General features: G+C 56.1%; 4 protein-coding genes across 10 annotated transcripts; 1 reads left to right on the top strand and 3 right to left on the bottom strand.

Annotated features, from left to right (window-relative positions):
* Positions 1–7,194: 7,194 nt before the first annotated feature.
* Positions 7,195–27,003, bottom strand: LOC119156289. Of its 3 annotated transcripts, none has more exons than XM_037405903.1 (32): positions 26,463–27,003; positions 23,234–23,341; positions 21,704–21,859; positions 20,851–20,982; positions 20,544–20,735; positions 20,365–20,448; positions 20,131–20,249; positions 19,848–19,962; positions 19,488–19,574; positions 19,055–19,170; positions 18,747–18,891; positions 18,420–18,526; positions 18,238–18,304; positions 17,919–18,053; positions 17,712–17,843; positions 17,201–17,457; positions 16,960–17,083; positions 16,601–16,795; positions 16,150–16,305; positions 15,465–15,685; positions 14,946–15,123; positions 14,469–14,615; positions 13,852–14,244; positions 10,667–12,208; positions 10,181–10,261; positions 9,854–9,940; positions 9,638–9,729; positions 9,316–9,401; positions 8,681–8,747; positions 8,392–8,555; positions 7,960–8,094; positions 7,195–7,757 (listed from the first exon to the last, which is right to left on the bottom strand). In XM_037405903.1, exons 1-32 carry the CDS (start codon positions 26,871–26,873, stop codon positions 7,522–7,524), a joined length of 6,267 nt encoding a protein of 2,088 aa, XP_037261800.1. In that variant the 5' UTR covers positions 26,874–27,003; the 3' UTR covers positions 7,195–7,521. The 3 variants fall into 3 exon arrangements, with proteins under 3 accessions (XP_037261800.1, XP_037261801.1, XP_037261802.1); XM_037405904.1 differs by having other exon boundaries at positions 19,488–19,571; XM_037405905.1 differs by lacking the exons at positions 7,195–7,757; positions 8,681–8,747 and having other exon boundaries at positions 7,979–8,094.
* Positions 27,004–32,063: 5,060 nt separating this feature from the next.
* Positions 32,064–47,272, bottom strand: CAPN11 (calpain 11). 4 transcript variants are annotated; one of them, XM_037405834.1, is made up of 22 exons: positions 47,255–47,272; positions 41,968–42,250; positions 41,308–41,377; positions 39,743–39,861; positions 39,467–39,600; positions 39,126–39,294; positions 38,453–38,536; positions 38,288–38,373; positions 38,025–38,099; positions 37,454–37,614; positions 37,205–37,374; positions 36,978–36,989; positions 36,477–36,688; positions 36,315–36,354; positions 36,000–36,065; positions 35,594–35,651; positions 35,432–35,496; positions 34,524–34,592; positions 34,315–34,393; positions 33,750–33,866; positions 33,616–33,674; positions 33,217–33,364 (listed from the first exon to the last, which is right to left on the bottom strand). In XM_037405834.1, the coding sequence occupies exons 2-22, from the start codon at positions 42,211–42,213 to the stop codon at positions 33,338–33,340; spliced, it is 2,118 nt and encodes a 705-aa protein (XP_037261731.1). In that variant the 5' UTR covers positions 42,214–42,250; positions 47,255–47,272; the 3' UTR covers positions 33,217–33,337. The 4 variants fall into 4 exon arrangements, with proteins under 4 accessions (XP_037261732.1, XP_037261731.1, XP_037261729.1 ...); XM_037405832.1 differs by lacking the exon at positions 47,255–47,272 and adding an exon at positions 44,916–45,028; XM_037405833.1 differs by lacking the exon at positions 47,255–47,272 and adding an exon at positions 42,560–42,849.
* Positions 47,273–48,325: 1,053 nt separating this feature from the next.
* On the bottom strand, positions 48,326–96,421 carry TMEM63B (transmembrane protein 63B). Of its 2 annotated transcripts, XM_037405354.1 has the most exons (24): positions 96,274–96,421; positions 67,499–67,697; positions 66,834–66,913; positions 65,084–65,122; positions 61,376–61,466; positions 60,522–60,559; positions 59,619–59,761; positions 59,277–59,328; positions 58,878–58,986; positions 58,266–58,336; positions 57,388–57,468; positions 57,135–57,258; positions 56,912–57,045; positions 56,631–56,768; positions 56,204–56,357; positions 55,853–55,959; positions 53,924–54,010; positions 52,472–52,537; positions 52,171–52,333; positions 51,912–52,017; positions 51,626–51,793; positions 51,371–51,486; positions 51,067–51,147; positions 48,326–49,993 (listed from the first exon to the last, which is right to left on the bottom strand). In XM_037405354.1, the coding sequence occupies exons 2-24, from the start codon at positions 67,673–67,675 to the stop codon at positions 49,829–49,831; spliced, it is 2,490 nt and encodes an 829-aa protein (XP_037261251.1). In that variant the 5' UTR covers positions 67,676–67,697; positions 96,274–96,421; the 3' UTR covers positions 48,326–49,828. The 2 variants fall into 2 exon arrangements, with proteins under 2 accessions (XP_037261251.1, XP_037261252.1); XM_037405355.1 differs by lacking the exon at positions 65,084–65,122.
* A 7,130-nt stretch (positions 96,422–103,551) lies between these two features.
* MRPL14 (mitochondrial ribosomal protein L14) lies at positions 103,552–107,115 on the top strand. Its single transcript, XM_037405357.1, has 3 exons — positions 103,552–103,657; positions 103,835–103,928; positions 106,456–107,115. The coding sequence occupies exons 1-3, from the start codon at positions 103,567–103,569 to the stop codon at positions 106,820–106,822; spliced, it is 552 nt and encodes a 183-aa protein (XP_037261254.1). The 5' UTR covers positions 103,552–103,566; the 3' UTR covers positions 106,823–107,115.
* Positions 107,116–118,021: the final 10,906 nt, after the last annotated feature.

The raw sequence follows: 118,021 nt of genomic DNA, 5'->3' as shown, positions 1-118,021 counted from the left end.
TCTGTGTCTAGTTATTGAGTGACAGCCATGCAACCACCATCCAAGGGTGAAATGTTACCCCTGCAAGTGGAAACTGCCTGCTGCCAGCGGCCAAGCTGAGACCTGGGTAAACTCAGGACACACAGTTCAGGCTCCCAGTCATACCAGAGGAGCCACGGTTAACCCCTGGCACAGCAGCAGGCAGGAATGCCCTGCGGCATTCAGAAACAGCCAGCCTCAGGGCATGGGCCACTCCTAGCACCCACTGTCACCCTGTCATATTCTCACGCTGGGTGTCCTTGGCAGAGGATGGTGGGTGGAGGGAGCCACACTATAGTCAAGGTCATCCGGCCCATTGAAGCAGTGCCGGGGGCACATCCCGCTCCTTGGCTGGCAGCACCAGCCTCCTGCGATGGAGCAGAGCCATTGAGGAAGGAGACAGCTGGCATCCAGCCACCTCATAAAACACCACGGGGGAGCTGTGGGCAGCTGGGAATGAGGGAACCTGGCAAAAGGAAGGGGGGTGGCAGTCACTGTGTGGTCTCGCTCCCCCCACTCCACAAAGCCCACCCAAGCCCTAGTGGAGCCGGGTGCCCAGCAGCTCCCTGGATCTCCAAGCACCATCTAACAGGCAGAAGCAGCCTTTCTGGAGGATGGCTGAATCCTAGCCCTGAAGCCTTGGCTCCCCATCAACTTTTCTGAAGCATCTTGGTGGCAGTGGTCAGATCTGTGCTCTGGCCCTTGGGGAGTGCTGCTGCAGCCGGAGGCTGCCCACCCTGCATGGCAGGGCAGGGACAAGGCACCCACCTGCTTTCCCAGCCAGCCTGCTCCCTGGGTGGCCTCTGTGGCCACCAGCATGACAGGGACCATGGCACATGGCCATCTACAGAGACGAGGACTCCAAACACACACCCAGGAGCTCTCACAGCCATGCTGGCCACAGTCTGTGCCCGGCTCAACAGTCGCTGGCTGGCGCGGAGGAATTCAGCTCTGTGCAAAGGTCTGGCACGGCTGACTAAATCCTGTTTGGAGACTAAGCCCTTCCCATCATGCTTTCCCCCCTTGGGCAAATCGGCAGTGGAGTTGTGGCTGAATGCTCCCAAACATCCCCGGGGAGGTCTCCAGGAGGGCCCTTTCCCACAGCTTCCAACAGTACCCGCCGTTCATCATTTCCCCTCTTTGCCAGTCATGCTTCCGTGGGTTCCCAAGCCGAAATGCAGCCCCCCCCCGGCCCCCCAGCGGAGCACGACCATGAGACATCAAAAGAAGGGCAAGCCGAACCCATGACCAGCTGCCCAGCCGGCGGGTATCACCAGGGTATTGCTTGGTCTGCCCTCCCTTCCCCAGCCCTTCTGCAAAGCCGAGAACCCACCCGTGGGCAGAGGATGTGCTAACACGGCCCAGGGGAGAAGGAAACCCTCGGGGGGTCCTGCACCCCTCCCGCGTGCGGCTGGGGGACACCGCCGGCAGCCTCCAGTGCTCTGCGCTCAGGTCACTGGGAGGCCCTGGCGCAGTCTGGCTGTGCCCGGAGGGATGCACGCGCTTCTGGCCCCGACCGCCCACCCTGCCAAGCTGGCTGACCCCGAGAGGGGCTCTGTGGGACCCTGCGGGACCCCCGCGCCGCGACACTGCACCCACAAACCCATGGCCCGGGCCGGTGCTGCCCCCTGCTGGCACAGCCCCCCCCTTGCGGCGGCCACCGGGTGGGCGGCCGGCAGCTGCGGGGCCCCCTCCCGTGACCGGGGAGCACGGGGAGCCCACGGGGAAGGGCTTAGCCGGCCTATAGGCTTAAGTGGCCCCGCGGCATGCGGGAGGGAGGGAGGGGGGACAGCGGGGGGGGGGTGGAGCGCAGCAGTGGTGTGCTCCCGAAAGTGGGGAGCTGATGGCTGGTGGGAGGGGATCTAGCCTACCCGAGCCGGAAAGCCCCCCAAGCTGTCCCCTGGGAAGGGGCAAGGGAAGGGCAGGCAAGGGCCCCAGCGCTGGGACCCCAGGCGGGCCCATGAGCATGAGGTGGCAGTGGGCTGGAGCAGGTAGATGGGGGCACCACTGGCATTGGGAGTGGTGTGCACAAAGTGGAACCAGGCACCCCAAAGTGTGAGCAGCGATTCGGGGGGCTTTGTTATGTGTGCTATGCTAACCCGCGGCTGTGCCGCAGAGGAGGGGCTGGGGGTGAGCGAGAGTCACAAATCTGGGGGTACGCAGGGAAGTCCAAGGGCAGAAGCTCCAGCTCTTTGTTTGAAGGTGTTGGAAAGGAGCAGGGCAGCATTGCTTGTAACACACCACGCAGAAGGGCAGGGGTACCGTGAGGAAGCAGATTTCAGGGTCCTGCTGTTCACCCAGGATGGATCACACGAGGACACCACACAGTGAGTCTCCCCGAGCACAGTACCTGTCCTGCAGGGCTGTGTTCACAGCTCAAATGCAAGCCTCAGAGAAAGGGCTCCTGGCTGGTCCTCCGAGAGCCCTGAGTTGACTAGGATGGGACGGGATGGGGAAAAGCACAAAACACACCTCCTCAGCATCGCTCGCTTCTCAGAAGGCAGCTTGCCTGCTTCTCCCTGCAGCCCTGGGCTATAAGTCAGCCAGGAGCATCCCTGTGCTGCTGCCAAGTGCCTCAGGGACAAGAGAGGTGCTACCTTCCCAGGGGCTCACAGTATAAGACTGACTCGACACGTCCATCCACAGCTGATGGGGACTCACAAGCAGTCTCTGGGGAAACAGCCTATTCTGCTAACACTGCAACCCAGACCTAGTAAATCTTCTTTCTGGCAAGCCAGAATGGGGAAAGTCAGCCCTGACAACAGTGGTGGCTGGCTTCCCACAAAGACTCCCCATTCTGAGAAAAAGCTGCAGGAATCACCTACTCCCTGCCATCTATACTCTCCCTGCAGGACCTTCCATCTCTGCTGGGTACAAGCAGGTGGAAAAGCCTCACCTGGTTTTTGCTAGTGCTGTGTCCTGGGATGGTACTGCTGGGAAGAAGCTCCATAGCAAGGCCGAGCTGCTGCATGGTGCCCAGCAGTGCTGCTGCTGACCTTGCTTTGCAGCTGCAGTCATGGAGGTGCTGGAATCCCTGCAAAAAGCCATGCCTCTTGAGAAGAAAAAGAATTCCATGAAAGCCTGGCTTCCCAGTAAGTCCTGGAGTGGCTCATTGCTGCCAGCAGCTCAGGTCAGACCTGCCCGCTCTGATGCGGGACAGACTGCTTAGCTACTGCTGCCTGTATCTCCTGTCCCGCTGCTCCCAATGCCACCTAGCTTGCCTTCAGGGGCACTCTGGCTGCTCCTGGCAGGGGTCAGGGGCTCCTTATACATCTGTGCATGAGACAGTCAGTGCAGCACAAGCAGGCCAGCAGCAGCTCGTGGCTGTGCTCCTCCACCGTGTCCTCCATCATCCTTCCTGCGCAGGCCTGGGGACCGTGACGGATGAGCTTCACTACCTCCTACCACCTGGCCATGCCAGTTTCCCTCATTCCCTACCCTTTGCCACCCATTGCAGCCCCCACAGCACCCACTCCCTCCCTGAGGCAGCACCAGGGCACGGGACAGGTAGGGACAGTGAGCAGTGGCAGGGACCCTCTTTTCTCACCTCTCGCACAAGACTTTTACCGGAGCAGCAGAGCAGTGCCCTGACCTTGAGAGGCACCATGGATGCAGGGGTAAGTGAGGTCAGGCTCTGGCAAACAAGCCCCAGGCTAAGCCTCGGACCCCGGGGGCAGCCGGGATCTCTGTACCAGGTCAAATCATGCTGAGGACATGGGGCACGGTGCCTGGGGAGGAAGGAGCTGCGTGGGGAACGGTGCAAGGGCAGAGGGCTGGCTCCCAGCTCCCAGCAGTCAGTCTACAAATAGAAAGGGTCATGGGAGAGTGCCTGGCTATGGGGACAAAGGGCCTGCGAGAGGCAGATGCAGTTGCAGAAGAAGCCCCGGCAGGGAGGCAAGAGGTGGCACAGTCCCAGGGCCTCCAGGAACAGGAAGGGCTCCCTGGCAGTGTCCCCACCCCCGGGGCCATAGAAGAACATATGGGACTGGCAGGGCAGGGAGGGAGCCAGTGCTCAGGGAAGGCTGGGCCTGACAAAAGAAGGTGACAGGGGCCAGTAAGAGGTGATTGTGCCAGTCCTGGGGTGACATCCTCTGGGGGCAGGGTAACCAAACACCGTGCCCAGCTGGTTGGTGCTGGGGGGGGTGGGGGGCGGTGGCATTTGCTGCCCTATGGCACTGTACTGGTGCCAGATGTATCTCTCAGGACAGGTCCACTGCCAGCCCCCCGGGGGGGTCCCGGAGGGGGAGGGGAAGGCAGCAACACCCAGCAGAGCCAGGAGCGAGGGGCCGAGCGCGCTGGGATGAAAGCACCCGTCGGACGGCCTGCCACCCCCGCAGCCCCCCAGCCCTGCCCGCCCGGCCCCGCCCCAGGACGGGTGCCAGGGCTACCCCGGAGCGCCGCCACCGCCGCCGCTGGCGTCCCCGCCCCGCTCCAGCGCGCCCCGCTCCAGCGCACCCCGCTCCGCGGCAGCAGGCACCGGCCCTTACCCCCTGCCCTGCCTACAGCCCGCGGCGGCAGCCCCGGCCCGGGGCCGGCCCGACCCTGCCCGCGGCACGGGGAGCTCCCGCCCGGCCCCGGACGCAGCCGCCCTCGCTTACATGCTTTTCCCCGGAGCTGGCAGGCTCCTTCCCGCGGCGCTGCCGGCTGGCAGGGCAGGATCCGCACCGCTCAGGCGGAGCGCTGCCAGCCGTGCTGCCTGCGGCTCCCGGCCGGGTCCTAGCGCGCTGCCTGCCACGTCAAGGACACCGCGCAGACGGGCGCAGGACAGCCCCAGCCCGGGCCGGCCCCGCCGCCGCCGGCGCTGCAGCCCCGCGCTCCCCCCGCCGCCCACCCCCGCCTCGCACCCCGCTCTGCCCCGGGCCCCCCCGCTGCAGCACCCGCATCTGCAAGATGGATGCTACCGGGGTCCCTCCGCTGCCGCAGCCCCGGCACAGGGATGTCCCGGGCTCTGGCTTTTCCCAGCGCCGCCCCTCCTCCTGGAGCACACAGCTGGTCCTCCTGCCCCTGCGCCCTCCTGGGGACCCTGCCCTGTGGGTCCCTGCCCCGGGAGCCGGGCATCGCCGTACTGCGAGCTCGCCCAGGCAGGGAGGGTGAGTGCCGACAGCCAGCCCCACTCACCGCTGCTGCTCCCCCCTTTCACTCCCCTGCTGCAGCGGGGCCAGGCTCCAAACCCTCCTTGCAGCCAGGGGACTGGAAAGCCCCGAGTCCTGGCTGGGGTCCCAGAGCATTGTCCCCCCAGGGTGGGTGAGCGAGCAGTGGGTGGTGGCTCTGGGAGCTCAGCGCAGGCCCCCGGCTGCAGGGTGACCTTGCAGCAGGACTGCCGTGCAGCCGAAACGGGGGGCAAGTCCTTGGCTCGGCAGAGAGGGGCTTGGAGCTGAACCCCCTGCTCGGTACCCGGGGAAGCAAAGCACTGCAGGGACGGCGCTTGCTCTGCGCACCTCCCCGCCGGCACCCTGCCCTTACCTCGCGGGCTCAGCTCTCCTGGGGCCAGGTGATACTGCCTGCAGCCTCCTCGCTCCAGGTGCCAAGCAGGGTCGGGGGTTCCTGTGGCCGCCGGACCGGGGTGTAGAGGCTCTCCCGCCCCGCCGGCTTTGCAGCAGAGCGGGCTTCAGAGCCCTGGTGCCGGCTGGGGCCGGCTGAGCACGGCTCCCGCTGGCTCAGCAGGTGGAGGCTGCATGCACGGGCAGATTAGCAGGGGGAAGTGGCTTCTGCCATAGGAACTGCAAGCAGGATTTGTCAGCGGGTTGTAGCGGGGCTGAGTGCCAGCGTGGGGAAGGAGAGAGGGGAGGTTGCATGTGGGCGGCCACCCCGGGGGGACACGCAGCCTGCGCAAGGGGGACAGCCCCGGGTACCAGTACCGAGAGCTGTGCTGCAGGTGCCAGCATCATCCCTGGGATGGTGGCACATGTCACCCCATGCTGCTGTGCTGGACTCAAGCCATCCATGGTAGGACAGTTGCTGAACCCTCACCCCACCGTGGATTGGCATCAGACCCCTGGGGCCAGCTGGGGGGCCCTCAGCAGAGCGCCCTGCACCCGCTGCCCCCTCCGCCGGGCCCCTCAGCTGCTCAGGAATGAACTGGCGCCTGCCCACCGGCTGCTTTCCTGGTATGTCAGGCCAGAGCCACGAATGCGATGCCTCGACCTCCTCCCCGGCCTGGCCAGGGCTGGGCCCCTCCCAAGGCACGGCCCCCCCAGCCTGCCATCCCTCTCGCCTCTTCCCGTTAAGGCAGCACAGGCAGCTGAGCTTTGGTGCTGGGGGAAAACAGGTGCTGGAGCCAAGAGTGATAGAGCCAAGTGGAGGGTGGGACGGCGCAGGGGGAAGCACACCCCTGCCTCCACAGCAGCACCCCTTGCCGGCGTTTCCTCCCCCCCCCCCTCACTGGAAGCATGGAGAAAGCCCCTCTGCCAGGGACACTGGTGTGCCCACTGCCTGTCCTCAGCCCCAGAGACACTGTGGGAGGGAGATGGGGTGGCGGGAGCGTTTCTCCTCTCCCAGCCCTTGCTGCAGAGCTGGGCTGCAGCCAGCACTTCTATTTTAAGCCCCACAACGTGTATGAGGGGGTGAGGGGTGCGCGCAGCTGAACCTAGCAGCCTGCTGGGGAGAGGCCCTGCTATACACAGCCCCAGAAAATTCCCCTTCTCCGCCCGGGGGCTGGTGCATGCTCAGGGCAGGCTGGGCCAGCTCCTCTGCCCCCTTCCCAGCACGGGTGGGAACTGGCACAGCTGAAGCTGGTGTAGCCTGGTGAAATGATTGCAAAATACCTGGGATGCAGGAAGCCCTGGGGGTTTGGCCACGGTTCCCTGGCCCCCTCCACGGCACACAGCATTTACCTGCCATGACCTGGGCTGGCAGCCATCCTGCAAGAAAGGCAGGCAGGCCTGGCAGGGCTGCGCAGGCAGGAGCATCTGCTCTGTAGGCAGCAGCTTCCCCACTGAGCTCCTGTGGCAGGGAAAAGGGGCCCAGGTGCCCTGTGGGATTAGCTGGGCTGGATGCAGCCACAGAAGAGCCACAGGACAAAGCATCCTTGTGAGAGGTGCGAGACAGTTCAGGCTTCTCCCTGAGCAGTATCAAACCCTGCTGCAGGGTCCCCCTCACCTGAAGCTCCCCCCACCCCTTAGCAGGGACCACCTTGCAGAGCCCCTCTCCTACTGCATGAAGGAAGAAACTCCCAGACTGTGTCTGTCTGTTTTTTAATAAAAACAACCACCTCCACCCCTGCATGTCGGCAGGGCAGGATGCCTGGGGAGCCGGCAGCACCCAGGGAGAGCAGCCAGCAGGCAGGCAGGAGGGGTGCTCAGCGCCGGGCTGAGGCTGGGGGCTGCGGTGGCTGGGGCACAGTGCAGCCCCGGGGCCGGCTGGAGCAGAGCTGCTTGCTGCAGCCTTTCTCCCCCAGGGAGGCAGCAGGTGGTGAGCTGGTGCTGGGAGTGGAGACCATGCCAGGATGGCACCCAGGAGGAGGATAAAGGGCAGGACAGGGCTTTTCTCCCCCTTGGCTGGGGCTCACTCCTTCTTCCCAAAGAACTTCTTGAAGACGGATTTGTTCTTAGGGCGAGGCGGGGTGGGGGTCTTCTCCCCCACCGTGTCCCTTGGGCTCACCGGCTGGGCCACAAAGGAGTGGCAGCGTGCCCGGGGCAAGGCCGCCGCTTGCTCCCCAATGTACAGCGTGACCGAGTAGCTGCTCCCGGCCTCCACAGGCTCCTTGGGCACAGCCACTGGGGTGATCTTCTGGTAGGTGGCTGCAAGAGGGACCAGTCGGTGGGGAGGGCAGGGTGCCAGCAGGCACTGCCAGCCACCCCCCAGAGCCCTCCCCGAGCGGGGGGCTGCAGCCCAGGGTGCAGGGATGGCTGCTGGAGCAGCACAGCACCTGCGCTCGGGTGTCTGTGGGGACAGGGGCAGTGGTGCCACCTCCTGGCAGTGACAGTGAAACAAGGGCCATACCTGAGGTGAAGGAGTAGGACCTCCTCTTGTTGGCCACCAGCCCGCAGTCGTCGTCTTGACAGCTGTTGTCCCACAACCCGGGGGACCCCCTGGGTGACCACTGCTGCTTCCTGTGCCTGGCCTCATGAGTGTCCTCTGAAGCACAATGGAGACATGTCACAAGGCAAGGCCACCACAGGACACCTCTGTCAGCCCCAAAGAGGACAGGGAAATGTGTGGTTATCCCAGTATCCCAGAAAGTGAAGGGATATAACTGGTCCCTCTCCCAACCCCATTCCTGGGCATGGGGGCCCTGGGACTCCTGCCCCAGACATTACCAAGGTCAAGACTGACTGACAGCCTTCAGCCTCCCCTGGTCAGCTGCCTTGCCCCTTTCTGGGCTGGGGACAGGAGTTGGGGGACAGCAGGAGCCCAGCCAGGCAGGAAAGTCACCTGCTATGGCCACAGCCCCATCGGCTCGGCCATCCCGACCGCCCAGAGGCTGCTGCAGCCGGGTGTTTGAGCAGGGTAGCACCACGATCTCCTGGCTCTTGATGGTTGCGACCTGATGATGTCCCCAGAGATGAGAGCTCCCAGGGCTGGGGACCTTGCTGAAACTGGAAAGTAGCAAAGATTTAGAGAACCAGACTGGCCCACCAATGCCCTGCTGGGGCAGCACACGCTGGCAAGCATGGGGGAGTTGTAACAACGAGACCCAGCTAGCTGGCTCCTGGCTACTCACCCCCCAGCACTGCCGGTGCCCTCGACATGCTGTGCTGCCGCCTGGAAGTAATCAACTTTGGGGAAACCTGGGGGCACAGCAAACATTCTGCTGGGTGCTGACAGTGCACAGGATCATCCCATAGGGCCAGCCCCAGCTCTGGGTGTCCACGCTGCATGGCTGGCCCCTCTGACCTGCTGTAGTGCCTGCTCCTGGTCCTGCCAAGCAGCCCAGGATTTCGTGGCAGGGCCTCAGCCCCCCTGGGTATGGGTACAGTACCAGGAAGACCTCAGTATTACAGGTCCCTTTGCCTGGAGGGCAGGCAAGGGGTTTCCAGGCCCCACAGAGGAGACGGAGAAACACTGAAGCACAATTATAATTTTCCTGACACTGGCTTTTTGCTGCTGAGGCTCTGCTGACGTCAGTTGTGCTATTCCTGATTTATAACTGTGTATGTGGTGTGAAAACAGAGCCTCCAAATCCTGCCTGGCAAAAAACTGCTGTTCCCAAGGCAGGTTAGGAGGATGCATAAATCAGAGACAAAACCGTGCTGCTTCTCCTCTCACCCCCCGTACATCAGGGGGTTTGGTGGAGGCTGCCCACCCATGGTAACCACATAGAGCTGGGTCCCTGCTTTGCCAGCAAGGGCTGCTCACCTGAGTTTTGCTGCAGCTTGGAGACCCATTCGTTCATGAGGGGCTGGGAGGGGGCCCTCAGGAGGTACTCGGAGCCATCCTGCAGCCTGTGGCAGGGGAGAACAAGTGGACAATGAGACAGACATGGGGTACAGATACCACAGCCCCTACCAGCCTGGGAAGGAAGGGAAGCAGATGAGAAAGAAAGAAGGAAATTCTCATCTGAGCACCGGACTGAGCTGGCCCTGGCTGGAGGTACTGGCACGTGTCTGTCCCAGCAGGGACACATTACCAAGGGCTGTGGCTATGAGACCCCAGCTTGCCCTGGGTTGGGGTGACTCACTGAAGCCTGAAGCAGTTGGTCTTCTTGGTGTACTCGATGTCTGGGGTGCAGACCGCCCCGGAGAGGTTCAGGGGAAGGGCCACCACAGAGCTCTGCAGCACAGGGAACAGCAAGAGCAGCAGGGTTGGCAGGTTCTGTCTTCCCTGGCCCCAGGGGCAAGGGCACCCCGCTGCCAGCCCTCCATCCTACATGTCACCCCGCTCTCCCCCACTGCACCTTGAGGCTGTCCCTGCGGTCCTGGTAGAAGCACAGTGTCTGCCTCATCAGCACGGCGTGGAAGAGGCCCCAGGCCCGGCAGTTGGCCTGTAGGACACAAGCAGGGGACAGCTGTGATGTCAGCAGGTCTGGGAGCAGACAGGCAGTCCCATGCCACTTGAAATGCAACCCTGCCCCGGTGGGCTCTGCCCTGCCAGCATGGCCAGCAGCACTGCCATGGTAGTGCCAGGAGCATCCCTGACTTCACTTCTACCCCCAAAACTTGGATGCTCCCCACCACATCCCAGTACCATCAGTCCTGAAGGAGCCCCACAGCCATGTCTGTACCTTCCTGCCTCCTGTTTGCAACACGTGCTTCCTTTCCAGCGTCCCCTCCATCATCTGAAACTCCGTTTTCCCAGGAGGGGCCTGCAAGGGGACAGGGGGTGAGCGAAGCAGCACTGTGGCTGGCGATGCCAGCCCAGCCCCTGGGCACACGGTGTTTGTCTGTCCCATCCCCTGCAGACAATGCCAAGGTGGGAATGGGACAACAGGAACAATTTCCTGGCCTCGGCAAGGGTTGGGCTGTTTGCAGGCCTTTGGGGTGAAATGCTGCCTTGCTAAGGCTGAGGGCTGGCAGGGGCGTGCATGCTGTAAGGAGCCCCCCAGTTCAGCACCTAGCTCTTCCCCATCCCACCAGCTGGAGCAAAGGGGCCACCAGCATTGGGAAGTCCCCAAACACAGGTCACGTTTACCAGAGTGGGTAACCCAGCTACTGCCTGGGGCGTCCCCCACCCCCCCGCCTGACCCCGGGGGAGAGCCCCCAGCTCTCACCTTGCTGCCCTCTCTCTCCTCTTCCCCATGCCTCCGCCGATCCCCGGCGGCAGGGCCATCCAAGGGGGCTGCAGACACCAGATCCTCCACACGGGGGGACACCCTGTGCCTGCTGGGGCTGCCACCGCCGCTGTGCCCTCCACCAGGGCTTTGCTCTCCTGATGGGCTGTGGAGGAGCTGGGCAGCAGTGGGAAGGGTGAACTTGGCCACTAGCACGTTGTTGGCTGATGAGAGGATGAGGGGCCCACCGGCAGCGGCATCAGGGCTGGGCAAGCCGCCTGCCCCACTCTCTGGCCGGCGGTGGGCACAGCTGCCTGCCGGTGGGCTGGGTGCCTGCTGCTCGCCCGCCTCATCCCAGATGGCCTGCAACTCCTCCTCCTCTTCCTCAAACTGCCTGTGGGCAGGGTGGCAAACCTCCCCAGTGCCCAACACAGGGCCGGGGGGCTGGGGTGCCCCCAGCGCCCACTCAAAGACAGAGAGCTGGGTGGGGGCGGCGGGGGAAGCTGGGGACCCTCTGGGCTGGCTGCTGCCAGCTGGCCGCTCTGCGCAGGCGGTGCCAGGGATGGCTCCTGCCCTGCCTGGGATGCTGGCAGAGGACGGTCCAAGCTCCAGCCGAGGGGCTCCGCGATGCCTGGCCCTGCTGGTGGTGCCAGGGCTGCCGTCCTGGCCCAGCCGGGCAGCCAGCACATTGCCCTCCCTGCCGACCCACTCGTGCAGCACACCAACACGGGACGGCTGGCTCAGCCTGAAGTCCTGGAGGTCTTTGCTGGCGCTGCCAGGGCGCTGTGGGCTCCCGTGCGCCTTCCCAGCACTGTGTGCCCTTTGCTGGCTGTAGCTGGGGTTGAAGCTCACCTCCTCAAACCACGTCCCTCGCTCGTTCTTGGGGGATGTCCCCAGCCCCTCGCCGGGCCCCGGCGTACTATGCCTATCCACAGCCACCTCCTCCCGCCACCCAGCCCTATGTGTGCCTGTGGGCTCCCATGGCCTCAGCCCCCCACCCTGCCTCTGCTCCTGCCCCTCTGCCTCCTCCCACTGCACCGCGGGCCCTTGGTGGCACCCCTGAACCACCACATCCCTGGGAAGCTCCAGGCTGAGCACCGAGCCCAGGGAAAGCTGGGGGCATATGGCTTTTGGTTTGAGGAGGTGGGGGTCCTGGGGGGCTTCCCCACACTCAGCGTCGATGTCCCGCACCAGCGGGTTCCTGACATAGAGCAGCAGCTCTCCGAGCGGGGGTCCAGCAGCGGCCGCCCCTGGCCCCCCCTTCCTCCGGCCACACTTCTGAGGCCATGTGTTGCTGGGGCCCTGGCGCTCCTCGGGCGCAGGCTGCAGGGAGCTGGCGCCCATGATGCCCTGCAGCGTCAGCAGCCGGGCCTGCTCGGCCCTCGCCTGCTCCCGCCGCTGCAGGCTGTTGAAGATGGAGCTGGCCCCAGCCCTGGGCAGGGTGTGGGAGGTGGCCAGTGTCCCGCTGCTGGATGCTGGAGGGTGGTGGGTGACAGTGGGCTGCTGCTTCGTGCCAGGGGCTTTCCCAGGCTCCGCCTGCACCTGAAGACACAGAGAAGGAGAGTGACGCCCATGGCTGGAGCCTCTGCCACCCTGCGCCAACCGTCCCCTCTCCATGCTGCGCCTGGGCAGCCAAAAACGCTCAGCAGCAGCACATGCAGAGCTGGGAGTGGCACAGCTTCACCTCAGCCCCTGCTGCCCCGAGGGCTGCTCCCACCTTGGCGCAGGCAAGGAAACCTCTGCCCATGATGGAGTCCCCCAGCTGCAGTACAGCAGGGGCTGCCTGTGCCATACGGCCCGCCCTCCAGCTCCAGCTCGCCCTCCAGCACCGCTGCCCTTCGAGCAGTTACTTGTGGGCAGCTACTGAGACAGCAGTGACTGCTGCCCACCCCTGCCACCCCGCATGTCCCAAGGCAGCAAAGCAGGGCAATGCAAGGGCAGGAGCTGAGCACAGCTCCTTCCCCTCCCCTTCCCGGCGGATACACTCTCCAGCCCAGTGGCAGCCCCTCTCCTGGGTTTTTGCAGCTTCAAGGATGAAAGTAAAGGGCTTTGTCTACAGGAACTGGAGCAGTGTCCCCCTGTACCCCTTAGGCAGGAGGGGGCCTGTTAACCAAAACCCACCTGACAGCGCAGCAACCCTTCGCCCCGCCTTGATGCCCTCTGGCCCCCTGCCCTCTCCCTTGGGCTACCCAGCCTGGCTGGCTGGGTGCCAGCCACAGCTGCCCTCGGGGCAACTCGCACACAGCCTTTTGCACAGGTTCTGGAGCAACAAATCGATGCAAGTTCCAACAAAATACCAGGCTCCAAGCCCCTGGGTTAGAAGCCATGCAACCCAGAGCAAGCTCCCCCCCAGAACGTGCACCCTCACACAGCCCTATCCACCCTTGCCCCCTTCAGCTGGCTGCACAAGGGACTACTGCTTCCCCCAGCAATGGAGGGGGGAGGCTTTCCCACCAGCTCACCGTGCCTCTCACAGTGACCAAAACCACTTACCTGGGGGGCCAAACTGCGGCCAGCCCCATCCATGCCCCCTCCTTACATGCCCCAGTACCCACATGCTGAAGCCCACAGCACTGGGAGGGTTCCCCCTCTCCTGAGGAACCACCGCCAGCAGGGCACAGCGGCGTGGCCAGGAGGGTTGGTAGCAGGCAGGTTCATGCCATGCAGCCACTCTGCCCAACATGCAGCCTCCCCTGGGAACGTTACCTCTTTCACCAGCTGGCGAGGTGGCTTTCTCTTTCGCTTTAAACTACCCCAAGTGTTTCCTAAAAGCCCCTGGCAACGCTTCCAAAAGGTTTTACAGCCTGAGGGTTTAGTGGCAGGGAGCTGAGCGAGGGGAGAAAGAGACACAGAAAGAGTTGAGGGCAGAGTAGGCAAGGAGCTGCAGCAGCAGAGCGCAGGCAAAGGGGGTGGTGCAAGGTGGTCCTTAGCCCTCGGGCATCGCTCATCATGGAAACAGCCAAGGGTCCCTCTCCTGAGACTGACACAGCCCTACAGCTTGCTTGGAAGCGGCCCAGGGGGGTCCCAGTACAGCAGTTACTCGGCAGCCCTCAAAGCCTCCCTGTCGTGCATGGGAGCAGCGCTGTGGGGAGCTGCCCTGGCTGCGCGGTGGCGGCTGGCCCTGGGACAGGCGCTGGATGCTCACCCATGGTTCGGCCAAAGCCGCCTACCATCCCCAAACCTACCATCCTCAGTGCCTCCTCCCCCAGCAACTCGCTGCCAGCCACCAGCTGTGCCTTCTTCTTCTCGCCTTTCTTGCCGATGCTGAGGATGAGGTTGACCGTCCCCCCCAGCCCACTGGGGCCCCGCGGCGGCAGCAGCAGCGTGGAGGTCTCGGCAGGATCCCAGATGACAGCCTCCTTGGGGGGTCCCACACCGTGGGGTGTTGAGCTGCTGGCCTCCCCCCAGCTCCGCTCCACTCCTGATGGGGCATCTGAGAGGAGCAATGCTGGTGGGGAGGTGGCTGTTCCGTCTGGTGGCTCTGGTCTTTGCACCGGCTCAAGGAGGGAGCAGGGTGTGAGCTCCACTGGGCTGTGGATGCTCTCCAGCTGGGGCCAAGCACAGGGGGCACACTGCTCCTGGGGAGTGAGGCAAAGGGGAACATGGAAGAAGGGCTGCCAGGGCCGGGCACCTTCTCAGGACAATCTTCCCTTTGTCCTGCCTCAAACCTAGAGAGACCCAGAAGTATTTGCACGCATCCCTCCCCTACTCCTGCACCACCCACTCCATCCAGTGCCTCTGCTACACTCAGCCTTGAGGATGATCTGCCTCTCTGACAGTCTCAGCATGGCTGGATACTCACTTGGCTGGTGAGGGATGTGCCCGAGGGGCTCTCTGGCTGCCTTCTGTCCTCCCGCTTGCTCCCTGGGTCCCGCTGGTGCTTCTGTGCTCGCCAGCGCACCAGCACCCAGCCCAGCATGCTCCGCAGCTCCTCCAAGCGCTCCTTTATCTGAAGGGAGGAGAGACACTGGGCAACCTGCCAGGACCACTGGCCCAGGGACAGTGGCCCTACCAGGACACCTCACTACAGAGCAGTTTTGGAGGTTTTTGGGAACAGGATACAGTCAGTCACATTATCTCAGGTCTCTGCATCCACTGCTGGGTGAAACTCCTTCCTGCCCTGAGCAGCCCCAGAGATGCATGGCCAGCCCCATACCACTCGCTGGGGCTCTGCACCTGCACCTTGCTCTCTCCTCCAGGGACTGTCCCCAGAGGATTTTGGGGGGTGCTGAGGATTTCCCCCACCCCGTTTCCCCGACCCCATTCCCCCTGTCCTTACTGTTGCACTCAGGTAGTGATCCTCAGACACCAGCTGCTGCCCCAACGCCGCCAGTGCCTCAAACTCCTTGAGCTTCCCTTCGATCCTCCCCTCCAGCTCCTCACATGGAGTCTCCTGGAGACCATGACTGCTTGGGCTTTCAGAGAAGATCTGAGCACGCGTGTCCTCTGTCCAGGAGCTGTGGGCATGTGGGCTGTGGGCTGAGGGAGCTGAGGAATGACGCAGCCCCTCCTCAGCCCTGCCGGCCCCAGGGAAGCCGCTCCGACACTCAGGGATGGCTGGAAGCAGCTTGCTGGGTAGCGGCACATCTGGCAGGGCAGGGCAAGATGCCATGGGGCTGCCCCACGACAGGCAGCCCTGGGCACAGCCCTCTGTTCCAGGTTCCCCATGGTCTTGCCTGGCTGCAGCTCTGGCATTGCCCACATACTCACCAGCAGCTTGTGCTCTGGCAACACCACATTCCCCCCAGCCCCCCACCAACCACCACAGAGGCAACCCCGACAGCTCATCACCACTTACATCATGGCTAAGTAATCCTTGAAGAAGTGCCGCAGCCGGCCAGCCTGCTGCACACGGGCCCGAGTCTCCCGCAGCAGCTCCTGCAGCCCTGCCCAGGCCCACAGCGTCTCCTGCACCTCCTGGCTGACAGGGCACAGCCGAGCAGGGCAGAGCTCTTGCAAGTGGGCAGCTGCCCTCTCCAGCTCCTCCAGCTGCCCCTGCAGAGTCTCTGACACTGCACACTACACATCACAAGGCAGAAAAGGTTCAGGATGCATCTAAACCCTCTGCACCGTGCATTCTGTGATGCAGGGATGGAGGGGAGGATGCAGGGATGGAGGGGAGGATGCTGGCACAGGGGCTGCAGGGGAAGTGCAGAGCCACCCTTGGTGGGTAGGACGGGCAAAGCGGAGGGCTGCCTGGTTTGACTGCTCTGCTCACACGAGCCACCTCCCCATCGTCACGAAGATGAGTGAGGTGCTGGCACATGGGAGCTGACGCAAGCTCTCTCCCCTCGCTTGGCCCGCATTGGCAGAGGGGAGCGGAGTGGGGCAGGGCTCAGCTCTGCTGGAAAATTCCAGCCTGGCCTGCTGCTATGTGCCAAGGCTTATGCCACCTAAGCCCCCAGGGGCCAGCACCTCCCTGGAACGGCCCCAGCCAGTCAGGATACCTCCCCACCAAGGGCATGGCCAGCTACGGATCTCACCTCGATCTCCTGCTGCTGGCTCAGCAAGCCCTGCAGCCCCTGGAGGTCCTTCTCGCTTTTCACTGCGGTGAAGCTGTTCTCTGCTTGGGCAGTGTCCTGAGCCAGGGCCTCAGCTCTGCATCGAAGGGCCTCCAGGCGCGGGGAAACCTCCGCCACCTGGGTGGGTGGGGTGGGGAGAGAGATGAGCCCTGGCGTGGGACACCCTGGGCCACCGCTCGCCATGCAGCCCCAGCCTAGGAGCACCCTACCATACACATGCAAAGGGCAGGGATCACCAGCCACAGGAGGGATGAGGATACCAGCCTTGCACAGAGTGGTCCTCATTTATCCCAATGCCCTTGTGTCCCACTGGGACCAGCCAAGGTCCATGCCCAATCCCAACTAGCCAGCATGTCCAGCTGCAGGCAGACTACCTGGCTGCATCCCCAGACCTTCTGCCTCCATCCCCTACCAAATGCTCCAGGCTTTCCATCTCCGCTGCCACCTCCATGACGCGCTCCCGCTCCTTCGCTGCATCGTTCAGCATCTCCACAGCCTCCTGCAGCTCTCCCAAGGGGTGGCTCATGTCCTCACTGCTCGGTGGCTGCCTGGCCTGGGCTGAAAGCAGGGGAAAAGACCCCTGCGAGCCGCAAGGCCTGCTTCCTGGCTGAAGCCAACAGAAGCACTGGGTGTGAGGGACATGAGGAGCGGCCCCCCAGGCAGCTGGGCTGGAGGAGGACGCCCACAGGGCCCCCCGCTAGCCATGGACCAACCCTTGGGCCAGTCCCAGGTGCTAGGCAATGCCAAGGGATGCCTGTCCCCACTGCTCACCGCTGCAGGTCCCTGCTGGCTCCGTGCCTCCTCCTCTTGCAGGTCCTGCAGGAACTCAGACAGCACCAGGGAGTCACGCAGGTCTGCTGCTCGGCGCCGCAGGGCTGCCTGCACACAGGCCAACCTGCAGGGACAAGTGCCCGTCACAGGTGCCAGCACCCTCCACATCTCCTTGGGGCAAGCATCCTCCTCCCCGCTCAACCTGGGGACCAGAGAGGAGGCACCTTCCCCCAGGACTCACTTCTCCTCCACCATCTCCACCTTCCTCTGCATCTTCCTCGCCCCCTCTTGCTCAGTGGGTGACTTGCCCATCACCTCCTCCCGCAGTGCCTGCAGCTTGAGGCCACACAGCAGAAGCTGGCTCTCCAGCTGGTCCATCTCCTCCAGGTCCTTGCGCAGCTCCACTGGGCTTCTCATAGTGGCTGGCTCCGACAGCGACCCAGCCACAGCTTGCAGCCATCGCTCAGCCTGGTCCAGCTCCCCCACCAGCCTCAGTGCCTGCAGGGAGAGCAGGGAGCCCATCAGCCTGGCTCTGAGCTGCCCAGAGGAGGCAGGAGCCATGCTACCACCCCACTGTGGGTACCCGGGGCACTGGCAGCTCAGGTGGCATACATCAAGCAGTGCACAGGCTGCAGGGCCAGCTAGAGATGTTGGTGCCAATGCCCCAGCTCCCGTCCTTGTGGGCACCAGCCTCACTAGCTGCTGCAGTCGGGATACACACCCGTGCCACCCCCAGCCCTGCCTCCATGTACCTTATCGATCTCGTGCAGCACGATGCCATTCTCCTGGTGCTTCCTCTGCAGGTCCTCCCAGAGCTCCCCCAGCTCCCGCAGCATGGCATCCACCTGCGGGCTGCCTGGGGGCCTCCCCGGCACAGGCCCCTCCTGGGAGGCAGGGAGGGCAGTTAGGGTGGGCCTTGCACAGTGTCACCCCACCATCCCACACCCAAGGGGGCTCACCAGGAGCACAGCCCTGGTGCTGGAGCTGGGGTTCATGGGCTCCTGCTGCGTCCATGCTGCCTCTGAGCTCTCCATATCCCCCAGCAGACATGGAGGGACTCCAGGAACCATGCTCTCCTTGTGTGGGGACACGGTCTGCCAAGGAGCAGGGAGACATGGTGCGTTAGTGTCCAGACAGGGGACGGGCATGCATGCACAAGCATGCACGCCCACAAGCAGCAGGAGGGGATCAGGGAAGGGAATCCCTCCCCAACACTGGTTTCCTTGGCTGGGCAGGGAGAAAAGGGGATTCTTGGGGAGACATCACTCTGTTCACCACCTGGCAGACGTCCTGCACCTGAGCCTCTGGCTGCCGTGTCCCCCACTCAGCCTCTGCCTCTCTCCTCCTGCAGAGAGAGGGATAACTGGGACTGCAAGATCCCCCCTTGCACAGGGGACCTCCACCCTTATCCCCTCCGACTCCACATCCCATTCCCCACAGCCACCTCTGTGAGCCAGTACCTTTTGCTGTCCCCTCCATGAGGGGGCTGCCCAACCACTGGGGAGCCAGGGCTGCTCTCCTCCCCTCTCTTGTGCTCTGCCATCTTCCCCGGCACATCCTTCAGCACCTAGGACACAAAGGCTCCCTTTCCTCCTCTGCCAGCACAAAGCATGCGTTGCTTTGCCCCAGGCCTAGCACTTATCACCTCCCACAAGCGGTGGGGGCAGGTCCAGGTGTGCTCAGCTTGTGCTTTGCCTAACACCCCAACCCCTTTCCCACAAGCTCCCTCGTCTTCCCGAGGCAAAAGTGCTGGAGATGCCTGGAGGAAGGCAGATGCCTGTGCTCACTGTGCTCCAGGGGCCTCTGGTCCGTTTGTCTCCTGCTTCCTTCCCCACAGCCCCACGGCCGCTACCATCTCCTTGGGGCTCAGCGCTCGTAGCCACGGCTTCGCCCCCCAGGGAATTGCTTGTCAGTGCTGGAGCCTTCTCTGTCCTGGGAAAGGGGCACAAGGGAGGCCCAGGGGAGCAGAGGATGGAGGGAAACCTTAAGTGGAGCTGGTGCCCCAGAGACAGCCTGCCAGGGGTAACCCAGGTCTTTCCCCAGGGCTGGGGAGTCAGGGTCGTGGCCCTGGGGCTCCTGCCAGGCTGTGCCCTACCTCAGTGCCTGCTGGAGCTGCGCCCAGCTCTCCTTGACATCTCGATGCTTGGGGGTGACTTGGGCTGCCAGGCTGGGCTGCAGGCTGAGGAGCTGGGACACGGTCACATCCAGCATCTGGAGGAGAGAGCAGCCAGGGAGCAATCACATGGCTGCTGAGGGACGAGCCACCGTGGCTGTGGTGCAAGTACATGACCGCAACCCACCACCAGCCCTGCAGTGGCAGGAGAGGCAGTCAGTGCCAAGCCCGGTCCCCTGCTGCCCTGGGGAGGATCCACCATCCATCACACAGTCTTGGCCACCCCACACGGCTGTGGGGTGCCCACCAAGCCCCTAGCCCTGCTGGTGCCAGTGCTGACCCAGGAAGACACACAGCCCCCCTCTGTCAGAATGCTCCCCAGGGCTCAGAGGATGAGGCAGAGCCTTGTACTTACCATCACCTGGCTGGCTATGTCCCTGACATCCCGATCCCGGCATGGCTCAGCCTCCCCTGGCTTCCCTACACTGCAGATGCTCTTCTGCTTTAAGAAGAAGTTGCAGTGAGCAGTGTGAGGAGGACGGGGCCCTGCCCTTGGCTCCAGCAGAAAGAAATGCTGCAAAGCTGTGCTTGCAGCTCTGGCTCCCCTTCTCACACGAGAGTCTGTACCCCAGCTCTCTCCCTGAGCCCCAGGCTGAGGGTGCCGGGACCACAGCAGCCCCCACGCAGGGGATGAGAGTAATGTGCTGCCTGCCCAGTTTCGCTCTGGCCGTGCAACAGCCCCACACCAGGCTGACCCTGGCTCCAGTCCTGGTACCTTGGCATGGATGGCCCCAAGCAGGGTATCTGCTTGCTGGAGGAAGGCGGCCACCTCCAGGGCCAGCTGCAGAGCCTCATGGTGCTCCTTCAGGGTCCCCTGCAGCCGCAGCCACCTGCGCGGGTGGAAGGGGAGAGGTGAAGGGCAGCCTGTGCTCCCCTGAGGAGCCATGCAGAGCTGGGGTGAGGGTGGGCAGGCAGGAGGCTCGGGGGGTCCTCCTTCCCAGCTCATTGGCTCCCAGTGCCCGGCTTGGCTCTTCTCAGACTGTCCCTCCTTCACTGACATTTTGTTGAGGTGCTTGCGCCGGGCTGAGATGCTCCTGCTCTCACTTTTGCCTTGTTTCTCCAGCTTCTGGGCCAGGCTGTTCAGCTCCTTGTGCAGATTATGGAACTGCTGCTCCTCCTGGTCCGAGCAGAGAGACAGACATCAGCATCCCCCATCAGGGACCTGTGCCATGCCCTAGGCTCATCAGGTTCAGGGTCCCCAGCATGCTGGTGGCCCCCCAGCAGCCTCTCACCTGCTTCAAGTCAAGGATGCGGCGGGTGAGCTGGATCTTGTCCAGGCTTTCTTGCAGGAGGGCTGCCAGGGAGGGCTTCTCCTCCTGAGCCAGGAGATGGTGTGAGAAGGCAGGGAGACAGCCAGGCTGTCCCCCTCCTCAGACTGTGCTCCCCAGACCACACTCCCCGGACCCCACACCTTGTGCCTGATCCATGTCTCCAGCTGCTCGGCTTTCCTGTTGAAATCCTGCAAGCTCCGCAGCCCCCCCAGCGCTTTGCTCTGGCTGGTGGCTGTCTGCTTCAGGAGCTGCCACTGGTCCCGCAGCGCCAGCAGCTGCCTCTGCACCGCCTCAGCATTAGGGCTTGCCCGCCACATCAGCTGCTCACCCATCTGTGGGGACAAGGGACCCACTTAGCATCTGGGGCTCCCAGGGACCCTCCACTGCAGAGAGCCCATGGGCATGGGCGCTGCAGGGAATGGGAGCCATGCCGCTGCCCAGCCTCACCTGGTTGAGCTTTATCATCGTGTTCTCGAAATCCTTCATGTCCCGCTGCAGGGTCTGAGACACCTCCTCCCAGTCCTGAAGATTGCAGCCGTCCTTCAGGTCCCACAGCTTGCCTCGCACCCAGCCCTCCGCCTGCAACGTGGGAAGAGACACATGGCCTGGCACCTCCACCAGAGCCCCAAGGATGCAGCTTTGGGGACCCAAGCCCAAACTCCCCCAAAGCCGTGACAAGGACTGACGGGCACCCTTTCGGCTGATATCCCATTTTCTCTGAGCACCAACAGGCCAGCAAAGGGGCTCGGGACGGCATCGGTGGTGATAGGGGTGGGAAGGTGAGTGGCATCTTGCTTCTTTCCAGCATCTGCCCCAGCCCAGCAGGAGAAGCCCTGCCTGCCCCCCGCCTTCCCCCCCCTGCCCCCCGCAGGCCAGACAAGGGAGTCTCTGCGTGGGACATCCCTGCACAAAGCATCTGTTATCCCTGCACCCTGCTCCCCAGTGCAAGCGCCCGTGCACCCTCCCCAGCATGGTGCGGAAGCAACCCCCCTGCACCATCCCCATTCCCACGCTGCTGGGGAGGGAAGGGAGCGGGGAGGAGGATGGGGGGCGGGAGGAGCGTGTGCATGTAGGGAGGAAGCAGGGCCCTGGTGCAGGCTGACCCCCTCTCCCCAGGGCCGACAGCCAGGCAGAGGCGGCCAAACATGATCTCATGCCACAACCATGGCTTCGCTCGGGGCCAGGAGTTCAGCCCTCCCCGCCGCGCACCCCACCCCGCAGCTCACATGAAAGGCTGCCGGTGGCCCCCCCGCCCCACTCCCCACGCAGCCCCTTGGGCAGGCACCCTAGCTGGCCTCACCTGCAGCATCTCCCGGTTGAACTGGGCTACCAGAGGGCTTGGGTCGAGGAGCGGGGCTGCTCCTGTGCCGTTTCGCCCATCGCACCTTGGTGCCGCAGCAGGCTCTTTGCCCTTGGGGCTCTCTTTCCAGGGTAACAACACCGGGGGTCCTGCCAGCTGAGGTGGGCACAGGTGAGGGGGTCAGCATACCACCCCAAGGAGCCCTCCCCATTACCTCCCAGGAGCATTTCAGAAACCCAAATAAAGTGCGTCAGCCTGCCTCATCCTCAATCCCACTCCTTCACTGACATATTTGGAGTTCTCTCACAGCACCCTGAGGCACTGCTCCCTTCTACCAAGGCCACGTCGGTGGCTTTCACAGCCCTGGCAGGGGGTTGCCAGGCTGTCCCTTAGCCCTCGGTCATTCCAGGCTGGCGGGATGGCACCCAGCACCTGGGCTGGTCCGTGCACCCACTCTGGAGGCGGATGAGGTGCTTGCTGCTTGTCCAGCCAGAGGCTGTGCATCCCTGCGAGGAGCATTTGTGTCTGTGGCATCCGTTTTATGTCACCCCTGAGGACACTGCCAGGGGATGAGATGGGATGGCGAGTCATGGGGCAGGTCCCTGATTAGCTCAGCCCACCACTCCTTTAGGGGCACCCAAAGACCCCCATCCCAAGCAAGCAGTGCAGGGGGGACAGAAAGTGCAGCATCTCCTCTGGGACTTGGCTTCGTGGCCAGCTGCCGCTGACGAAACCCTCTGTCCAGGCTCCAGCTCCGCTGGAGGTGATGGCGAAGGTCAGCCAGCGAAAGTGCTGGCCCCTCTCCAAACTCAGCCCCGGGCCCAGCTGCACGCAGCCCAGGGGACAGCACAGCCACCCGGGCACTTGCTTCCCACCCTGCTGCCCAGGAATGGGGACCTGATTGCACACAACTGGTGGCAAAAAGGAGTCTGAGCATCTTCAGGAGAAACCCAAAGGCTCAGGGCTTGCTGCGGCTTCTCACCAGCCAGAAATTACTCCTGGGGCTGACCCAGGGCAGCCTCCCTCCCCAAGGGCGGTGGGTGTGAGCTGCCCCATGGGGTCCCAGCTGCCCCTGAGCCCACCAGGGCACAATCCCCCAGGAGCCTGCAGAGCAACAGGGTTCGGGGAACTGTTTCAGGCTCTCTAAGCACTCTGGCATGTGCTGCCCTGCTGACGGCATGGGAGTCGCTTTTCAAAGCCTTTCTGCCTAACCACAAGAACTACAGAAATCCTCTGTCTTATTTTTTTTTTTAAACAGCAACACAGATTCTCAGGCCCTCCTGTAGCTCTGGGATCTTCAGTCTCTTGACGCCGCCAGGGCTAGAGAAGCCTGTAATCTAGCTCCCTTGGAAGCAGTAAAATCTCTGGGCACTGGCCTGGAAGTTGACCCGTCACACCCAGCTTGCCCTTTTGCTCATTTAAAGCGCCGAGGCTCCATCTGTGCCCCACTAGCAGCCGCCCTCACTTGCTCAGCCTCAAGCTGCACCCCTGGGTCAGGTCCTCCTAAACAGTAAGGGCAGGGGGACGTACCGCATAGAAGGGGGAACCTCTGTCCACCAGAGAGCAGAAACCACCGGCCCGGAGGCTCCCAGCCTCCTGCTCCTCATCCTCAGCATCCACATCCTTCTTGAGGAAGACCTAGAGAGGGGAAGGCACAGCCATGAGCCTGGAAGCGCTCGACTGTCCCAGCAGCCGAGGGGACGGAGGAGTGTGCCCCCCACTTCCCCCTGCCCTGGGCCAGAGGAGGTTGCCGGCAGCACACAGGCACTGCTTGGCTGGGCTTTTGCCCGTCACTCCTCACGCATCCGGGCCAGGCTCCTCCGAGCAGCACCTGCAGCTCCTGCCACATGTCCAGCAAGTGGCAAAAGCTCTGACGTCTGCTTTGCTCGGTGCTTTCTGCAATGTAGCTCACACACATTCATGCCTTTTTTCCCCTTGAACTGACTTGAAACTTGGCACAAACCCATTCAGTGGTCACCACTGGCCCCTGGTTGTCTAAGGATGTTTAGGGTCAGACCTCCCTGCCCTCCCCAGGACAGCAGGGCAGAGGTGTGAGTGCACAGGAGGACACTAACTCCACCAGCATGAACCTGAATTCTCTCAGCTGCCTATCCCTGATCTCGGCCTGGCCGGGAGACAAGAATTAAGGGGGCGGCTGGCTCACAGGGAAGGGCTCCCACAGGATGGGGGCAAGGGTGGGAGCAGGAGAGGCCAGCAGGAAGGAAGTCCAGAAGCTGCAGCCAGGCATGGAGAGGAGGTCCAGGATGAACTCCGTGTTACCTTATCCTTAATGGAGCCCAGCCCCAGGAGGAGAGGTGCGTGGGATTGCTTGGATCATGTACAAGGGCAGTCACTCTCATCCTCTGTGGATGGATCTTTTCTTGGGCTGCTGGATGTAGCAGGCCAATTTAGGGACCTCCTTCCACTCTCTTCTTGGGGTCACCTTGCTGTCTCTGTAACAGCCATCCAAGCGTGCACAGGGCAACACAAAGTGGTGGGCAATGTGTGCTGCCCTGACAGCCCCTCCTGTGAGACTGCAGCAAACAGAGTGGTGGATCCCATCACCACTCGGACTACTCCAGACTGGGGACGGTGTCCAAGGGGGAACCAACCCAGGCAAAGTAGGAGAACTCACTCCCTGCACAGAAAGTGGCTTCTTACCATCTCTAAGGGGCTGCAGAAAAGTCCCAACATGGATGGCAGCCCCCAGCACTAGAGCAGCTGCTACCAGAAGGGCTCAGAGCCCCCAAAACAGCTCAACAACCCTATAACCCCTGGGAGACTAGCACCATTGGACCTTTCTGGAGGCCTGCAAAGCCTGGCTGGTGGCTGCAGAGGACCAACCACCACACCATGCCACAGCATCCCATCCCAAGCAGGAAGAGCGGGCAGGGAGCAAGGCTGAGTCACAGCCTGGCAGGCATAGCGAGAGCTCAACGTGTCTGGCGGGAGGGTGCCAGAAGGACCCCCCTGCCTGACCAAGAGGTTTGGATGCCTGTTTAGGGAACGGTGGGGAGCTAAACACGAAGTGCTTATGGGGTGTAAGACCCTAGGAAGCTCCTCTTCTAAGCAGCGGTGTCCCATACCAGCTGCAGCCTGTAAGCCACCCCAGGGCTCAGCCGTGGGAGACAAACCTGCAGGTGAAAAGGGAGCTTTATTTAAAGTCCCCATCTCACGATCCATCAACCGCAGGAAAACAGGGCTGCCGGCACAAGGATGACTTCATCCTTCCCGCAGTACTGCTCCACCGGGACTGCCCCCCCTCCCCCGTCCCGGTCCCTCTGGCCAGAGCTGTGTCCTCGTTCTGGCAAAACAACAAACTCTTGCAGCAACTGAAGGCTGGGAGAAAGAGCTGTGCCTTCCTTGGCATCTGTGAGCTGCTGTGCTAACCACTCCCCAGCAGGACCCCAGGCTTCATGACATGAGCAAAGCCACGCATGAAACAAATGCAGCGGCCTCAGCTGCCTCCCCTGCGAATACTGCTTTCCTTCATTAAAAACAAAATTAACATGGCACACACGCTTGCTGCATTCCCGTAGAAGAATAAGTGTCAGTGACTTCTCATGAGCAAGGACGAGTGGGGTCGGACCCTCCCAGGCTGCACTGTGCCCATCCTGGAGGAACCCGCCATCCTACAGTGGCAGGCGTGAAGGGCAGAGCCAAGGGCCGGGGGACGCACTTGGGAAAGCCGTAACGTGCCCTGCGTGGGGGACAGCGCTCCCCTCTCTCCTCCAGCTGCCAGCCTGCCTAATGAATGTTCCCCCCTGCGCCCTGGCTCTTTCTCTCCCTCCCAAAGCTCCATCTTGCAGCCTGCCCCCCTCCCAGCTCCACCCCCCCTGGCCGGACAGGGAGGAGAGGCCGATCCTGGCAGCCTCCCAGGAGTCCCGCACCACAGCACCATGCCGAGCATGTGTCCCTACCTTATATGAAAGAGGGGAGCCCTCCTGCCGATGCCCCTTGGGCTGCGCAAGCTCCAGCCGCCCGGCGAGGACCTGCCTGCGTGCCGGAGGAAGCAGCAGCTCTTGCGAGGCTGTGCCTGGCCTTTATTGGCAATGAAGACGAGGGTTTTGGCAGTGGGCTGTACAGCTCTCCCTAGCGCTATCCCGCCGGGAAACCAGCTGTTACGGGTCGGGGTTAAATCCCAAGGAGTTCCTGCCGGCTCTTGCCAGCAACGGCGAGGTCTCTGAGCTGCTGTCCGCCCCATCCCTGCTACACTGGGGGTCTTCCAGGCTCTGGCATTGTCGGATTCGGACCTCCGTGCCAGCTAGCGCTCAGACTCAGAGGGCAGGGTGCCGGGAGCCCCGGGTCCTGCTCCTAGCCTTGTCCCAGCTCTGCCTGGCTGTGTGACCCTTCACGAGTCACTTCCCTTCTCCCTGCCTCCGTTTCCCCTCTGCTAAACGGGAGAGCGAGTTCCCAGCTCCATCACAGGCATCCCAAGAGCTGAGCCCTCCACCGCCGAGCTCTGGGGCAGAGCTTTTCTGGGTCGTCTAAGCGCTGGGGAGAGCTCAGCTCCAGCTCTCCCGCACAGACCTGCCCTCCAGCCCACCGGTACAGAGAAGTGCGTGCGGCGGGGAAACCGGGAGGAAAAGCAACCACCCCAGGAGCTCTGTAGCGAGCGCTGCCTGGAGGGCAGGGGCACAGGGCAGCTGGGAGCCGGGGCGCAGCCCCCCCAGGACCTACCCGTCCCTCGGCGGCCTGGGACAGGGAACCGCAGGGGGGACGGGGAGAGAGCAGGGCGCGGGGTCCGGGGAGCGCTCACCTTGAACTGGGCTTTCCCTGGCCTGCTGTTGTTGTTGTTGTGGTTCCTCTCGCCGCCGGTCCGGGCAGGGTCCCCCGCGCCCCCCTCCCCGTGCCAGTTGGACAGCGTGATCTTCTTAATGGAGCGGGCGAGGGAGGCGCGGCTCAGCCGCTCCTCGTCGGTCCCCCCGTCCTCGCCGGGGCTGGGGCTGCGGGGCCGGCCCTCGGGGGCGGCGGGGGCGGCCCGGGCTTGCGCCAGGTAGAGGGAGATGCGCTCGTTGAGGCTGCGGCGGAGGCCGCGGTGGGTGTCCAGCGCGGAGGCGAGGGCGATGCCGGGACAGGCGTCCGCGGGGAAGTCGGCGGCACACTTGGGCAGCGAGAGCTTGGTGCCGATGGTGAAGGGCTGCACCTTCCTGGCCGTGCTGCCCGACATCCTCGCCCTGCCCGCCGCCGGGCCCGGCCCGGGCACCGCGGGGCGCAGCGGCAGCGCGGGGCCGCCGCCGCCCGGGAAGCGCCGGTGATGGAGACGGGCCGGGCGGCGCCGGCTCCTTCCCCGGGGCGGGCGGGCGGCGGCGGGGCCGCCCCTTCCCGCGCGGTTGCTCAGCGGGGCGGCCCCGCGGCGGGGGGCAGCGGGGCGGGGGGCGGCCCGGCTCCCATGCTCGGCGCGGCCGGGCGCGGGCGGCCGTCGGGCCGCGGCTGCCGGGGCGGACCCTCCCGCCCCCGCCGGGGCGCGTCCCCTCCCTGCCCGGGTCCCTCCTCCCGCGGCGGGCAGGGGAGGCGGGGGGCAGCCGCCGCGCCCTGCCCTGCCCCGCGCTGCCCCGGCCGGCTTCAGTCGTCCGCCTTCTTGCGCAGGTTGAGGAGGCAGAGCAGGCAGGTGAGCAGGGCCTGGCGGCTCTCCCGGGAGCGCAGCCGGCGGCCCAGGCGGCGCAGCGGCGGCAGGAGGCGCTTGCGGGCCAGCGGCAGCAGGCGGGCGAGCAGGGCGCGCAGCAGCGGGGCGGCCAGCGGCGGGGCGGGCATGCTGCCCCCCGAGCCTGCGGGCGCAGCGTCAGCCCCCCCGCCCTCGGCAGGCCGCCTCGGGGGGCTGCCTGGGGGCTCCCCACGCGTCGGAGCTCCCGAGTCGAGCGGGCTGCGGGAGCCCGAGCGCGGGGCACTCCCCCTCGGGGAGCCGGGGGGCTGCTCGGCTCGGGGGAGACGCGCTGGAGGGGACTGCTCTACCCACCTCTTCCCCTGGCCACTCTTACCCGCCTTAGGATCCTTCCTGCTCCGGGGCACTGCTCAGCCCTCTGTCCCAGAGGAGCCTGTACCGCTCAGCTCCCCCCACGTGGACCGGCCACCAGCCCAAATGGCAGGAGCAGCTCCAGAGTGAGGGACAACAACAAACCACCGCCACCCCCCCCCAGCTGCCCATTTAAATGCCCCCTCCTCCCAGGCCAGACACATGCTCCCTGTAAGCGATACTGCTCCTCAGCCTGGGACCCCATTTGTCGGGGTGGCGGTGCTGGGGGAAGAAGGGGGGCGAGGAGCGAACAACATCTGCCCTCCGCAGAAATGTGGGCTGGCAGGACTGGGGTCCTGTTTCCTACAAGGCTTCGCCAAAGCCCCTGAGCCGGCAGATGGGTCCCAAATATGCTTGCCTGTCATTCTCTGCCAGCGCCAGCAATTGCCACCCTGTTCCCACAGGGACCAGGAATGCAGACCAGGCGGGCTGCCAAGGAGTGCCACGGGATGGCCCATGGCACAGAGCGTTGAGGAGCAAATGGGCACTCCCCTGGGGAAGAGCTGGGATCTGGCTCCATGCAGGGCTCCAGAGCAGGCTGGTAACCAGTGTCCCATGCTTTCCAGCTGTGCTCCCAAGCTGAGCTGGCTTGGGGCAAGCAGCCAGGGCCCTACAAACCAGGGAGCACAAGCTAGCCAGGGGGAGGGTGCAGGCAGGAAGGTCCGTAGCTCACGTCTGTGCCCTTCCGCTTCCCTCCTGCACCTAACCTTTGTTTTGTTCCTGGTGGCTGTCTGGCTTCGTTTCCTCCCCTTGTTCCCTTCAAAAACCCTGCCAAGGCCCTGCTCTTGGCTCCCACTCAAGCAGAATTTAGGAGAATGAACAGACGCGAGGGACTGAAATCTACTGCTCCATCTCCCGGCCTCCCTGATGCAAGCTGTCCCTTGCTCAGTGAGTCCCATCCAAGGCTGGTTAGTTCAGCCAGGGTGACCTTTCCCAGCCCTGCGGATTCCTCTTGGGGAGCCAGCCATGGATGAGGAAAGTGGGCTGGCTGTGCCTCAGCACAGAGACGCCATGTGCCGAAACCAGAAACAGCTCCCCAACAGCTCAGCTCCAAGTCCAGGAGCTACAAGGACCGGGGCTGACGTCAGCCCCTTGGGACTTGCCTCCCGGAGGCTCCTGGGCTCTGGGTTTGCCGTGGTCAGAGGGCTCCGGCACAGGCACACTGCCCTGCTGCACGCTGCTGCCGGCCCCGTGCCGGCGGTGTTACGGGAAGTGGGAAGAGCTCAGGCGAAGGAAGCAAGAGCCAAAGCTTTGCTGCAGCTGTGTCAGGGTTTACATTTTTCTGGGAGGGAGCTTCTCCCCTTTTATCAGGGAGGCATGGGTGCAATGCTTGGCCAGCTCTTGAAACTCCTGGGTTTGCTGTGCTACAGCCGATCCCAGCTAAATTTCCGCTTTGCTTGGTGCCTCGGTTTCCCCAGCAGTACAGCCCCAGCCAGAATATCCCCTTCCTGTGCAAAGGGCCCATGCAGCATCCAGCCTCTGAGCAGGCTGGGGAGCACTGGGGGGAAAAGCGCAGTGTCCCTGGCCAGTGGTAGTGACTGTGGTGGTGGAGGAGCATGGAGAACTTATTCCCCAGGGAGCCTTACCTGTTCCTAGGAAAAGCCCTGCCTGAGCCAGGGGAACTGCCCAATGTCTGCCAGGAAAATCCTGTCCTCTGATCCCATGGGGAAAGGGAGGTGCCAGCCAGGTGCAGAAGTGTTGCAGCAGAGTAATTTCTGCATGTTCCTGGGGGCATTGCACCTGAGCATTAGGTGGCAGAGATATACAAGGGAAGGGTTTGAAAATCCCTTGGGAACAAAGGGGCCTCAGTGTGTGGCCTCTGCAGAAACCTGCTCCTTGCCAGTGCAGGTAGCAGCAGGAGGTGCTCTGCTGTGACAACCAGATGTTTGCAACACCCCAGCACTGGGCGGCAAGTGGGGCAGGGCTTGTTTGCCAAGCTCTTGGGACTCATAAAGAGGCAGATTTTTGTCTCTGCCAAAAATGCAGAGACGCTGCTGGGCCACTTTCCCCATCTGGAAGGTCAGGGGCTTTAGCCTTCTTTCACCGTTGAGCAAAAACACAGCCCAGGGAGCTGAAGGTACTTAACCCTGCTCCTCCGGTGAGTCAGGCATAGAGCTGCGAAGGGAATGCAACCTTGACAGAAAATAAAGTCCCACCAGTATCTACTTCCAAACATGAGATTTAGGATACTGGAGTCCTGTGCCTGTATGTTTCTTGGGCCAAGGTGTGTAGAGCCTTGCTTCACGGGAGGGCAAGACCCTCGTGCCACCTCAGAGGCAGGCACAGGGGACAGAGCAACCATTGGCACTTGCCAGTGCTTAAAGTGGCTGTCACATGGTTAAGGCTTCAGAGGATTTAGCAGGGAGCAAGGTGCTGGGAAGGAGAACATGGCCCTCGGGCACCTCTTCGCAAGGTGTGCAAGACTTGCTGCAAATCTAGCTCTGGGCATAGCACTGGGAGCTAACAGAAATGATGGGGAAGGAAGATGAGAGGAGGAGGAAGGGGGAGCTCTCCTCCTTTCTTTCAGGAGACCTCACCCTTCTGGCAGGGACCCGAGAGGGCGGTGGTAATGGTGGGGACACCAGTGTCACCCAAGCACCCAGCCCCATGCAGAAGGAATACGGGCCATTCCTGCTGGGGAGGGATGCGAGCACTATAAATAGTTTGTTTAACACACTACGGCCAGGCCCTGGAAAGCCCCGGCCCATGCACATTCCCTGTTGCTGGCGCTGAGACGGCAGCTGTTGAAAAAGGCCGAATCCAGCAGCTGCTACCCGGAGCTCTCAGCCCCCACCCGGCACCCCCAGCTCTCCCACTCCCTCGCTGGGTGGCTGAGCCCATGGCATCCCTTGGCAGGGATGCCGAGGCTCACCAAGGAGCTGCTAGCTCTGTGCTCGTGTTGGCACTGTTCCCCAGGCCGGCAGTGGCTGCAGGATGCCCCTGCTGCCCTGCTGCTGGTGCTGGAGGGGCGAGGAGGGTGCGGAGGGGGCTTTCCTCCCTGACAGCCCTTGCAGCAGTGGGGATGCTGCTGAGCCTTGCTGGGAGTGGTGAGGCCATGCCCCAATGTGGTGGCAGTTGCTGCCCACGCACGTGCCCTCGGCTGCGGCTCTCCCCAGCTCCGGCTCAGGGTGCTGGGCTGGGCTATGCCCCCCGCCCGCCCGCTCTGCTCACACAAAGGCCCCTTGTGCCCACGGGAGTGACATTCCTGCAGCCATGGGGCCAGGACAGGGCGAAGCACAGCCGAGGGGGAGACAGGGCCAGAGCCCGGCTGCCGGGGCAGCTGGTGGGGCCAGGTGGGGCCAGGCTGCCGGTCCTGCCCCCCCTCCTACGCCTGGAGGATGGACGTGAGCAGCTGGTGGGAGAGGAGGGACCCCCAGGACGGGCAGGCAGCTCTGGACTGCAGGAGGCGGAGGCACAGGGCGCAGGAGGAGATGTTGTGATGTTGGGGAGCAGGAGCAGTGGTGCTGTGCACCCATGGGTCCTGCCTGCTGACCTTGTGCACTCCCACCTAAGGCAGACCTGTGGGATAGGTGTGGGAAAGGTGGGAGTGGGCTGACTCTCGCTGGCGGGTGCCCGTCGCAAGGCAAACCCAAAGCCAGGAGCTGTTTTGGCCACATCTGGCCCCCGGCCCCTCTTGCTCCTCACCTGATACCAGCATTTAAGGACTCTGCTGGGCCTCCTCGTCTCCTTTGCAACTAGGGGGATGAGCCAGGCTACCGAGTGGCGTTAGCTGGCAGCTGGGGACCCCCTGCCGATACTGGCCTGCCAGCTGCTGGGGCTGGTGAGGGAAGGGATCTGCCAGCTGGTGCGCGGAGGGAGGGAGGGGGCACCTGTCATCCCAAAGCCAGGGTGTCACTGTGCCCTACAATCGGGCCTGTGTGTGCGTGACGAGGCCTCGCAGCTGGGACAGCAATGACAGCTCCGCGTGCTTGCCCCGGTGCCCTGTTCCCACCTGAGCCCTTGTCTCCTAGAGACTTTGGGATTGCACGGAGGACCAGGGAGCCCTCCACTTGAAAAATCCCTGGGATAACCACACAGCCCTGCTAACAGCACGCTGCTTGTTCTCACTTTGAAGAGCAGGGCTCCCTTACACCTCTTACGTAGCGCTGCTCCTGCATGTTGGCATTAAGACTCTCCTCCAAAGGAAGAGACGAGTTTTATAAAATCCTAGGGGATACAGACCCGCTCCCCACGGCAAGACCTGCACCTGGTGATGCCCATCCACCCATGCCCCAGGCTGGGCAAGCAGCATGCCCTGGGCTTGGCTCTGCATCTCATCCCCCCCTAACCCAGTCCACGGTGAGCAGAGGGAGGACGTGACCCCCAAGTCGGTGCCCAGGCCACACGTCCAACAGATCTTAGTTTATTCCCGGATTGTGCGGTGAGTAGGTGAGGAAGCGGAGCTGCCAGGCTGGCAGCAGTGGTTATTGCTGCAGGTGCATCCTCCAGCAACGGCAGGGGTCTGGGGGATGCTAACTGCCTGCCTCTGAAGGGCAAAGGATGGCTGCCACCCGCCCCCAAGCTGGAGCCACCCCATTACCTCAGAAGGTGAGTGGAGTGCAGGAGCACAGAGAAGTACAAATATGTTGACACTGGAATCCGTCCGCACTGGGCGCAGGAACCCAAGGGAAGAGAGTGTAACAGTGTGGGAGGGTAAGGGGGAAGAAACCCAACTGTGTGCTGGAGAACACTCCCCGAACCACTCCCCCCTCCTCTCTGGGGGAGGGCATCACCTCCTGGGTGCTGGACCCTCCCAGCCCTGCTGTGGGCCATGAGCAGGGGCAGCAGATGCCCCAAGAGCTCCCAGGGATGGAAGAGGAGGCCAAACTGCCATGATGGCAGTGGCGTTGCTGTGCCCACGCAGAAGAGAGGAGCTTCCTGCTGCACTACAGGGTGGCACGTGCTTATGTGGCAGGGGAGACCCCAAACATTCAGTGCTTAAGTTACAGGGCTTGACCCAGTGGAGGGATGCAGGGGCATGGAGCTGGAAGGGATTGTGTTGAAGGCCACGCAGAAGGAGCCAGTGGGCTCCACGCTTTGGTCGTGCTTAGTGGCGATGAGTGCAGTGCAAGGACTTGAAGAGGAGTATGGCCCTTCCTCCTCCCAGAAGGCCACTGTCTCCCCAGGAACCCACTGCATCTGCCTGAGCAAGGCAGTACCTTGGCAGCTGATGCTCCCAGGTGTGGTCACAGAGACAGGCAACGCGTGCTGGTGGGGATGGATGGGGCAGCACTAGAGCAAGCGATATGAGTGTCCCCCTTGGCTCTTTCCCCTGCAGCTCCTGCTTCTCCCTGCTCCGTAGCTGGCGCTCAGCCTGCTCCTTCACTCCAGCCATGCAGACGTACCCCATGCTGCTTGCCCTCCTCCTGTTCTGGAGTGGGGAGAGGGGAGGGGGGAGTGGAAAGAAGCCCAGCCCAGAAGAGGAGAAGGGTATCCTCTGCCTGCTTTGACCCCTGGTCCACCAGAGAGTGGCGTGAGGCTTGCTGGGAGGCAGGGCTGGTGGCTCAGCGCAGGATGGAGCAAGGGGGGGAAGAGTATCCTATGTCCAGATCCAAGGGGAGGCACTTGGAGTGGGCCTGGCCTGCTGGGGTGTCCCAGTCGCAGTGGATCTGTCGTGGCTTCTAGCCGCACATCGTCAGCAGCAGCCACTGGGAAGGAAAGGGAGAAGGGATGAGCAGGGGCTACTGCGTTTTTGACATGCCCTTATGTGTCAACTTTGTCGGCCCTCCAAGAAACACGGAGCCTGCAGCAATCCTGTCTTCTCATCTTGATCTTTTACAGGTTCTTTCCCTACCCAAGGGGCCGGAGGGCTTTCTACCACCCACCTCAGGCGCTCCCTTCACACTAATGCCTTGTTCCCTTGTCTCCCACCCCACCTCCCACTGAGCTGAGCTCTTACCTCGGATAGGTTCATGACAGCGGTGCCAGTGCCTTCGGGGTCCATGCTGCGGAAGAACCCTGCAGGGGCACAAGAGCAAGGTGAGCAATGCATCCTTCTGTCCCTGCCCTCCCTGCCCCAGAGCCACCACTCACTGAACATGGCCTCCAGCTTCACCAGGCAGCAGACAAAGTTGTCGAAGTCTACACCCATGTCAGCATCTGCATAGCGGGCCACCACCACCTGATGCAGCTTGTTGTTCAACTTGAAACCTGCAAGGCAGAGAGCAGTCGGCACCCTAGGGAGGCTGGAGAGGAGGGTGTAACTATGAAAGTCCATGCCCCAACCTGAAGGGGCCACCAGCCCAGCCAGGGAAGGGCACCATGTCCAGCCTCAGCAGGAAGAGGCGATGCTCTCCCTGGAGCCATATGACTAGTTAGCAAACTATTCCACCCCAGGTCTCTGCTTCGCTAGGATGGGACCCTGCTGGCCAGAGGACAGAAGCTGGAACCACCTTGTGTGCGTCTCTAACTCCAAGGCTCCAGCACTCAGCACAGCTGGGATGGAGAAAGCCCCATGTAGACATGGGCCACATCTCACTATCACAACAAGTTGGCTCCAAGCATGTAATATAGGCTGATTACACTCTTCTCCAGATATTTGGGACAAGGCTCCAACAGCAGGAGCCCCCATCCCAGCCGCATCCTTCTCCAGACCTACCGGCTGACTCTAGAGCCATGCGCATTTCATAGGAGCTCATGGTGCCCGACTTATCCAGGTCGTGTTGGCGGAAGATTCCCTGCAAAACATCATAGAGGATGTGAAGGGCAGGCTCTCCTGTGGCCTCTAGTCTGGCCATCCCCTCATGGTGCTGCCGCAGGAGGGGTGCTACCCCTGTGCAGTGTGCCATGTTCCACGCTCCTCCTCACCAGCCAGCTGCGGATCTTGTTCCACAGGATCTGGAACTCCACCAGCCCGAGGCGGGCACTGCCATCTTTCTGGGGAGCAGAGGGTCAAGGAGAAAACAGCCAGCAAAGGGGCTGGTGTAAAGGCAAAGCCATCAGATCCCTGCCACTCGAGGTGAGAAAAGCCTGGCCACACTTGGCCTGCCCAATTTCTCCCCTAACTTCCCCTCTCTGTCCTCCACCATCAGCAAGATCAGAGCCTGCAACCCAGCAGTTCTGCAATGCTTAAACTTGCTGCCATGTCACTCCCTGTGAGCAGCTGTGCCGCTGCTGTAGGTACCACATTGCTGTGGTGTCCTCGGAGCAAAACTGAGCTGGCCTGCAGCAAAAAGGGATGCTGCAGGGCCAGAATAGAGAAAGGCTCGGAGGTGCTCCTCTACACCCGCCTGACCTCTCAGGTGCGTGTCCTCATGCAAGCAGGAGCACAGGCCATGGCTCCTGTTGCTTTACACCCCTCATTCTTAACTGCTGGTCAGGATGGTTTGGGGAGAAAGAAGCCCAACAGCCCTCATTCCCGTCCAGGAGTGCCTTGAAGGCTGGGTGGCATCCTCTGTGGGGAAGGAAAGCACGGGGAGCTTCCTCCCAGAGGGGAAGGTTGAAGGTGTGAGTAGGGCTGGGCTGGGCTTCTGGTGGTGGAGCCAGGGCCCAAAGCAAGCAGGGGAACTGATGGCCCTTTCCAAAAAGCCTGCTGCTAAAGCCCAGGGGTGTAGGACAAGCGGCCCTGAAGCCGCAAGGACGCTTTCCTTCCTTCTCCTGATTAAACAGCCTTGGCACAGCCAGAAAGCCAAGCCCCAGCTCCCACGGAAAAGTCTTGATGCTGGCAGGCTGAGCACCAGGGGATCTGGTCCCTGCCCACAGCGCCAAGAGGATACATCCATCAGGTTGACCATATTGCGGCAGGAGTCCAGGCTGAACCCATCTGTCTTCAGATCTTTGTCTGCAGACAGAGGAGGAGGTTGAGGATATGCATCAAAACCCAACCTGCTGAGCAGGCCCAGGCTGTGGGGAGCAGGGGGAGGATGGGCAGCACTTACGTCTAGCGATGACTCTGTTCAGAATAGTTCGGAGCTCGAAGACACTGATTTCCATGTCCTGCAGCAGAAGCAGAGTTAGCAGCACCCCTTGCCTGCTCTCCGCCCCACTTGTGGCCCTTTCCCTCCTCCTGCCTAAGCATCTCCACCTTAGTCACAAAGCATCAGGGTGCCAGTGCATTTCCTGCATGCCCAGAAGAGTTTGGGCCACAGCTGGATGCCCCTTCTCCAAATCTGTCCCCATCACACCACCCCTGGGGGCAGCTGGGCTCAGCTGTGGTGGAGATGGACTTGTCTGCAGGATGGGACTGAGTGAGCATGGGGTGGGCTGGAGTTCTCATGGCCAGGTGTCCCCTCCCATCCCCTCTCCAGGCCAGGGCTCTCCAGGGCTTGGCGCAGCTGTACCCACCTCCCCTGCCAGCTGCTGGAACATGTTCTTGAAGCCATCCTCTATGTCATCCTCAGTTATTTCCTCCTGGGGTGACGCAGGCCAGAAAGAAGAGGTTAGTGGTCAACCTGGGCTCTGCCCTGCCTTCCATGCTCAGCAAACCCAAACTGGAAGGAAAGCTCTTCCTTGTTCTTCTCATTTTTGTTACTTCCCACATCCCATCACCTTGACAGCCCCTCTCCAGACACTGTGACATCCCAAACCCAGGCAGCCTACAGCTCCTCTTCCCAAGCCCCAGAGCCTCAGCATCAACCAGACCAAAGTGGTGGCTCCTACCTCATCTGCCAGATCTGCCGAGATCTCCTCATCCAGCTCCCTGGGAGCAGAAAGGAGGAACGAAGTGATTAAATGGGGTCCCCAGCCAGCAGGCTGCCTGTGGTGGGGAGATGTCCCACTGTTCACAGACACAGGGCATCCGCTGGCCAGGCAAGGACTCACGCTGTGTCTGACTGCTTCTCAGTGAAGACCCGCAGGATGAAGTCGGCCTCCTTATGTGGCTCAAAAGTTGAGGGCACAACGATGTACTCGCCCGGGGGCAGCCGGATCTGGTTGCTCACCTCCCGCAGGTTGATGAAGGTCTCAGACCGTGCCCGTGACTGGTTTCGCAGGAAGAAGTCCTTCTTCAAGTGCACAGGCTGGCTGCCCTGGGCCTGGGGGAACAAACGTGCTATGGACCACTGCCCCACAACACGGGGGACCCACAGGGAGAGGTGGGACCAAAGCCAGCCCTGTCGGGCAGGACATCCCTGCCCTGTCCATCCCAGCAGGAGCCATCCCTCCTGCCTGCATGGAGGTGCCCAGCACCCATTAGCACCCTAGCCACTGCCAGCACGGTGGGAGCTCCCACACCACTGGGTGCACAAGTGTGCATGCATGTGCATTAACCCATTCCTTGCACTCTGCCCAAGAGGGGGTAGGCTCCAGTAGCGCAGGACGTACCTCCTCAGGAACCTGCAGGGAGGAGAGAAAAGGGGAAAAAAATCAGAATCCCTGTACCTGCTCCCTTCCCTTACAGCTGCAGGGAGCACGGGATGGGGGACATTAACCCGCAGATTGGCCGAAGCAGGTGGGAAAGGTTTCCTTGAGGACTGGGGTGCCAGGCTGAGGCAGGACTGGCAGGGCTGACCCAGTCCCAAGGAAGCAGCATCAGGGTGGGCAGGGGTTACCTCGTAGACAGCGAAGCCAATGGTGTGCATGTCGCCCCCGACCCGCCGCTCCCGCCGCCGGTGCTTCTGCATCAGAGCCACCAGAAAGCTGCAGGCTACCTCGTCGTCCCCAGGGTCGTCATCCTCTTCCAGCAGCTTGATCTTAAACTGGGGGTTGATCCAGAATGTGGCTGGGAGGAAGAGGATGCATGGATGAGACATCCTGCTCCATCACGCTGCCAAAAGCGGACATATGGATGGGAGAGGTACCTGGGTGATTCCTGCAGCCCCCAGCAGTGCTCCCCCGGCGCCACGTGCCCTCAAACACCTGTGTGTGCCATCTGCTGAGCTCGTCCTTGGTGAGGGCATCGGGGGTCAGGTTGCAAATCTCCAGCCTGGAGAACTCCCTCATGAAGTCCCGGAAAGACATCCTGCGGGAGGCAGGCAGGGGCTGAGGCTAGGCCGCTGCTGAGGGGGAGGGAGGAGAGCACAAGCAGCTCTGGACCCAGCCAACATTTTGGGAGAATTAAGTGACAGCAAGACCTTCTACCCTGAGTTACAGCTCACTTAAAGCCTGCTGCTGGGCTTGGGGAAGACTGTGTATTTACCCTTCCTAGATGTTTATTTCGCATTTAGTTGGGCTGCATTTCCCTGAAGGGAGGAAAATTATTAACTAGATCAGATGACAGAATGTTAGCAGGCTCTCCAGTGCTGGAATGTCAGCTCATAAAGGCAGGTCATGTGCTTCAGGTGAAGTAGGACGGCAGGATCTCTCTCCAGCTACTCTGCTCCTTCCCAGGCTAACTGCTGAAAAAAAGCAGCACTTTGCTGTGGCACTCACCAGAACTCTCCATCCTCCATCTTCAGCTGCAGCTCTTCCCTGTCGTCAGGGTCAATGTTGTCCCACTCAGAGGAGCTGGAATAGCAGGAGAGAGACAATTAAATGAGGACTACTCAAGGTGAATTCAGAGCTGCCCTCAACTGCCCCCCTCTCTGATGTGAAGGGCACGGCACACTGAACTTGCGGTGCTCTTGATTGCTGTGTGTGCGGAGCCCACTGGCCTGCCAGCAGTGGGACTGAAGTCTCCCATCTGTCCAACTCACCCATCGCTCCAGGCTCCGGTCCACTCCACCTGACCCCAGGGGTTCCTGATGCGGATGAGCTGCTCCTGCTGTCCCCGGTAGTTCACCTGCCACAGGAGGTTTTATTTTATTTTATTTATTTTAAAGGAATTTTATTGCTATTCAAGTCTCATCTAGCCAACTCACATCTCTGAAGGCTGTGACAGAATAGGCATGGCCCTTCACCAGCTTCTTGAAGGTCACTGCTTCCATATCAAAGGCACTTGTGATCTGAGGAGAGTGTGCAAAACTCAAGTGAATGCAATTGAATTCGTGCAGTCCTATCCCTACCTCTTCCCTCCACCATGTGGAGAATTCCCCTTGCTTTGCACTGCTCCAGCCACGAGAAGCAGAAGGTAGCAACTCCCTGTGCTCAAAGGCTGCTGGCTGAGGAGGATTTAAAGACAGTTTCCCTGCCAGAGGACCCTGGAGATCCAGCGGGGAACCACCCAAACTTCAGAAAGCAAGAAAAGGATTTAATGAGAGGGAGATGGAAAACGCTGTTCCAGCTAATTCACAGACACTGATGCAAGACGTGGCCAGAGCTATAGGCAGACCCTTGCTCAGCAGTCCGCACTTGAGATGGACATTCCTGTTCCACCCAAAGGAGCCCATTCACAGCAGCTGGGCTGCAGCCCCACACACAGTGCCCCAGGGCTGCCACGCTGGCTCTGGAAAGTGTGCTCTGCTAAGAGGGGAAAGAATTAACCTCCTGCCCAGTGTCCCAGCGAGGGGACTGCTGGCACAGTCTCAGGCTGCGAGGCCTCGCTTTGGCCATTACTAGGGCAGAGCCCCTGGTTCATGCCAGTGCACCACTTACGTCGATGGAGCAGCCCAGCAGGGAACCTCTCTCCAGCGCCTTGCGGATGATGTGGCCCATGTTGCGCGGCGGCCGCTTGAGGTCATACATCTCTGCCACGCCGCCGGTGAAGTCCTCGAAGCCCTCGGTGGTGCTGCCCCCTGACAGCGACTCATAGCAGCCATTCAGCCTGAGCACCGGTGGGTGAGGGGGCACGTGAGGTGACAAGGATAGCACACTGCTGCTCCCCAGGCACCCAGCGCCAGCAGGGCCAGGGACAGAAAAGACCCCCTCGCTTCTGCCCCGCACAGTGAGGGGCCCTGTCCCCCACCCGCCCACGTGCCCACCACAGGGGTACCCACTTGGCATAGGCCTTCTCCAGCAGAGCACTCCAGAACTCGGTGCACTCTGCCGAGTGGACAAACAGGAGCTCCCCGTCCTTGGTGGGCAGCTGGTCATCCACTACCACATCCACCCATTCACCAAACTGCCAGATCTGGGGGGTCAGGAGAGAGTGGGGTGAGCTCAGAGCATCACACAACTTGCTCATCCCTACCCCAGAGGGATGCCCTCACCCAGTGCCCTCCTTCCCAACCCCAGCCCAACCAGCTGTGGAGGGCCAGGAGCTCCCAGCCCACCTGGAAGTGGAAGATGCCAGCATAGTCCTCCTGGAAGCTCTGCCCGTGGGGCACCACACGGTGCAGGAGCTCCTCATTGAGCGTGAGGGAGCCGATGGCAGCCAGCAGCCAGCAGTCACCTGGGGGAGGAGAGGAAGCTGGTGTGAGCACCCACCACCTTCCTAGCTGGCCGGGGTAGGTGGTGGATGTGTAGGACCCCACAGCGTGCTTTTTTGCAAACGTTTGGGGCTTCCCCACTCAGAAAGCACATGAAGAAACCAGAGAGGGTCCAACAGATGAATGGAGCTCAGGGAGCCAGGCTCACTCAGCCTGCCTTGGAGAGAAGTGTTAGCTCAAGGCAACAAGGAACGATCCTCCCTGACTTGGAGCCTGTGTCCAGACCATGACATACAGCCAGCCCTCCTGCAGCCGCTTATCTAGGCCCTCCAGGGACTCATTCATGTGTCTGCCCTCTGTATCTCAGACACGGAGTTCTGCAGCAGAATTACACTTTGTATTTAAAAAAAAAATTCATCGAGCAAGAGGTCTAATGCTTCTGCCCCAGCTTCTCACATTGTGAGCAACACCACTGCACTTTTCCTTCCAAGTGCTCTTAACCACAAGTGCTGCTCCAGGCCAGCACTGCACTTTAAAATCCATTGCCGCAGTTCCCCTTTCCCTTTTGCCTTTGAAGACTGTCGCACCATAGCTTTAAGCCTGGATAACCTGTATGGGACTGTGGTTTGACCAAATGGCATTTTAGACTTTTTAATAACCACCTGAACACCACCGCAGTGCTCAGGGCTGTTATCTGCTCCAGTTACCACTGCAAGTTTGTTCTAATTACTGAATACATTAAATGTGGTCAGCCCTGAAACCAGCGTGCTATATGTGCTAAGGCACATGATACTTCCAGCCAAATGCCTAATTCAGATCAGGATGACACTCTTGGTGGTACCCAGATCTGGTTCTGATGACCATGAAATCCCAGTTGCCAGTCCTTCCAGCCTACCCAGCCCATTAACACTGCTTCCCTTGTCTTAGTGCCTTTGCCTTGGAGAAATGATAAATTGCCACTTGCACTTTGTAGCTCTCCTCTCGGTTCCTTCCTGCCACACTGTGTTCTTTCACAAATACTTTGCCATGACCAGCATGTCCTCACCTCAGTTTGTTACTGTCATCCAGCTGCCACCCCTCACCATTTACCAAAGCAGAGACCTCTTTGGAGCAGCTCCTGGCACTGTCAGCATGTTTCAGGCATGAATACACCCAAAACCTCCCCTGGTCTTAGCATGGTCAAGCTGTGCACACAGCACCCCATTTTCATGGAGCCTTAACCTAGAGCCACCAGGAGGCACAGGGTGTCCCCAGCCTCCCAGTTTCCACCACACTAAATGGGAAGGGAACCTTTGGTACAGAGATGGCTGTGCAGTCTGGCATGAAAATGTGCTGCATGGGCCTGGGGAAAGGTGCTGTGAAACAGGTCCACCCTCAGCCTTACAGAAACACCTCTTCTCCAGCCACGCCAACCCTCCCCAGGCACTGCTCTCCAGACTAAGGTCTGGGGATACAGCTCCAGCACTCACCCAGAGCCCCCTGGCAGATGTCTGTCCGGGTTGCACCGCCAACGATGAACTGCGGGTCATCCACTAATTCCTGCAGGAGAAGGAGAGAATCAGACGCTGGTGCTGAATCTTGGCAGGGCCTAGGCTTCTGTGGGGCTGGCCCCCGCTGCAGCTCTGACTTCGGAGGAAGGGAATACAGTCCCTGAGAGACGCACCCCACCTGCCCTCTGCCAGGGAGATCTGCTTGACTGCAACCCCAAGGCCATCACAGTAAGGCAAGACAAGATCTGCAGTAGCCATGTGCGTACACAGCTAGACAGACTAACGGCATTCCCCTTGCGCTCGAGGCACCGGGGAACATACACCCCCAAAAGCCCCAGTAACTGAGGGTGACACATCCATGCCATGACACCTAGAAGCAACGACACAGCCTGCCCACTTTAAAGCCCACAGTCTGCTGCCCAGAGGAAGCAGGACCTGCTAGACACAACGCTCTTCTGAACAGACGCTTATGGGGCATTGCCAGGCCCTTGGGATAGGATGCTGTGAAGCACTGGAGAAACTTTGAGCACTGAGAGAAGCAGGCCAGGGCCAGGCTGCAGCTTGGCAAACCACGTCAGTGCAGACCTTGCAGGGCAGGGACGCCAGCCCAGCCTGAAAAGAAGCCAGCCCAGCACTTACCGATGGACGCTTCCACACCACCCCCCGTGTCTTGCTGGAATGTGGCCCCAGCTCCTTGAATCCGAGGGCAGAGGGGCCGGCTGGGAACTGGGGGTCCCTAAAGAGGGTGCCGCTCTCAATGCACTCCTGTTTGAGGGCCTCATAGTCCTGGTTGAGGTATTTGATAGCGTTGTCATGTTGGCCAACGCCTTCGGCTCTCAGGCGGTCCCTTTGCAGACGGGCAGCCATCCCACCAAAGGGCATCATGGCTGGGCACCGGCAGCACTGCCTTCAGCTCTGCTCCCTGCAACGAAACAGGCACAGCCAGGCTGAGGCAGGGCCCAGCACCCCTGCACCGCCCTGGGGACGTCAGCCATTTCACACAGTGCCAGGCTCAGGGCTGGATCCCCAGCTGCCCACCACCTCCACGGCGGGGACCTTTTCTGCTGGCACTGCCCAGGAGCAACGAGCAGAGCCTGCACACGGAGCATCCCCAGGGTGTGCCGGCGTGCCAGGAGAGCCCCCTCAGATGCCACCCCCAGCTGCAGCCCCATTCTGGGCCACAGCCTCCAGCCCGGCCACCGCAGCCCTGCTGTCCGTAGGGGACACTGACCGAGCAGAGCGGCTCTGAGGGCCGGCTGGCAGGAGGCAGCCCGTGGCTCTCCCGTTCCATCCCGCTGAGCAGAAAGGCCAAGCTCAGAGGAATTTCAGGCACTTTCGCCACTTTCCGCCCCCATCAACAGCCTCTCCTCCCGGCACAGCCTTCCGGGACCTTCCCTCCTCTCGTCCGTTGCAGCTGTGATGGTGTCAGCGGCCCGCAGCTTCTCCCAGCCCCGGGCTCCGCTCCCTCTCCCGGCTGCCCCAGCACTGAGTCAGTAGGGCCGGGAAGGGAGGAGCCCTGCGGGGGCAGGAGGGCCCTGTCGGCCCGGGGGGGACGGCGGAGGGAAGAGGCGGGACGGCCCAGGGTGACTCAAGTGGAGCAGCCTGCGGGGAGGCGCCGGGGAAGGGATGGGGGATGCCGCGGGGAAGGGATGGGGGATGCCGCGGGGCACCCGGGGACGGGGCAGGGCAGAGCCCCCCACTGTGCCGGTCCCTTGCCCTGGCGAAGGCCTTGCCACAGGCGTCCCCTGGCAGCTCACGGCTGGGTGCTTCGAACCGGCAGGAACAGCACAGGGCGCTGCCCGGGTGGGAAGGAGCTGTCTGGTCCGCGCAGCAGGTGCCACCACCACGGGCCCACCGGCGTTGCGGCTCACCCTGCCCCGCTCCCCAGCTGTCTCAGCTGCTGCCAAATACTCCAGAGGTTTCTCCGCGTGAGGCAGCGGAGCAGTCCTTGGGTGAGTAACCCAGGAGCTAGCAGCCCACTCTGAGCGGCTGAGGGAGCAGGGTGCAGCCTGGCTCTGGAGAGGCAGCTCTCCTTGGCTGAGGGAAGGCAAGTGACAGCGAGAAGGGTACAAGCCCCTGGCACAGGGCATAAACTTGGCTGCTAACCCAAGAGGCTGCCCTAACCAGAAGCTTTTCAGGAGGAAAATCTACTCCTCCCCGTCACTCTGCCAGTCTGGGGATGCTCTAAACTCGCTATCCTTCTCCAAGGCAGTGCCAGCCCTTCTCTACAACGGCCCCAAATCTATGGAGCTCAGCCCTTCTCCACTGCCTCCTCCCTCACACTCCTGCTCTGCAGCCAGCACCCTGGCAGCCTCTCCCAGTGTCGAGACACTCGTTGCCTGCAGGGCTGGCGGGATGGCTCCTCTGCTCCAAGCACCTGCCCAGAGCCCAGAGGGGCTGTGGGAGGAGGAATCCTAAATACAGCCACTTGCACAGCCTCCAGCACCCACCTCGCCACCTCCCCGGCACTCACACCCCAGCACCCACACCCCAGCCTGCCGAGGGCCAGGAAACTCCCCCTGCCCACAGCCCCTACCCCCTCTTCCCCCCTGCCTACCGGTGCTGGACATGGCCGCAGACATGGGGAGCTGCGTTGCAGCCCAGACACGGGCACCGTACAAGTTATTCTTAGCTCTGTGGCTCAAAATACTTGGGAAGGTTGTGCTTAGTGGCAGACGGAGGTCACGCAAGCGCAGAGCAAGCAAAAACATTTCAGACCCCTGGATGGGACAGGAACCACGCAGGGGCCTTAAGCGATGGGGTCAGTTGCTGACACCCCTGCCAGGCTGATGCTGCAGGCTCTTCTCGGAGGAGGAAAGGCGGTTGCAGAGACAAGCCAAGCCCCCAGGGCAGTTTTCCACACCAGGCAATCTTCATCCACAATATGATGCTTTCCAGTATCATGGGCATCTCTGACCCCTCCCAGGTGGGAGCAGAAAGACATGCTGGTCCCTGCCGGGTCCCTGATACCTTTGCACCTTAGCACACACTGAAAAGCCCCTGGACAGCATCATTGCTGAAACCCAGCCAAAAATCTCTGCAGATCCCTGGTTGCCAGCTGCTCTCGGAGACGGAAGGAAGGGGGAGCTCCCTTCCTCAACACGAGCCAGGCCGAGTCCGGACACCGCATTCTGCCGCATACTCAGCTCGGGGCAAGGGGCCACAGCCGCCCCGAGGGTCCCACACTGCGCAAGCAGCTCTCAAGCCCTTCCCAGCCCCCCGGGTGACAAAGATCCTCCTTTCCCACAAGCTCCCCTTTGTCCTCGCGCAACCCCTCAACGAGATGCGGCGTTGGCTGGGGGGTCGGCAGCGCATCCCGGGTGGCTGCGGTACCCATTTCACTCACCGCCCTGACTAGGAAGCCTCCAGGTCCCTGCGGCTGCGTTACCTAACGCAAAAATCCCCGCGGACCGGCGGGGCCGGGAGGGACCGGGAGGAACCGGGAGCCCGGCGGGAAGCAGCCGCGGGGGCCTCCGCCCTGCCCGCCGCCCGCCAGCGGGGACCGTCCGCGGGGACCCCCGGCGCTGGCCCCATGCTGGGGGTCGGATAAGGGCGAGGATGGAGGAGGGGGGAGGAGGGGGACTTACGGAAGCTGCCGCCGCCGCCCTGCCCGCTTCAGCCCAGCCCAGCCCGGCCCGGCTCGGCACGGCCCCGCCGCGGAAGGTGGGGTTTCGGCGGGCAGGATGTGCGAGCAGAGCCGGGAGGGCGGTGGGAGGGGGAATTAAAGGCGCAGCGACTGCTCGCAGCTACCGGGAGATTTACCGGGGCCGCCGGGCTGGGCGCCCTCCTCACCTTTGATCTAAGCAATGGGCTCGGTCCACAGGGAAACCGGGGCTGGAAGGAGTAAAGGAGGTGACCTGCCCCTGGGAAAGGGTTTAGGAGTGACACGGCACTGCCCCGTGCTGCTGGCACCCCAGCTTGGCTGGGCAGAGCTCTGTGCTGCGCCTCATCCCTTGTTGTTGACCTTACGGTGCCACGGCTGAGCCGAGACATCCCTTCTCCTTCCCCTGTGCCCGGCGGGGCTGTGCTCACACCACCTTCTCGTGCAAGCCTTGGCGGCCATGGCCAGCACCCACCCCACCAGCTGCCCCTTGCTGCTGGGTGCCGGCAGGGCCCACCTCCAGCAGGCCCCGCTGCCTGGGGCTGCCCGTACGTGCCCTCCATGACTCATGGCATGGCTATGCGGGGTGGTGGTGGGGTGGTGCCATTGCCAGCGGCCACGGCCACAGCGGGGCTCGGCACAGCACCACACAACCCGCTGTGGTGCAACATGGCTTTGCCTGGCATGGCATGGCCCAGCATGGACTGGCGTGGCTTAGCCCAGCACGGCCAACGTGGCTCAGTACAGCATGGTTTGGCCTGGCATGACCAGCTCAGCATGGCCCGGCCCAGCCCCAGGAAGAAGCTCTGCATTGCCATCCTTCTGGTGCCAGGGCTGAACATGGTGATCCCAACGAGTGTCACCAGCTGTGGGGCTCCTCCTCCTCCCCTCACGCCTGGTTGCAGCCGGGGAAGCTGTGCCCATACCCCCTCACTGCCGGAGCTGGCATCCAGCTGCTCCCCAAGAGCACCTGCCTTCTAACCCACCTGTCTTGCCCCAGGAGGGCAAATCCTTCCTAAGCAGGGAGCAGGTTGCACATGGGATCAAGAGCTCTGTCTCTTGCCTGAGGGAAGGGCAACTAGAACATTCAAAACCAGCTGTAGCCAGGTCCTGCTACACCTACAAGAGAACATGCCAGCCCTGGCTGCCACCCAGTGGCACTGCCATGTTGCCATCTCCAGCTAGGAGAGCCCACCCACCGCGGGCAGCTCATTCTGCCCACCCTGGTGCAGAGGAAGCTTTGGGGTGCCCTGCTCTGGGTTGCCACAGTGGCTGCTCCATCTTACCTTCAGCCAGAAGGCGGCTGCATCACTGCCCGCGGGCTAGAAGCATAGGGGGGTCCCTGCTGGGGCCACCAGCCAGCTCCGAGGCAAGCTGCAGGCAGCAGCATGCTTTCAGAGGAGCAAGCAGACCTGAAGCGCCAGGACTTGTTCCTGCTTTGGGCTTGTGCCTGAACAGCTCTGTAGCTTTTCCTCTGGTCTTGACCACTAGTGATCCACTCAGATCCACCCAGAACAGTGCCTGTCCTTGTTGTGACCCATTCATCGCTTGCCTCATTACCCCTCGATAAGTCTTTAAAGCTGCTTTCACAGCTCACTCTCCTGGGGTAGGAGGCAGCTCCCCCGTAATCCTGTCACACACGTAATCCTGTCACACACGCTGTCTCATGTCCTGGCTCTTCTGCTTGGGAGCAATTTTTGTCAAATGTGCACAAATACCTGCACAATTTCCTTGTTCCCTTCCCTCAAGCTTCCCTTTGCAGCGATGCCTGCAAGGACTTGGCAGCAAGCACTGTTCTTCGGTTCTCTTTGTCTGTGCCCAGGCATCGCCTCTTCCCAGTACCCTGGCTGTGGGCTGCCAGGGGCGGGAGAGTGCTTTGTGCCCAGCTCACGCTGCGCTGCTGGCACACAGAGCCACAGAGCCTGAACACAGCGAGGTGGGAAGGGAGCTGGGAGCCCGGGGTCACTCCGCCCCGCAGCTCCCCTCTCCGCGGTGCCATCCTCTGAGCAACGGCCCCCCCAGCTCCGGCCTGCGCCAGGGCAGCAATCCTGCGGGCTGGCTGAGCTACAAGCAGCATCACATGGCAGGAAAGCGCTCCCCGCCTGGCTGTGCTCCAGGGGTCTGGCACCCCTCACCCCTTCCCAAAGGCTTCAGCTGTCCACCCAAACCAGGCTAGGTGACAGCAGCCACATAAATTGCTATTAGGACCGTACGGTTGGGCTGACGCGTCCCGCCAAGGCTACAGACAAAACTCCCCTCCTCTCCCACACCATTCCCAAAGCATCTTCCTCCACCCAGCCTCAGCGCGTGCAGCTCCCCAGCCACCTGCTTTTAGCAGCAATGCCTCCGATGCCTCCACCAGCCAGAGGGAGAGCCCACTTGGGCTGGGAGAGCCCCCGAGCCACGGCTGGGTTCCCGGCAGCTGCGCAGGGCTTGTGCTCACAGGGGGGGCAGCACAACCCCCCACTCCTCCTTTTGTACCACGCATGCTCCTGGATCCCTGCTGCAGCTGGGGTCCTCTCCTAGGTCCCAGCCCCCAACCTGCTCGACAAAGAAAAGACTGCAAGAACAATAGCTCATTTTTTTCCTTTTTTCTTTTGTACACAAATATATACAGGGTATTATACACATCTCTACACAGACAGTGCCACTCAGAACACACAGCTCTCCGTGGGCAGAGCCCTGATGGCCACAAAGGCAGCCCTGGGCCACGGCCGAACCTACAGAGACTGGAGCATCCCAGTCTGCCTGCTGGACTGGGGGGCAAGGGCAGTAGGTGGGTGCAAGATAGGGAAGCAGGATCAACATCCTCCCTGCCCCAGCCTGGGACTGGACCAGGAGCTCTCGGCTCATATGCTCATTTCATTTCTAGCCCATTCCTGGAGCAGATGGGTGACGCTGTGCCCCTCCGCACCTGCACGTGCTCCAGCCCTAGCCAAGCCCTGGGAGCCAGCATCGCCTGCCCTCCCTGTGTACTGAAGACTCACAACTCTTCCCCTGCGTCCCCCCTTTCCTCCAGGCCTGGGATTCCTACAGAGAGGCATACAGGACAGTCAGCTACACCCTCCCACGAGCAGCCCCCTGCCTGCTCTGTGGGTCCAGCTCCCCTCCTCTCACAGGGAAGCAAGGGGGAGAAAAGCCATGGGATGTGACCGCCCTTCCCTGGAGCAGAGCTGACGCCTCACTTGTTCAGGTCTGTTAAAGTGCTTGGAGCTCCAGGGCCAGCATGGGTGATCAAAAAGGTTAAGTGACTGTCCCCTTCCAGGTGGCCCATCAGACCCTGGAGGGCACACCCCAGTGAGCCCAGCACCCACAGATGACAGGCAAAGGGAGGGACAGTAGTGTCTGCAATGAGCACCAAACAGGATGGTGGCAGGGGATTGAGGGAAATAAATATAGCTCAATAGCAGGGAGATTTATTATTTTCCTTTACATTTTACACAAGGGGAAGGGGGAAGCAATTGAGGGCAACTGATCCTGACCAGAAACCTCCTCACAAAGAGCCTTTAAAGAGGGTCAGGCTTCCCTGCAGGTGCCAGGGGATCCAGTCCACCTCTCCGGCCCATCCTGACCCCTGCCTGCCTCTGGACACAGCTATTGCCAGGGAGGGGGCAAGGGCAGAGGTAGGGGAGGAATAGCCCCCCTCACTCAGGCTGGGTGATGGCAGGGGAGCCTGCACCCAGTCAGGGCAAGGTGAAGAAAGCCAGTACAGCCCCATGAGGATTTTGTGCTCCTACAGATGGTAGTCTTGCTCAGAGAGGGCTCCCAGGGGCTGCTCTCCCAGGGCTCACTCCCTCTCTGACAACCTCAGCTGGGGGAAGACCCTGCAGCAGCTCAGGGAAGGCAGCCTATGGGGCCCCGTCACAACCAGGCAGCACCGACCCCGCAGGGTGCCAAGGGCCTGCAGTCCAGGACCCTTTCTCCCCTCTTCCTAGCACCCAGGAGACCCCCAGCACAGCCCCCCTTGTCCCCAGGTCTGACCCTGCCGTGCAGACAGAGGGCAGCAAAAGGGGCTGTGGTACCACACAGGGGTCAGGTTGATTTGTTTGAAAGGGGAGTATAATGTGCAAAAAAAGCCACTTAAAATGATGCTGCAATCCCCTGCCTGTGCCCCTGGGGAGGAGGGGACAGGACCTGGGGGAGAGGCTGCCCGCGCCTCCTCCTGCCCATGAGAAATGCCCTCAGCACCCCTCACCCTGGGAGGGGGCAGCCTAGCTCACACCGGCCCCACACCCCTTCCCTGGGGTGATGCCACCTTTGACCACAAGGCCAGGCTGTCACCTTCCCTGGGGTCTGTCGCCAGTCCCTGCACCCAGCCCAGCTCCTAGCACATCACGCCAAGTGGATGCTGCAAGGGGTTGAGAAAGGGCACAAGCAGGCACAGGGAGAAGGTGCAACAAAAACCACTCCCCTACCAAGGTGGGGCATCCCACACACTGACTAAAGCTTTTCGTTTACCACCTTCCTGTAAATCTAATAAATTATTAGTGTTCCTTGCCAGGACAGGGGACAGAGGGGCCTGCTAAGATGACCCCAAAGATTCTCCTTGTGCCCCTCCCGACAAAGCACCCAGCCTTCCTCCTCCCTGCAGATCCAGAGCAGCACCAGGGGGGTCACAGTCCCCCTCCTCCCCAGCCCCCAGGGTTTTGGGGTCCAGGGATGCATTAAAGAAGGTAGCTAGTAAAGAGCATGCCCGCCGAGCTGCCAGGCTGGTGCAGGGGTGGAGGGGCAGGGAAATGGAGAGCTTGAGGCAGGGCCCCTGCCCTCACTGAAGGCAGTGGCCCCGGGGGTGGGCAGGCAAGGGCAGCAGCTGGCACCCGTGGGCGCCTCTCCCTAGGTCTCCGTGCACACAGCCTGCCCCGCTCCTGGGCATCCTTCCCCATCTGCCCTCTGAGGTCCCTACTGGTGGATCTCGTTCTCTATCAGGCTGTCCTCACACGACTGGAAATCCGTGTCATTCATGCCATCTGTGTTGATGAGCTCCTCATCCTGCGACCCCTGCTCCTCCGACTCAGTTGCTTCACCCTCCGGTGAAGAGTCCTGCAGCACTTGGGCGATGTACTTCTGGCCAGGGCCAGGCACGGTGTTGGTGAGGCGTGGGGAGAAAACAAACGCATGTCAGCCTCAGAGGCTCCTCGTGGCAGCAGAGCACAACACACACAGTGCGACACAAGAGGTTGAGCATGGGGATACACTGGGAGGCTGAGGAAGTGTTCAGACCCCATGGGATGTACTGGGAGAGGGGGTAAAAGCAGGGCTGGCTTGGCCCTACAACAGCGGATGTGCCAAACACCAGCATCCTGGAACAGGCGGCATCCCCAGGGAGCCAGGGCTAGGAGAGCATGGGGTTTCTCAGCTCTTTGGAGCCCATTATGACTAGGAGACTCTGCTCCCTTTTTTTTGCCAGTGGACACATCCTTCTGAGGCTGTGTCTGCCTCCTATGGGGAATCTCCTTTTGGCAAGATGCCACTGCCCTTAGGTACATGGAGACTGGGAAAGAGCCTGGGTTACACGTCCACACCCCAGCCCTGCTCTCCCGAGGAAGCCAGTGGGGGGCTCTGCTTTACACCATCTCTGCATGTATCCCCTGAACAACTCTGCAGGCCTCCAACTAGAAAAATCTTACAGTGGAAGGAAGCAGCTGGAATGAGCCAGTGAGCCAAGAAGAAGTAAAGAAAACAAGACTCTGGGATCTCAGAGTTGGGCAGGGGAGGGGAGAGTCTCCAGAGCATTTTCATGGCCTTAAAGGCAATGCCCACAGAGACCCCATTGCACTGGAACTAGGACCAGCCCCCCAGTGGGTGACAGCCTTTGCTGATGGGCAAGCACGCAAAGATGCTGAACGAGAACGGAGACTGACCCAGCTGGATTCACCGTCCCAGCTGAGAGAGGCAGAAAGTAACACGGTGTCTGGGAATCAGCAGGAAAGAGTTGTGTGGGGTGGGGTAAGCTGGGGAGGTGTTACACTTCATCACCCAGCTCAGGTGAGGGGCACAGCACTCAACACTTGCCTCCCACCCTCACTGGGAGACTTTGGGTGCTGCCTCAGAGAGGTTAGGAGCAAGGTACTTAGGAAGTTACCTCCCCCTTCCCAAACATGAATAAGGAGCGTGTCAGGGTATGGACAGGGACTTACAGCTGATTTGGGAGCTGGCAGACTGGTGGCAGGTCTCCCATTCTGCCTGTTTTCTATGGCATCCACCTCTGTGTGGTCAATCTGGAAAGGAAAGGAGAAACCAAGAGACTGCTGGGGCAACACGTTTGCTGTTCCACCACAGGAGCAGCATATCAGCAGCGTGGACAGCCTTGGGACTGTTGCCTCTGTGGAGCCAGGGTTGAGAGGCTCTGCTGGGGAGCAGGCTGGGACCCCTGCTGTTCTGCAGCTCAGCTGTGCTCTCGAGGAGAAGCATCCTGAACCCCCACCCAGCACTCCACCTCACCTTGTAGTTGTGTGCGCTGAGGTATTTGAAGTGCCCGAAGCAGACGTGACACAGGCAGATCACAATGGTGATCACAAGGACCACGAAGGTGAACATAGAAGTGGGGGCCAGGAACCCTGGGGCAAAGGAAGACCAAAGTGGCAGCGTCAGAGGGATGCTGACCATGCTCCGTGGCTGGGGACTGCCAGGACCACAGCCTGGCCAGGGAAGCAGCTCTGTAGGTGGTCAGGGCTGGCATCCCAGCCCAGCACTCACCTGTGCGCATGGTAGAGAAGAAGAGAAGCCAGAAGAGGCAGAGGATGGGGGCTGCCACCACCTGGTTTACAGCCCCTGAATGGATCTTCTTGTCCAGCTTAGCAGGCAGGTAAGCATAATACAGGTTGTATCGGTCCACCAGGTGCTTCAGCAGCATGTACATGAGCCCTGGGAGAAAGGGAGCGATGCCAGCAGAGTGGGGCATCAGCCTCTTTCCCAGTGCCTCTGACTGGCAGGTAGTATCTCCCCAGCCTCTGACACAGGGAAGTGGAAGGGTATCACTTACCAAAAGGGACAATGATGGGGCAGGTGATGCTGTATGTCATGACCACAGTGAAGACGCACATCATCCAGGCGTAAGCAGCCCCAAACTGGAACTCATAGGCCTGGTGCTGCAGGAGGGAACAAAGAGCCATCAGCATGACCCTGGGAGCTGAGCGAGGGTGTGCAACACCCAGCTGTACACACAACACTGGGCAAGCGCCACCGCAGCACTCCCATCCCTGGGTGGGGCCACGAGCCACCCCGCCAGCCCCGCTACATACTCTTTTGACGTTCCTCCGCTCGGCCGCTGAGCGGGCCAGGCAGAGGCGTATCATGTACATGAGCAACCCAGGGATGCGCAGCAGGTCCATGGCATTCCCGATGAAGGCAGAGGCAATGACGTAGTTGACAAAGAAGGCCCCGTTGTCGGGCAGGAACACACACCTGGAGAGATGCAGCAAAAGTGGGCTGCAGGAGGTGCTTCCCCCTTGCAGGGCAGCAGTTAGGAGGCCCCAGTACCTTTGGACACCAACAAGAACCTCCCCCACTGCAAAGAAGGGCCTTCTGCCTAACTCCACTTACTCAAATCGCACGGCAGCTTCAGCGAGGAATTTTTTGTCAAACAGCCAGCGGAAAAACACATCCAAGCTGTGGGGGAGGGGGACAAGAAGAGGAATGTCAGAAGCAGCAATATGGACATGCACATGCAAATATAGGGAAGCTGCTTTAGGAGGGCTCAAAGCTCTGACCATAGACTGCTTTGTTCCCTCTTTGGGTCTGTCACCAGCAATTATGTAAATCAGACACTGGAAAAAACAGTGCAGCACCCAGAAGGGTGCATAAAACTTCCCACTCATGTGTCGTCTTCTCCCTTTGCCCTGATCCTATCAATAAACTATTTTCCTCTCTCCCCTGTTTAGGCATAACAACCATGCAAGGAAGAGGTGACTGACTCTACAGAAGAGTACCAGGTACCCTCCAACAGAGATTTAAGGAAATCCCTTAGGAGAAACAAATCCCATTTCCATCAATTCTAATTTTTTGATATAAAATTGTCATCCGCTGGCACCTTGGGTTCTGGTGGAATACAGAGCTCCAGAGGCAACAGCAGGGGGACCAAATCCTCAGAAGGAAGTGCAGTCTGTTTAATGGTATCTGGTCAAAATGCAAATCTGAAAGCATTTACCTGCCCAGATCATAAGGTTATATGCAACAAGGTGTTTTTAACCCAGCCAGGAAACGTTGCTGTAGTCACCCACTGGGAAGGAGGACTATTCTTTTGCCTCCGTCAGAGGGTTTGTCTATTCTCAGGATGAAGTTCACCACTGAGGGGCTGTACCCTGAATCCTGAATTTGGTGTGTGTGTGTGTAGATCCCCACCTTACAATCTGTAACTCACTCCCTACCACAGTAAGGATCCCCCCCATCTCACTCCCATCCCCGGTTTTTCCTTCCTCACAGTTTCCCTACTCAGCCACTGTTCAGTGCTGGGAGCCGATGCCGATGGCTGGCAGCTGGTGCATTGCTATTTGCCACAGGGCATTTCTATAACCCCTGCAGGAAGATTTGGGGCTCACATACAAACAGATGAGCATTGCTGCAGCCTACACATAACTATCCCACACAGACAGACAGCGCAACCTACTCAGTTATGGCTCTAATGGGGAATTCACTAGTTTTGTGCAAAATCTGGAGTGCACAGAGGTGAGGAGTGCCTCCTTCACCAGAAGACCTCGAGTAGACTTTTCACATGCATCATCAACTGTGCCAATTCTTGCCGAGTTATTTCTAACAACTTGTTACATACACATGTCAATACACCTGCAGGTTAAATCAAAAAGCTCCTAGAGACCCAGCCAGGTATGGTCTGGCCTAGTCCCCCAACTAGAACTAAATGCTACCTTACCATGGGGATGGTGGCCAGGGCACTTGTGCAGAGAAAAGGACGTGGTGCAGGAGAATAACAAAGGGCGCACCTCAACCCTCCCCACACTCCAGGCCTCTGCACTTGCTTTTGCTTCCCATCACCCCTACCTGCTCAGGCCCAGCGATGGCAGCAGCAAGACCATGAAGATGAGGAAGGTGTAACACTTGTGCATGGTCGTCCTGTTCTCCCCAGACCTGAGGGCAGAGAGGAAGCTGTTAACCTTTCACTATCACCCCATCCATCCCAGGGGCTGCCCCCACATTGCCTCCTTATCAAAAAGGACTTCCCAGTATCTAATCTGAATCCCACCCTGTCCACCTACTGGTACATGGATATACTCCCTTTCCCTCCAGTATGTCAGAGGTCTGTTTGCAAGTCCCAGTTCCTCCCGCCTTGTCCCACAAGCCCCCCACCCCTCCCCCTCAAATTTTTAGAGGAATCTCTGCAGTCATCTCTCTTGACCTGTAATCAGAGCTGGTGACATCCTCCCCACCAGTCTTTGCAACATAGAGTGGAAAACAAAGTTTACATTGCACGTCCTGTGGGAAGAGTGCCTCATAGGTAGCACTCTTCTACTGCTTTGCACTTCAAATACCTTCCCTATGGCCAGAAGCTGTAGGAGCTAAGGCGATTTTCCCTTGGAAAAGTTATAACTTACACACGGGTACAGGCACACCACCCCTGCCCATTCACCTGAGCCAAGGCTTTCTTTGCTACTAGCATTTCTCACAGTAACCAGTTCCAACTCCTCCCAGGTTTCTTCCTGTAGTGGGTTTGCACGGCAAGGCTTTGGTAGCAGGGGTTATAGGGGTGGCTTATGTGAGAAGCTGCTAGAGGCTTCCCCCATGCTCAATGGAGGCAATGCCAGCCAGCTCCAAGATGCATCTGCCACCGGCCAAGCTGAACTAATCTGTGGCAGCGGTAGCGCCTCTGGGATAACATATTAAGAGCCGGAAAAAATATCTGTGCCAGTGGAAGAGAGGAGTGAGACTATGTGAGGGAAACAACTCTGCAGACACCAAGGTCAGTGCAGGAGGTGCTCCAGGTGCTGGAGCAGAGATACTCCTGCAGCCCGTGGTGAAGCCCACGTTGAGACATGCTGTCCCCCTCAGCCCATGCAGATGAACCGTGTAGCAGATCCACCCACAGCCCATGCAGGACCCCACGCTGGAGCAGGTGGATGGGCCTGAAGCAGGCTGTGACCTGCTGGAAGCCCACGCTGAAGCAGGTTCACTGTCAGGACTTGTGGACCCACGGAGAGAAGAGCCCATGCTGAAACAGGTCTGCTGGCAGGACTTGGGACCCTGCGGGGGACCCGTGCCTGAGCAGTGTGTGAAGAACTGCAGCCCGTGGGAAGGACTCATGCTGGAGAAGTTCATGGAGAACTGTCTCCCATGGAAGACACCCCACACTGGAGTAGGGGAAGAGTGAGGAGGAAGGAGCAGCAGAGACAATGTGTAAGGAACTGACCATAACCCCCGTTCCCCACCCCCCTGTGCCACTCAGGGGAGAGAGGTAGAGAAATCAGGAATTAACTTAAGCCCAGGAAGAAGGGAGAGGTGGAGGGGAAGGGTTGGTTTTGTTCTGATTTGGAACGGTAATAAGTTTGACTAATTCTTCCAAGCCGAGTCTGTTTTGCCTGTGACGGCAATTGCTGAGCGATCTCTCCCTGTCCTTATCTTGACCCACGAGCCTTTTGTTACATTTTCTCTCCCCTGCCTGGTTGAGGAGGGGAGTGACAGAGCAGCTTTGGTGGGCACCTGGCATCCAGCCAGGGTCAAGCCACCACACTTCTTGTAGACCTATGTCAAGCTCTGCTCAGCCAACCAGGCTGCACAACAGCAGCCAAGGGTTGGCAGAACAGCTGTCCACGGCACACCACAAGTATCCATGAGGTGTAACATAACACTGCACTTGGGAGTGGAAGGCAGCAGTTCAAGCAGAAGGATCCAGCCGGGAGCTTTACGTCAGCAGGAAGTGTCTAGTGGCCAGGCAGCACACTGGTATGACTACGAATAGGCATTGGCTGTCCTTACCTGGTCCAGTGTGCTTCGAAGAAGGCAGAGTAATACACGATGGTGGGCAACAGAGCAGAGAAGCACCACAGCAGCAGGGTAGGGAAGAACTGGGTAATGATGGGGTTCTGCAATGAGGCAGAGAAGAGACCAAATGTTACATGGTGTGGCAGCTCTTGTACCAGACACGGGTACAGCTGTCTTTGCTGATGCTGAGCCCCCCGCACCACGGCTGCCGCTGCACCCCCCCCTCATGGTCAGGCTGACAGGACCTGGGAAATGCGGGCAATCTCCTTCCCTACCCTCCAGGGCTGTTGTGCCTCAGTGTGGTTCCCATGCTACTCATCCTGCACCCATCTCCAAAGGCCTTACGTTGAGGTACTCCACGGGTTTGGTGACATTGAACTTGTCCATAGTGGTGATGATGATAGCAGGTGTGGTGAGGAAGAAGAGGAGGATGAAGAGGACCACGTTGATCACGAGGCAGCGGATCCACCAGATGAAGCCCCGGATGGAGAGGTGTTCCCTGGGAGGGGGAAAGGAGGGCATCAGGATGGCTGCATGGAGGAAAAGGGCAGGTCCAGGGCCTCACGTGCACACCATGGCCCAGCTTGCACGAATAGCACTTGAGGTGTCAGCCCTATGCCTTCCTCCTCCAGGTCAGATCAGACCTCTAGCTCAGCCCGGCTGGGCTTCAGCAAGAACAACTCATTCAGTCACCAGAGGAGCAGATGGGGAGGAAGAGAAGGTGCACCCCTCTCTCATCGGCAGGGCCCAGTGAGCCCACAGAGCTGCTCACCAGTAGATGTTTTGTGGGTCAGGGGCATAGCTGACGGTCCAGTTGGAGACGTGGAGGGACTCGCTGCAGGAGGAAGCCCTGGGCTCCCCACGGCATGCACAGCCCTGGCACTTACAAGCGTTGAAATCTTTGAGGATTCTGCAGAAGAAGAGGTAGGTGCTGACACAGAGGCCTGGCAAGGACAAGCTGAGGAGCATGCCTTAGTGCTGGCATTCCTCTGGTTTAAGGTGAGAGCTGGGACAGGTCACCTTTTGGGGGAGGACAGGACCCTTTGCACTCACATGGCTGTGATGGTCTCATTGTGGAAGGTGACAAAGGCCATCCCCAGAGGTTTTTCATTCACCTTCTCCTTCTCCCTCTTGTAGTCATCTTTGAGCTTCTCCTCCAGCTTGGTATAGTACTCGATGGCCTCCACCTGGGCAGGGGGATAGGGGTCAGAGCAGAGACCTGGGGACCCAAGCCCCCACATGCCCCACCACCCAACATCTCCAGCTCTCCCCCCACCTCCTCACAGCCCCTGATGACACAGCAGCACAGATGGCCGCAGGGCTTGGGATTGATCATGGATGGTGTGTTCTCCTTGCTCTGCAGGTTGGTGAAGTAGATTCGCCCACGCTCAGCTTTCTTCCTGAAACAGGAGAGCAGAAGAGAAGAAAGGGAGGAAAGAAAGAGGGCAGCTCAGAAGAGCTCTTGTGGCACTTGAAGGGGGAGCCCGCAGGACCAGCACACCCTGACTTCTCATCCAGACCAGGGTTACCTCTCCGCATCGAGGAACATCAGTCGGGCCACATCATAGCAGGGACGGGCCTCTAGGACGGTGCAGTTGGCGTAGGCCTCCCTGTGGATGCGAAGCACCAGCTCATCACATCTGGCACCAAAGGCTGTACCCTCAAGCAAACCCCACACATCCCAGACTTCGCTCCTGCCCTGGGCCAAGAATCATGACACACAGCAAGAGCTTGCTGCGGGAAGCGGGGGAGCCAGTAGGCCCTTACAGAAGCAGCAAGACATGGGGCAAATACTACATCCCCCGGGCTTTGGCACAAGGAGTCTCTTTGGACTTTTGCTCTGTGGCAGAAAGTAACCCCTCTGACCCCACACCCCCTTCTCTGCCTTCATGGGCCACAGGGCTTATGGTTGAAAAGAGGTAGAAGGGCTCCCAGAGAGTAAAAATAATTTCTCCTCTCCCCCTGGTGCTTCTAAACATGGTGGTGACTGTGTGCTCACTGAAGTCCTGATGGAAAAGGAATTTATTTATTTTTTTTTGTTAAAAAAGGAAAAGACACTTTTCTACAAGTCTGTGACCAGAGCAGAAGCAGAACCACAACATCCCGTAGTCACTGCTTGAGCGCCTCCTACCTGCACCTCATCTCTGAACCTGGACATGTCCTGTCCACTGCTTACCACTGACCCCCTATGGCTCTGCAAGAGATAGCTGGGCATATCCGAAGGACACTGCACATTCAGATAAAGATTTGTGCAGAAAAACAGAAGTGAGATACCCAAAATAAAAGCGTTCACCGATTTTGACTAGCTTTCTGCTCTCAATATATTACTGCCCTTCCACTAGCGCTACCCCAATAAAACCACCCCCATTACCAAGCAGCGTTTAATTAGGGACACAGTGAGACTCACTCAAAATGCTTCTTGATCTTCTCTGGCTCAGCATATTTTGAAATCCCATTGATGAAGAGAGTTCGCTTAACCTGGATGGAAAAAAAAAAAAAAAAAAAAAAAAAGAGAGGTGAGGGCAGGTAGATGCAGATGTTGTGGAAGACTGGATTACAGCAAAACCCCAAGGCTAAGGCTCAGGTCAGTGATGGGGAAGGGCAGGCCCATCATTTCTAGCACCCAGAGCTCCCCATCTCCTATGCTTCCACTAGCTGTTGGCATCCTGGTGCACTGCAGATTACCAGGCTAGGGGCTTACACTGCAGCTGCCTGAACAGAAACAGGGTCTACCCTTCAGAAATGAAGGAGGCAAAAGCAGCTGGAGCAACTCCTGAGGAAGGCATAGGGTCCCCCACAGATTCACACAGCGCAGGCCTCTCCTGTCTCCCCACAAGCAGTCAGGGCTGCTGCTCTGAAGGAGATTTACCTCTGGACAGGCAGAATAAGAGAGCAGCCAGAACAAGACAGCCCCAAATTGCTGTGGGAAGGGGGGTCCTCAGCACTCTCTCAAAGGCCACCTGATTAGACAGAAGGGCATGGGAAAATGGGCCTAGGAGAATGGCCAGATCCTGCTCACCAAGTCATCCTCTTTGTAGCGCATCTTGGAGGTATGCCGGCGCATGCTGTACACTGTCAGCAGCAGGTACAGGAAGGCAAAGGACGTGTGCAGCCACAGCAGGTTATTCCTGTAACAAGGGAGACCACAAAAGTCAATGCAAGTTTACCACTACAAGTCTGCGTGTGGCTGGTCAGGCCCTGAAGGTGCTGGGGCCACAAGCAGTGTAACCAGCATGGCACCCACATGCCCTACAACCAAATTCCAGGAGCTCAGCCTGGAAATTAGAGCAGGGACAGCAGCCTCACAGCAAGGGGCAGACATGCAACCTTCAAGGAGGTGAGCCTCTGTAGCAAGTGGACATTTATGAAATAACCCCTGAGGGCCTCAATTATCTATCCCACCCCTACCCACACTTACCCGGAATTCAGGTTCGCTATAGTTGTCCTCCCAAAGCTGTAGGCATTGTTTTCTGGGGAGAAAGAGGCAGACACAAGCATGTTCACTTATAGCGAGTGGCACAGAGCACCACTAGGGTGGGCTACGGCAGAAGTCTCAACTGCAGAACAGCCCAAAACCCCACACTGCTCAGGATTACCCTCTGGATGCATTATGCTCAAAAGCATAATGTGAGCATATGGCTCAAAAGCAGCCAGGATTTGTCTGTGTTAGTCCTGTCCTGCTCTCCACAGCTCCCCAGTGGTCTGGGAGACAGTGTCAAAAGCAACTCCCCCAGCCCAGCCAAAGGCTCCCTGCTCTCACCTAGCAAGTCCCCTGAGAAGTTGACAGGTAACACAATGCCCACGGAGAGCACACCCACAGCCACCAGCAGCCCGATGATGTGCCTCTGGAAGGACAGGTAGTGCACTGCATCACCCCCGCACTTGTCCCGTATCTCGTCATCCCTGCCAGGGAGAGAAAAGCTGTCAGGCAATCTTCTACGTTCCCTTGGGTGCTGGAGAAAAGCACTGGGTCATGGCTCCCCTCCTGGTTCGAGAACACACGGCACCCCTGGTTCTGCCCTACAGAGCTGTGTCCAGGCCCCGGGGTAGGGAGCCCAGAACCAGCCTTGAAAAGCCTGGGCAGAAACCTGCCTGCACAAGGCTTACTGCTGCCCCAGTACCCATGCCCCTGCCCCCCAGGACAGGCAGCTGGACATGAGCAAACCCCACCTCACACCCTTCTGGTGGGCCTTGCCTCTCCTGCTGAGATTATCCCACAATGCTCTGAAGACAAGACGTGCTCAGGAGACTACTCCTGAGCATCATCAGGCTGGGGGTATCTCCCTGCATCTTCCAGTTCCCTCTTTGCAGCCATTCCTTGGACAGCAGTGTCCCTAGCAGGAATCTCAGGGAGAGGGGCATCTCTGCAGAGCAGTGATCAGTGTTTCTGAGATGGGACCAAGGCAGAGGAGACCTGGCGGCTGGGTGCTCTTCTCTGTCACAGCCTCACTGTGTGACCTTAGTTTTAACTTTAGGACTCATCATCTAGTCCCGTCTTTGCTTGTCCTCTCTGGGGACCCAATTTGCTTGTGCTCTTCAGAGAAGGGGCTGCAGCAAGGGCAGCAACTTCACACAGCTGTACTGTGCTAGGTGTCCCAGTGCCCCACATTGCCTCTCCTCCTTCCCCATGTGGGTCCCCCTGCGCAGGTCCTGGGGCACTTACTTTATCCTGAAGATAGCCGTCAGCCAGGAGCAGAAACCCTGTGCAGGACAGAGACAGGAGGGTCTCGCATCACTCTGTGTTCCCTTATCCCTGCTCCCTCCTTCAAAGGCTCAGGGACCAGGCCGGTGTCCTTGTACCTCCACAGACACGGCTCAGGGAGAGACAGACCACAGGCACCCAGAGGTGCAGAGCCATAGATGGGCCAAGGTGAAAGAGATGACAGTGCTACTCCACGGGGCACAACACAGGCTGGACTCCGCCATGCGGCTGTCCCCTACCAACTAGCAGCTCAACCTCCCAGGCAACCCATGGGCTCCTGGCTAGCATGGAAGATCTCCACAGCCTAGGGATAGCCAGAAAATTCACCACACAGGTACTTTAGCCATCATCCTGGACAAGAGGAGCTCTGCAGGGACCAAGAAGGCAGGCTGGGCCAAGCCAGTGCTTCTCAAAGGACATCTTGGGGAGAAGTATTTCCTGGGAGCTTCACAACCTATCCATCACACCTTGTTGTCCTGCTGAACTGTAACTCCCCTTTAGAGAAGAATACAGCAGTAGAGGTAGACAATGGTGTGAGGAGGAGCTGGCAAGTACTGTTTGTAATGCTGAGATGATAGTTTGGACAGATGTCCGTTAAGCCACAGGAATGTACAGCCTACTTATTTATGTGGCTTCTAGACGTGTGCTTAGTTACGTCTCCTTGAGCTCCATACCACACACACACACGACAAGGTGTGGGACTTAAGGCTTGGGAATGGGCAAAAAGTGTTTCTTCTGAAGAATCCTTGGTTCAGACAAGCTGTGGGCTCCTGGCCACTCAAAGGTGAGGTGTTTTGACTCTTGCTACTACTCACATTGTCCCTCTGGTCGAAGTCCACAGAGCTGGAGACAGAGGTGAGGCGTTCGTAGCGGTCATGGTTGTCAGAGTGGAGGGCGGAGGCTACGCTAAAATGACAAGTGGGAGGTGAGGGAGAGAGTTAGAAGATGCAAGGAGGCAGCCTGGCAGGAACCAAGAACACCCGGAAGATCAGAGGTTAATTCAGGTCAGTTTGCCCCAGTGAGATGGGGAGAGGTGAGATCAGAGAGCAGAGGTAGCAGTAAGCAGAGACCCCTCCTCAGACGGCAGCCCGAGCCTGGCAGCTCCCATGGGCTTGGCCATGGAGGCTACTCGCTCAGCACCTTCCGAGAGGCACCCGCCTGACACAGCAGCCCCTGTGAAGACGGGCTGGCAGCAGCTGCCACGGAAAAGAGTTGAGGCCTGTTTAGTTTAAATAGAGGACAGAAGGTGGGAACCAGAGGGTGCCACAGCCCCTCTGGCTCCAGTGCAGCCACGAGGCGGCAGCCCCGGCACTCCGGAGAGGTGCCGGCAGCAGCTCCCATCCTGGAGGGCCTCACTCACCTTAGGCAAGAGGAAGGCCAGGAGTCTGGTGGGTTATAATATTCCGCTACACCAGTCCTCCCTGCCCTTAGTACTTCAGTGCAGGGAAACCCGGGAGAAGGAACGCAGCTGAGCCCCAGTGGCTGTGCTGCCTGGGACCAGGCTCAGCCCAACGGGCTCCACAGCCTCAGTTGAGCCTCCTGCCTGGAAATCCCTCCAGCAGGAGCAGGGCAGACTGCTAGAAATGAATGACTACAGGCTAAAGGACAGGAAAGCAAGAGAGGTGAATATCCCAGAACTCTTTACTCCAGGCACAGGCAGAGACCTAGATGAAGAACCTGCAGCAGAAGCATTCAAGACAGACAACAGCCCCCACTACAAATGGAGGCAGCGTGCAGCTGGCAAAGGAGACAAGAAAATCGTCCAGAGACCTAAATTAAATAGCACTTGCAAGATGACAACAGCAGGCTGGGATCTTGGAGGTACAAGAAGAGATATGGCTGATCTGAAGGCTAGAAGCAAATGAAGAACCCCAGATGAAAACATGGTCTCCCTGTAACCAGTACAGGCTCAGGAAGATCAGATGGACAAGAATCTGGAGAAGCAGCAGCTAAGAGAAGTGCTAGAGATGAGGGGGATGACACTATGGGAAGAAAGACAAGCAAAGTCCCTGACGACCCTGCCAAAGGAAAGATGGATGGACACGTGGCCTCCCTCAGAGCAGAGCAGCACCTGCTGAGTCCCTAGCTGGAAGTAACACAGAAAAGGAAAGGAGATTAGCTGAAGGTCATGGGACTACAGCAGTGCAGATTAGACAGTGGTGTGCAGCCTTGCGACTGTGTGGCCCGACACCTTGCTCTGCTGGAAGGACAGAGGAAGCTTCAATCAAGCTCTCAGACCTTCAGCCCTTTAAAAATCCCAGAGATGCTGCAGCTGGGTGCAGGAGCAGGGGCAAATTCCTGCTGTCTGCAGCCCCGAGGAGAGCCCAGCACCATGACACTGTGTGGTTTTGGCTCATCGGTACTGGAAAAGCAGAGGACAGTGGCAGCAGATGCAGCACAGGAGGGAACAACTGAGGGGAGTGCCATGGTATGAGATGACCAGGCTAACTCAGCACCATTCAGGGGGATGCAGATGATAATCAGGATGACCTGCAGTGCTCGGAAGACAGAGGAGGCCAAACCTCGCCTAAATGGGAAGCTGAAGAGGGAGCTCCAACGGTACCTGCACTTAGGCGGAGGCTTTTTAAAGCAAAGCACTAACAAAGCAAGTGGGTGGAGGCAAGGTTGCCTTAAACTGCAGGAAGACTGTGGTGGAACCCTGCCTGCTACCCCAAGTTTGGTGCCAGCCCTGCCGCAAGAAGGACAGGGTCTGAGGCATGGCTAGCCTCAGGCCAAGGGAATCACAGGCTCCAGGAGGGGAGGCCAGGCATGCCATGGAAAGGGCTTGTGGCAGTGCGAGGCAGGAGGTGGCTGCGTGGGTGGCAAGCCCCACAGGGCTCTGTGATCGCTGTCCTTACACGCAGAGGTGCAGGCAGGTTGCCATGACTCCTGGTACAGACTAAGTCACCAATTAAGAGCGCTGGATAGCTACCACGAGCCCTGGCAAGGGGCAGAACCTGCTGGTTCTCAGGCAAAGGGACACACCACAGAAGGATCCCCTCCTACACCAAGAGTGATGCTGCACATTCAAGGGCTGGGAGCACCAGGTGGCATACACATGTCCCTAACCACCACCTACCACTGCGTCCCAGCAGAGAACAGTTGGAACGGGAAGATGCCACCAGCCTTGGAGGAGCACAGCCAGGACAAAGTTTCCTTGCTGAGCTCCACAGGCTTTTGGAAGTTTCTGGCTATCAACACTGTTCCGGCTCAAGCAGTATGTTTAGGGTGGGGTGGATGTCAGCAGAGAGCTCCATGAAGCTCAGATGAAGAATGGCAGCAGGAAGAAGTGGTCCCCTGGAGAGACACAAACACTCATGAGGAAAACTGAGGTGGCCCCCTTGAAAAGCCTCAGAACATGACAGCTCTGCTACTTCTGCCTTACTCCCCTCACAAGGTATTAGCAGTGAAAACTTGCCAGACACACCTGAAGCAGGGCCAACCACCAATGAAACGCTCAAGCACGAGTGAGGGGTCCCCTCTGTGCCATGTACCACAGCTACTACCACCTCTGTTTTCACAGCTCTGACTGCTCTCCTCCTTTGGGGGCAAGGAGCAACTACAAAACCAGGAGCATCCCTGTACCCTCTCAAGGCAACAGCAGTGGCAGGCCCCTGCTTTGCAAGCAATGGAGTATGAGAAGTGAGGCTGCAGCTTGCTGCCCCAGCCTCAGGCGTGTGCCAGCCTGGCTGGAGCGACCATTGCAGACTCTGCACCACCAGCTGATCATCTCCTCTGCAGCACGTACCACCCAGCCAGTCGGCAAGGCACGGGGGATGCTCTTAGGCATAAAAGCAGCAAGAAAGAGGAAAGTGCAGAGAGGGAGGTCCATGGCTGTGCTTAATGGGCAATGCCAGGTCAAGGTGCCAGAAGATGCTCTCAGCAGCACTGAGGCAGGAAGTTTGCTTCTGCAAGGAGAGAAACGACAAAGGTGCTGCCTTGCTGGGTGTGCTGCCAGCCAGGGGTAGGTGGTGAGGGACAAGGGCCAATGCTTGCCCTTGTCCCAGCAGCTTCAAGGGGTAAAAGAAAAAGGAGTTTTCCAACTGCCTGCCAGATAGTCTCTGTGCATCTGCCTGACCTTGCAGCTAACATGGGAACAGCCCTTGCGGCACCCTCACACAGGAGAGGCCAGGCAAAGGAGGCTCCCCTGTACCTGGGTGACCCAAGAGTGCTGTAGGCTCAGGCAACCAGGTTTATTTTCTCCATTGTAAGGCAGAATAGCTGCACATGGGTAGGTAGTGCAGGGTATGTGATGTGGCACCCTCTGCCTCAGCCAGGACTGGGACTTCCTTGGCACTGCTGCCCTCAAGGAGTCTTTAAGGACTTCTAGGGGAAAACAAAGGGTGCATCCAGCTGTGGTAGTGGCTGACACAAAGGGGAGGAAAAGAGAAGAGCACAAATCCACACCCAAACTCCCAGCCACTTAGATTAGTTCAGAAGCAAGACAGAAAACTGCAAGAGAAAAGGAGAAAGAGTGAGAGCAAGAAAGAGAGAAGAAACAAGACCCTGAAAAAACAACATACTATTCCCGCTCCTCTCGCTCCGTCTGCCAGCGTCGGCGCCTGGGGGTACAGAAACAGAAAGGGAAAGGTTACAACCAGGGGAGCAGGTGCTGTGTCTCCTCTGTTGCAGGAAGCTATGCACCCAACACGGCTCCACACCATCCTAAGGAACAGAAACCTGCCAATGGTCAGGCTAGAGAAGACCTTCCTTCCAGAGCCCAGCACTGCCCCAAGCCACAACAACCCGGAGTCCCCACCAGCCCAGCAGCAGAGCGCTTTGCTGTCAGCTAAAGGGAAGCTGGCTTCACTGGGAAGGCAGCCTGGCTCCACAGCATGGGCATCCCAGGGAGCTCCTGAGGGACAGGAACTGTCTGCCACCTGAGCTCCCCTTCCACACCCCTCCTTCCAACCCAGACAGCCAAGACACTTACACCCCACCCTCCTGAAATGCTCATCCCACCCCACGGAAGGGCCAAGCAGCAGGGACTCCTCCCTGGGATCCTGGTCCTGGTGATCCACAGCCCTTGTCCCTCTCCTCGTGCTGTGCTTACCAGCCCTCCCTCACCAAATAGCTGGTGCCCCTCTGACTTTCTGCACGCAGCCACTGCTTGCACTCCCTTGCACCCAAGGTGCTCAAGCACAGCCTCTAAGAAGGGCCATCCCTTTCTCCCCACTGAAGGTCAGAGCTTCCCTTCTCCTCGCTTTCCCCTAATGCCCCCGCACTGCTCATTTCCCCAGCCAGGCCAGGAAAGGAGGAGCAGAGGAGCCACAGGGACACAGCTACTTCTCTGACACTATCCAGGACCATTTAGCTAAACCAGCAGAGTTACTTGTTTGGTGCTGAAAGAAAACAACTCTTACTCTTCCCACTGCTGTGCAGGGAGTGCTCAAGAGCAGCTTGCTTGAATCTGTATTGCCAAAGGAACCAAAGAGGCTGGAACTCAGCCCCATCTGAGCCTTTGGGTGTGCAGGTGATCAAGAGGAAGAACCACCTACCAAAGGCAGCCTTCAGAAGCCACACTTGGCCTCCAGCACATGAAAAAGTACCATTGGCACAGCAAACCACTGCTGCAGAGAGGCTGACTACCTTGCACAACTCCTCTAGCTTAATCAAGGAGAGTTCCTTGTTCTGAAGTGGCATAAGTAATCATTGGCCTTCCTGCTGTTGACAGCAAAAACAAGTATAGCATCTCACACTGCTGTGGAGCTGCCATCCCCAATGGGCCCCAGCTTTTGCTGACAGACACTGTAGCCCATGAATGTATTGGGCAGGAAGGATCCATACCCAGATCAACTCATCAGCACTTGGGACATGAGCTAAACTAATATTAGCACAGCAGTAGTTCACCTGGAAACTCAGCCTACCACTTTCAAGTGCTCTTAACAAGAGCTGCATCCAGCAGAGCCACAAAGACACCTTCAGAGGCTTAACAAAGACTTCACTGTGGCAGCTCTCACCCTTCCTGTGACCTCTTTTCCTCTCTTCTCCCTCCATCTGCTGTTCCTCTGTAAGGGTCCCTGCACACCTGTGTCACTGTAGGGACTGTAAGTGATATGGAGACAGCAGGGACCATTCCCTGTGTCAAGAGAAGGATGCTGTAACAAAAAAGCTGGTAAACAGGGATTCTTCCTGTTCCTGGAGCTCAGGGGATACTGGCATGCTTGCTTCTCTTCCCCAGCTGCCTCCAGCACATGCGATTTATCCCTTCTGCCCTGCAGCGAAGAAGGGTACCGCTCATGCCTTGTTTTCCTGCCCCTCTCCCATGCTTACCTGTCAGCATCAGTCACCAGGGCCAGGCGTCCATAGTCCCAAGCAACTTTACGCAAAATTGAAAAGACAAACAACAGTGCCTGGAAGAGAGAAAAGGAGGAGCTGTGAGATGAGAGCCACAGGAACAGGGATGGTAGGAGGGGACAGAACTGCTCAGCTAACAGCACACCAAGACCACAGGATACCACAAGCTCCCCAGGACTGTTAAAAGCAGACTATCCTGATGGCTACGGAAGGCAGAGGTCCAGGATGCAACACACAGTAGCTAAGTTAGGCACAGGATTCAAAAGACCCTCAGGTCCCAGGGAGGCAAGATTATGCCTACAGCATCTGTGGTCCTGCAGTTTCTAAGCAGGAACAACCAAAGCCTTTTGGTAGGTAAAGCTGCAGGGACTTGGCACCATAAGTGGGAGTTTTGGGATGCAGGACTGACCTAACCTTACCCATGTCCTTACAAAAGTTTGCAACACCCTTCCACAGGCTCACTGTGGTGGTATTGGAGTTAAGTCAATAGTGACTAAGCCACACAATCAGGACCATAAAGTCAGACAGCAGCAGAGTCAGGGATGGTACCTGGGGCCCTCAACTCTTAACCATTCAACCACAGTCCTCCCTTCACAGCTAATTAGGGGAGAAGGTGCTAAAGCAACAGTAGGTAGACTTACAAGAAAGCACATAAAGTCAAGGGCTAGGACAGTGGGCACCCCACCAAAGGGCAACCCCTGCAGCACAGTGCTGCGGATGCGGGCACTGTAGCAGTAGTCCTTGGTGCTGTTGCTGCATGTGGAGGCCTTGCATGCGGCCCCTGCTGAGCCCAGGGTGGCGATCACGTAGGGAAGCATCTCTACAGCTTCATCGTCTTCCCTGGGGAAAGGAGAGAAACACCTGGTTAGACACACACCAGCTGGACAACAGCATAGCCCTGCTGGAGTTAGGGGCCAGCCCTGCCTGCTACCTCAGGCTCCTCTGTGCTACAGGATTTCCCTGGGAACAAGATCATCTGGAGAAGCCTACTGAGTTTGGGGAGTGCTGGAAGAGCCCAGCTGCTTCAGCAGCTGTGGTCCCACCACACAGTCCCAGAGCTCCCTTCTTTGTTCCCCGACACATCATTTAGGTGCACCTCGTTCTCACAGACTACTCCTCTTCCTGAGGACATGGTGTCTCAGCCTCTCTCCCTCAGCAGGGAGAACGTTTAAGTACAGGAAGGAATGAAAGGGTGGGGTGGTGGGGGCGTGAAGTCACACCTGGATGATGGAAACAAACTGCTACGGACAGTTGCTGCATCATGATTCCACAACTTCCTTTGCCTGGCTGCATGCCATTAGCTTTATTAGGCTTAATCACCACACTCTGCTCACTGCAGGCCTCAGCCCCAGGGCACCCATCAGAGTTGGTTACATCCCTGCCTGTCTTCTTTCCTTCCTCTGACTTGGACCCATTTAGATGCGACTACACAGAAGGAAGAGAGGAGGCTTAGGCTCTGCCATTTAGCTGGTCAAATATTTATTTCAGTTACCTCCCCAAATTGCTACAAGACCCACAACTGGGTATGGGTCAGCATCACTGCTTGGACACCAGGAGATCTTCCTCCTGTGCATAGCAACTCACAGAGAGGACCATGCTAGCAATGAATAAATGCAAATTGAGCATGACTGGGATGCTCTAGAAATGACAAGTCAACAGCAGAAAACACAACCACTTTGTGGAACAGGGGACAGAAAACCCCAGCAGCTGCAGAAGGAAGCAGTGACAACAGATGGAAAGATCTACTAAGGCTGCCGATTCGTGAACCACTCCTCTTATCTAGCACCCAACCACTAGCCCAAATCCTTCACTACTACCACATACGATGCAGAAAGGCACAGCATCCCTTCTGGGCAATGCTCAGGGGCTGCTTACCCAGAAATACCATCCTGGTGGGCTGGGCAAAAGAGCCATCACTTGCCCAAAGTGTAAGGAAGCCACCATGCTGCCTGCCCTGTGTCGGTTTCAGCCTCTCGTCCCAGAGACGGACCCTGCCACCAGCCCTGCCCTTCTAGCTCTGTGTTGGATGGTGACATTAGCAGAGAGGGCACGGGGCTCTTCCCTCCGGATCACAGGTATATCCTGGCAATCTCCTGCCTGGCTGCAGATATTTATCAGCATCACAGCCCAATGCTGACTGGATAATGACCACCAAACTGTTTACTGTGGCATCCTAGAGAGCTTGGCTTCAAAGTTATCCCTCCTGGCACAGCTGGCATGGATGCACAGCTGCAAAAACCAATGACAAAGGGCACCACGGCAAGCAAAAGCCCAGCTAGGTACACGTACTAAAGGGCATGGCTTTTCCAATTTGGCTGACCCAAGCAGCCTGTTAAGAGATATTCCTAGGTACAGGGCTGGAGCAGGGCTGCCAGGAGCCGAAAAAAAGAAGTAGAAAAGCAGGAGAAGAAAGCCAAGCCATGAGATAACAGCTGGGAACCAAGTGGGAAGCCAGGCAGGATAATTCACCCTAGCTGAATCAATGACAGATGTGGAATGCTCCAGGGAAGGAATGGGAAGGGGCTCACCAAAGGAAAGTTATGTGCTTTGGAGTGTGAATGGTTATACCCCTCTGCTTTTACCTCCAAAGTGCCAGTCTCGATGGACTCATTGCAGAGTGAAAAACCTTGCCATTACTCTTTTTGGGAATCTTGTAAACTTTTTAGGTTGTAAATGGTGTCTTGCAGCAATGAGTTCCAGATGTTGAATGAAAGACTATGATCCCACTGCAACTCCACAACCTTCAGTTCTCCTTGCACAGTGAGAAAAGGCTAAAAGAAAAGCCTTCACTTTTTCTAGACCTACTAAGCTCACTACTATTAAGTGCCCCCTCCCTCCCGTGTCACGAGGTGTCTTCCAGCTCTAACCACTCTCACCGCACATCCCCAATATATCCTCTCTTCTGACCCTATGGAAAGATGACCAGAACCACATACAATATCCTAAATAGGGAAATGACCTTGACTGCCAGAACAGCATCTTGATGCTCTCAGCATTTCTCCTTACACTACTGTTCGTGCAGCTGAGCATGACTTACTTCTCCGACAGCATCTTTGCGTATTGAGGAAAAGCATCTCTGTAACTGGCCCGCAATGCTGCGGCCCCGAGTAGTCACGGTAATTCAGAAGCCAGCCATGTCTCGGAACAAATCATTCCTTCCAACACGCGCAGCTGCACGCTTCTCAGTAACCCCTTTCTCATCGCCTCACACCACTCTTGATTCATATGGTGTTACTTTAGAGTCACTTCATCTTGACAAATCTGAATGCCCTCAGGGTATCGGCAGATTTTGGGTACCTTTCTGGACATTACCTTTTCTGCGTCATTAATAGTGAAGGACCTCATCCCTCTGCTCTTGTCACACTGAAATTGCTTATTTGCTCCTAGGCCTTGTTTGTGGACCCTCAGCCAGCTTTTGATACAGGACTCTACATCTCCTCCAGTGGACACTTCTTTTAACAGTTTTGTGGGGAATTTCAGAGGTTTTCTGAACATCCAAGCAAGTTACACAAGCTGGCCGAATATTACCTATTATTTTACCAAAGTACTGAAAGACTTGCAACAAATCAGGAAAGTATGATTTTCCTCTGCAGAGACCAAACTGTTTACCTCATTCCTGCATGTTTTATAGCCCCATTTTCCAGTCACCTTACTAAAAGAAATGAAGCTCATATGCTCATACTGCTCACAACACTATCATAATCATTATTTATACAAACTATTACATGTTCAAGACAAATTTTGCAGGCTTATGGGTAATTTAAGCCACATTTCACAGAGACAGGTCCCAGAGATGGATTTTTCTTCTGAAGCCTAGAGGATGGTCTGGAAGGGACTGGAGATAAACCTTCCTAGCCTCTCCAGTAACCCAGAGCAAACACCCAGTAACGGAAAAGCTGCGATATATGCCCAAGGCTTACATGGCCTTTTCATCAGCCCAACCAGACGGCACAGCAGCAGTCAGCACCATCCTTAGGTATGCAACCTCCCCATCCAGCTGGTAAGCACAAGAAGGGGCTCCCCATGGAGACAGAGGTGCTTTATGCGTGTGGGAAGGCTGGGAAAGCTTGAAGGGATGTTCTTCAAGGGATGTCTAGAGCACTTCTGTCCTTCCAGCTCCCCCAGCTACAGGCTAGAGGTGACCTGCCATCAACATCACTTCAGGTCAGACCCACCAAGGTGCTCAGCTTCCTCTGATGCTACAACACAGGTTAGGCAACGAAGAAAAAGCTTGGTGAGCATCTCTGCAGGTTTCATTGACAGTGCCTACCCAGTATCCTTCATCCAAAGACCTTTTCCAGGTGCTTATCAGTTGAGCGAGAGGCTGGCTACTTTTGCCAGGCACAGTGCAACCTGTGGGCCTGGCAATATCTCTGTCGTCATGCTCAGTCTGCACCTCATGTGCAAACCTCTGCCCCCACCAGGCAGGGCATGCTGCAATGTGCCCTATACTGCAAAAGTGCAGGGCTGGTCCTGCAGGCAGCCAAAACTGGGTGTAGTGTTTTAAGCAAAGTTCAGGCAGGGAGGAAAGGTGGCGCTTGCAGCAAGCACAGCCTTGCAACGCAGCAGTGTACTGCCCAATTACGAAAGGAAATCCCCTCCAGCAGTGTGGGAGGGAGAGGGGAACTTCTCCATCAACAGCTGCCCCCCTCCCCAAATACCCATCAGATGCCCTGCCTCCACCCAAGGCAGAGACGGCTTTGCTAAGCTTTCTGTTCACATCCCACTGCCCACCTCTGGGGAAAGACTCTGCATGTCTCCTTACACCTATGCTGCTGTTGCAGGTAAGAGAGCTCCTGTGACCACACAGGCTGTGCTGGACCAAGACATGGTTGAAGGTGCCCTTCCTGGTCCCTCCTGCCCCTCTCAGGCTGTGGGACAGGGCAAGCTTGGCTCCACCTGGGCTGAGATGCTAACAGCAGCATGAGCTCCTGCACATCAAGACAGCTAAGGTGCAGGGAGTTGGTGAGAAACTGTTGTGAGGGCTGGGGTGGTGGGAACCAGCCCAGCGTATCCAAGCCCTTTCTTGACTGCAAGCATGGCTTCCCACTACAGCACACAGCGGGGCCAAGTAGGCAGTAAGAGGAGCAGGACATCAAACCAGGTCCCATGCAAGCCCCTGGGCCTTCCCCTCCTGCACTCTGTGCATTTAAATGCTGACTTCCTCAAAACAGCAAGTTCAGTGTAGAAAGACTTGCCAAAAGGCATAGGCATTTTTGGCTCTTATTCAGCAATACTGGACTCCATCCCCTTCTCTATAAGCAGCAGGAAGAGGAGACGGAGGAACAGCAGTCCCCCTACTTCCCCCATCCCCAGAAAAGACTGCTCCCTGCCCTGCACCACAGCCTCCACATCCCCAGCAGGAACAGTGTGTCTACACTGCCCCATGCTTCTACCCCCACACGTCAGGAGCAGAGACATCCCACTTCCTAGCTGAAGTCCCTAAAGCACATCCCACCAGGCGCTGCAGTGCATGCAGCCTCCAGCCCAGCTCCCACCTGATAAGCCTCGTGCAAACGCAGCCCTGGGAACTGCTGCTCTCGAGGGCTTGGCAGACCCAGCAGGGCAGCAGCTCTCCTTCTCCTTGCCTTTGTCCTTGGACTGCAGATCAGCACAGCTTGCTGGGTTTTCCTCTGGATGAGCACCCATGTAGGAGTCAAGCAAACCTCCACACTCCCATCTGTCCATTGCAAAGGGAAAGAGGGAAGAAGGCAGTGCTGGGAAGGCCATGATGACATGCCTTGGCCCTTCCATGGCTGTGTCTCAGCCTGCAGGATGAGACACGTGCATCAGGATGCTTGCAGAGTCATCCCACAGCCTGGGCAGGGGGTGACACCTGATAGAGGCCCAAGGGGCTCTTGCAGGGCAGGGGACCAGGAGGTGCCCATGGAGCAGGCTGCCTGCCCCACGCTGAACTCTGTTGCAGCACAGCGTGGCCAGGGCATGTGATAAAAACAGTGCTGTGGGCCCTCCCAAATGGAGTATTTCCCATTCTCCTCACCAGTTCACCCTGGAGTCTTTGCCCCTCATGTCCAGCACTTGCATCCTCTGCCAAACCCCTGGCACCAGGAGGAAATAAAAAGAGAAAGCACTCTGCTAGGATTCAAGCAGGAGTGGTGCAGAAGCTGGACAGCCATCTTACAAGAAGATGAAAGCATCAACATGGGCAAGTGTCTAGCTGTGTTCTTCCAGTCAGACACGAGGAGGTGACCTGAGAAATGCTTGCAGAAAAATATAAATCAATAAAGCATACGCCTGCACTTGCAGCCAGAGTGACGTAAGCACACAAGCTATGTTCATTTGTTTTCTCACCATTAAATGTTAATAACCCCATCTGTAATTAGAACAGTGAGACTGTGCTCCAGTACAGAAGCATTCATTTATGGAAATGTGACAGTCTCACAACAGGCTGGGGGCACACAAACAGGCAGCTGGATACCCAGCATGTCTGGGGTATTTCCAGATTAAAAAAACAAACCACCCAAACCCACAAACAACCCAAGATTTTCTAAATATCCAGGACATGATGTCCAGGGAGATGAGGTGCATTCTGGTTCCTGAGGGTGCCGTGGGCATGGCCTGTACCTTGCAGACCTGCTCCTCTGGGGTTCCCCTTCATCTCCCAAGCACCATAGGTGATCCATGCTGTGACGCCAGAGACCGAAGCCTGGAGGATGTGCCACCCTGAGCCCCTGCCTGCCAGGGCAGCACAGACCTGCCTACACTGGGCACTTGGGGACCCTCACACAGCTGCTGGCACCAAAGGTTGAGGAAGCCTTTTCACCCACCAGTCACCTAGGTTACCTGCACCTTGATGGCAAAACCCAGCAAAACTCCGTGCAAACCACTTTCAGCCACGAACAGACCACAGGAAGAACAGTCCAACTCTTGGAAAGTGAGCAGGGAAAAGCCTCAGGAAAGACTGGGAAGAGGGGGCTGGCAAATTAGCAGAAAGTCTTTCTCAGAGTACGGCAGCAGAGAAAAGGGGTAAATAGCACTTTTGCTGCAGACAGAGTGGTGGGAAAGCTGCCCTGCACCATGCTTCAGACCTAGCATGGGACTTTCAGGCAGCTGAGGGACAGAAGTGCTGATGTGCTGGGTGCAGCAAGGAGGAACATGATCTGCAGGCCAAGGGAAAAAAGCATCAAAGAAGCAAATGTGCTACCGGTGCATTTCAGACAAGCCTGGGCAAAGCACCAATGAGTATACAACAGGGATCAGTCCTGTATCACCAGGAAGGAGGAGGGCCTGCCAAAGCCCTGCATCTCTATCTCCTCTCCATCACCTCCAGCCAACATACAAAGCTCCTCTGCATGCCTTGTCATCTGTATGAGCTAGCCAAGCAGACACCAGGCCTCCAAAGCTTTTATCTGGCAAGCTCAGCTTCTTCAGAGCAAAAACTAAGTGCACCCTTGCCCTGGGTCCAAAGTCCTTCCAGCTGGCTTTGTATCAGGCCTCAAGTATCTACCAGCAAAGGGCATCACACTTTTTTTTGTGTACATCAGCTTCCAGTCCCAGTGGTGGCAGGTACCCTCACTGTCATGGCTAGCTCCTGGCCCCACGCTGCTCAGACGTCCACTTTGCCACAGCTTGCACACTGCTGGCTGTGTACACCCTGCTGCTCAGGAACCCTGGTCTTGCTCCCAGCACAGCCAACCACACAAGTGACTCATCTGTGCTGGGATGGTGCCTGGCAGAGATGGAAGTAGATGGTAACAGCAGGGAGCCTTTGGATCCCTGAGAAACCTAGGTTTAACTTCTTCCTAAAGGCAACCAAGACCCACAGAGATCAGTTCGTAAGCAAAACACGAAGGAAACATGGCTTCCCCACCTTAAAGGAGGAGGGGAACTCCTCCCAACACTGTCCTGAACCTGCTAGAGGGTGACACTGAAGAGACACAGATGTTTTGGAGACTCCCGCTTACTTCCTGGGGCTCAGTACTGGGTTGCTCCTTCATTTCAAAGGCTTGAGTCAGGGCTGCCTGAAGAACTCCCCTGGGAAAAAACACAAGCTGGGGAATCTCACCATCAGGGAAATCTTCAAGCTTCAGGTGAAACCATGCCATTTTATTTCCACAACTTCATCTTGACAGTCCTCCCTTGACCAGGCCACATAACACTTCTTTCTTGGAAGTTATTTTCTCATCCATGACTTTCAATAAGGAGAACAGCTTTTCGGCACTAACTCCCATGAAGCTTAGGGAACATGCCCATTTCTCAACTCCTGTCCCTTTCAAGATCATCCAGATTAGTCCATCACAAAATCTTGCCTTCAAACATCAGCAAAACCTTTCAAGCTGCCTTCACCCACTGGAAACTGTCTGCCTTGCCAAGCCATACAGATTTAGCTCCAGACAGCTACGTCTTTTTTTTTTTTTTTATGTCTCTTTTACAGCAACTCCCTCCAATCTGCTGGTAGTGCTTTTGGTCATATGGTGGCCTGAACATAACGTACCATGCCAAGAGGAGCTGTACCACAGCTCAAAACCCTAATACACTGTAGTTCATGGTCATCTTATTTCAGCTGGCTAATCTGTCCTTAGTTTCTCTGGCTCTGCCATCTTGCTCCCATGTTGCACCTTGCTGCCCTCCTGCCTGAGTCTTCACATCCCTTTGGACCAGGTGCTCCTGGGCAAGGGGCGTCTGTCCCTGTCTATCAAGAAAGGGCTGATAGTGTGTCCCCTCCCTGTCCAGAGAAGTTTAATGCAAGTGTGGCACCCAACTGCAGTTCTGCTGCCAAGGTGGCAGCCCAACTGCTACAAGGAACCAGCACAGCTGTGGCACCTGGCATGTCTGCACCACTAAGGAGAGGTTCCCAGTCCCATCTTGCTTGCCTCCTGGAAAAACACTATGGAGTCTTGACACCACATGGACACCCCCAGGGTTCCATCCATGTGTCCCCACCCTAGTCCACAGCAAGGGCCTGTCTCCTCCTCTGCTATTAAGAGGAAGCTCAAACCTATCCAACAGTTCTCCACATCAATCAGCTCTCACTCTGCACGGCAGAGTCACAGGCAACCTGATTTGCATTAAATTTTGAGTGTTAGATTTCATGAGTCACCGAATCAAACACTTTAGTTCCAAATATATCTACCTGTCACTTTGCCTTCAAGCTCCTGGGCTGTAAATCTATCAGAAAGAAATAATTTGTCTGCCAGCTTGTACTTTATAGTCTATAAAGAACTACCATTTGCTGTTTGGCTTCCCTTGTTTCCTGTAGGCATATACTGGTAGTGATACAGAAAACGCAACAAAAATAAGTTGAGTGGTGAGACTGACGAGGCACTGGACTTCACACTGTATATTCTGCAAAGCACTGGCCATATGGCAACCAAGCCCTGGTTGGGAGTAAGTCCCAGAAAACAGGGCTTCCTCACCTATCACCCAACATGCCAGCAGTAGCAACTCTACCAACTCCCAATGGACATTTACTAAACCCGAGGATGGAGACTCCACCATCTCTCAACACCAGCTCTCATCCCTTTTTCCTTTGTTTATCAGTAAGCTCACTTCATCTCAAGAGCTTCTTGTTTATCTCTGATCTTAATGCTCTTGTGCATAGGGGAGTATTAACATACTTGCCTTCCCTCATGCCCCATATCTGTCCTCTACCAGTCACCACAGACTGGGTATTCTCACCTGCACCCAGCTTTTCCTCTTGAGTGAAGCACACTTATCCCAAAACCATGGTTTTGAGCTTGTCTCTCAAGGTCACATTGACCGTCTCCTCCTCCTCAGTTCTGCATGACAGGAGCCTTTACTTCCTTGCAGCACAGTACTCAAAGGCATTTTTGTCTGCTGGGCATGATTGCAATCGCTTACCTACACAGTGTTATCAGCAGTTCCCACCAAGGAAACCCTTGGTGATGCAAGTCACCTCACAGTGGCAAGGAGGATCTCAGAGTTATCCAAGCTGCCCCTCAGGGTTCCACAGCTGGTTCCTCACCAAGGGCTGGTGGGATACCCTACTGCATCAGCCCTGGGAGCATCCCTGCTCCTTACTCTGAGGCATGCAAGCTGCTCACTCAGAAGTTATTGGAGGTAAGCTTCTCTCTTGCCCAGTCCTTTTACCTTAAGCACTGACACCACCACTTGTTGGTGCATGCACCACAGGGTTGAGGCTTCATGACCCTATTTTTAGCAAGTGCTCCATAGAGATCCAGGAAAATTGAAACCGTGCATAAGTTTGGGAATGGTGACAAAGCGGGTGCATGAGTTGCTTAGAGCAGCATCCCTGGAGATGATGCTTAGCAGCACACTGAAAAACCCTCCTTCACATCAGAAGGTGAGGAAGCTTGGCACTCGCAAAGGAGAGCCCACCAGCCTGGCTCTCTCATCCAGCAGGAAACACATGGGATGTAAAATCAGGGAGCCTAGAGGGAAACGCCTTCCCTTGTGGGCACTGGGGGGCAAGCAGCCAGGATGCTGCATGACCTCCACCTGGAGCAGGTTCTCAGCGTTGCTCCCGCAACAACAGGAACTCCAAACCCAAGCACCTGCACCCTTCCTATACAAATAAAAGCTGATTCTTTTCAAAAGTCCTTAAACAGACTGCAGCTCCAAGTGTTTGTATTTTTCAGGCTGGGGACATCCTTGCCTTTTCCTCACAACACTCCTAGGGTAGCACTTGCCTTGCAGGGTTGGTCTACAAAGGACCCAAAGCACAGGCAAGCAAAGGTCAACATAATCACAGCCCTGCAGCAGGCAGAATTGAGCTCCCTTTATGACTGCATGCTAAGAATAGATTTGGCAGCCACAGCAGAAGAACTAAATTGCTCCTCAACAACAGCAGACATCAGGAAAGGGCTCTCCCAGCGAGTGGTCTGGATCTGGCCAGCAAGCCAGGCCAGTTATAGGAGGACATCTAGGAATGAGCATTCTGCATCTGCTGGGGAAATCATGACAGGAGTCAGAGCTCTGGCAACAGCAGCACAGCCCAACCAACAGCACAGCATCAGGGCTCTATGCACAGGGCTAGCACAGCACCCAGTACAACCAAGAGCAACAGGGCAACCTTGGCCACAAGGATGTCCGAACTAGGACATTGTGACGTTGGAAAAACCTTGAGGCTTTACAGCATGCAGGTCCCCTTATGCACTGTCGCAGCAGCTACTGAACTCTAACAAGGGAGACAGGAGCTGTGAGACACCAATTTTGCTCTGCTATGAACATTATTATTTATTCAGTGCCCAGCCAGAGCTCAATATGGACGTTAAATACAGCCTTGAGACTGTCCTCGCCCGAAGGCCTCACCTATGCTACAGAGAGACACCCACTGGATCTCATTTGGCATATCAGTAGCCAAAGATGTCCCAAATCCTCTTCTGCAGAATGCTTGCTATGATGCTGCCAGAGGGATCTGATCTAGAGGCAGCTCCGTAATAACCTTTATCTGCTGGGAAAAATGAGGGTTGAACACTCCTGCATTTTCAGGGCAGCTCTGCCTGCCTTCGACTGTGGGGCTGGGGTCTGCAGGCAGGAGTCACTTGCATGCACCAGGCCGGGGATGCCAGGCTCTCAGCCAGTCACCAGCACTTGAGAGAGATGCTGACCGGGCTCTTCTTTTCAATGGTTTCCCTCCACCCTGTGGGGCTTGGCAAGAAGAGCTGGGCCTGGCTTGGGAACATAGGGAACAAAGCACCGATTGGGCACTGGGCACAGAGACAACAGCATCTAGCTGAGACTGGGAACACCGAAGTGGTACTTCAAGACAAGCAGCCCAGCTCCCAGAGCTGCAGATAAAAGCGTGCGAGAGAGTGGCTGCTTGACTTGGAGGAAGGCGCTGAATTTTTGGTAAGACATGGCAGTGCAAGCCTCATGTCAACTGGACTCTATCTCAATGTTAGGACAAACAAAGGAACGGTACTTTAACTGGGCAAAGCTGCTCTGAGTCACTGTTTATCCAGGGAGCACAGCTCCACAAGAGCAAATATCAAGCCTATGAAAGTCCACTAAGACTTGCAGTTGGTAACCTGGATGCCTCTTGCCTGCAGGCCCAGCTGAAGCCAAGGTGCTCCTCACACCTACTTTGTTTCCTGAACCACTGAAACCCTGACTTGACATGAAGGAGATGGCTTGGAAGTCACCCCAGAAACAATGTGGAGCACACCAAACACTGTGCAACAAGGGCTACTGGAGGTGGTCAGGAAGGGCCCTCCTGCCCAGATGGACCAGCATCACACAGAAGAACTAAGACTGGATACCCGCCAGGCAGCCCCCTCAGGCATGTCTGCCAGGCAGCCACATCATCTCCTGGCCATGGCACAAAGAAAAACAACAATGGGTGCCTTCCATGGGCTTGAGTCTGGAGAACACCCAGGAACAGCTAAACATCATGGCCTGGAGCTGCTGTAAGGCAGCCTGTAACCTGGAAGCTGCTTTCTATGGAAAGCACTGCCCTAAATAGAGTGCAGATCAGTGGGGAACTGCCTGATCGCAGCCACAGCTGCAGCCTTGAGAGGGACCATGCTCAGAAGTACTGTGCTGCTCCCATCCTGCCGCCCCTGTTGCCAGGCTAAGCCCTTCAGCCTTGATCTTCACAGTGGGAGCCAAGACCCATTGCTTATTCTGGCCATGCTTCCCTAGACCACCCCTCCCTCCCAAAGCGCTCCTTTGTGCTCTGTGCTTCCATAGATGACTTCTGAGGCCAAAAGAAAACAGCATGATAGCACTGATGGCTGGGGTCGAGGTGCTCCAAGCCTCGGGTGAATCTCATCTCTGATCTTGTGTCTCCAACCTTGTCTGAAGCCTTGAAGTTTGAAGGTCAACCTGTACCCACAACCCCAATGTTCACCTGGACACAGGTACCAGCACACAGCACAACACTGTCAGGATGCACCAAAGCACACCACAGGTTTCCACCAAGAGATCATACTCCTGGCTGTTTTCCTTCCATATTCCCCATGGAAAGGGCATCGGACTGTATGGATCGATGTGAAGTGCAGCATGACAGAGGTGGGCAGGAGGGGCAGTACACCCACATAAAGAGGAGCCAGTGGACCCCAAAGACAATCAGGGTACCTTAAGAACATTGAACTGTTGTTTGATAGTTCACATGCTGCAGAGGGTGAACATGCTGTTCCATACCTCATTTCTGGATCAGGACAACACACCACATGTATTGCATGAAAAGACAAATCACTGGTTAAAGCAGTGGTTGAGGTCTTTAATACAACACGACAGAACACCAAGCAGTTCCTCCAGAATTTTCCTTAGAGGTGCGAAGTTTGCCTGGTCTTCACAAACACATTACAGGAGCAGAGATAGAAAAACAATTAGTAGATTATAGCATTCTGAGATTAATTACTAATAAATAACCCAGATGAGGTTACCACTCAGTATTTCTCCCAACACAAATCTAGCTTTGGCAGCTGTATGGGCTAATGCTTGTTAAAGATATTTCTCCAAGGCTCTTCAGGCAAAAGAAATCACACCCCTGCTCAGGAAAGCTCCTAAGTACATACTTATCTTGAAATACTCTCACTGAAGTCATGATAACTTAAGTACATGGCTAAATTAAAGTGTTTACCTAAAAAGGGACAGGCTTGAGCACTGTACTCTGCTTCAAGGACCGGCTGTTTTCCAAGACCATTCTCCGAACCCCAGCTATGTGCAGTGGTTCTCAACCCAGCCTCAGTTGAGCGTCGCAGGGCAGAACTGGCAAAGACCAAGTAGCTTAACCAGAATTTTTCTTTAATAATGAGAAATAGGTTCCTGCAGTACACTTCATAGTGACTGGTTAAATAAATCATCCTAGACCAGAAAATTTTCTTCTCTTCATGGGGAAATGGTTCTGGCAGCCTTGAAAGGCATGCCATTCATCCTGATTCTGTTTCCAGATTCCATTACTTCTGCTTTTGGCTGCTCCTCCAAAAATACTGCTCCCCCTTCTCAGCAAAGGGATTGAAGATCCTTTTCTGTCAGGAGACACCTCACCTGCCTCTGCTCTCATTAAGCTAAGCTTAAGAAGCTCTGTACACCTGGCACTTTTCCCAACACACCCTTCCAGCCTCTGTTTCTGTGGCTGATGTCTCTGTGTGGTCAGCATCTTCCTAGCTGTATTGTGCCTGAACCTCTCAAGTATGGACACAGCCAGAACTGCAAGGAGAATGGTACTGATGTCTTCTTGCTCTACAGCACAACTCCTTTGCATTCATAGCCTGAGAGGCCAAAGAGTTCTCTTTCAGTCACGCTGTGGCCAAGTATTTAAACCCCTATAATGTGTTATCCTAGCTTGTCCTCTCGCTTCGTGTTTCCTTCCGGCACATGGTGCCCAAGCATGGCATCCCTCCCATGGTGCCCAAACTGCCCACAGCAGGAGAGGAAAGCAAATAGTTTAAAATGTTTTTAAAATAAAAACAGTTTGACAAGTGTCAACTGTTACACAGTGAACTTCAGTTTTCCTGTTTGTATCAACAAACACTCAAACATCCTAGTTACCCCATTTTTACATCGTGGGACACACCTGAACCTTGCTGCCAGACTTGCTACCAATCATTAGCATCAGGGCTTGCCTGGCTCTTGGCAAACACTACCACACCACCAACATGGCCTTTGCGTCTCTATTGCTGTTATGAGGTCTTTTGAAAAGGTCTTCTGCACCAAAGCATTGGGTCCCTCAGTTTCCCCAAGCAGCTGTATGACCTAAGATCTCCTGCACTCCTGCCAGCGCAGGCAATCTACAGATGCCAAGAGCAGAGGTGAACTCTATTAACGCATGGAGGTGAGGCTTCCTAACAACTGCTTTTCAGATCTTGGTGTGGAAAGACACGTGCTTACATGCCGGAGATAAGGCAGAAGCCTCTCACAGGACATACTGCTTTTTATCAGTGGAGAAAGTGCAGCCACACTACCTCACCTCACACACCAGTCAGGCTGTTCCTGGGATGCCTTTTGCCTGGCTCTTCCAATGCATCTCAATCAGCTCAGAGGAGCCAGCCCAATACTTCACAGGAAAACACTAGGCAGCTATAGGTTTACATGGCTTAACACACTACCTGGACAATACAGGGTAAGGCCAGACGGTGCTGCATATTTGAGCAGCAGATCAAGAAAAGCCTGCACTCCTCAAATGAGAGCCTTGAGGTTCAGTTTGCACTTTGCAAGCCACTACCACCCTCCTGAGAGCTCCCAGGCAAGCGCAACTGCTCCTACCCCCAGTCACCCTCCTGTTTGATAAGGCAGAAGGCCACAAAGTTAGCAGTCCCCTGCCTAAACATCACCCTAGGAGATATATCCCAGGCACACCAACTCACAGCTCCTTGAATCACGGCTGCTTGCAGTGGGGACATCCCCTCTCCACCCTACACTGCCGGGGCTGGCAGCACACCTTCCAGGATAGCCTCCAGGTGGGAAGGTCCCTGGCTGCTCCCAGAGCAAACCTGGCAGCCACACTTAGCTCCTCCAGGGCCTGAAATAGGAAAGTACAGGGATGCAGGAGAGCAGCACCTCCTCCAGCCTCTCCTCCTGGGTGGCCAGCCCTGCTGCTGCTGCCACCCTACCTGCCTGTTTACACCAGAGACAATCCTGCCGCAGCCCAGTAAGGGAACAGGGAGGCTGGAATTTCACCCCTGGCACACTGCCCCCCACTCAGGCCACCCAGCTGGCAACTTGGTCAAAGCCTCTGAGGAATCCCCACATACAGAAATCAGGCCTCTGCTGAGGCTGCAGTGCCAGCCACCAGGCATGGCTGCCAGGTCTTGTGGCAGGGGGACACATCCTGTCAGGGTCAACGCTGGGACCTCCGAGACCAACCCTGCTGCATGCAGCTGTGCTGGGCTCCACATCTCACACGTAGCTGGGGGCTGACTCATTTACTGCAGCTCATCAGAAATCCACAGCCCCAGCAGTGCTTTAGGGTCAGTGCTTGCTCTCCAAGCACCACAGGGGTAGGGACGTGCATGTATGACTGGGCAGCGATCAAAGAGATCCTTTGCTTGGTGCCTTCTACCCAGCACACCAGTGAGCACTGCAAAGCAGCCCAGGGCATTCCTCTGCTCATCTTCAGAGTCTCACTTGGATCTGGCTACATACAGTCTCCTGAATCAGGGACCATCTCAATAGGAGGAAGCCGACAGCTACCAAGTCCCAAGTTTTAGCACACTGCTGCCAGCTGCAGTATCTCTGTCCTTACATGAAACACCTGCAGCCCCTCAGGGACAACTGCAGCCTAATACAGCCATGTGCATCCCCCTCCTTCCTCCTGAATCCTAGCTGCTTTCAAGGCTCCCCTCCAATGCCCTCCATCCACGTGTCGGTAGGGGTGGGAGGTTGTGGATGGCTTCCCAGGGCCAGATGGACAGAGCTGTTGCTCAGGAAGCTTCCCTCCAGCCATGCCCATAACAGCCCCTTGACAAGGGTCACCAGTACCTCTGCATGTCTGCCAGCCGAGCTCACAGCTTCCAGGCCCAGGTCCCACTACGCCTGTGCTCACCAGTAGAGAAAATTCCTCCCAATATAGCATCAGTTGCCTATTTATAACATGCTGTTTACCAACACCAAGTACACTCTCATTGGAAGCGGAGGATGAGATGAGTCAAGGGAGCATGAGCAAGGGACCCTTCTCCTGTCATGGGAAGAGGAGAGGACTGTGGAAGGGTTACTTAGGGCTGCGGCATGGCTGATCACCCGCAGCTCTCTCACCAATGCAAGCAAACTTGAGGCACGCTCAGCATTTTTTTACATCAGACCCTTAAGCTCTGGGAAGATCTTGCTGTGAAAGGATGAGATCAGACCCAGCACACAGGAGTATGCCAACATCCCCCTGCAGCCTGCTCCAGGCTCAGGAAGCACCCAAGTGCTGCCAGGTGTTGAAGAACAGATTTAACATAAGGTCTCCAAAAACTTCCTGACAGCTCCTAGGGCCCTCTTCCAGCAGCTCAGTGGAGGGCTGCTGGTTGCTACAATGCTCTGACAAGACTTCTTCAGGCAGTGCCTGCCTCTGGGGGAACACAATCCTGCCAGCCAGCAGCCCTCTGGCAGATGAGTGGGAAGGCAGCCCCCACTGCTTTCCCTTGCCCAGCCTCCATACTCTGGATGGTCACTCTGCCCGCTGCATTTACTCAGCGCCCCTGGGAAGAGTTAGATTTGCAGGGCTGCATAAAGCAAGGACATCTGACTGCTGAGGTACCAGTGACACCAGCCTTCAGCACTGGGCAGAGATAAGCACAACAAAGTTTGCTATGGGTGTCAAAGTTAGGTAGTGGAGGAGAGGAATTACAACCCCAGGCTCCCATGGCAATTGTTTCACATTCAGGATACTGTCCAGGAATATGCACCTGAGCAACAGAAGGCAAGAAATAAGTACTTCCCAGGGCTCCTTACATTTTGCAGACTTTCCCTGGTGTCCAAGCTATACTCCCTCCTGGGTGGCTGGAAACAGATCCCGTGTGATGTTATTGAACTGCACACCCATATGGTGGCAGATCAGAGTCTTGAAGCCCATCCAGGCGAAACAACCGGTGCCAGCCCCTGGCTCCTCCCAGAGCCACTACCACATTTTCCATTCTTCCCTCCTGGCTGCATCCAGCCATCTCCCAACGCCAGGCTCATTTTTAGAGCCTCACATTTTCCTCTCTGTCTTCAGGAAAGTTACTACTTTCCTGCCTTCAAATAGCCAACACCTCTTCCGCCCGACCAAACTGGTAATGGACCTCCTGGCTCTGCTCCCCTCTGTCATTTCCCAGCTCCATCTCCTATGCTACTGCACTTACCAGCCCCAAACGGGCTGATGAGGATGCACATACACATTAAGAAGCTGGATCGATTTCCAAGTTTTTAACCTTTCCTAACAGGCACTGGGAGGGCTGGTGTTGGGGGCTTTAACATAAAGCCTCAGCTGGGGGTTGTTGCATATTCAACTAAGGCTTTGAGTCCAGCAGCATGCCTGGAGCACACTGCCCTAGCTGCAGGAACACAGGACATCATGACACATAGGGGCCAGGAACTGCCGGTCAGCTGCACGATGAGTTGTGGCTATAAGCCATCCACTCAGCTCACCCTCACATACCATCCCTTCAGCATGGCTTCTCCCCACCAACAAGCCACAGGTTCAGTGGGGGTGCAGGCTCCTGCACTTGCAAAGGTGGAGGCACCAGCAGCACTGCCCATGTCCAGGGTGATCCTTCACTCTCTTCATCCTCCTGACTCACCTCAGCACCCGCTGCTGGGCCCCCACTCTGCTAGCTTCCCACATGTCCACATTGCAGCTCCTGGACATCCCCACCCATGCCCCAGCCCACCTACTCCTGCCAGCACCAATTCACCCGCCCCCCTGTGCTGACTCACTCCCTGCCACTCACAACCACGCATCCAGCTTGCCTTCGGCATCCCCGCTACCCCAAGTCACAGGGCGAGGTATCAGCACACTGTTTTAGAGAGCAGCAGTGAAACAGCGTGGACTCACAACGCAGGACAGCCTGGTTCTGCTCTGCATCCCACTCCAACCAGCTGCATGACCACAGGCATGCCGCTGGTATGACCCATGCCACTGCTTCTGTCCCTTGGAATCACATACAACCCCTCCCAGGGAGATCACATAGTTAACTCACAAGCATTAGAAAGACACTCCACTTTCCAGATTAGACATCCCAGCAGCACACAAGTATTTCTTGCTGTTTACACCCCCACCCACAGTCAGCTGAAACCCCTGTTGAGTTACTAAGAGAGAAGAGCACATTCTGGAGCCATGGTCCTTCGTTCCCATTGGTAAGGTCCAGGAAAGTGGCTGGGGGCTGTCACTGCCCTGCTGCCCCTTCCTCTGCCCAGGCTTTTGGATTACTCCTCTCCTGGGTGAGCAACACCTTTCCCGTCCCTGCTCGAGTGTCACCAGCTACAGGATTAAAACTAAAAATGTTTTTGAATGGTTTCCCAGCTGTTTGCTGGGGCAACTGCAAGAGCACAAGCTTCATGCCACCTCTGCCAGCTCAGGTCATCTCCAAGCAGCCAGGGAGATGCCCAGGCAGGCAACAGCGCACCTTATGAAGTTTTGCCACCAACTGTTTAATCTCCCACCCAAGGTCAACGCTTAGGCTCTTCAGGACCAGGTAACACTCCCTGCCCTCGAGGGAGGGGGTAGTGCCACTGAAGAGCAAGTTTGTCTCAGAGTGAGAAAGAAGGAACAAAACACTTCCCATCCACTCATGGCCTGAGGCACAGGACGCCCCTGCCAGCCCCAGCATAGCCTCTCCTGTCTGCAAGCAGTGTCCACCTTCATCTTTGGGTACCTGCAAGGAACAGTAGTGCTGCAGGGTACTCAGCTTGGATGTCCCAGCTGCCATTCCCCATCTACAAGCTCTTAGTTCTGTGCCTCTTGGGGCTCCTACATGTCACTTCCTACTACCTGCCACAGTGTCTCCACTGTCACCTTTTCTCCTTTAGTTCTTTTCTACCTGGAGAAGACTTCAGGTTTACATTATGACCAGGTTAAACCCCAGCCCTGGGAGGGGGTCCCAAAAGGGACAGCACATATGCCTGACAACTTTCTATGGTCTGTTATTCTTCTGCCCCAGCATCCACAGTCACTGGAATAGGAGCACAGAAACTATATCTCAGCTGTTCCCTTTGGTATTTGTCTTGGTACCACAGCACTGGGGAAGGAGTGGGATAATCCTCCCCCAGCATGGCAGGTGGCAGAAGAATGCGCCAGCAGGGCTGCCTCCTCCTGGACCTTCTTGCCTGCTGGGTTACCAAGGGATGGGGCAGAAGTTCTTGTCCCACCATCCCCAATGCACATGCTTTAAGAAGAAGTAGAGGCAGATAATAATAACAGTAACAACAACAAAAGAACAAGAAAGCCAGTGCCAAATCACCTCCCTCCTACCACGTTCAAGTCTCAAACCCTCATTGATCCCAAAATCCGACTGGCATGAGGCTCCTGCAGGCAAAACGGGGCACGAAAACGCACAGACATCTAAAGCAAGAAGGCAGAGCAGGAATAACAAGGCAGCCAAGCCAAGGCAGCTCGGGTAGGAGGAGAGGGTGTTACCCCAGAGCTTCGCTTGGAGCCTCCAGAGCCAGGTCTGCAAGGAGGGGTTGGCAGGAAGGGCAGGCTTTGCAATCAATAACATTTGGAAGTCAAGGGATGCTGTTGAGATGCTGGGGTGGGCTGGGAGACAACTTAGAGGTCTACCAGGATGACTGACAGGCTGGAAACATCCAGGATAAGGGAGGGGAGTAGAGGGATGAGCAGACAGGCACCCTTGCTGTGGGCCAGACAGGCTCATCACTCTGCAGTGGCTGGGACTGCATCTCAGGACTAGGCTGGGAGTTTCCAGTCCACACCCCAAGTCAGTCACAACACACAGCTCTACCTGCACCATGGCTTGGATGGGCTGGAGTCTGCCTTCACTGAATGGGTTTAAAAGTCCCTTTTCCTGCTCCAAGAAATGCAGCGCAAACAAGAGACAGCATATGTGCCACTGTCCAAATAGCAAAGCCCCCTCTCCCCAAGCTGTCCAAAATCTGCTTTGTTCTCTATTTACCAGCCACTCACCTCCAGCACATCAGTCACTCCCATGTATTTTGAAAACAGGCTCATTAAAACTGTACACCACCTGTACTTTGATTGGCCCATCTCTTCTCTCCCCTAGATTTCTGAGCTCCAGCTAAAGTCCTATTTGCTCTTTCACACCTAGCCAACCCCAGAGACATCTGTGAGCACAGCTGTGTCAGACACAGAGGTAAAGACCCAAGCGATCAACATGTCTCTACAGGCATAAGACTGCTCATGGAGGTGCAGTTATACTGGCAAAACTGCTTCTTGGTGTTTTGAGGTGGTGGAATAAAACCAGACTGAGAAGCCAGAGCATTTTTGCCAAAACAATGTATCAGCAGAGCAATCAAAACAGGTAATCCTACACATCAAGCAGGACAGAAAAGCTGGAGGTGTTTTGAAGGAGGCACCTAATGCGCTCTACAGACATGGCCCAGACCGTGCTCAAATACTGCCACCATACCATGTTCTCATGAGGTATGCCCCTCACCCCGTATCTACCAGAGGGGAGCTGAGCTATAGCTGCTACTCCACAGGACTCTTCTGAAGTAACTTGGGCTGTTCCACCCAGGAGCACTCTGCTACCCAGAGGAAGACACAAACGCTTACCAAAGCTCTGCCCCCATCAAATGGAACAAAGCTCAAGAGAAAAAAAAAAATAATAAGGGAGTGAAACACTGGGGGTTTTCCCCTTTCTCCCTTAAAGCATATCAAAGCGTTTGCTCTTCCCTGACTCGCAACCATTGTCAGGAGCTATCTACTAGCTTTGAAATTCCCCTCCTACCCTAGGCGATAATAAAACACGAAGACATGAGAGCGTGAGATTCCAGGAGCATTAGGCAGCAGGGATTTACAAGGGATACATCCTGTGAGGCACACTGGATCATCTTTATTTTTAACAGCATTACAGCGTTAGTGGGTGAAAGGGAAGTTGTGGATGTAGCAAGATTTTAGCAAACCATCTGCTGCGACTTCTCACCCAATCTCTCTCTCAAGGTTTGTTCATCAGGCTAAGGCAGAAACATCACCTCACGGACTGAAAACAGGCATAAAGACCCTAAATAAACCAGCAGCTATAACTGACAGAGCACTGGACTGCAGGCTGGCAGGAACCAGAGGTGACGTTTGGTTTCATTCATCATTTTCACCAGCCAGGGTGCTGAGTTTGGAGAGATGGTAGATGCTGGCTGCTTGCAAGTAGCTGTTTGGCCAAGAAGCAGTGTGCCACTGGTGAAGGGATGCTATAGATCACGCAGAGGCAGATGACAGGCTGGGGGCAAGGAGAGGCAGGGAACAATTTCAGAGGCACATTCAGAGAGTGGGCATAGGCTTATCAGGGCACCACCCTATATTAGCTGGGGTCAGGCTACTGCTTTCTTTTACTGGAGATGCCTCCTCATAAGGTAGAGGACTCTTAAGGAAAGGACTTAAGACACCGAGGCAGAAGCAATGAACAAGGGCAACTTTGAAACCCAGAGAACAGGGGTGAACAAAGAAACTGGCAACAAGCAAATATGGGGACCTCCACTTTGCTTGTGGAGAAGGCAGAGCTGGCTGCACAGCTCTGAAGGTGACTACAGCCCCAGCATCTCACCATGGGTTCTTCTTGCCACTCGTCATGGCCTGGCACTTCTACCCTAGCAAGCTAATGATACACAGTCATAAGGTATGTTATGCTTATGCAGGATAACGAAGCCTCACCTTAATCTTTTCCTTGATTAGACAAACAGATTGATCTTCTTATGTTTCTCAGCATAAAGCCTTCTCTCCAGCTCTTAGATTATCTTGTAACTTTCCTGCATTCTCTTCGATTCATCTGCATCCTTTTCTGAGCACCGACAGCGTATTTTATTACCAGTCTCCCCACCACCTCCTACAGCAGTAAAATCTCATTCCTAGAGCTACTCACTGCTGCCTTTCCAGGTATCAAATGTTTCACAAGGAGCCAAGCTTGAAGGGGCCTCTGGTCATCCGGTGAGATTCTCTGCTTGAGGCACAGCCAGCTGCGACTCATCCATATCTACAGACTTTTGGCTAATTTGTTTTAGAACCACCACACACACACACCCAGACCCAAAAACATAAAAAACTTCAAGACAGCCTCCTCTTCTGCTTCACCATCTCAATTGATACTACAGAAAACCATGAAGTCTGAACTCCCTCATTACAGCCGAGTGGCTTCCTGCCTCGTCTTCATTACAACTACAGCCTTCTAGAGAAGTACATTGCTCTACATACTTAAAAGACCATGAAGTTCTCTCTTCTATCTTTTCTTCCTCAGGCTACACAGTCCTAGTTCATCTCATCCTTCTTCCCACACAATATTTCTAAAGACCTTAATAATTTCTGTTGCTTTCCTGGATACCCTCTTGTTTGCGCACGTCCTCCTCCAAGGGTGGCATCTACATCTGAGCTTGGTCCTTCAGCAACACCTCATCCATGTCAAGAACTCTAATTGCTTCCTGCGCTTTAGAGGCATTGCTCCTCATACAGCCTGGCACAAGGCTCACCTTGGGCTTTTCTCCTCCCCCAGCAGAGCACTAACTCATCCTACTCTGGAACTCTGAAACTAGTATCAACATTTTCCCTTGCCCTGCCTAGCCATGGTCTTCTTATCAGATAGGAACCCTTTCGAGTACAGCTTTTCAACTGGTTGTGGGTCCATCTGAGGGATGCTTATCTCCTACCCCTTCCCCATTTGTTTATGAGGCTGACGCTTGGGTCGGTAACAAAGACTGACTTAAGATCTATTACATCCACCACCCCCGCTGAGCCACTAGGCAAGACATCCTTTCAGGCAAGGGCATTCACAGGCTTGATGTGGTACGTTCCAGATAAGTGCACACTGGTGGATTTTTAATCAGCATATTCTCCCACCTTCTTAACAAGATAAACACTAACTGCTTAATTGTTTATTCCAGATTATTTAGACAGGCTGGTTGTAGTCCCATTCTTTCTCCCTGTATTTCAAGGGGTCAGAGCTTGGGTTCTCTCTTTACCAGATGTTCTCCAAGGTGGCTGCTCACCATGCAGAAGTTGTCTTAGTCTGCTATTTAAGTACTTTCAGGGGAAATTTTATAAGGCTTTTCCCACATGGTCACATCTAATTTACCTAAATACTCTTGTCACCTGTTCTGACTGGTGCTTGGATTTACTTTTTAAAATTAACTCCTTTAAGTACCTCATCACTCCTGACCTCCTTTGCAAGGTGAAGACAGTTCTTACTGTCACATTTTATTTGTTCTTTTCCACACAGCCAGGAGCCAATTCCTTCTTCTATCCAGTAGCTGCACCAGCTCCTTCTGCCCTAGCTGGGAGTTCACACCGAGTTTCACATCCACCACAAATTCAGTTCCTTCCTCCCAGATTTGTAACTTTGCAGGTCATGCCAACTCAAGCTGCCTTTTCTGTGTTCTGTAGTAGCAAGCCCCTGGCTGGCTACCACAGCCCAGCTGATGGACAGTAATTAATTTCCAGGTTTGTGCCTCAAGCATAGACAAGAGCCCAGCAAAACCAAGTCACCAACTTGTGCATGCTGCCATTCTGGAGAAGACATCAGCTCTACCACCATCACCTGAGAGCCTCCAGCGTCCAATGGTTTCACACAAAGGGAGTCTAGACCATATGCACAGGGAGTTGAGGATGAATCCTTTTTAAGATCATCCTTGGATCAAATTATCCTAATGTCTGCTGCAGAGACCCTCCTCTGTCTGCGTCACTGCCAGGCTCTCTGACCTCCAAGCAGAAGACATTAGGTGTTAATAATTGTTTCAAGCAGGAGACAAGGCCTGCTTCCACCTGAGTTTCTTCTAAGTACATGATCATGCCAAGATCGTCCCATCCCCTGGCTCTGAAAGGACCCGAGACACAGCCCACTAAAGGCCACCATTTAATTAGCAAAAGCAGGACCAGGCCAACACACAACTGTCCTACTAAATGCACTCTTGTGAGAAATTGCGCTTAGAAAGATAAGACTATCACCCTCCTCGTGAGTGTGTCAGCAACACGTCAGGAGACAGCTGGATGTTCTAAGGGAGCCTGTCAGAGCCGCTCTCCCATGCAGGTCAACAGGAGAGAGCACAACACCACATGGCCTCCTTGTTGGTATGACAGAGCCAGAGGTCACACCACCGGTGGCAGCTGTCTGTCTGCAGGGCCATGCTCTGCGCTGAGCCAGGAGCAGACCTGCATGGAAACCAGCAGTAACAACCCTAGGGGAAAGGGAAGGGGGTGTCAAAGCAAGCAACCGCTCCACACACAGAATTACAGGGGTGCAGAGGAGATGAGCACACCCAACACAGGGACTCACAGGAGTAGCCCTGGGGACATACAGTCCTTCTAGGGAGTGACAGGTAACAGTCAGACAAGAAACGTCTGCAGCAGCCACTCTTCCAGCCAAAGAAAGGCAGGGATGTTTTTTCTCTTGCTGCTCAGAGGCAGCACAGTTGTGGTGGTTCAGGAAGGCAATTGCAGAACATACCAAAAACAGGCAGACACAGATCCTGCCTGCAATTGCTTTCTCCTGGTGTAACGTGCCACCTGTTGAATACAGAGTCCCTTAAGAGATCCAACCCCTTTCTTTCATGCAGTACCACAAACACCTTCCCAGATTGGGCAACACAAACAGGAATCTTCAAAACCTTGCTTTAAGTCAGACCCATACTACAAATGGCCAATTTCTATGGGGAAAAACAGCACACATAAAACAAGACCCTTCTCTCTTCCCAGCACAATAACCACGTGGGTAGAAGCTGATGACATTGAAAATTAGACCAAAGCACATCAAGAACGGGAGACCTTGCTCAAAGGATGCAGTGGGCTATGCCATCTTGACCATATAAGCTGTGTAGCCACTATAAAAGCATGGCTTAAGGGGAGCACTGGGATACTGGGGAAGCATGCCCACTTTGCCACCTGACATTACAAGGGATGGGGAGGAAGGGTCTTGAAAGCAGAAGAGGGAGAACAGCAGGCAAGTAGTATCAACAAGAAAGAGCCACAGGGAGAACAGAAGAATTTCCAGCACTGCTTACCAATCAGGTGGAGGGAACGCACAATGCAAGCAAAGAGAACCCTGCGAAGGGCAGCCAGCACCACACAGAGAAGCATGGAGGAAAACGTTCTGCATCTCACGCTTAGCAAGAGAAGCTTCCTGCAGCTAATCTGTATTTGGAGCAGAGGGCAGACACCCAGCTCCGCGCTGGAAGGACACGAAGTGAGAAGGCAGTGCCAACCACGGGCCTGCAGGCTCACAGAAAAGCCATTTCATACTGCAACTCTTTGCTCTACAAGCTTGGCACCAGCTTCATGGATCTCACCCTCTCTCTGTTGCAGAGCGCGCACACACGTGCGCGTTTCTTTGTTCCTTGATTTTTGTTCTTCTCCTTTCAACCAGCTTTCTAGCCAACGCATCAGGTCTGCCCCCCAGCTAACTCCCAAGCGAGCCAGGGAGCTGCCAACAGGACAAGGGCTGCAGGTGAAGAGGCACCTCCTGAGAAGGCCACGCTCAAGGCAGTTTCTGTGCACACCAACCCCCCATATGGGTGGCAAGACAAGGAGTCCTTCTCAGCAAGAACCTGAACAGCTCAGGGCACAAGAGAGAGGCTCAGGGCTGCAGTTCCAGGCAGCAGGCACTCTCACAATGAACACAGAGCTACCTTCAGAGAGTCCAGCTGTCCCACGCCAGTCCTTCAAAGCTAGAGAGCATCACTACCAGCAACACACTTGCTAGGATCAAAGCGGCAGAGGAACACAGGAACTCCCCTCCCTTTCTCTATCCCTGCCTCCCTCCTGCCTGGAAACCTGCATTTTGGTTTCCAGCTCAGCCTGCAAGCAAGCTCTGAGCTCCCCAAGGCTCATTTCCAGAGCCAGGAGGAACAGCAGACAGCTGTGCTGAGACCAAACCTTCCTCTGACTCACAAAGCATCCCAGAGGCCATGACCCATTCGTGGTTCCACTGCTCCTGCCCCCCCCAATGCACCCTGCACCATCAGACAAGACCTGGTACCCTGCAGAGCCAGTTCAGGTGGTAGCAAATGTGCCCCTATGCTTCAGGCTCTATCCAAGCAAGGCCTCCACCTCCTTCTGCGAGGCAGCATGGAGAACAGGCATCGGGCTGGCACACCAGCTGCTCACTGCAGGGGCCATCAGCCAGGGGGGACGGCTGCTGGAGGGCAGCATGGGGCTGCCCAGTGCCCAGCTCGACACAAGGAGGTAGGGCAGGAGCAGCCTGAGGGACTGTCACCAAGGATTGTTCCCCCTCTCCTTGGTTCCCACCCCCTGGAAAGCTGCTGCTAGATTAAAAAAGCCTTTACGGTACTGTCATTCAAAGACACTGAGACAATCTCCATGTTTCCCAAACATTCCCATCATCTTGTTTCATCTATGCACCATAAAAAGCCCCAGGGAAGATCCGGCCCCAGCATCCAGCAAGCCTTATTATCCTTGCCCATCCTTACCCACCGCGGAGCTCTCAGATGCTTTGATATGCAAATCAGCCACAGGATCCATAACCAGCACCGTCTGCAATTAACAGTGCGGGCAGAGTATACTATGCCCAGGGCCTCCTCCAGCACGAAGCAGGCACCCCACGGCTGCGCAGGCTTCCCAGCTGCCTTTCCTGGGAGTGGGAGGTGCCGACTGCAGAGCCCTTGGGTCCCCAGCATATAGCCTCACCCTGGCTGCCAGGATAGAGACAGGTTGCTTACAGAAAGCATTCGGACTGGGGTTGCACCTCGGTATGGATGGGGAGGGTGGCAGAGAAGCCACCGGCGGGACACTGCAGGGCTCCACATGACCCGAGGCACTCCAGCTACCCTGGGCTCAAGGAAAGCGTAATTAGCAACAGACAAAAAGCAGGCCCTCAGCACTGCCAGCTCTCAGGCTTTTATTGCAAATCTCACACTACCTGGGGTTTTCTTAAAGTCCTAGTTCCCAGAATTAAACAATTTCATGATGATATTTTAAATTTTTTACATAAAAAAATCATAGAACTCCCCCCAAGCCAGTTCTAGTCCATTTTAATGCTGAAGAAAGCTAAAAAATATGACTAAGGATATTTTACAAGCCCAGAAAGAAAACAAACCAAGAACAAACAAGAAGCAAAGCACTCAGTATTTTTCTTTTTTTGGCTCAACTCATGGCTTAGGACATTTCAGGATAGTTGCACCACGCTCTGGACAAAGGAGAAGAAAATGGAGCACTGCAAAGCCTCACAGCAATGCCTTGCTGACAAGAAAACCGACACCCTCAGAAAATACAGTAGCTTCAGTTCCTTCCAAGGTTACTGAAGACAGGAACAGACAAAAATAGAGCAAACTTAGTCCAACAAAACATACTCATGAGCCAAACCAGAGTCTCTTCCCAACCCCCTCAAAGGCATCTTCTTTCATGTTTATCTTGCTCCAATAGCATCCAGGTGAGTACTGCAGAAAGGACTTCTCTCCCTGTAAAGACAGTGTATTCCTAGCACTAAAAGGCTTGAGATGAAAAAGACCTTTCCCAGGTAGATGCCAGCTAATTGCAGCCATTAGAAGCAACGTCTTTAATGTTTTGCTATTTCTGGTTTGAACTGAGTCCTCCTGGAGTCGGTTATGAGCTGAGTGGTCGGCTTTCTGTTCTCCCAGAAGCATTAACAGAATAAAAGGCTATTAGGAACCATACAGCACAGGCGTTTGGAGGGGAAGGGTACCAGTCCCTGCAATGCACTTGCAACGGCTTTGTCCCACACCCGGGTGGGGCATCTGCAGAATCATCCAAGAGGTACCTGTGCCGTGCAACCCTTCAGTGGCTTTGTGACTGCTGCCAACGGGATGCTCCTGCCCTGCAGCCCGTGGCTTTCCATGTGTGCTTACTCCAGAGGATGACACAATGGAGCCAGACACTTCCACAGAAACAGACAAATCCAGGAGGGAAGGAGGGACCTCCTCGTGGACTATGCACAACTAAATTAGTCACGCAGAGCGCGCCCTGATGAGCCTTTTGCTTCCAACTCCTACTATCAAGGGAAGGGTGAGGGAGGGAGGTGCCCAGAATCCCAAATTCTCAGAACACCTGGTCTCCATCCAGCGGAAAGCTATCAAACCTGCTACAGGCACCAGCCTGACTGCAGCCACATCACAGATTTTTGGCGTGATGCCTTCAGCAGGTAGCTACATACAGGGCACACTAGGACAGGAGGAAAAAAGCCATGGCTTGCCGATTCGGAGGGACCGGGGACCAAGACAAGAGCAGAAAGAGACTGCTTGGGTACATTACCACAGACACAAGCCCTATCTGACCGCCAGGTTCTCCAGGGACCAACGGGCAGGGCGGTATCAGAAATTCGCCTGCTGTTCCCACCCTTGGAACATCCCTCCCGCTCCCCTGCCGCTCGCCGCCGTGCCCGCAGGAGAGGCAGGGAAGCAGACAGGCGGCTCCCCAAGGCCGAGCACGAACAAAAGCAGCCTCAGCACCGCCGACGGCGATCGCAGGTGAGGCGGGAGCCGGTGCCACCCCGCGGAAGTGGGCCCGGCGACCCCCGGGGTGCAGAAGCCACACCAGCCAGCAGCGGCCGGGCCCAGGGCCGGCGCAGCGGCAGACATGGGAGGCGGGCGAGAGGCCGCGGAGCCCCGAGCCACCCGGCTCCCACGCAGCCCCGGCGGGGAGCACAGGCCGCCCCGTGGGCGCCGCACCCGGGCGCGCCCCCCGCTCCGCCCCAAGATGGCAGGCGGCGCCCCCCGCCCGGGGCCGCCCCCGCTGCCGGGCTCCGCGCGACGGCCGCGCCGCCCGGCCCGCTCCGCCTCAAGAGGGCCTGAGGTCCGGCCGCTGCCCCCCACCCCGGCAAGCGCTGAGGCGGCAAGGAGCCGCGGCCCCAGGCCCACCTGGCCCAGAGGAGCCGCGGCCGTCGTGCCCAGCCGCAGCCCCCAGCACCGGCGGCTCGCTTACCCGGTGTCAGGCGCGGACTGGCTCCCCCCAGGCTGCCGCTCCGCTTCGCCCCGCCGGGCCGGGCGCTGCGGTGCTGCGCTGCGCCGCGCAGAGAGCGAGCGGCAACCGCCCGAGTGGGCTCGGCTCCGTTCGGCAGCGCTCGGGGCGGGGCACCGGCCGGGCGGGCGGGGCCCTGCGCAGCGGTGGGCGAGGCCCGGCGGCGGGGCTGCGCATGCGCGCGGGCGCTGCGGCCGGAGGGTCCGCGTTTCCCGTCGGAGGTGCGCGGCGGGGGGTGCGGGCCCTGTGCGGGCGGGGGGCGCGGAGGCGGTCCCGGGAGTGGGGGGCAGTGGAGCGAGGTGGGCGGCGGGTGTAGGCAGCCGTGTGGCAGCGGGCGGCTCCGCCCCTGGGCCGCGGTGCCGCCGTCGTGGGGCCTTGGGCCTGCCGGCCGCGGCCGGCCGCGGCCTGCGGGCCGGGCGGCCTGCGGGCGGCCTGGCCGCGCCGCCGAGCCGGGCCGCTCCCGGGGGTGCTGGCGTTCCCCCGGAGCCGGCGCCGATCCCGCACCGGCCTCTCAGCCGAGCTGCTCGGGGCGCGGGCGGCCTTCTCAGCCTTCCCCGGGTACCGGCCCTGCTGCCCATGCCTCACGGGGAGCCGTCTGCAGGCGTCAGTGGTCCTCTGCGCACGGGACGTTTGAACCCTGGGCATGTGTTGCGGCTCTAAAAAGAGTGAAAAACGCTGGCCTGGAGGCGGCATAGGGACTGAGCTGGAAGCAGCATGGCAGATGGTCACGGCATCTTGGGAAAGCGGCTGGGAGCCGGAGCCCGGATTGTGCAGGGCCTCGAGCCCACATGTCGCTTGCACACAGGGCACTGCAGATGGGGTGGCCGGTGGCATCTTGCCTCTCTGGCAGGCAGCACCCTCTGCCCCCACTGACCTTCGGCCCTGCCCTAGCAGTCTGGCCTGGGGGCAGGAGGAAAACACTGGTCTGACACTCCTGCATGTGTGTCCTTCAGAGCATTTCTTTGCTTCAGGATTCATGCGGGGCTGTACTGCCGGGATGAGGCTTGTGTGGGTATGAGCAGTCATGCAGCAAAGTTAGACCAAAATTCCTGTGTCCTGACAAGCATGGCATTTACTCGTGTGTGTCATGGGGACTCGGGAAGTGTGGGTGCTAGTCTTCCTTTGCTGGTTATTCTCCAAAAAACCTTTGGAGATTCAGTGAGTAAGGAGAGGCATTTTGGGGAGGAAGACAGGATGACAGATTTCTTAAGAGCGTGAAAGTCTTACTCCTTGTAGTAAAAGCAGATGGGCATCCAGCTTTTTTAAAAGCAGGACACAGATGCTCATTTGAGCTGTGCTCACTTGTCTGGTTCAAGAGTTTCTCCAGTCATACCTGGGAGAGTCTAGTTTGGACAGAGAGAAACTGAGTTAAGGGAAGTGTTTGAGTTAGAAGTGAGGTTTATTGCAGCAAAGCTGCAGGTAGCTCTGTCCTGCCTTGCGGCATGAGTATGCCTTTGCAGGTCACGTTTGTCTTAAGCCTGAGTTCTGTCTGTATTGGGCATCCTTTTCTGGTGTAGCTTTATCAGAAAGGCCTGGAGTCACTGTTGTTCTTTGTTCTGTGAACAACCAGTCAGTGGTTACTGACTTCTTTTTTTTAAGGGGTGAGCCACAGCTCCCCTCCTCTTCCTTCTTGTTCATGTCCTTCCTGCCACAGCTCCCCTCAGCATGGTTACTGCTATCTGGTTTGTAATCACACCTTGTTGGTTGGTATTTGGTCACCGGTCACCCAGGTCAGGGCTGGGAAGAGAATCTGGTCTTGTGGCTTGCCACCTATTGTCTTGTTCCTGACACCTCAACACTTTTTGGAAGTAGTAAAGATATATTTGAGAGGTTATAGCAGCATTAAGTTATGGGAGTGTGGGCAGTTCTCTGTTTTCACCTGTAATTCCAGAAGGCAGAGACAAGGAGGGACCTTGCTGGGCTCCACCTCCAGCCCCACAGACCATACCAGCGCAGGCCTTCTGGGTGCTTGCTCTGCTCATCCTTTCCTTTGACCTCGCACAGGAAGGTGTCCTCTCTGTAGCTTAATTTCCTGCTGCTGCACTAGGAATAATCCCTCCTGTTTTAGTACAGTGCTGTGAATGTAAATATATAGAATGTTTTAAGGTGCTCAGATACTAGAACGGTAAGAGCCATAAGTGCCTTAGAGTTGGAACCTGGTTATGTAAAATGTCAAAGGTAAGTTTTCATTAAAGATACTTGGCTCTTTTTATCTGCCTTCGGTGATTGTCATCTGGAAAATGAGGTTAGTGTGTTTTGCTGCAAAATTGTTAACACGTACCTGTAATGAGTTTCTGTTGGTAACTTGGATCAATAAATATTCTGTTTAGTAGCTAATCCTATTCATAAATGGAATTCGTAAAGGCTTAATTCCTCTGTGTGAATCCTTTGCCTTTCTGGCTGTCATTAAGGTACACAAAGCCCTTAATCACATTGTTTCCTTTATGAGGAGAACTGTGAATGTATTGAGTCCTGTAGTTCACAGTTGGCTCTTGTAGCTCGCCCTGACAGACGGTCTATAAATAAACCTGCAGTGGCAGAGTAGGGGTTTAGGTATTTGCATCACATGTAGTATCTTGGATTTATTTCCTGCATTTTAATGATGGATGACAGATGCAGTTCAAATCTTTGTGGTGCCTAGAGCATGTCTGGTTTGGTCTCTTAGAAGAATAAAGGGAATGTTGGCCCCTACTGTTGGACTGTGCAGGTCAGGTTACTACTATTAAAGTGAAGAATATTTTTCTCTTTTATTTTGTATGTTTGACAGCAGGCTTTGGGTAGTAGGCCTCAGCATTTTCTTTGTAACATCCATTGGCTTTTCCTGGGGCCTGTTTGTGTGGATGAGTTACTAGCTGAAAGAAGGAAAAGAAGTAGCTGAATGGTTGTGGAACTACAGATCTTGGGAATACAGGCAGCAGGTGTCATTTCTGAAACTTGTGATTAAAAAGGAAAGTAATACTGGATTACTAGGTAACAGCACTACTTAAAAGTATGTTTACTTTAGGATGCAGGCACGGTAAGAGCGGCACCTTGACAGTTTTTTAGGGTATACACTGATAAACACTTGGTCAGAGCCATTGCACTGGGCTCTTGAGTGTTCAGACACAGACTTTTTTAGTGCTCCCACGGCTGTGTTAATAGTGCAGATTAATACAGACCATTCTTGTGAAGCACATCAGTATTTTTTCTGAAGTGAAAGAGATTCTTTTCTTGTACAAATATCCTGGTGTTTCTCTGGAGATACTGTCAGAGTGTCAATCTGGGTTGGGGTTGGCAGTGAAAGGAGAAGTCCCTGTCTTGTGTTTTGCCACATTCCCTCGCACCAGCATTCATGCACCTGCAGGATGAGTTGGATCAGGGAACTTACCTAGCTGAAAACTGTGACTAATTTACATTAATGCTAGAGCCAGCATAAGGGAGGTGATGGAAATGTGTGTAGGGGGGGCACAGGCCTTCCTTTCTTGGTACTGTGTGCCCTGACGTTGGTTGAAAGTGAGTATGTAATCCTGTTGTTCTTATCTGGAAGATGTCCTTGCTTTTTATCAGCTCCCGGAGGTGGTCTACTCATGTGTTTACGTGTTTGATGGAAATACTGTATGTGGCCTGCTTCTGTTAGCTGGAATGAAATTTTTCCAGAATTCCTCCACTCAAAAACCTCTCAAGATTGCAATAAATATAAGTTAATTCTTTAATCTCAAGGAGAAACATTGAAGGTGGTAGCTGTGGTATGGCACTTGAAAATGGTGCAATGGGTAAATAACTTCCAGAGGTTTGTAACTGGTGAAGAATTTCTTTGTTGTGTGCTGTTGGAATTCGATGTCGGTCTGTTGCATTGAAGGGTGTCAGGCTGAAGGACCCTTGAGAAGGGACTGTTTGCTGCAGCAGGTTATTGCATGCTCAGGCTTATTCAGTGAAGTAGAAATTGGGTCGTTTTAGTGAATATTTGATTAACAAACTCCTCCCCCCTTTTGGAATCTTACTCCAAACCCTGCCTGAGGTCTGTGCTAATTTTTAACAGGTGTGTGGAGCAGAGAGAAGCAAAGCGTCTCTATGATTCTAGTTTTAAGAAATTAGTCTCTCTAGCGATGAGATAGAGAGACTGCTAGAATTTACAGGCAGCAGGGTAGGAACTGGGAGAGAGGTTTCTCTGCATGGTTCTTTATTGCTGCTTTGGTGCAGCTACACATGGCTGACATTGTATCAATAGTTGTCTTTGTGTTGGACCTTTTATTTTAGGATCGTGTCTGCCTAAATACTGCTCTTGCCTAGCATGAACAACTTGGAAATTAATCCTGCTTGAGCAGGAGGTTGGACTAGGTGACCTCCAGAAGTCCCTTCCAAGATAATTCCTCAGTCAGGAGTGTATTAGTGGCTAAGTACTAAGCAGCATTGGTGTTTTGCCTGTCCAGGGTATTGCAGGGTGCACTCGTGTATCAGTTGGGCAATACCAACAGCAGACTTCTGGGAGCTCCTGCAGATTTTCCTGCAGGAAATAACTTGAGGGTTATTATGGGGGTACTCTTCCCATACACCTCCAAGCACTGAAACCTGACAGCCTGAGGAGAGCTGCCTCCAGAAGCAAACTTACGTCACGTGTGTTCCCCATGCCCGTGCTAAGCGCAGCCTCCTCTGAGCCTTTTTAAGGTCTACTGGTGTGAGGCAACATTGGCACTGGGAAGGGGAGAGGTGCCTGCTGCACTGTGGCTGATGGCTGTCATTGCTTTATAGCGACTCGTCAACTTTGGCACCAACTCGGAGCATTTGTGTGGCAGCAGCCAACATGACAAAGAGTGGCCTCTGTGCCCTTTGGAGTTTAGTTTAGTAATTAGCCACTCCACAGAGGGGAAAAACTGAGGCCAGAGGAGATCACAGCCACAGAGGGAGCAAGTTGGGACTGGGTCTGGTTGAGGTGCACCTGGAGATAGGCCCAAACTGTTGGCTAGTTGTTTCTGGAAGGGAGGCTGGCATGTTACGATAGCTGAAGATGTGATTCACCCTTTGTGAACCCACTTGCACCCTTGAATGCTGTACTCCATGCCACAGATGCATTCTTCTCTTCCCTCCACCCTGAACCTTCCTGCTAATTGGAAGCACCCCCCTGTTTACTCAGTTCTTAACAGGATGCTTCATACCAAATAATCAATTTCTTAGCTTGTGACACATCTTAATGTGCCGAGGAATAATTCTTAGGAAAGAAGGGGCTACTGAGTCATCTGGAAAAATAAACAGTTCTTGGGTGCTTAATGCTGTTGATGCTTCTGCTGGTAGTTTTGTAACTTCAAACCTTCACTGTTGCCATAGGGTAGAAACAAATGATGACTCCTCTCAGGAGTGGGGAGTGAGTTCAGGGTTTAGGCAGCACTTTAGGACTCTGACATGCAACCTTAAACACATCTAGCTATGCTGGTCCTGATGTTTTTGTCCTTCTGACAGCAGGCAGAGTGTGCACCTGTGCCTGCCCTGCCACAAACCAGCAGACCTCTCCTATTGGTCTTATGTAGTGGTGAGGATGAGCAGGCCTGTCCTCTCCTGTCACTGAGGCCACCGTGCCTGCCAGGGGAATAGAGACAGGATGACAGTGCCGGCTGGACTCCCCAAAAAGTGTCCAGCAAAGATGACAAAGAGGCCAACTTGCTGCTGCTGCTTGTTTAGGTTTTCTAGGGGGATCCAAGGCCTTGGTGCGATTCTGGAGGAAGTAGGAGCAATACCCACTGGGTTTGAGTTTCACGCAGGGAAACAGTACACCTGAGCGCAGAACAGGACACAGGCTGGCCTCCTTGCCAACGCAGAGTGTGGGCTTACAGCAAGGCAACGTAGTCGAACTTGCTTAGAAATCCTAGGAGCAGCAAGGCCCAGGTAATTGGATCTTGATTGCCAGCAGCGCTGTAACTACCGCAGGGCCTTGTTTTCATCAGGATCACACAGCTAGGTAAGGAGCTGTGACAAAAACACAGCCTTCTTGGAGTCTCCTTTCAGAAAGGGGGCAGTGCAGGGAAGCTCTGAACTCATTTGGAGTTCTTCCACCCTACTGAAAAGTGGCGTTGTTTAGCAAATAGACGTAAGCTTTGGCTGTTGCTGTTCTCTTCTAAACCTGCCTGTACGACAGATGAGATAGTTCACCACGTATCCTGTGCTTTGCTCAGAGAGTGCTGCTACAAAATTGCTGTGGTGCTCATCTCCGGTGCTTCTCATCTTGCTGTCGGGTAACGCTTACTCTCTTGGACGACTGCAGATCCTAAAAATTACATACATCTCCAAGTAAGCAAGCACACTGGGGGAAAATAAAAACAAAAGAGAGAGTGAAGATTTAGCCTGGGCGTTACTTGGTTGTAATAAGAACAGCTGTGGCATTGTCTGTTGGAAGGCACTGTGGGTACTTTTTTCTCCCTAGAGAAGGTAGGTCAGCTTTGTTTTTAAAATAAGAGAATGGCTTTACAGTGTACCGCTACAGTTAGGTCCTAAGCTCATCAGAATTGGCAACGGGAGATAAGAGGTCAGTGTATTTCTGTTTACTTTAGAAAAGGAGAGAAGCGGAGCATGTGTTGGTTATACTGCCACGGTCTAAGCAAGCAGTGTCCCACAGTGGTAGTTGCAGTCAGATGGAAAGCCTTAGCTCTACCTGAGCCAGCCTGAAGGATGACTGGCTGTCTAAGTAAGTGTTGTTTTCTCCCTTCACTTGGATCTGCCAGCATAGCTGCCTGGGTCATTGCTCCATAACCGATGTCTGGTAAAGTGATCCAGGTTCAGATAAGTCTTTGAGGTGGCGTGTGCAAGCTGGTCCTCATCAGTCTGACAGAACGAGGTTAAGGAACTGCTGTAGATGCAGTTAGGGAAGAAGGTGTGGTAAACTCAGAGGTTACCCTTGTAACCTCGCTCTGCTGCAGTTGGGGTGGTGGTTCAGTTTGGGTTGAGCGAGCACCGTAAAGTTACAGGGAACTGTTTCTTGTGGGCAGCCTTAATGCGGTGAGTTTGGCAGAGGTATGATGCTGATCTCTAAACACAGGCTGCTGAACTCCTCGTGTATGCTGAGAGGGAGCACGCCCTCACCAGTGGTGCTTTGTCTTGTTTCTTGTCTGGCAAATGGTTTCTTGAAACTGATGCCAATCTGCAGAGTATTTCTGGCTTTTTGCTTGGTTTATAGGTAGCATTGGTAACTTTTACAAGTAACTGTGGTAGCTTTTACTGGTCACTGCAGCCTTTAAACTAATTCACATCTGAAATTCTCAGACCTGCTTGTTGTTACATAATTCACCGTGCATGCAGAAGAGCCCTTACCTCTTTGTGCAAGAAGCTACTGAATCCAGCTTTGTAGTACATGCATCTGAATTATATTGTCTCCTGAATTCAGGTAGGGGTTGTTGATCTGCTTTGTAGCGTGTTGTGGATGCTGTTACCACTCCATGTGCTGTGGATTGCAGTGTTTAAAATGGTGCTGAGGCTCTAGTGTGTGATTCACATAAGGCAAAGGAAGCAAAACAAATTCTGACCATTTTCCGGAGCATAATTCTCTCTTTTTCTTATGCAGGGTGGGTTACCAGAATCCAAATGGCTCTCTTGAATAGACGATTGGGTCTATCCTTAACCCATCTAAGTGGTACAGTGATCCAGCGACATTTCAGGTAATTTTCAAATCTTGCTTTTGCTTTTCTTTTCTTGATAGAGTTTCCTGATTGGAAGAGATGCTGTTAAGTAGGTCAACATAAGTTATGGTATTTGTAATACAAAAATTATAGTATAATTTAAAAAGATATCTCAGTTGTCCCTTCACGGGTTGTAAAGTGAACCCAAACATGCGCAGTTCTCTGGCAGTCTGAACTCTGCATTTTCACATGCGTGTAAGGAGGCTTTTAGGCCTTTGAGGGCAATGCTAGGGCCTGCAAGCAGAAGTTGAAAGTGCTTGTGTTTCTCAGCCAAGTGCAAAAAATTGTCAGCCAGCCCCTGCGGATGCAGAGCCAATTACATGTTTAAAATGATTCCAGAGTTCATTATTTCAGTTATATAGTACAAAAGTAACCTGAAAAATTACTTCCTTGTACCTTAACAGAGTCTATTTTGTTATTTTTCTTTAGGTCCTTGTTCCAGGCTCAAGGCACTTAAAAGCTTCTTAAGTTCATGGACCTCATTTTACAGTGCCTTGTGCAAAGCTTAGAGCGTAATCCCACAGTACACTTGGTGCAAGTGTGGGGAATCTCTAGCATGTAACTCTTTGAAGGGTCAGGGCTTCAGTTTAAAGGATGAGAATAGCCATTCCCATGACTGTGGTCTAGAGAGGGGCTTAAGACAATGCTCAGGGCTAGGTTGTGTGGTATTCCCAGGAGCTTCTGGAGGAGGTGTCTAAGTCTTACCAGCTTTCTCTGTAAATGGGCTGCATGAGAGCATCAGCCAGTAGACATATAAAGTATATATATACACTGACAATGAGAGGGAGGCAAAGTCCACAGAGGCGTGCAGTGCTACTGCAGGATGTCGCCAGTCTGAATGGGGAAACCTTTCCTTTGCGGTGGGCCCGCTTTGGATGTGGTGGTGTTTTGCTCCACGATTCTGGTAGAAATGAAGAAACAAGGGGAAAGAAAAAGGCCTCCTTGTACAGTTACTCTTGGCTAGTGGTACCTGGGCAATCACACTTAACAGTTGTTTGGTACTGCTGCGTTGTGGATTTGGTCCTGCCTAGGTTCCCCCTTCTCCTTCCTGTGACAATACTCTTGTCCCTTTCCAGCCTCCTCCCTTCTGCCTTCCCTGCTGTGCAGCTGCAGCCGGCAGGCAAAGGATAGGGAGTGTAGTATACCACAGTCCCTCCCTGCCAGGGGATGGGACAGGAGGGGGTGGCTGCTTGCAGAGGTGAGTGACTTTCTGAGAGAGAGGAGGGATGTCTTCTTGTAGGGGAAAGCTGGGGTAGGCCTCTGCTGTGGGAAACAAATCTTGAAAGTCAGCACGACCTCTGGAGCAGTTAGACTAACGCAGACTGACCCAGCCAGCCTTCCCTTACTGTGTGTAAAGATGTCTGCTTCAATTGATGTCCATTCACACCATGTTTGATAAGCAGGAGATGGCTTGCTTTTCTAGGTGGCATTGCAAATACAGGCCCTTCATCTTCAAGAAGGGCTGATGGTCCCCATTGGCCTTTATTTACTGTACATGCTTCTGCTCTGCAAAACAAAATGGACAGTTAGGTTGACTCCATATGCTGTCTATTTGAGTAGTTCAGCTGACGCCAGCTTTGCATTCCTGCAGCTGTCTGGCCAGCATGTTTCTAGTGCCATACTGCAAAGCAGTTGTTTAGCAGTACAAAGGATCTTCCTGCTTTTCCGATGGTCTGTGTTTGAGCATCCTTTGAAAAGAAGTGACAAATCACTTGCATTTGAGCTTACTGGATAAAAGAATAGCCGTTTCTGTAAGGGAGGTTGAATTGTTTCTGTTTATTCCTGGTGTTCCCAAACATAATCAGTCTCAGATCTAACAACTTAGTATTGCACAGTTAATTTTTGTTGTTTCTTACTTCTGACAATCCCACAGAACAAACAGGTACAGAAGAGATGGCGTCTCTCTGGGTTCCTCCCACATGAGGAAGGTGGTGATCTGTTAGATTCTGGGTGGTGGCAGCTTAGCACAGCCACAGCAGGACCTCAGAGGTTTCGCTGAGGGTGGAATAAGATGGGAGACCCTCATAGACTTTACTGAAAAGAAGATAGTTCAGAAAAGTCCTTATTGCTGGGGACCGTGTACAAGATTGAAAGAGCCCAACTTGAGTCTTAGGTTCCTGTAGGCTGTTTGTAGCAGAAGCAAGCACATTTTTTTACTTATAAATTAAACTTTAATGGAATAACCTGCAGTTACTAAAAAGCCCAGTAAATGCAAGCTGCTCTTCACGTCGTCTTTTTGTCATGTTTCAAAGTAGAACAGTTTTGTAGTTTCAAAGTAGAAACGTTTTGTGTTTGACATTTAGCGAAGAGTGTGCAAAGTCCAGAGTAGCATCTGGCTTTCAAAGAGCACATTGAATGCAGTCAGTGTGTCACCCATATGGTAGATATTTGTTGCTGACAACTTCCAAGTGGTTTGTGTAATGGCAAGTTCCTGTGCTGGGTTTGCCCTTGCTCCCCAAGGGTTATTGAGGGGATCTATCTCTCATTCTTTCCTGTCTTTTGCTAGTATCACTGGAGCATGCCGAGCAATACAGAAACTCACCCGCGTGCGAGTGGTGGACAACAGTGCCTTGGGGAACACGCCGTACCACAGGCCACCAAAATGTATCCACGTGTATAACAAGACCGGAGTTGGCAAAGTAGGAGATACAATCCTTCTGGCTATCAAAGGAGAAAAGAAGAAGGCTTTAATTGTAGGGCACAAGATGCCTGGCCCCACCATGACACCTAGATTTGATTCCAACAATGTGGTACTGATAGAAGACAACGGAAATCCAATAGGGACTAGAATAAAAACACCAATACCCTGTATCCTGCGACAGAGAGAAGGAAAGGTCTCCAAAGTGTTGGCCATTGCCCGCAACTTTGTGTGAAAGCTAAGAAAGGTCTCCGGCAATCCTGTTTATATCCTTTCATACAGTATCTGTTCCATGGTCCTAGAAAATGGTGAAATGTGAAAAAATTGAGGTTCATCAAGAGTCTCTCTTCCCATTTAAGAGTTAGAATCAACTAATTTCTATGTTGAAATACCTTGTTTTTCTCCAAAAGGAGGTTGGTTTATTTCACAGAACAACTGCAGTGTGTTTGGGAAATGGTCCTTTGCTCTTACTGCTACGGTGGTGTTAATTTTGTCTCTCATCATTAAAATGAGAACATGAAAACCCTTCTTGTTTTGTACCACTTATGCTCTCTTTTCCCTACTTCTGCCTTTTCCAGTTCCTCAGGAGCAAGAGACAAAGCACAGTCCCTGGCCCAATGACACTGGGGTCTGCAAAACAGATTCACATGTAATGGAGTAGGAGAGAGAGACAATGAGTTATTGGTGCCTTGGGCACATTCAATAGAAGGATTAGTTTTTACATTTTTACCTAAGAAAAGTCTTTAGGAGGAATCAGAATTGGGAGAGCATGATGGCCTTCAACTTCACTGGTGTGTGGTTGAAGAGGGTATGACAGAGAAGGGGGAAAAAGAGGTAGGAAGGGGAGGTGAATGGGGTAGGTTTGAGGTGCAGTGTATGCTCTCCACCTGACCAACCTCAGGAAATCGTGTTCTCTGAGTATGCAAAGGCTGGGTTCAGATGTAACGGTCCAGAGAAAGAAGCTTCCTTCTGGACTGCTTTTCGGGACTGTTTCAGACGTGATGTTTGTTGGCGAGACTGGCTGTTGTCCAGCTTCCTAAGCTTGGCACAGGAGTGGGCAAATGCTACTGTATTGATTTCAGGGCCAGCTGTGATCCAGGAGCCAAACAACTGCCTTTATATGGAGCTGAGAAGAGAAACTTGGTGCTCGTGGCAAGTAAAGGGTCATTGGGGCAGAGTGCTCCTAGAAATAGCTGCGCTGGGGAAGCTGGGGAAGAGGGTGCGGGGGATGCAGCCAGCGGGAGTCTGGCCAGCTTCAGGCCCTTCAGCCGATGGCACAGGTCTGGTGGCAGTGGCGGCTGGCTGTACCTTGTCCTTTCACCTCCCCTCCCTGTTGTGCTGGGAAAGCTCTTTACCTTGGCCTTGCATTGCTGTCCCTATGTGAAGGTCTGAAGACCGAAGTGCTGAGCTGTTCCACATTTTTAACCAGTTAACCCTGACGTGTTATCTGCCCCATGCTCCCCACTGTGGAATCCACCTTGCCCATGGAAGAGGTGAGCCCTGGATCCCCTTGTACTCCATTACTCCAGGTAACGTAGATAAGATGATACTTCAAATTTAAATTCGGTCTCAACATTTAATAGCACTGTCCCACATAGTGAAACTTCCTGGTGAACTGGAGGGGCCCAAGCCTATGTGCTACCCAGTTCTGTGGGAAAGCAGAATCAGCTGCTGCTAGCAGCATGATCCTTGTTTGCTGCTGCCCATGGGCCAGTGGATGTTGGGTCCGTTGCTTGGAGCCCTCCTGAGCCCCATGGGCATTGCCTTTAAGCTCTCAGCCTGCTTCCTTCACAGGTGTCTGCCCACTGGCATAGCAGAGAGCGGACGCTTGCCTCGCTGATGTCAGTCTTTCAGTCCCTCTGAGCACAGGTGGCTTCCAGGAGGAACTTTCCATGCTGGGAGGTGATGTTCATGCCATTTTGCTAAGCAGGACGGTGAACAACCTACACGTGTCAATCTCGGCACGTGTGCGGGATGAGCGTGCCGGGCTTGCCACCCCGCTGTGGGGATTGCCTCCGTGGTGCAGGGGCATGGCACAGCCTGACTGCTCAGGCACTATTCACTGCCTGGTTTTTCTCTGGTTGAACTTGCTCCCAAGGCTCTTTTTTTTTTTTTTTTTTTGTGATGAGGAGCGCTGTTCTATGAGCGGCTTCTTCTGCTGTCATCAGATAAATCTTCACAGCCCACTTGAGGTGGGATTTTTAGCCATTGCAGAGCTCATCCTGATAGCATGTTTTCAAGTATTTCAAGTAGAAAAAGGGCATATGCATTTATGCCACTTAATGGCTCTGCAGCCTTGCTTTAGAAAACCTGCCACAACCTTTGAAAAGTCCCCCAAACCTGATAAACACATAAACAAATACCTTTATATTTTTTTTAATAAACAAATCATAAGTCAGTTGACATGTCCGTCATGGCCTTCCTGCAGACAGAAGGAGCTCGGACTTCCTCGATGGAAATCCTTTTGAGAACCGAAGAGGAAGATGGCTTCCACTAACACAGGGCCAGAAAATACGCTTTGAAATGGCACTTGTATGGGCTATTTCGGCTTTGCGCAAAGGCTGTGGGTGTGGTGCAAGTGGGGTGCATCCCAAGCTGAATACCTCTGTCCCAGCTAGCCTGGTTTATAACTCATCTAAAGGGCTGCTTTACTGTGAGGTTTTTGCTTGGCAACAGCTCCAGCCTTGAAGCATCTCCCAGTAGGACCTGGGGGCCTGCAAACAATCCTTGTTTTTCTTGTCCTGACCATAAGGGCTATGAGTCTCTCATGGGATGCTCAGACCCTGCTGTTTGGATATTAAATATTTCACAGCATATTTGCTAATAACTTTGCAGCGTTTTGCTGGGGAAGAGGTCGTGGGGAGAGGGCACGAGGAAGCGGGCAAGACAATGCAGCATACTTGAGATTAAAATGTGAAGCGATGCTTTATTTCAAGTAAACTGATATGTGGAACTAAATCCTTAACCTTGGAGCTTAATAAGCAGACGTGCAGACAGCTAAGCTAAGCATATCCCATAGAGTGTCTCCTGCAGTTTTTACTCATCCTTCTCTAACGAGGAACGAAGCGTCGGCAGAAATCCCTGGCCCATAGTGACAGCTCTGTGCTTGGCAAATTCCAGGCGCTGCCTGTAGCAGCATCTCTCTGAGGGGACAGGGCCTGGTTCATGGATGAGCCCTTAGCCTGTCCCGCTGACGTTGGCCCTGCCATGGCTGTGGGCTGGTCAGCCCCTGAGCGCCCCGGCACTGCTCCAGCAGCAGAGCCCGCGCAGGCAGGAGCCAATGGATGGTGCTTTGCTGGTGGCCCAGGCTGATGTCTGTTCTCCGGGCTCACTCGTCTTTTCCTTCAAACAGGCCCTGTATTCCAGATCCTCTCTTTTGTTTTGGCACAGGGGATGATAACCTGCTTGTTCTCAAGTTCCAGGCTGGCCCCTGCTCTGCTCCAGATGTGCCAGAGCCTTCTGAGCAGCAAGGCAGTAGTGTCCTGGGAGCGGCTGCTGGGTTTCCTGCGCTCTGGCTTGTGGCATTCTTCTTTAGGACTGCCTGAGGCTGAGCTCTCTCCAAATGGGAGGCTTTTCTTTGTGCATCCATCCTGCTAGGGAATCAGGTGTGATTTCCTCTGGGGGTAGCAATTCTTGCAGGTCCTTTTCTTCAACAATGGCTGCAGGCTGGTGGGATGAAGGTCGTTCTGTCCCCTGCTCCCTATTTGTGTTCATTTTTCTTCCATTAACGTGATTTCATATGGTAAATGGAAAAATTTCCCAGTGTGAGACAGTGCTTAGAAGGAATTCTCTCATCTCCTGTGCAGCCTCTGGGGGGGGAGCTGCCACCCGCTGCAGAGGGGAGGGGAAGCCAAAGGCAGAGCCCTCCCAGGGTCTTCCAGCCCCATTACAAGTGTTCCTCCATGGGCAGCTCCGACTGGCTCCCTGGGCTAGTGTCTTATTTCCATGTATTTGGATATGGCGTTTGTGTCAGATGAAGCTCCTGAGAGGGTGCCTATTCCCCGGGCTACAGCGGGACTTCGTGCCTAGATATTCTTCCATGGAAATTGGGGGAGAGGGGTCTTTTTTTCAGGAAATCCTGCATGAGTAGGGAGAGATGGCCTTTGGGGAGATGCTTGCCCAGAAAAGACATCCGACGGGGCTCTGATGAGGGCTGGGGTCTGGAAAGAGACAGGCAAGCAAGGGGGATTAGCTGGCCGTGAGAAGGGGTGTCCCCGAAAGGAAGCAGGCGAGACAGATTATTGCAGAGGGATGCAGCGGGTAGCTGATGTCTTCCATCTGCTTGGAGACCGAGGCTGGGAGACAGGCGGCCCCGTCTCGTGGCCCTGTGCCAGCAGGGTGGATGGACCACAGAGCTGGGGAAGGCAGCTCGTGGCTTGGGGGCCGGGAGGAGGGGGAGGATGGGCAAAACCCTGGCCGAACTGGGGCGATGCAGCCAGAGGCCAGACTTTAGTCCAAAGCAAGCGATGGGCAGGGGTGAGGGCAGCAAGCTGCACATCCCAGAGCAGGAGGCTAGATGGCAATGTGGGCATGATGGTGTGCCCAGCAGCCTGTCCCCATGGCCCCCGCACCGCACGGCGGGCCCCTAAGCCTGACTGACGTGCTGGAGCTGAAATCTCCCTCGTCAGCACGTTCCCCAGCACGTTCCCCAGCCGCCAGCCCACAGCGGGGCAGCGGAGCCGCAGCTGGCAAGGAGGAGGAAGATGGAAACTTTGGGGTGACCAAGCCTGACCTGGTCCCTTGGGGAAAGACCTGGTGAGAGCCAGGGAGCTCTGACCATGGATGAGCCCGGTTTCCACAGAGGGGTGTTAGGTGGCTGGGGGTGGCACGGTCACATCTAACACCAATCTCGTTTTCGTAAGAGCGAGCTGGGCTAGGAGATGAGTGGAAAAACGGATTTGCAAGTGGTGCTGTGACTAACGCAGGGCTCATAGCTGCTCACGGTGGGGAGAAGAGGGACACGATACCCTGGCCAGCAGTGGGATGCTGGCTTGTGGATGGCAGGGGGCTGCAAAGCAGGGGGCAGGGGTGGGCAGTGGGGAGGTGCAGCCTGGGTCTCTTGGGAAGCCTGGAGCTGGGCCGCTCTCGTGATGCAAAACCACCCCTCAAAATGCATTGAAACTCCCTCCCGGGGCCTTTCACCTAGAGGCAGATGCCAAATCCCCTTCCCTGAGGGAGAGGCTTGCCAAGCCTCAGGCAGTGAGCGGGGTTTGCAGGCTGCACAGCGTTTTCCACCCAGGTGCCCATGGAGAGGCAGCGAGAGGACCCTGCTGAGCTCTTCTGAGACAAGTGAGGACTGTCATCTTTCAGATGTCTGCTTCTCTTCTGGATGTGGCTGTGCTGTTTAAGATCTGCATGACCCAGGGAGAGCAGAGAGGACCGGGAGACAGCTGGACCTGGGGCCTCCCTTGTTTATACCCTGCAGCTACTGTTCAAGATAGACAAGGTCAGGGGCAGGGTGTCCACTAGGGAGGCTGTATGGACTGGAGAATTGTACTGGGAAATCTGGAGAGGCTGGAGGGCTAAAGAGCCAGAGTGAAGGGAGGAGGCTGGAGCTGGCACCACTGCCAGGGCAGAGCCCCACGGTTGAAGCTTGTGTGGTCGCTGCCCAAAGGGCTCTCCCATGAGTGAGTTAGCACTGACTGCAGCCTTGTGAACTCATTTGCTGAGTGGTTTCTCCCATTCTCCAGCATAAGAAATGTGGTGGTGAACCTAGTCTTAACGCTGTTGCATAAATCACTGGTGGAGCCTCAAGTGAGCTCATGCATGCTGGGCTGGCCAGCTTATCTCAGAAGCTGTCAGGGGTAGAGGATGGGAATTTTCCTAGGCCTGTCACAGATACACCCTCTAACAAGAAAATAAAATTGGAAAGCTCAGGAGTGTCTAGCCTGGAGAGAAGGAAGATTAATGAGGGCTCATGACAGAAGGATAAAAAGAAGGATGTGGAAAAAGCACATCAGGCACATCCATTTACCCTCTCTGAGAGCGCAGTAGAGGAAATGTTCAATCAAACAGGCTGGTGGAAGAAATAAAATTTGATTTTTTTCATTTTTACTTTTATCCAAAACACAACTTGCCTCATGGAATTCATTGCTCCAGGGCACCAGCAAGCTTTACTGCTTAGTACAGCTCAAAATGATCTTGGACGCTCATCTCCATGCCAGTTAGAGTGAGCATACTCGGTATGAATAGTACACATGCTCTCCCCAAAAGATTGTGGAGTGATGTGCCTTGTTATTGTGGCATAGACACCAAGACAGGCTGTCACTAGGGCATCTGAAATATGAGCTTGCTTTGAAAATGTCTGAAGGCTGTAAACTCCATGAACTTAACGTGGTTCTTTAAAAATAAATACACAAGCCCCACGATACGACATGGACCAAGGCAGAGCCTCTGAAGCAAATCTGAGGTCATTTGGTGCACAATCGTACCCCAGACCTGGCTCACTCTCTAGCTCAGATGAGCTGCTCTTCATAGTTATGGCCTTGTAGCCCTCGGGCGTGCAGTGTTAGGGGCACTGTGGTGAGTATTCCCCAGGACCAAGGCCAGGACACGGTGGTCCCACAGCTGCTCTATGGTGAGGCTACTCTCTGCTTGCCTGGAGGCATGGTGGAGTGAGCTCTGCCCGCGTCCCTGCCTGCCGAAGCACTGCACCTCTGGGAAGGGCTCGGCAGGCATCCTGTCCCCGGTACCGGGGTGCTTCCAGTGGTGACCCACAGCAGCTGTACCCAGGCTGCCTGTGGCATGTAGGGAGAGGAGGTGAAGCTGCCTTCAGAGCCCACCAGCTGCTCTTTCTGCCAGGATCTACCAGGGCAGGGCAGGAAAAGGAAATGAGCCAAGTTTGGGCCACCCCAGGGAAATTCTTATCTCCTACCCCGTGTATAGCAGTCCCACAGTTGGGGCTGTCCTCATGCCAAAACCAAGGGCAATGCTTCGGTGGCCTTCCTGACTGCTGCTCTAAGTCCCCGGTATGAATGTAGATGGTGGCTGACCTTCAGCCCCTGACAGTTCAAACATCCCAGCTATGGTAATGTCACCCCGTGACATCCGCCCCTGGCCAAAGAGGGCCATCACAGAGCTCATAGCCATGGCCATGTGGCCCAGTCTCTGAATCAAACCTCCTCCTCTGATGGGCCCCAGTTGTGACCATTGCATCCCAATGTGGTTTCCTGTGTTAGATGCATCTCTTGGGATTAAAGGATTTGCTGCTCTAGCTTGTGAGGCTGGGGACTAACCCTGGAGAAGGTAAAAATTAACCTTCTTCCCATTTCTGGGACAATATGATTGGAAATCATGGTGGTCCCTTCTCTGCTCTGAAATGAGGAGTGTTTTATGAGTTGAGAGCAGCAGTCGAGCATTCAGGGTGGCATGTACTGCTGGGGAGCATGTTCCACCTCCTGCATCTGGGAGGTAGGAAGAGCTGCTCAGGTGTCCCCTGATGTCCTGGTCCTGCCAAGCCTGGTCCTGCTTCCTCAAACAGGCACCCTATGCTGGGATGGGGCAGGGGGAGATACAGATGCCCAGCCCATGCTGCTGGCCCAGCTGCAGCTCCCTGGGAGGCACTGACAACAGCAGACCACTCTTGGTTCACTGGGGACGGCAAAAGCTGAACAAGCCAGAGTACATTTCTTACCACTGTGCCTCAGGCCATCCCTAGGGAGGCCCTGCCTGGGGCTCCCCAGCTGCTGTTTTGTCCTGACTTTCACACTTTGCCCCATGGACCAGCTGTCTGGGATGCACAGGAGGCTTGAGAAGGTGGTACCCATCTCCAGTGCAGGATGGGCTATTATTTCTGCATGATGAGCTTTTGGGCTTCTGTACTCCATGTGTGCCTGGAGCAGAGAACTGGCACAAAACTCATTGCTCAGAGGGGTAGATAAAGTGAGGAGAGGAGGTGGTAGGATGGTAGATGGTATCTTTGCCCGTGTTTCCTGAGGCTGATGCTTGACTCTTGGCTCTCCTCCAGGAGGCCCTAGATAGCTCTAGGAGGCCTTGAATCTGTGTTTCATGATGCTGACAGCAGTAAATAGCTGGTTTAACTAGCTTCACAAGTCTGCTGCTTTGCCCTGGATGTGCCTCAGCTCTGTGTTGCAGAGGAGGGACAGGTCCCCAGGAGGCCTCACCTGCAGCAAGGTGAGCTGAGGACACATGGACCTCCAGGGCGTCGAACCCAGACCCACGGAAGCCATTGGTTTGGTGGCTCAGGTGCTGGGGCAGGGGGAAAGGGAAGCCAGGCCAGCTTCCTGCCTGTGAGAGAGGGTCTCCAAATGCCCACCAGGCTCTGCAGGGCAGGATCCATCCTTCCCCTGCTCCCCGGGCAACCTTTACTGCTGGTGTCTCCACCCAGCATGTTCACAGCAGCCTGCATTGCTGGCAGACTCAATGGCAAAAGGCTCTGTCAACACAGTGGTGGCTGGCAGGTGGTATATTGTATCTCTGCAGAAAGTTGAGCAAACTGTAATACGTTAAAGAACAGAGAAAGGTAGAGTTAATGGGCTGTCCTGTGCAAATTTTGGGCAAAAAACAGAGGCTGGGCTGAGCTCCCTTCTACAGCCTCCAGCTCCTCCTATGTGGGGTGGTTGAAGGTCTGGGAAGAGGGGAAGAGCCCTGAGAGATCCTTGCCAGATGGCATCATATGGGTGGGAGATGGGCTGTAGGGAGGGATGTTGCTAGTCAAGGGGAAATGGGCTGCATAACCTGGGAGGCATACAGACTGGTTTTGGGGCAGGTGTGGGCTGCTCTGGCGCTGCGCAAAGGCTGGGTGCTGCTGAGAAACAGAGGAGGTGCCATCCCAAGAGACTTGTGAGCTGGGGCATGAGCTCTGTGTTTCGGGTGCTTCAGGAGCTGGACTTTTACTGACTGACAGGATAGCAGATCCTAGCTGAATTCTGCCATAGCCTTGCTTTTTCCTACATGGGCTGTGTGGGGTGGATAGGGGCTGTTTGTCATGTCCAGGGATAATAGTTAAGTAGTTTATGGTAGTGATGGTACTGTGAGCCTTTTAAAGCATCCTATGCAAAACTGGCCCAAGGGTTTGTGTGGTCCTTGGGCAATGTCTGAAGTACAGGCATGCCAAGAGAGGTGGAGATCAAAACCAGGCTGCCTTTACGGCTCTACAATCTGCCCTTGGTTAGTGGATTTTAGCATATGAGTGAGGCCTGATGCTTGCCTTTCTTTCTCCATCCCTTCACGCACGCCTTCCCCTGGTTGTCTCTTTTGCCTATCCCATTCAGCAGTGAATGTGCTCAAACCGTGCTCAGGCACTGGTGGGACAACCAGCCCATATGATTAACCAGTCCTTCCTATACATCCCTCTCACCCCTGCTTTCACTGGGCTGTGACTCAAGCCCACCCCATTCTCTCTCCCTTCAAAACAGCTGTATCTAAGGGACCATTCAGGCAAATAAGCCAAGTCTGATGGGTCTCATGCCTTCATCCTGAGATGCACTGAATTTCAAGACAAGCTGAGGAAGGGGGTGCACTGCAGAGCATGTTAAAGCATATACTTTAACCGTGGGCTTTCTGGTCCCAGGGAGGGCAGAGGGAGTGCTGTGCAGTTCGTGGTCTCACTGGTGTTACAGACCCAAAGCAAGGCTCCTGGGCTTGGATGACTCAGTTTCACACACACTTGACACTGAGCCTGTGGGGTGGATAACTCAGCTGGGGCTGGCAACTTCTCGTCCTGGGGGCTGAGTTTGTTGGGCCAGTATCTGTAAGGTCAAGTGCCTACCCAGCGGTTAATGCAGCACCACCTCACTGACAACATAGCCCCCAGCCTTGCCCAGACTCTGCGTCTGAGCACTACTCACTGGCCTGTCCTTTTAATTAGGAGGTGTCCTCCCCATCCAGGTGTTTGAATGGGCTTTGGATTGGCTTTCTACCAAGTATCAGCCTGACCTGGGTGCTGGCCACATAGGTGCTGAGATCTGGTGGGGCTGTGGCAGCCCGTGGCTCAGCTGCATTAAGGTGTCAAACCTGAGCTGAAAGCCCCTGGTACCACGCAGAAGGGTTAACAGTCTGCTCGCTCCCTCTCTGCTTTGGGGAGCTTTGTTCATTGGAGTATTAAATTCCACAGCTGTAAATAATCTGCAGCAGGAGAGATTATCAAGGCCTTGGGAAGAAGCAGCTTTTATTAATAAGATCAGTTCTCCCTGCGAAGCATCACGTAGTCGCTCTCCACCCTTTCTTTGCTGTCTCCAGGCATTGCCAAGGACTCATGGCATAGCTTCCCCACCTCCATCCCATGCCACCCATCCTCCCACCATGCTCCCTCTGTCTCGCCAGCGCTGATCGGCAAATACAGCTTTTCACAGTAACCAGTGGTGCGGGCTAGACGTGCTCCCTGCTTTGCCTGAATTATAATTGTGGTTTCACATGGCCAGGCTGCTGCTAACTGAGGCAGGGAGGAGGTGGACACGTCCTTGCTGGGACAGGAGCGTGGCACCGCTCACCGTCACAGTGCCTGCAGAGCTCTATGCTGGGCTGGAGGCTGCTCCACCTCTGACTTCTCCATGGTCATGGCTGCAGGCAGGCACGGGTGCTGTCCCGGGAGCAGAGAACAGTCCTGGTGGGTGTTCGGAGGGAACCACATTTCTGGTGATTTAGAACCTTGTGGTTTGGTGCCTGGGAATTTTTTTCCAGAGCATCCTGGGAACCCCAGGTGAAGGTGGGAGGATCACAGCTACCCAGGGTGGACTAGGCTCAAGCCAGGAGGCCAGCTTGAGAGAGGCTCTGTAGGATGGATGCCAGGGCTTGGCCCTCTTTCAAGCCTCCCAGACTCTGGGGATCCCACGTTTCCATGTGAGGAAAAATCCCTTTGCCAAATTCCTCCTCAAACCCAGCTCCCCCTTGCAAATAATTTCTGGTCTCTTAGCACAACCTGGCAGTGTTGGATCCCCTCTGCCACCAGGGCGTAGAGCACAGCATGGTTTGCAGCTCAGCGGGAGGGACATCAGACCTAGTGGTTGTTCCCACCTCCAGGAGGTGGCTGTGGCTATGGTGGCTCTCCACCACACTGCAATAACCCACCTGGTGCAGGGCCCTCCTGAGCTTTTACTTTTCAGGCAGAGATGTAGAGCCAGCATGAGGCCCCTGTACCCCCAAACATCCAACAGCAGTGCGCAGGCATCCTCCTTCTCTGTTGGGAGAAGGACTGGTATCAAGAAGCAACAAATGCTTTGAGTTTGGGGGAGGGAGTCCCCCAGTTTGCACTGGGCTTTCAGGGCACTGTAAGCATTGCCCAGAGTACCAGCCTCACGGAGAGGGTTCTGGGAAGCGAGCACCAGCCCATCTTGCCACTTCCCACTTCCCTTGCAAAGCTGTCGAGTTCAGAGCTAACCCGGAGCACGCACGTCTTGCCCTGCATCACTCACCCAGCTCACTCCTCCTCCCCGTCTCCCTGAAGAAGCCCCGTGCCCTGCTGACCAGAGCATCG

The sequence above is a fragment of the Falco rusticolus genome, chromosome 12 (assembly GCF_015220075.1).
Source record: "Falco rusticolus isolate bFalRus1 chromosome 12, bFalRus1.pri, whole genome shotgun sequence".
In the NCBI taxonomy this organism is placed as follows: domain Eukaryota; kingdom Metazoa; phylum Chordata; class Aves; order Falconiformes; family Falconidae; genus Falco; species Falco rusticolus.
Note: the sequence above shows the minus strand (reverse complement) of the source record. Positions and strands in the feature narration are given on the sequence as shown.

Bases quoted from the DNA above. Each gene is read 5' to 3' on its own strand.
- LOC119156289 (XM_037405903.1), bottom strand. From the start codon at position 26,873: ATGTCGGGCAGCACGGCCAGGAAGGTGCAGCCCTTCACCATCGGCACC. The intron at 15,124-15,464 runs GTAAGTGGTGAT...ACATGCCCACAG, and splicing joins AAGGATTACTTAGCCATGAT to CTCCTGGACAGAGGACACGC. The intron at 8,556-8,680 runs GTGAGTAGCCAG...GCTACTTTCCAG, and splicing joins GGCACCGGCAGTGCTGGGGG to TTTCAGCAAGGTCCCCAGCC.
- CAPN11 (XM_037405834.1), bottom strand. From the start codon at position 42,213: ATGATGCCCTTTGGTGGGATGGCTGCCCGTCTGCAAAGGGACCGCCTG. The intron at 39,601-39,742 runs GTGGGCTGGGAG...CTGACCCCCCAG, and splicing joins CTGGCATCTTCCACTTCCAG to ATCTGGCAGTTTGGTGAATG. The intron at 38,537-39,125 runs GTAAGTGGTGCA...CACTCTCCTCAG, and splicing joins TGCTGGGCTGCTCCATCGAC to ATCACAAGTGCCTTTGATAT.
- TMEM63B (XM_037405354.1), bottom strand. From the start codon at position 67,675: ATGCTTCCCTACGTGATCGCCACCCTGGGCTCAGCAGGGGCCGCATGC. The intron at 58,987-59,276 runs GTAAGTGTGGGT...CCCTTGTTACAG, and splicing joins ATAGCGAACCTGAATTCCGG to GAATAACCTGCTGTGGCTGC. The intron at 56,358-56,630 runs GTGAGCAGCTCT...TCCCCCTCCCAG, and splicing joins GACCCACAAAACATCTACTG to GGAACACCTCTCCATCCGGG.
- MRPL14 (XM_037405357.1), top strand. From the start codon at position 103,567: ATGCAGAAGAGCCCTTACCTCTTTGTGCAAGAAGCTACTGAATCCAGC. The intron at 103,658-103,834 runs GTAGGGGTTGTT...TTTCTTATGCAG, and splicing joins ATATTGTCTCCTGAATTCAG to GGTGGGTTACCAGAATCCAA. The intron at 103,929-106,455 runs GTAATTTTCAAA...GTCTTTTGCTAG, and splicing joins GTGATCCAGCGACATTTCAG to TATCACTGGAGCATGCCGAG.